We start from the raw sequence: 143196 nt of genomic DNA on the forward strand, positions 1-143196 counted from the left end.
AGAGAAACTAGTTCATGCATTTGTTACTTCAAGATTGGACTACTGTAATTCTTCATTATTGGGCTGTCCCACATATTCTCTGAAAAGCCTCCAGCTGATCCAAAATGCTGCAGCCAGAGTTCTGATGAGATCTAACAGAAGAGATCATGTTTCTCCAGATTTATCTTCTCTTCATTGGCTCCCTGTTAAATTCAGAATAGAATTAAAGATTCTTATCCTCACATACAAAGCTCTTAATGGCCGAGCTCCATCATATCTTAAAGATCTTATTGTAAGGTATTTTCCTAACAGAGCACTTCGCTCCCAAACTGCAGGTTTACTTGTTGTTCCCAGAGTTTCTAAAAGTAGAATGGGAGAGAGCCTTCAGTTATCAGGCTCCTCTCTCGTGGAATAAAGCCGCCAGTAAATGTCCGGGAAGCAGACATCCTGTACACGTTTAAGATTAACCATAAAACTTTAAACTTTCTTAAAACTTAAAACTTTCCTTTTTGATAAAGCTGATTGTTAGGGATGGCTCAGGCAATCCTGAAACATCCCGTAGTTAGGCTGCTATAGGCTTAGACTGCTGGGGGACCTCATCTGTCACACCTTTCCTCACTGCGCTCTCTTTTTCCCCCTGTTTAATTTCTCAAGTGATTTTATGTACATGTGACATTATTGTGGTTATTAACTTGAGTTTCCCTGTTTCAACATGTATCCTTTGAATGGTGTTATGGTGTTATGGTGTCGTCCCCCCCCCCCTTTCCCTCTTTTCTGTCTTCTCAAACCCCAGCTGGTCGAGGCGGATGGCCACCCTTCTTGAGTCTGGTTCTGCCAGAGCTTTCTTCCTGTTAAAAGGGAGTCGTTCCTTTCCACAGTCGCCACAGGCACGCTCAGGATGGGAGATTGGACTGAAGACAAGTTTCGGTGCAATCTGTTGGTTTCCTTAGCTAGGATATTATTTTTTAAATTGGCTCTATATGAATGAATTGGATTATTTTTAAATTAATTAATTGGATTTCATTGGATTATGATTACAATGAATTGAATTCCAATTGGCTTGAATTGGACAATATTATTTAAGTGTCTTGAGATGACAATTGTTGTAATTTGGCGCGCTATAAATAAAACTGAATTGAATTGAATTGAAATAGGGGGAAAAAATCCAGCAAAGACCTGACACAGGACCTGACAGAAGTATCTGATTCAAGAGTTGATGCACCTACTGTTCACTGAAGTCTCATCAGAAATGGTCTCCATGGAAGGGTGGCTGTCAAGGAGCCATTCTTAAGGAAGGGAAACAGGGAGAAAAGACTAAGGTATGCCAAGTGAAAATCCGTGGCAACAGCTCTTATGCAGGCATGAATCCTCCCCAGAGCCCGGACCTGAACATTATTGAAGCAGTGTGGGATCTTCTTGACAGAGAACGGAACAAAAGGCAACCAACATCCAAAGAAGAGCTTTGTCCTGTCCTTCAAGGAGTCAGCAGAACTATTCCTGAAGACCACTAAGAAATTACAAGAAAGCTTGTCTAAGATTGTCTCTTTACTTATTTGCCATTTAGCTGGAGATAATGAAATTGAGTGAGCAGGTAGGTCAAAGGAATATATATTTATGATTCCAGTTCTTATTCAATTTTAGTCATCGTGTCATATTCTTCAAGAATGTCTAATCCATATGGATGAAATTGCACCTTCAAATCTAACACCTTCAAAATGAGCACAGCAGACTGACCTTATATTGAAACTCACCACTTTAACATCTTATTTCAGTGACATTTGCTGACATAACCACCATAAAATGAGCATGGAAATGTTGCCTCTCGATATGCACCTTGGTGTTGTCCTCCTGTGGCAGAAATCCTCTGAGAGGTAAAAAGATTAACCTGCACACAAGGTTTGAATGTCATGCAGCCAATTATCATTTACAGTAGAGGTAACCCCCTTGGTGATGGCTCTTGTAATCTGGTTGCATAACTACAGGATGTTGACAGAACTGTCACTGTCCATAGTTTTGGATGAGGCATCAGTATCAGTTCATGACAGTTTGTCTAAGATGTTTACAGTCATGTTAATTTTCTAAAGATCTTGGTTTTATATGTCGACACATTGTAAAAAGAATAATCTTATTCTTACCAGGTTACAGCTAATCTAAGACAAATCTAAGACAAAATGCAGAAGTAGTGAGTGAAAACTTCTTCAGTTCAGTTCCTTTGGAAACCAACTGTTTACATGTATGAGACGATCAGACTTTCATATCATTGTAGAAGAATGTTAGTTCACTTCTTTAATTTCATTGAGATTTTTTTTACATTTGTTTATGCACAGCTCTCTTAAGCCTCTCTTGACCCAATTTAGGCCAAGCTTTAGTTTTCAGACAGATGGCTTCACATTTGACTCTAGAAAACTTTGGTGTACAGAGGACTTCATGGTGGACTCGATGACTGCAAGTTGCCCAGGTCCTGTGGCTGCAAAATGAGCCCAAATCACTAGGTCTCCTCCACCGTGGTCGACAGTTGGTATGAGGTGTTTGTGCTGATATGCTGTGTTTGGTTTTCTCCAAATGTGCTGCTGTGAATTATGATCAAGCATCTCCATTTTCATCTTGTCTACCCATCCATCCATTTTCTATACTCACTTAATCCGTCTGTCTGGTCGTGGGTGGGCTGGAGCTTATCCCAGCCGTCATCGGGCGAGAGGCGAGGTACCTGGACAAGTCGCCAGTCCATTTTTAAAAAAATCTTGTGGTTTGTTCAGATGCAGCTTTCTAAGTTGTGCTACTGTGTTCTTTTTAGAGAGAGACAAGGCTTTCTTGTGCAACCCCTCCAAACAAGTCATACTTGTTCAGTCCTTTTCTAATGGTACTGTCATGAACTTTAACATTTAACATGCTAACTGAGACCTGCAGAGTCTAAGATGTAGCTCTTGGATTTTCTGAAGTTTCTCTGAGCATTGCGCGATCTGACCTTGGGATGAATTTGCTGGGACATCCTCTCGCCAGGATGTGTGTCATGTGTTATGTGTTTTCTGATGTCACAAACCTGAATAAGTTCTCATCCTGGTTTTGAGAGACCTAGAAATAATACAGTACATAGAGTTCTCAGTCTGAAACCAGGACACTGGTACCTGTAAATACTATACTGAGGTTTCGGAATATTCTCTGCTAGAATCGCAGTGGATGAGTTGGTGAGGATACACCTGATAAGACACCTGGATACTAAAGTAACCATGTATGCAGGATTATACGACTATAGAGATGTGTCATGTTCAATTTTAACACAATACTCCAAATATCACCAAAAGTAGGAGAGGACTCAAAATCTAGTTTTGGTCACATCTTACTTCCTGTCACTGTTCCACTTAGAAGAGTGATGACTTCTGACTCCACACAATATTCATGAAGTTATTAAAACACACTGTATATTTTTCAATATTCTATAAGCCTCAGTAACTCTTTCAATAATTTAATCCACCTACCTTTTAGTCTTTCAGTGGACTTTTTTTGTTTGAGCATGCCAGTATACACTGATTTCATCAGATTTTTTATTTATCTGTTACCAGGGAAATTTAAATGCATAAATGATGTAAGATGAGAAGAGAGAACTTTTAGAACGGGCTTATTTTACAAGAGTGGTTTGGGTGTAACCTCTGTGAGGCAAAACTGGGTCTTGATTTTCTAAACTGGCAGATTAACTTGTGTCTCTTCAGGGACCCAGTTCAGGGATTACCTTGACTACAAAAAGAGTGATGTGAAATTATTTTTTGCAGCAAAGAACAGAAAATAGAAAATTGGTGGAGGTAAAAAAAAAAAAAAAAAAAAAAAGTATAGAAAACTCACCAGATTAGAAATAGCACATGAATTTTGTTTTTATTTAGGAAACAGCAAGAGCAAAGGGGAGCTTTCCAAAAGTTAGATCAGACTGACCTGGATCGTTTCCATGCGGTACACTTTCAGTAATTAACTGAGTTATTATCTTTGCTTCTGTCTGCCATTCAGTAATGAACAATTGAGTTTTTGAAAAGAAAATCAACATAAAATGACCAAAAGTGCACCTGTGAAATTTGTATTTGGTGACAGTGTATATGTGACAATCCAGTTTAAGAGTAGATATACAAAAGACACCCAACAAGGGGTACCACACACGATAATCCTCTACTTTAATGTCCTAAACCTGGACCACAGTATTTGCTCTTTTTAACCCACATGTTCATGATGACACCATTCTCTGCATTCATTTGGAACCTAAGACATTTATTCATCAAGTGAACAATAAGATCAGTTTTCATCCATTTGAGCAGGTAGCTGCAGTCAGGTATTACATATTAACGTTTCATGAAATAATTTTTTGGTGCTTTGTAAAGAGCTTACTGATCGATCAAACTCAAACATGAGGGTGTTGGAGGCAATACTCAATGACGGCAGAGGAGAAAACAGCAAGCCTCTGAATTTGCTCTAAAACAGCAGAATCAAATCTTGAAACAAAAGCAGTGAAAAAAAGGAAAAGGAAACCCATGAAATAAATAAAAATGAAGCAATTGAAAGTGAAAAGAACGTTTTAGGATATTAATACACATGTTTTAAGCTGACAAAAAGTAAGAAAAAAAAGGCCCATGAGTCCCAAAGCGATCATGCTGTTGTGGTTTGCCGTGTGGTCAACTAAAAGCGGGCGAGCATGCCTTATTGGAGCTACACTACTGATCACAGCACCTGCAGGAGGCTTCCACTGCATTCCTTCATGATCAAACATAAATCCAACTGTGTGCTGCTGCAGATGACTCTCCCTCTGCAGAGAAAACAACCTGCAGAACAACAGAGCCTTCAGAGTTTTAGAGCTTACTGAGGTGTCACTAAAGCTACCAAACCTGAATTTTAAGTAAAAAACTTGAGGCAGTTCTGGATCCACCCTCCTGAGGATAGGGATAATGACACACATAGAGACACACACCTGACTCTTGGTGGGGCTTAATGTGGCGTGAACTGTGAGAAACAGGCAGGGCTGAAAAGTTGCTTCCAAATCCACTCTGCATACACACACATTCTCAACTGAAATGGGTATCTACCTGACTGGCAGATAGTTTAACACATAAAATAATATTTTCAACAACCACACATAAAAAAATTACACCCTTCTCAGTTCCGAACAACTCCTTTTTGAGATCTACTCAATCACATAAGGATGTGGAGGCAGCAAACTACACCATATCATTATCAAATCAACCCCAAAATGCCATGCATATCAACAAAAGACTATTGATTGTTTTCTTTATCTATACGTTATCGAAATTACTAAATAAAAAGACAGACAGGTAAACCTATGACTATATGCTGCATCTTCATGTCTGACATTAGCACCAAGGTTTTTTTCTTTTCATAAAAAAAAGAACAAATATAGACAGAGAAGACACAACAGTCTGTGTGTAAAGCAAACATATGCTGAGTTAAAGCAGCAGTACTTGTAATAATTGCAGTTATTCATTTGTTTTTGACATCCTGAGTTGTGTACTGAAGCTGCATGTGACTGTGACCATGTGCACTCCTCTCCCAACAGTTTGTTAAAGACTTTAAGCATGCTCGCAAAAAATAAAAAAACAAGAAGAGGTTTCTCTACAGAAGTGAAGAAAGAAGGCCTAAACGTCTTCAAGTATTAATATAGTTAGGCCTATGAAAAGCCCTGGACACACAGTATTAGAACCCAGAATAAACTCTAGGAAAATTGAAGAGCAGTTGTATGGTTAGTTTGCATGTTTTATCCCCCCACAAATATAATATATAAATTCATATGAATATAAATAAAAATTCAGTGCTGTAAAAACCTCTCCATCTCCTTAAGATGTGACCCATCGTAGAAGACCTAACATGCTTTACTCTTAATCTTCTAAAACTGCTGCTTGAAGTATGAAAAGGTTGTCCTTTGTTTATAGTCCTTCATTCGGAATACAACACTGTGGAGGAGAAGACTTGTTAACATTTTTTAAATTTTTCTTTCTTTTTGGTTTTACTGCACACAGAGAAAAGCATCATTTTGAGTTGTGGTTTGTGTTTTTCTTTTTGGTAGCAGCAAAGCACCAAGTTTGTGTCAGGCTCTATGTGTGTAAGTCTCTCTGTGTGTATATGACATCACTCCATAGTCTCTCTATGCGTATGTGTGTGTTTGTACATATGTGTCTATGAGGAGCAGGGTTGAACGTTGATGCCATGGGCAGCGTGGGCCTGCAGGTCGATGGCCTGGGCTGCCTGCTGTCCTGGCCGAGCATTAATCAGCATCAGATTCCTCACGCAGCCCGTCATTCCGGACAAAAACTTCCCTCCTGTCATAGCAGCCATTTCGGGTGCTCCACCTGTCACACGAAAAGATACACATATAACCAACCAGGGATCAAATTTCTCTCAAAGGACACTTGGGCCCCCTTTTTGGATTTGTCCCGTCACAAAAAGGCAATCAGCTTGTGAAAGCGTAACAACAGAGCATAAGAAGTTGACAATTCTGTCTGATATGAACATTTATCTGTGATAAGATATACTGTAGGTGGAAAATTGATCTTCCCTTGGAGCTCTTAAAATAGGAATGTTGTAGAAAAAAAAGCCGCAAATAGCAGAAAACATAAATGAAAATGTTTGCTTGCTTAATTAAAACAAAAATGAATGTCAGATAAATATATTCCAAGAACATAACTTGAACAGTACCTGACTTTGTAAAATAAGTTGAACAAAGAGCCAGACATAGCACAATTGACTTAAAAGATGGTGGCTAAACCCACCAATAAATTGTGAACTTCCAAGTGGTTAACTAGCTAATTTCATTAGCGTGTCAACAAAAGCGACAAACTTACTGTAACTTACTGTTACTTAGTTTTAAGTAATGCTTTCTAAGTTTTATATTTATAATACAGGAACAAAATGTGGTACACATGTGAATGATAAAAAAGTAGTCAAGGAAAGTTAGCTTAAACTTGATAGCTTAGACACTGAATTTAGTTAAAAAAAAATTCAGTTAAGCTTTCTCCCAATTGACAGGGCAGTAATTATATATACATATTTTTACTGAATTTAAAACGTTATTTTCCTAAATATGACTATTTGTTTAGAATGTCACCAGTTATATCTTCAGCCTTATACTTATACTCACCAAGGTATAAACTGCCTTTGGTGTTGACCATGAGGCTTCTGCCTTTAGACTGTCCACGCAGTGTTTCTCCTCCATCAATCTGGACATATCCATCTTTTCCAGTTCTGCGAGTTAAAAGAAACACAGCACAGCTCAACCCAAGAACTGAACACAAATTGACAAAAGCATTTAGGGAATATTTCACAGTACAATCTAATAACATAGCTTTTTTCACAGCAGAAGCTGGTAAAACACAGGTTTATTCAATACAGTAGCATTAATAGATGATGGCTGCATCTTATCTCAAGGAAGTCTTGGTCATGTGAATGCTAGCAGAAAGAGTTGATATTATTTAGCTTTGCTTTACCTGCACTGACTGGTGGGAAAGTCTCCTATGAATAAGTTAGAGTGCATGATGTAACAGGACCCAGGGAGGTTTATACATGTAAATCAGAGAACTGCAGGAAATTATATTTAATCATACCTGACTGCTGTGATCTTATGCCATGTCCCATCATTGATAGACCTTCGGGATATGATTTTCGCCTCTCCGCTGCCCAGCTGGTAACTGGATATTGTATAAATCGTCAGCATTACTACAACATGGACATGAACTGAAAATAATTTTGAAAAGCCTCTAGATGTCAGCAGAAGAAAAGATCAAAGGGTGGAGTCACCTGAAGACTAGGTGTCCGTTCTGTAGGCCAAGGCTGATGAAGTCTTTGCCTCTGCCGTGTTCTCCGGGTTGCTGAAAATAAATGTGTCAAGTTAATAGAAGAACATGTAGTGTGACTCACTACTATCAATAATGGCCTTGTACACAGTGACCTGCAGTAACTTTCCACATCAAGTGCTGTAGTGTCTTAAGATTCATAACTACGTGCTTTCTAAGCATTCATACACACATTCATACCCCAGTGATACACTGGGAGGCAAAGTGGGGTTCAGTGTCTTGCCCAAGGACGCTTCGACATGTAGCCTGGGGAAGCCAGAGTCGAACCACCGACCTTCCGATTGGTGGGCGACTGCTCTTCCTCCTGAGCTACAATGCAGTAGAATTGCAGTGGGATCATTCCAAACAATGTAATGTGTGGCACAAAATCTTCCATGCAAAATATCAACGTCGGATATTTAAAAGTCTTTATACACAGATGTGCATAAAACCGAGACTTATAACTCATCTCATAGCCTATGTTTTTCTAAAAGTATCTTTGCACTTTTGAGAATCTGATCCTTCTTCTTTTTTTTTTCTTTTTTTTTAGCATACAGGCAAAATAACTTAAAGTGTCTTGTGTTGGAGTGGATACCTTTTTACTAGCATGCATCTTTCGCAAATTGCGTGCGCCATTGGTCTCCTGAAGAAAAGGGAGGGTGAGTTAGAGAAGCTCATGCATGTATTTAGTGATGTCATAAAGAGCCGTTGCTCGCAGCCAACATGCCCAACAATGTCACAGCCTCAGCAGTGCAGGAACAGTATGATGATGAGTGTTACTCAACACGAAGAAATTACAGTTTTGTGTCAGTGGTGCATTACTGGTGGTAAGATAAGATAACTGACATGAAAACATCTGTGAGTTCTGACAGATGAGGTGATGGTGATGATTAACAGTGATGGGGTGCAGAAGCAAAGTTAGGTGAGTATTAGAAAAAAAAAAGTTGGGGGTGGCATGTGAGTATCAAAGATCAGGGGCAGAGCTTACCACTCCCTGCCACAGGATCAAGCCCTCGGAAGAGCTGGTGCTGATTTCCATTTCAATTGTCTCTGGTGAGTCATGGGCACTAAAACACATTAATGAAATAACAAAAACAATAATTCCATTGTTGATGAGTCATTACAACAACTCAAAATACATCTGCTGTGAGAGCAAAACCGCATTAAAAGAACCAACAAATGTTACCTTCTCGGGAAGATGGATTTAGGAAGGGCAATGTATCCGTTACTGCGGAATTGAGCTGCATACTGATAGGGCGAATCTAAAACAAATTATGGTAAAATAAAAAGTGATGCAGGTTTATTGGGAATTGTCATCCTCACAGTTACAGTGCCCTCTGGTGTTAAGAGCACAGAGGAATCACTGTTATGACACGCTTGGTTAGATACAATATTTACAGACACATAGAAGAATATTGTCAATAAAATCACTTACAAAGACATTATTTGGTAATGTTGCCCAAAAAAGAAGAATGTGTAACTTTTAGGGAAATAAATAGCATGCTATTTCCCATACATATTATAAGGTTTACATATTATAGTGATACTATACCAGATCAGTAAATAGAGGGATTGGCTTTGTTGGTTTGGAATGAAAGGTAGCTTATTTTAGCTTCTGATAGCAAACCTTTAGAAAGAAAATGATGCGTAGACCCCAGCTGGTACAACACAATTAGCTTGCATACTTTTCCCCTTCATTTGCTTTTACTTCTGTTACATCGAACAATTGTGAAATCAACGTCTCGACTTGATTTCAGGTGTCTTGGCTGTATGTGGTAGGCAAACGCCTTACTGAACCATTTTATGTTGGTTTTATCAAAAATTTGTCACTTGTCTATGGGTAAAACCAGATTTAATTGGAATGAGTTAAGAAGCTGTTTCTTTAACATTGAATATGTATCTGAAATAACATATAATACTCTTGAATATCAGCATATGCCCAGAATCAAAATGTAAATACTGAAGCACAAAACTCCAGGATGCATACTCGTTTGACAGCTCTCTCCAGTGCACGAGCTGATACTTGCCATTACTGACCCGCTACAGCATCTCACACCTCCAACTCTCACAGAGAAACAACTTAAACTGACCACAACCATTGCTCCATGCATGTAAATCCCATTGTGCTCATAATATGCCTGGAATGCATTTCATTCAAACAACCATCACACCATACACACAGAACAGTCAAAGTTAGTAAAGATGTGAATATATGGACATGAAGCAGACTCAATAATCTGACTTAGACAGTTTCAAAGAAAACCATTGGTTTACATTTATGTGTGTTGGACAGGCAGTTTTCAAGTTGAAAGAAGTAAGTGTGCGTTTTGTGAGTAGCCATCTTACAGACACTGACATGACAGGAAGTAAGAAAAGAAAAGGGGGGGAATTCCACATTTCTACCATTTCCTGTATGAAAACAGTGCATTAGTCTGTTTATTTCCCAGCTGCAGTCTACCACACTGTTGGCTTTTGGTTCAGATGCAGAATTCCCTCTCCCAACTTTCCAAAGGGGTAAGAACCTCAGTTGCCAGTTGAGAACAGATGCATGGTTTGTGTTTATGTGCGCAAATGTGTTAGGCAATAGACAGTTGAGGTTGAGCTTGGACGAGACGTGGGGCCCCCCAAACTCAGGGCCCTGTTAGTCACGGTCTTGTCAGGCAGACTGAATATTGAGATACTGTACCATTTGGCTCGCTAGCCTTTGAATTCCACGGAGCCTCTGGGAAGCTGAGGACCTGGCCTGTGTGTGCAGGATACAGCCATGAGAGTGCAGGAGAAAGACACGTGTAATCATTTAGGGTTGTTTTTCCCAGCATGCCGTTCAATGCTGGGAGTGACCTATAAAGCTGTCTGAAATTAGATGGGCTTCATTTTGTTGAAAATCGGACTCTTATGGGCTTTATGGGTCTTGCTTGATCTTTTTGCTTCAATGATGACTATCTTCGTCCACAGGACACAATTTTATGGCCGAGGTGAATGTGTATTTGAAAAAGACGGGTTTTGCTTCTGTGATTACATTGCTTAGAAATCAACAGAAAATATAACAAAACATGTAATCCTCCTTACCTCCTGCTGTTTCTGGCTTTTAAATTGTTTAATTGGTGCATACATGCTAATTATGCTAGTTGATACTTACCTTCTTCACAATTGAGACCTGTGTGCCCAGATGTACACACACACTGGCCGTTGACGCAGCGACCACCATTTTGGCACTGAAGGTCACTCTGGCACACGTCTTTCACCACCTCACAACGCTCACCTGTGAAATCATCAGCAATGAGTTAGGAGGAAATGTGTAAATTTACCAGATTTTTTTTGTCATCTTTTAATGCTCCATAAGCTGTATTTTTTTTTTAGAATTATCAGTGTTTTATGTTATGGAGGGTAATCCTGGACAACTTCAGCTCTTGTAAAAGAAAAACTAGCTAATCTGGCACTATGGCTACTAAGACTATACTATGTCTTTTCCCTCGAGCACTAACCTTCAAATCCATCCTTACAGAGGCACTGGTACTCATATTCAGCACTAGACATGCAGCCTCCACCATTAAGACAGGGCCGACGGTCACAGGGGCTGCTATCCACACAATTACTGATGGATTTGCTCTCTGTGAAGCTGTAGGAGAGATCCACCTTCTTGTTGTTGATTGAAACCTGCACGGGAGGAGCAAACAAGGTTAAACTTCCACATCCTCAAAAAATATTCATTAAGCTTTGTGTTAATTCTTCAGTAAAGAGAATTATCACCTCTCCGATACAGCCCTCAAACATTTTGCTGACATTTGCAGGCTTGGGCAGGATGTCCATTGAAGGCACTCCTCCCAGGTACATGGGGGTGTGGATATTGAGGCCCTGAGCATTTCCTGGAGATGTCCTCCTCTCCACTGGGCCTTGGTCCACCTTCAGGTGGCCGGCCTTCTTGTTCCGCTCGGCTACAACTCGGTGCCATTGGCCCAAAGAGACTGGCTCAGGACTTAGAAGGATTGCCTGTCCTGAAAATCATAAAAGGTGCACAACAAAGTGGAAAAGTTGGTTAAGCTTGAATTATAAAAATCAATTATGTAAAGCAAACAATTCAAAGGGAGACAAACAGGACTGAAGCCTGAAACGCTGATATCTATAAAGATTTTTTTACATATGCAAGTCTGCAGAGTTTACCTGTGCCCAGTTCATATCTGAACTCCACATGTCCCTCCACCATGGAAATGGCCACAAAGTCCTCAACCTTCATTTTTTTCCCACCGCAGAAGAACATGAGGCCATTTCTCTCCAGTGGCTTAAACTCCAGCTCAACACGCAGGTCATCATGGACATTGGTCAGGGGAGGATAAGCGATATATGAGTCCACATCATCAAACAGTGGAGTTGTCACCAATTCCCCTGGTGAGAATTAATGAAAGAATTACAAACGTTTCGTTATATTGAAAATCTAGCTCTGAGTCATTTACATATTTCCTTTTTTTTTTTGTGAAAGTTACGGGTAACTTCCTGTCTTACCAGCCATGCATTTGTTTCCAGACTTGCCAAGATGGCAGCGACAGTCGTATCCCAGGCCACTCAGGCGGTTGATGCAAGTCGCGTCTGGTCCGCAGGCCTCTGAGGAAGTCAAGGTTACGAAAGATTGTAAACTGAGACAATTTATTTTATCGATGTCACTTATAACACTTGCTGTTAAAAGTGAATACTAATAGTCTTTGTCTACTCGTGAAGTTCACATGTACCTGAGTGACAGTGGAGAGATGAGTGGTGCTGGCAGTTGCTGCCTGTAAATCCTCCAAGGCATCTACACTTATACAAACTGGTTTCTGAGTCCTCACACCTTCCTCCATTCTGAGCCAGTACAGGAAATCATTTTACTGAACCTGATGGTATGAAAGGTGGGCAAAAAACATGATAAATAACATGACATGAATTGATAAAACTGACCTGGCATGGATGATCTTTGCAGGTGGGACAGTTTGTGACGCCAGTAGAGCTGCGGTCGAGGTCTTTAAAGATGACTTCCTCTCCCTGGATGACCAGCTGACGGATGCAACCTGCATACATTTCAGTAAGAACAACACATTACAAATTGAAAATAGTCTATCCATCCAAACAGAGTGAAGCACCACCAAAACTTACCCACAAAACCAGTTTTAATGCCAGCAGTTTTGCCGAGGACTGTGTAGTTGGGGTAACCGCCCACATGCAACTCTTCATTCAGATCGAGGCCCTGGAATTTGCCCTGATTAAGGAAGAAAATATCATCTTCACTGACATAAAATAATAAACTGCACATGGCTAACGCATAGCTCTTCATTCACAGTACAGTACCTGTGAGCTGCCATTGATGGGCTCTCCTCCATCAACAATGATATATCCCTGGGTGAGGTTTCGATACAGCTCAATTGTATGAAACTCTCCTAGTTTAATGAGGTTAGGGTCACGTATGGTGGCCATGCCAGAGCCAACGTCAAACCTGAGATTACACAGATTTATCAAATCAAACAGCTTTCACCATGGTGTATTTACTAAAGTGACATTAAACAGGAGACCTTAAGAGGCCTGACCTGAACTCCAGACGGCCACCCACAAGTCCCAGAGAGATGAAGTCAGCTCCTGTGGTTCTCCTCTGGCCATTGTAGAGGATCATGCCTAAGCCAGCAAAATAAACTAAGTTAGCGCCTGTAAATGCAATCCCAAGTCTAAATAAATGTTATTACACTGTGTAAAATAGAAAGAAACAGACTGTAATGAATTGCAAATGTTATAAACCAATTCTTCATTCACAACAGAACATAGGAAACATATCGAAAGTGAATCTTATGATTAGTAATGAAAAATACAAGCTCATCTTGTATATGATGGCAACAACATGTGTCAAGAATCCCCTCTGCTTTTAACAAGTCTGCAAACATCTGGGAACTGAGGAGACCAGTTGCTGGATCTTTGGGAAATGAATGTTGTCCTATTCTAGTGCGATATGGGATTCTAGCAGCTCAACAGTCCTGGATGTTCTTTTGTTGTGTTTTGAGTTCTGTGATGCGCCCTATGTCTTGTTCTGGACTACAGACAGGTCAATCCAGCACGTGGACTCTTCTATTACGAAGCCATTCTGTTTTAATAGATGCAGTGTGTGGTTTTGCATGGTCTCGTTGAAATTTGCAAAGCCTTTTCTGAGAAAGATATTGACGATGCCTTTTCAGATCTACAAGTTGCCAGTTCCATATTCACTAATGCATCCCCAGACCATCAGAGCAGCAGGCTTTTGAACTAAGTACTGACAACAATCTGAATGGTCCTTTTCCTCTTTAGTCTGGAGAATGTGGTGTATATAAATTCCAAAAAGAATTTCATATTTCAATTTCTAAAACCACAGGACAGTTTCCCTAAGTGCGCCTTAAATTACCTTTGGTCCAATTAAAACAGAATGTTGCATATGGCTTCTTCTGTGTGTGACAGATGTTTAACCTGCACATGGATGGCACGGTGAACTCTGTTCACAGGCAATGATTTCTTCAGTGTTCCTGAGCCCATGCAGCGAGTTTCCATGACAGAAAATTGCCTGTTTTTAAAGCAGTGTTACCTGAGGTTCTGAAGATCACGGGCATCAAACATTGATTTCCACGTGTGTCCCATGCCCACAGAGACCTCTTTTGATGATGACATAATCTTTTGATGATTATGTACCCTAAATGACGGAACTTTAAAAGTAATAATTGCTCCATGATTTGAAGTTTGCAGATTGCTGAATGTTTACTTCTAAGAGACTGACTCTCTCAGGTGCTAGCTGCAACATTCAGTTGTTTCAAATTAGTACTACTTAATTTTTCAGCCTTTTTTGCCCTGTCACACCTTTTTCGAGACATGTCGCTGCCATCACAATCTGGATGAGTTACTTTCAACATTTATTATATTTTTTGTGTTCCAGTGTAAATTAAATAAAGGTTTATGATATTTGTAAATCATTGCATTCTGTTTTTATTCACATTTTACATAGTGTTCCAACTCTTCTGTAATTGAGATTGATTCTAAATGTAATATCCATCTTAGCAAGCCAGCAAATCTATGATTTTTCTTTGTACATGGTGTGAAAACTATTAGAGAAAACTACTATAGATAATCATCAGTTTTATTTATTTCCTTTTTTATTTGCTCAAAAAGTAAATCAATAAAACTGATTTAATTTCTGTGACTTGTTAGGATGGATAATGTTTGCAAGTCCAGTGAGAGAAAAAAAAGCAGCATGCCATGGTGTCGCAAATCTAAAGCCAACCAAAGCCACGTTATTAACTGCCATCCAATCACTGGGCTCGAAAATGCAACCAGTCACACAATGCTAGTCCTCCTTTCTCTTTCTCCACATGCTGGAAAAAGACATGCGTAATATACATGAGCAGCACATGTTCACGGTGGGAGGTGGGACATGTCACAGGCAAGTGGCCAGAAATATACTGGAAATAGAGAAAAAAGATTTCCCCCCAGTTAACCAATTATTTTTACTATAATTCCTTGGCATTTTGTTGTCACGCCCCCACACATTCTGCAACAGCTATGATTTGCCTCAAAGAAAGTATAAACTTGCAAAAGCAATTTGACTTGACATGTATGATGTCCAACTGGCAGGCGGGCAGGCTAATGTAGTGTCTGATCAGGGGGACTGTGATGTATTACACTGAACATTGGAATTCAGTTACATGTAAATGTGAGATCATGACTGAAGATTGGCCATGCACCATCTTGTGTGTCTTTCACAGCCCATAAATCAGCTCTGAGCATGATGGGCAGACTGACGCAGCCAGAAAGCAGAATTGTCAACATCGGCCTTGGCCTCCTGAGACTCACCAGCGTACAAAATGAGACCTTCCCACCACATGGATGAGGTGTGGGAGAGAGGGAAGGGACAGAAGATGCAGTGAAGTATATAAATAAATATGAAAAACACATTATAAAAATGGTACAAAAGTAAGAAAATACCATTAAATCCCATTATTCAAGAAAGAAAATAACAGACATTATTACACTACACAATTCAGCACATTTAGGGATGTACACACTTACCATCAACATTATCAGGTCTGAAGTTGATCTTTATGCTGAAAGCTTTGTAAGCGTTTCTGATGGTGGGAAGGGTGAGGTATGACAAAGGCTCCTGGGCAAAGTATGGCATCACTCTCTCTGAAAAAGCACGTCATATTTAGATACTGACACTTCTGTGGTTTGTACTCAGATTGTTTTAAAACACGCACAGAATACTTTCATACTGCAAGCTCACCATGGACGTCGAGTCTAGTGAAGGCTTCCACTTTGCCCTGTTTATTAGAGGCAGTACAGACATAAGTGCCAGAATCTTCATGGGTAATCCGAGGAACCGTCAGCACGTTGGCCTCCTGGAAACACTTAGGAGCAAGCTCTCCCTCCATCTTGAAAAACAGACACAAGAATTATATCCGTGAAAAATGTAAGAAAAAAAATCAACCCAAAGTGTCTCAGTAAGGTGTGTACTGTCAGAGCTACTTCAGTGCTTCTTGACATAAACTGCTTCCAAGTCATGTCCTTTTTAGGCTAGGAAAGACTAAATCTTTGCAATTGGAAAAATGGGGTAAAGGAATAGTCATAACAAGTAGGCGCAGGTCTCAGCAATGGTCCCACCTTGAAAGGATTGTGGGCATTTTGACAACAGTCCAGATACAAAGAAACATCCTTGAAATTTCAACATACAAAGGACTAAGTCCTCTCAAGGATCACTGAAATAAGAACAGTCCCCTTACGAGATTTTATGATGTGACATCCAGGAAACATAGCTGTTAAGAATCCTTCTTGACTTTGAGAAGCACCTATTGACTCGGCAGGTCTCTGAAACACCACTCTTACAAAAAATACATGAGCATGACCATTTCAAAAGTGTACAATTGGGCTGAGATCTAGTCACTGTGAAGGCCATAGCATATGATCACTTTCATACCCCTTGCACTCTAAAAAAAAAAAAAGGGCATCTTTCTTCAGAAGGAAAACAGAACATCCCAATCAGGATAGAAATATGTCATCATGTAAGGATACAAGATAAAGCCAGTGGTGTAGTGCAGAGTACCAACATGTGCTAACTAAATAGTTGGTTAGAGCCAGGCTGTGATAATGTGAAAATTCCTCAGGCTCATTTTTGGAGCTACTAAATATAACACAGAATACTCTTACATTAGCATGTTTGTGCCACAGGGTGTTTTATTTAGTGCAAAAATAAGAGTATACTTAAGAGGCATCACTGGATAAAGGTAATCAATTCTTACATCTTTGAATTCATTTGTGTTGGCCCCTTCCTCTGAAGTGAAAAGTGGACCTAAACCTTGGGGAAAAAGTGACCTTCAAAGCACAACCAAGCCTCCTGAAAACAGCTCCTGAACACTCTGCCCTCCCAAAAAAATTAATTGCAGGATATCATAGTTACCTTTGACCATTTGATTTCAGGCACAGGGTATCCTGAAGCAACACAGGGCAAGACTGCATCGGACCCAATTGTCACATCCTTTGTCTCTGGCAGTGTGGCAATTTGAGGAAGGGCTGGGCAGACGATTTAAATGACGATGAGCATCACAAAAATTGCATCATAATGCATCAATATGATTCCTAGTACATGCACATGTATGCGATGAAAGAGAAAATGATCCTCTTGTACTCACACTGGACATTAAGGACCACCTGAGACTGAACTGATCCCACGTCGTTGGTGGCTGTGCAGCGGTACTGGCCGGCATCGGCCTCCGTCACCTGCTGGATCCTCAGCATGCCACCCTTTACCATGATGTGGGCCGCCAGAGAACCATCAACTTTACTCCACTTGACTGTGGGCTCCGGGTCGCCAACAGCCTGGCACTCAAACTCCACAGAGTTCCCAATCATCACAGTCTGCACTGAGGTACGCACATTAATCATTACCTTTGGCAGGGCTGTGGAAGAGACAAGGAAGGAGAGGAAGAAAGTTAGATTTGCCTGAAAATACATGAAGCAGTTTGTTCACAGGAGAAGTTTGCCCTCAAGGCTTTCTACCAGAACTACCCAAAAACTAATAACACTAGAATAATGTTAGGAATTAAGTAAAACTAGAACATTTCCGGAGAAATGTTGATGAGTGCCAATGAAGTTACTGCCCGCTGAGAGACAGAGGCTGTCATGTTACATTGTATCATAACCAAGGTCTAGTAAGTGACTTCTTTCATTGAGAAAGAAGTCACTTACTAGACACATGCTGCTTGGCTCCATGACATAAATAAGCAGTGGGAGAGAAGCAGAGGTCATAGTATGCTTACATTTCGATCAGAGATTAAATCTCATCTTCACTCATCATTTATGTCATGAGTGACTGGCATGAACCTGTTATACACATGTTAACACATAAGGCCCAGCTGATGTTTTCAGAATAGTGTGAGTGCTCACTTTGCTGGCTGCTCATTCATAAAAATCAAGAAGGAGCAAAAATGGTCATGTTTTTTAAACTGTCGTATTTCAAAATTGGCTTAATATTTGAAAAAGTTGAACCATTTGGTAATAGCTGAATGTCTTGTGACCCGTTTAAAGTTTGAATTGTGTCTCTAGCTGAAAGTATGCAAAAGTAGTTAGATTGGAAAGAGGAAGAAGTTTTTGAAGAGTTGAAAGCACTTTCCATTCATTTGATGGACAGGAAAATTTGAATAAAAGTTAAATATTTTAAAAAGCATGAAAGTGAGAAATACCAAAGATACAGCATAAATCTCCTGAAGGAACTGAATGTTTTGAGACCAAAATTGATTAATGCTTAATCAGCATTCTCACAATAAGAGTCTGACACAATAGTAATATGTGTGCTCTAATGCCTTTGGCATTGGCACCCATAATGTGCCTAAGTATTATAGTAGTAATATTATCAATGCTGATTTTTGATGTCATATGCATAAAGATTTCCTATCTCCTAAAGTTACATAAATCTGTCTGTGATCCATTCTTCTATCAAAACCCTTCTCTAAAAACGCTTTTTTTATCCTTCTTATCTGACTTCAAAAATTTGTCTGCCTTTCTGAAAGCCTCGAGGGCAAACATCTTCCTCTAGCTCCACATGCAGTAAATGTAACAGACCTTGGATGGTCAACCTGGCTGTGTCCTGTGCCTGACCATAATCACTGCTTGCTCTGCAGATGTAAACGCCTTCGTTGCTCTGCTCCAGGCTCTCAATCCTACAGAGAAACGATTAAATCCACAGCAGTGTTCAGTTTTCACTTATAACATTATGCAATACCTCTAATAGTTCTGATAATACACACCATGTAGGTTGAAAAATGTGTAAATTGTGCTAAGTCTATTCTCAAATATGCTTAATACAGATTACAGGGTAAAACGGGCTAAGTTGGCAGTGTGGTCAACTTCATGTTTATTTTGGATAAGTTGTTCTCCAAACAAGAAGACACCTGAGCACTCCATCCTTGATGTGGTGGTTTGGTGGCAGGGCTCCTCCCTCTTTGAACCACTCAATCTTTGTTTCTATACCACCCGCTGCAGAACAGGTGAACTCCACAGCACTGCCTTGGGCTTTTACCTCAACTTGTGGGGATACACGCACTGCCAATGGAGCTGCAGAGAGGACCGATAAGAGTCAGGGTTTAGGTTTTGCCAAGTTAGTTTTTTACTCCTTAAAGGAGAGAAGAGTCACAAATGGACAGAAGTGATTCATAGGAGGTTTGTGGTGTACTTACACCTGACTGTGACTTTAGCAACCACCTCGCTGGTACCAACTTTGTTGCTAGAAACACACTTGTAGCTCCCAGCATCCTCAGCGGTAGCCAGGTTGATCTGGAGATCTCCTTCGTTAACCTGAGCTCGTGGAGGCAGGATTCCATCCATCTTGGTCCAAGAGTAGGTCAAAGGCGGAGTGCCATGGGCCAGGCACTGCAACCTGATCACTTCCCCGACACGCACCGCCACATCATCTGGCATAGAGGTGGCATAAGGAGGAGCTGGAGAGAGAGAAATTTAGAAAAAAGTTGACAAAAACCATCTCGCACCAGAACTACATGTGAGGACAACAATAATACTCACTCTCCACGTCTAGCATGACGGTGACTTCTGTGGTGCCCATGTTATTTGTGGCAGTGCAGATGTATTCGCCAGAGTCCTGTCGGCCAACGCTGGGTAGCACTAGGCTGTTGTTCACCACCTTGTGTCTCCAAGGCAGAGGGGAGCGCAGCTTGGACCACGTAATCGTTGGGGAGGGAAATCCTGTAAAGAGACAAAAGCAGGGAACTCGAAATTAACTCTTGTCTCAGCTGAATTTGAGCCAAACTGTTTTCTTTTGGTGTTATTTGCTTAGAGTGATTCAGCTTTCACACTGTCTTAGTAAAAAGATACACAAAAGAAAAGGCTTGAAAACAACCCTTATGCAGGTCTTACCATGGGCCTTGCAGCGCAGTGTTGCTATCTGTCCCTCCATCACAACCATCAGTGGCTCAGGAACTGAGGCCCTGGGCACTTCAGGGACTTGGGTTCCTCCCTCAACAATGACCTCAACTCTGGTCTCAGTGGTTCCCTCAATGTTGCGAGCTGCGCACACGTATGTGCCACTGTCTTCTAGGCGAGCTACAAGAATCTGCAGAAGAAGACAAATGGACCAAACAAACAAAAACGAAAGCTAGTATCAATCATTGACTCTGAAGCCAAGTCTTTAACTGTCAGATTACCAGTACCTGCATGACTGCGTTGGAGTCCATAGGCACCGGACTGCTCAGCATGGTCTTGCGGTTGTTGTCCAGTCTGTGCCATGAGACTGAAGGGCGGGGTTCTCCCAAAGCTTGACATTCCAGATTAATGGGTTCCCCCACCCTGACCCGCACAGGCCCGACGGGGGTGACAGTGGCCACGGGAGACTCTGAAGGTCCAGATACACAATAATGTTACGTCTTATATCTAACTGTCCACTGGAGGGAACCATTCTCTTAGAAGTTTGAATGTAGCTTACCTTTAACAATCAAAGACACCATCGTATGGGTGATTCCAAACGGGTTGCTCGCCACACAGCGGTAGGCACCGTGGTTCACAGAGCGAGCATTGTTTATGGTAATAACAGAGCCATCAGACGTTACTCCGACATTATCTGGAGGAAAGAGTAGCAAATGATGAGTTAGGTCTGCCACAGGAGACTGCTGTAAATGAAAGATTAGGACTACTCAGCCTGGGAAAACATCAGACTCTAGAGTAGCCTTCAAAAGCTTGAAAAAATTACCCTGATCATGTGACAAAGATCGTCTCAGTTCGGTATACAATATCAGTCTGCATTTCAACAGTAAGAGGTCAGTGTTAACGTCAAAACAGGTGTTGGTTGTTTTCTTTTTTAACTTTCAGGCCTCCATGCAAAAATGCATTCTGAAGTTTATCTGAATTCAGTTTGAGGATATCCATTTTCTTTCCACAAGTGTGGGTGCAGATATCAGAGTAGAATTGCATCATGTCGTGACATCTTACCAGACATTACATTATACCATTAAACCTGTAGTCATACAAAATGTCAGTGCCAATGTAGAATACAGACATTTGAGGAAAAAAATATATGAATAAAAACAAATTTTAAATTGACCATGAAAAAAACTTCACAGGTGGAATTCAGCTGCAACTGTGTGTAACTAATGACATCACAAAATTCCAGCTCATTGAGCAGGTTTGTTCCTCTGGAGCTGTGTGTGCTCGTTTGTTACCTGGTAGCGGCTGGTTGCTGGCCAGTTTCCACTCCAATCTAACAGGCTGGGCTCCTGTGTACACCCTGCATGTAAAGCTGGCTGACTCCCCCACACGCACTGCAGCGCTGTGGGGCTCAACGCCGATTATTGGACTCTGTAGACCTGCAGCAGAAACCAGCAGTTTGGACAGTGGATCATTTCTAGTTGAACGGTCTCCTTTCATTTAAATGATGTTGTGCATAGTAATTGATCCCTATTCTGTGATGTAGTATAGATAAAGTATAGATTTACTGAAACTGTCTAACATCATGTACAGAAGAAGGCAGTGAGATCAAATGGATTGCGTTTACCCTTATTTAAGTGTCTATGAAGCAAGAGAATAAATATATTACCTGTATGAAGCCACGTCTCTCAATCATACTTACGTGAAGACGTTGAAGTGGAAGACACATTCACAGAGACAGAGGTCTGATGGACACGAGGACCTGAGCTCCCAGGGTAGCTTGGGTCACCCTGGACCCGACAGATGTACTCTCCTGAATCCTCCGGTTTGGCCGAGAGAATACGCAGCTGCCTGCCCACAACCTGTAGGAAAGAATGGGGTCACACACAGGAAATTCAGAGTCTGAGTCAGAGTATCTCTGAAACAAAAGCAGTGAAGGAGGAGGGACAAAGCACAAAGTGGCAACGGGAACACCAAGCACCCAAGGCTCATTGATACCTAAGCAAGAAGAGGGTTTTGTTTATTTGATACAAACTGACAGAAGGGCTAATGTGGAATAAATTGCAAACAACTGTAAAAAATGTTATGGGAGGAATGTGTCAAAACAGGTCACAAAAAGCATTGTTGCACACTGTTGAGCTTCAGAACAACTTTGTTGTCTTACTTTACACCCAAGGGTGATCCCGTAAATCGAGAAATTGCCTTCCTAAAAACAGAATTTGGAACCTAACAGAGTGCAAACTTTCCATTTTGTGGAATACATGTTTTTGCCAGGATGTGCATAGATTGTGCCACATTATGCAAGGCACGCTGCTGCATTTGGGGCTTTCAGGCAAACACGACCATGTTCCATACTGGAGTCCAATTAATCAAAGAAGTCTCCTTTTTCTATTACCACATAACCGGGGAAGCAATGGCACAAAGAAGCAAAATGGGAAGTCGACAAGCCAGTGCCAAACTCTCCAGTCCGACTGAGCACTTTTGGGAAGCACTGGAACAACAAGTGTGATATGTGGCCTGTTCACCTTGAAAGTTACAACTCTTAAAGAAGCTGCAGTTAATATCTTGTCGCCACATACCACGAGATCCCTTCAGAGGTCCTAACACACTTTCCTCTGCAGGTTGGAGCTGTTTTAGCTGCATACCAAGAACTAGCAGCATGTTAAGCAGTGGTCATGAATCATGGTTGTAAAGGATTTATATGACCAATATTAACAAGCTGGAATAATATGAATATGATACACAAGGAGTAACTTTTGACTGAAATATGCCTGTGCATTCAAACAAAGGTGGATTAGAATCAACACATACATACCACACAGAGATGAACTCTGGTGCTCTTTTGTGTTTTAGTGTCTTTTTAATACTATTGTGAAAGGCATCCCAGAACAAATGTGAGCTCAGTGATGCACAGTGTGTGATTACCTGGTGGTTGGCAGAGAGGCGTCCACTGGCTTTCATCCAGGTGACTTGGGGAGGAGGATTTCCAGGAGCAAAACAGCTGAGCAACAGACTGTGGCCTTCATGGACCTCAGCTATAGATGGCTCAATGCGAAGATCGGCATACCTCTGATCTGCTGCTGAAAGAAAAACAGATCCTTTTTTTCAGCATTAAAAAGAAACTAAATTTTGCAACCTAAAAAGAAGTGCTGTTTATGAACAGAAAACTATACAACAGACTTAAATTAGTAGTGAAACCTCAGATACAAAGACCAGATGATGGACTTCTTCTCTCACCTTTTAGCACTTTTACTTTAATGGGAGCACTATTTGAGCCTATGCTGTTGCTGCCAACACACATGTAAGTGCCTGAGTCAGACAGCTTGATGTTAGGGATGAGCAGAGTGCCGATATCGGTGCGGTCCATTCGGGCCTAGAAGGGGAACACACCAAGATGTGACAGGATCACTTTCTGATTTCAGCTACAAACACGTTTTGTCTGCCTGGACAAACAGCACCGCTCATTACATTTACACCATAGCAACTACTGCAAATCTTATACTGAATGCAAAGCATATCTCTCACCTGCCTTATGTTCCTTAAAAAAACGAAAAAAACCCCAACACAAATAAACCATTGCTGACATTGTGACATGACTAGCTACTAGCAACACAAAAGCACTACAGAAGAGACCTTTAAGACAGGACAAGAGCTGTTATTGCCAAAGTTTGTTAATTTATTTGTGATTTTAGTGACTGTGTCCAAGTTGGACCAACATTTCTACAATGACTGGTGGGGTTACAATTTGTTACTTTACTATCATCAGTGATGATTAAATTTGCTATATTATCATGATTATTTTGGAAGGATGAATGACTGATGATCATCAAAGAAATTAGGGCAGTTAGGATGGACAGCTTGAGATCATTTGATTGTAACCAGTGAGCATTATGCAGCTGGTGTCAACTGTGGAGTTACAACAATCACTCATACGTGTGCTCCACCAAGGTGAAAAAATGTCCACCATTAAGTGCAGCCATGTGAAAAGTAAAATACACCCTCTTTTAAAGGCTTTATATGGCAGGATATAATAAGAAAAAAACCTCAGATGAACAGCAGTCCATAACATATCACGTTGTGTCATTATTTGTTTAACTAAAATCAGTCGGACTGTAGAATGTTCACAGAAATATATCAGCAATTGAATCCTGTGTTCTCAAAATGCAGCTGCAGTGCGTGAATAAAACGTTTTGCTTAAATACTGACATGGTGTAACATTTTGTGTTAAAAATGAACACAAAAAGTTAAAAAGGTCCAAAAATTCTTTTCATTATTATGTCCTGATACGTAAAGCCTTACAACTCAAAAGGATTATGCTTTTTTTTTCTTTTCTTTACATGGCTGTATCTCATAGCACTTATGGAGTGAAAATCAAAACCATCAATACCATCAATTTCACTGAATTTTTGGCTCCTCAACAACTTCAACTGTTTGTATACTACAGCACATGGAAGTCATAGGCCAAGCAAGGCCGAAAATAAGCTTGTATCAATTTTGGAAACACCTCAGAGGGGAGGGGAGGGTCCGGGGAGGGATTACTGTATTGCCGGGAGTGTTGGGGCATCCATGGACAAAGCTGCTTAGCTGCAGCCAATTCAACCGTGAGGGATGCTAAACCGAGCAGTAGCAGAGGCGGGCCCTGCTTCAATGTGTGTCTGAACCCATTGATGACTTTTCAAAGCAAGCCGTTTGCTAGAGCATACAGAATTTCTGCGTGGTCGCACGGCAGAGCCTAGCTCCCCCTGGGAAAGGCTGACACAACGCAGTAGTTCTCTGAGGCAGAACTAAACAGGCCCCGAAGCCCTCAGCGACCCGAGGAGGGCCACGCAGAAGCCAGACTAACACAAAACCGAATGGGGCAGGGGGGGAGGGAGGCAGCGAGCTGTGCTTGGCACAGGGTAAAACATTCTGAAAAACCTAAAGTATCTACTGTATACTTAGTGCTGTTAATACACTCAATGGAACGATGGAGCTGATCTGGGAGCTGAGAACCAAACATTTGGGGATGGTATGATGTGGACGGTACAAAACGAGACACGATGGAACACCTTAATTAATAAAACGTAACATAAAAACAAATAAAGCGTGTAAAAGGGTCAGCCAGACCCAGCTTGGTGGTTTTAATGGATTTGGAATCAGCAATGAATGGACTGAGTGAGCAGCTGTGGTATGTTATCACAGTTTACAAAGTGTGAATCAAGGACACATTTCATCATGCATTTAGTGGACAGCGTGTGAAGACGAAGTCAGTAGTGGACAATGGATGTGAGCTACGAGACGGGACAGACAGACGGTAGACAGATGGACAGACCTGCAGCTCCTCAATACGTCTCTGTAACACATCGAGACTGTTGCTTTTAAATTGATGGAAACCGTGAGAGGGAATGGCCTGAACAAACGGCAGAACAGGGCAGGGTACAAAAAATAAAAAAATAAATCAACAAAAAGGGGGGGAGGGGGAGACAAACAGAAGGGAGGAAAAAATAAAGGTAAATAGTCAAATTGCTGAAACAGTCTGATGAAATACCATCGGCACTGGACACACCTTGAGGTATAAGTAGAGATAGCATAGGAAAACTTTAATACAGTTATATTTTTAATCAATCCATGCTACGTTCATCACTGATGGACAGCATGAGATGGCTCACCTGTGGAGGGATTTGTCCTTCATTTTTCAGCCAGGTAAGCCTTGGGGTGGGTGAGCCTGACGCTCTGCAGTATAACCTCAAGGTGTCACCTTCGTGGACCTCAACATTTTGGGGACTGACTTGGACCTGGGGTTGGGTGCCGAGGTTGCCTGCGGAAGATTCTAACCAAATAAATGCACTGTGGTCATTCACAGCCACAACATAGCCATATTTAAAGGGTATAAGACAATAACTGAAACTTTTGTTCTCAACAAGATACTGTCTGTGACATTCTTGGATATGTATCATCCACTTTCAAAAGGACAATAAGTTGACTCACTTCAGAACAGAAAAATCTGATAATTAATGCTGAATTTGTGTATGAGAACATTTTTATGACATAAAACATGAAATACACACTCTCAAACAAAGTGCATACTTTGGACAAAAATGGTGGCCCGTGCTGTGTGCTCGCCATGAGTGTTCAAGGCCTTGCAGGCATACTCTCCCTGATCGGCTGGGTCCATCGCTGAGAACGTCAGAACATCTCCTCGTATCACAGCTCTGGGACTTATCCTATTCCCTGGACCTCCTGTAACGATCACATACAGTAATTCAAAGTTTCAAGTGCAAGCACGGATTCTATCAGAATGACTCAAGTCCAGTATTCAATCAAATCCTGCGCCAAGCACTCTAAATCCAAAGCCCTAACTGGTCATACCAATCCATTCGATAGCTGGGGTTGGGTTTCCGGTCACTGTGCAGCGAAGTTCTGCCCGCTGGCCCTGCTGGATATTCAGCCTTGAGGGGGTGATGGTGGCCACAGGCTGGGCACCCTCTGCAACTGCAGAAGGAGACATGTCGGTCAAACAGAGCTCTAATATGGAGATGAAATGTGGGGAAATAAAGTGATAATGCAGGCTGGTTTCAGTTGCAGAGGTGAAGCAGAATATGGAAATGGCCACTGCTTGACCACTGTATCTCGAAATGAGCTGTGGGAAGCACAAGAGAACTGATCATACTGAGAGATGGCCTCTGCCTGTACCCCCTCCCTGAAACTTGGCAGCCGAGACCCTCGGTGCAGGCAAAACAGATGAGATGTGGCAGGCAGTATTTGGCATGGCGACTGGTCAGATTGTTGTCAGCGCCAGTTTGGCTCGCTGCTAGACTACGTACTCAATCCCATATGATCCCAGGGTAGCAGAACAGAAGAAAAGCCTCTTTCAGTACAGAGGGAGGAGTATGAAGCTATTTAAGAAACCTGAAAACCTCTTGGATGTTTATAGCCTGGGCTGAGCCTCGGTTCTCTGACCCTAATGGCACCAACACTCGAGGGAGAAGGGTGGATTCATCATCCTCTGTGGGACACTGAGCAGAAATGTCACAGAGCACTAAGGGAACATCTAAAAATTACTTTAATGTTGAGTTTGGAAGCCTTTCCAACAGTTTTAGTGTGGATTTAAGGTTTAATCAGTGCAACAGAGGGATCCCAAATCACTGACATATCTTGTTTAAGATGAAACATTGTTGTACTGCTACAGTACTAGCTGAAACTAGCTGATACTATCAAAACTAGGTCTGTTTGTTTCTGTCCAACCATTGACTTATCGGCCAGATTTTTGTCTTCACTCAAATACAAGTGAGGTGAATGGATTATATTTGTGCAAGTGACTATGAGTATATTGCCCTGCAGCCTATCTGTGAATGCTAGGGACCATTTAATTGGAGCTAAAAAGCTACAAAAGCAATATTCTCATGTTTGGCAGCAGGTGGGATGTTTCTCATGCTCTCATTAAAGCAACTTAGCTTGCTGACATTTAGCATTTAAACAAGCACTTGTGAAGTGTAGTACAGCCGAATGTGATACAGTGACTTTAAGTTCAGCAACTTTGAGGTCACAAATCAAGCTATTGGATGAGATTGAAAATGGATTTAAAATTATGGAACAATGTGCACAGTTGTGAGATTACAAAAGTTGCAATTTTCTCTGCAAAGTAAGCAGTTGGAGGCACCAAATTTCACAGTAATGCATTCGACAAAAGCTGAGAAATTTAATTTAAAATCACAAATGGTGGTGTTAGGGTATTGGCAGAGTCATCTTTATGGAACCTTTAATATCTGTTTATTTTAAAACAATTTATCTAACTAATGCTGAGTATGAGGTGGGTGACTACAACAACAATCAATCCACAGAGTCACAAAAATGGATTTATTTTTTATCATAACACACCTCTACGGATCTTCTGAGGAAAGCTTTGCACACATAACTAACTAACTTTGTGGCAATATGATACTTCCTGTCTGCTACACGCATACAACTTCATGTATGATGTAATGAGTGTATGACGGGATGTATTAAGCACAGTTATGATGTTTGAAGCCCTGAGGACAGTTTTCTTTTTTCATATAACAGCGTGTTTCCTGAAAAGACAGAGGGCAGTGTAAAGGGAAAGAGAACAAAGATCATGTGACATCTCCTGTTTCTGAATGTGGAGATTCTGTCTTACAAAAAAAATGTTTCCCACCTTTTTGTTTGTCCTTAATACAAAAATAAATGTCTTATTAGTCAGACATTTTCCAATGCCACATTAAGTTGCTTCTGTTGAGGAAGTGGAAAAAAATGGTTCTTTAAAATGTTAGATATGTGAAGTATAACGGTATTTGATTACAGTATAGTACAGACTGATCTTTACAAAGATGGAAGGTAGACTCGACATTCATGAGGAGGTGCCCATAAGAATGAACATGCACTTTTTCCTGCAGTGATGGACCCCAATGACCCCAAAGAGTAAGGTAGGAACCAGTAATGCTCATGTACAGTCACAAGCATCAACTCTGAAAGGACACAAAAACTTATTTCAAGATCTCAAGTCAATTTTGTGGTTATTTTGGAGCAATCCATAAGACAAAATGAGGGCTCCAGGCTGTTGTGTGTTGAGTCTAGCTTCTAGGACTGTTGCTTGGTTAATTGTACATGGGCATTAGCAGGCCACCAGTGTATCCAGGCTGCGGAAGATGAGTGCATGCATGATTGGTAGGTCCGACCAGGGAGCCCAGCAGAGAGGAAAACATGCGGACTTACGCTTTCCGTGTCCTTCAAACATTTCATAGGCTGTGTAAAACATCTGAGTCTGTGTGACCTCTGGAGATGGAGGACGAGGGAGGCGGGAATGGAGGGGGACAGGTAAACTGACAGGTCAGATCTCCAAAACTAAAACAGCAGTTTAGTGTACCGCTCATTTCTGCCAGAGTCACAGTACGTCCATGTATGTACACTGTAGGTTTTTGTCCAGTGAATTCCAAAAAAAACACCCCCCCCACACACACACACAACCAAACATTCTAAGAAGTCATGTACCTGAATTCATGTGGCATTACTTTGACTTCATCATTCTGTATCTGCTAGCTATTCTTCATTATTTTTGTTCGAGTGCCACTGAATTCATAGTTTCATGCACTCAATTACCAGACTTACCTTATATCTATTAAGGAAATAAATGTACTGCAGTGTTCTGGTTACATCTCTAAATCAGAAAATGTTGGGACTGTGCAACAACAACAAAAAAAGCAGTGGTTCTTTCACTTACTTTGACTTTTACGTCCTTGGTGTCAACATGAGCCCACAATATTGAATGTTTTTTTTCTAGTCAGCTTCATTTAATTTTGAATAAAGAACATTCCATCAGGAACCGTCATTTTGAAGCTGAAATTAAAAAAAAAACTGTACGGTTTAAAATGTGCAAAAGGGAAATCTTCTGTTAACCCTGTCTGGTGTCAACTTCTCTGGGCTCAGAGGCATCTGAGATTGGACCATCATACATTGGAAACCTGTACTGTGGGGTCCAACCAGTTCCAGATCTTTTGTGGAAGAAATGGACACCGTTTGCTCCGGACCAAAGACAAAAAAGACAGACCAGCCAGATTGTTATCATCAACAAGTTCAACAGCCAGGCTGTGTGATGGTTGTATCAATAACTATCAATAATAATTAGAATGATACACACTGCCTTCAAGTCTCCCATCTTTTCCCGGGACGCCTGTGCATTTTTCAACAAGACCTCGCAAAACCACATTCTACACGTCACAAAGGCATGGCTGAGGAAGTAGAGGGTGCGGGTAGTGGACAGTTGAATTTTTATGCAAAATATGTGACGAACGATGACCCCACAATGTTGCAAACCCTCGAACGTGTTTGCAGGAAGACCAGAACAACACAAATCTTGAAATGCTTCATCACTTGCCATCATCAATATCTAAATGCCTTTTCAATGTTGTGAGAAAGAAAAGGCGACGTGATAAAGTAAAAGGTAAAAAGCTTTACCGTTCTTTTTTTTTTTTTGGTATGAATTGCAGTTCAGAAATACAAAAATGGATTTAGATTAAAAATTACAAATAGGCTGGTGAGACAAAACATGAAATAACTTGGTTCTTCATGTTCTGCAATGAAATGGTTCAAAGTAAATGAAAGAATCCCTTTTTTTATTTTCTGCACCACAATGTCTCAATATTTTCTGATCTGGGGCTTTGGGTTATTTCATGCCAATCATAAACCCATCACAAACTGAACATGTCGGTAAAATAAGCAGGGAACATTTTTAACAGACAAAAAAGAAAAATCACAATACTCAAATTGCCTGGAACTAAAAGTCAAGACGCACAAACACGCACATATGCTGGCTGTGAGAACTGTGGAGCAACACAGGGAGATATGGAGATGAGTGGAGTCACTCAATGTGAGGCATGCAGGTTAGTAGCAAGAAGCTGTTTTAAACATTTTATCCATTTCAGCTGTTAACAACAAGACATACAGCTTGTGGTTATATCATATCGATCAGCTAACATATTTGTAATTGGGCCCCATTCATAAATGTTCAAATCACTTTGCTCTCTTGTTGTTATTTTAATCGGTTTTCTCTTTTTCACAAGACATTTTCACTGTTCAGACAAAGACATTACACCGTGACATGTACATTGCATCATGTGTAGTTTATACAGAGACATTAAAACAAATGAGTAAAATCTTTACATTTGCGATTAAACAGCAATTGAATCAGTACAAATGAACAAATAAAAAGGCAGTGAGGGTAAACTTAGATTGTATTGTACTTAGATATATATAAAAATATATTCTTATAAAAGCACTAAATGTAAACATACATCATGCGAGGTAACTGCATTCTTATGGCCAATTCATTTGAATAACTAAAAACAAGAGAAATGTTAACATCTCTGATACATACAGGAAATAAAAAAATTCCCACATAATTAATTGAGGGCAAATAAAAAAATACAACTATAGGTGATTATCAGCAGAATTCAGATCAAAACTTTTTTCAGCTTTTGAGATCAAAAACATTTGATGAGGACTGTACCAACAACAAGTTATTTCAAGAAGGAATACTGGAGGCTGCAGAACAAACCACAAAAACAAACAAAGAAAAAGAAAACAACAGGAAGAAGAAAAAAAATGGGGTATTGGGGCTTCCTCCTTTCCCTTCTCTAATGCAGATACACTGAAGTCCTCTGTGAACGCCTGTTGAGTCACGCAGTATTCATTGTGGCATCTGCGTTCCCCCTCATCATTGTGCACTACAGCTCAGGCAGGAGGAGCCCAGGAGCCCAAAGTTAAAGACAAACACCAGAACCCTGCTAGTAAAACGTTTGGCAGCACCAGTGCAAAGATCTACCAGTGATCGAGAAGCAACCGAACCACCACCGATTAATTCAACCCACATGAAAAATAAAAACCTGCAGTAGCTTCAGCAGATTTAGCAGAAAGCTTTAATCATGAATCACAAAACCAAGAGAGTTGATTTGGTCTTTGGTGTGCCCATTAGTGAAATCTAAATCTGCACGCTCGACCTCATGTCGTCTGGAAATTCTTCGAGATTTACAGGTTTAGTTATTACCAAACACACAAGCTGTTGTCTCTATATAAAGTCTAGAAAAAAAAATCAGTCGTCAGAGACATACAAGGCAGCAAGTTAAGAAAATAAAACAGCAAGAGCTTGACTGGCAGCAGAGGAAGATATGGTTTGTATGAGCGATCTGAGAGCAGAGAGCAAAAAGCACTGAGAGTTAGACTTGCAAGCTCAATATGCTGTTAAGCAGAGAGTTTACATGACACCATGAGAGATGCAGTCAAACAGAAGCATGCACCATTCCAAGCTGAAGGAGGGGGAAGGCTCAAGCTGAAAGGCGGGAATCTACAGGAGCCAGAGCTGGGATGGTAGCAGTGAATCATGGGTAGTGGAATGCCGTGCCGAGGATCACAAACCTGGCACGTAGAGGATGGCGTTGCCCTCGTCCATGGCAAACATGTTGGAACCTGTGCAAACATAGACACCTGCATCCTTGGGCTGGACGTTCTGAATTGTCAGGATGCCGTTGAAGTCTATTGCCCGGTTGGGAAGTTTCCCAACACCCTTCCGGGTCCACACCAAGGTATAGGCTGGTGACTGTGAAGGAGTGAGCAGATCACAGGAGGGATGCAATCGGTGGATTTGTGTCAGTAAATAGACTGGAAACAAGAAAAAAAAATCATCAAGTAAAACAACGAGCAGACATCAGTGTTACCTTGCTTTTTGCAGTACAGATGAAGCTGACAGTTGACCCAACTCTGACAGTCTGGGATTTAGGCTCCTCAACTGTGACCTCAATGGGTTTAGATGGGCCACCTGATGAAAAACACGGACAATTACACCACAGTGATGGTTCCAAAAGGGAGTGATAATACTGAAGCGCTTTAAACCAGGAACCACAGGTGATCTATTGAGAAACCTGTGATGTTAAGAGAGAGAGCCACACACACCTTGGACAATAATCTCAGCCCCGCTCCTGTTTGTGCTGCGCTGGTCTCTGCAGGTGCAGATGTAGACACCGGCATCGCTCAGCTGGATGCTGGGAAAGTATAGCTCTGCTCCTGCGCACACACACACAAACACACACACACATAAGAATAGAATAGAATAGAATAGAATAGAAAAACGTTTCATTTATCCCCCAGTGGGGGATGTTCAAAAAGTTGTGAGCATGAAGTTGTTTTCCCTGGGTGTTGTTTTCTCCCCATTATCTGCTAAATCAAAAATAAAAGTTTTACAGAACATGTTTTTCCATACCTTGTTTGCGTCTGTCAGCACTGGCGGAGATGGGCCGCCCATCCTCTCTGGACCAGTGGAAGTAAAGTGGTGGAGCTCCATACACCTGGCAGCGCAGAGTGACGGGGCTGCCCTGTGAAGCCTGGAACCTCTCTGGATAAACTTTCACCACCAGGGAGGCTGCAGCTGTTAATGCAAATGGTCGTGATAGACTGATCAAGCACTGAAAAATACATAAAATACTAATAATAATGACATTGGTGTTAAGTCACTAAGCAGGTTTAATCATTCAGAAATGGTCTTTTCAAACATTTGGACTGACTCTTCATATTTCCACGTAAACGTACCATCATTTGGACGACACTTTTCTCTCTCCTGTGGGTTGCCAACATAACCCGGAGCACAACTAAAGAAGACGAAAACACACAGAAGTGTTATCTTTGTCTAACTTTGAGCTGAAATTGGTTTAAGGTGATGCTGTTTATGCATTTCTTTTTTAATGTGCTATAATTATTCAAACAGCCCTCAAAAAGAGGAACATCTTGAAATGATATCAGTAAGCATTTTGATCCGCATCAGAACAAAGAACTGCCTTACCGCTCACAGTACTGGCCAGTGTAGCCAGGCTGACAAGCAGTACACTGGTAGTCTCCATTTCCGAGGCTCTCACAGGTCGGGGAGAACCTGTTCCATGAGTTACAAACAATGACAGGAAGCTTTAGTGTAGCTTTAATATCAGCTTTACAAACTCAAATGAATGGACTTACAATAAAAGCTGCATCATAATCTTTAAACTGAATTAGGAGCCCACAAATAAATTCTTGATTAAAAAAAAAAAAAGAAAAAAAGCAAGGACAGATTAACTGTCATAGAAGCAGGGAGTGACTCTGAAGTCCAGAAATGAGAAGTCGGGGAGGTTTTCTACAAACAGAAGAGCTGGACACAGAGTTGTCCACAGCTATAAATGGAGGCGGAATGTGAGCTCTTGGTATGTGTGCCAGTACTTACTGGTTGTCTGGGTCAGTGTGAGGGCAAGCGCAGGGCTGGCAATCCTCAGGAGTGCCAACAGCCGGATCGCCGAAGAAGCCAGGGGCACACAGCTCACAGAAATCCCCTTGTGTGTTATGCAGGCAGTTCTGCAATGAAATGCACATTGCCTTCACAAATCTGCACATCTTCTCATTTCATTTTAATGCTAATATCAGTCACGTGCTATTCTCATGCTTCATACCGAGCACTTGCCAGTCTCGGGGTGGCAGTAGTCAGAGTGGCCAAAGCAGTCACAGATCTCACAGTAACCCAGGTATAAACCTCCTCCTGCACGAGTGTATCCAGGTGCACAATCCTAAAGGTAACACAAGGTGATTTAGGTACAGTTACAAATTAGGGCATGCATTTTTTACATCTGCTAAAATTAGGCAATCTACTCTTTTTCCAGAGCCTGCCGCCAGCTGCTCAACAAAATGTTAAATGGACCCATTGTGTTTCTTTAACCCAGAAACTTTAATTCAGTGCCTGTCATCTAACACAGAGCTGAATGCGAGTTGGACCCTTTCCCACTGAAGCCTACATTGCTTCCATTGATCTCAACCATTCAGAAAAATTAAGGTGAAGTCTAATTTCAATGAAGGGATGAACAGTTACCTGGCAGGAGAGTCCCTGATACTGAGGTGGGCAGCGGCACTGCTCCACCTCTCTGGCCTGCATCAAGCCTGTGTTGTGAGTCACAGCGACCTCCATGCTGATGTCGGAGATACTGGAGGAGCGCATCTCAGTGGAGTAAGAAGCTCGAATCAGGATATCGTCCAGATCGGCAAGAACCATGAGCAGGTGCTCTCGGGTGGCAGGCATGCCATCAGGTCGACGCCATCTTTCCTATGAAGCACAAAAATGGCTGAAGCAATTTGCATGTATAACAAAACCATCTCGGGAGTCATGACTTTTCATTTCGCCTCATATACAGATCACATGCTCACTTTAAGTCCACCTATTTACAGTTAGCATCTACGAAGCTCATATAACTATCTCATGATTTTTCACTTTCAGTGTATAATTGTTACACAGGAGGTGTTACTGCTGTACTTTTGCTCATATGCTGTTGTGAACCACTCACCTCTTTAAAGACTATTTCAAACTGGTTGGTCTCTCTGTTGCCCACCAGCCTCCTCGGCCAAGGCTGACTCGTCACCAAGGTGATATCATTACCCTACAGGAACAACACGGGCAGGTGGGGAAGAAATCCACGTAATAGGGACAGAAAACAGTAAATCAGCTTGAGGGCATACTCACGATAATCTGGACGTCAACATCGTCGAGGTACCTTGCTCTTGGATCAGCCACGTAGGAGATGGTGTATTTAAGTTTACCACCATAAGAAACCACCTATCGCGTTGAAATGCACAAAAAAAAAATACGTCAATTAAAATCAGCATCATCCTCTTGCTAAGTTGTACTTCTTTGGGAATGACTTTGGGAAAGTCTCGAAATCAGGGTTGCCAAAATCTTAGTTTCCCAGAAACCCAGAGTTTATTGAGTCTTTAAGCGGTGAAGAAGTTATGACGCAATCTTCACCATCTACCACCTGCTGGCTCTTCATTATGTTATGTGGTTGTAACCATCTGTGGTGTGGCCTTCAGCAGAAAGTGGTACTGTATTTCTGTGATATCTGGACCAAAGCCAAAACAGAGGAGGAATGTATTGCAGGAAATCAAGGACATTCTTTAAGGGAGGACTGGGACAGTTAAGTAAACAGGATGGTAAAGGACAAGACAAAAGGTAGGAAATAAATGGTGCATTATTTTTGCAGGGGTCGTCCAGGACTCAGGTGGGGGCTCTGCCCGGTAACTTCCACAATTACCTTGTCCCCCGTGAACTGTTCTGGGAGTTGCCAGTAGAGCACATCATCCTGCTGTGAGCTGAACCCTCTGTAGACCAGAGCGTACTGAGAGGTGAAAGGGGGAAAGAGAGGCATAAGAGAAAAAGCCACAGGCAGAGCAAAGGACAGAGAGGCAAAGAGGCTAAATCATAAGTAGACAGGAAAACAGTACAAGCAGGCAAACATGGCATAAAGAAGCCATGTTGGCCTGATAAGTATGACATACAGATAAAGTTTTTAACCACATGTTCTCTGCAAAACACTATTCTTTGGAGCTCACATTATGTCTTCTCTGACAAGTAAAACTGCAACTTCTCCTGCCAATAATGTGAAAATGACAGCTTAGGATGTTTCTGAGTCAGAGGCAGCTTTAAACCAAATAACAGTATAATGACAAGCCTCTGTAAGAACCGCTACACTGCACTTCATTACAACAATGGCTCGCAGCTATTTGCTTAACAATACCGCCTTACTTATTGGAGGAATTGTAGTAATTATCCATTCTTCACTACTCACAAACCACTGTGCTATGTTTTACTTCAGAAAATCAGAATTTGAACATGTTGTGCAAACCAAAAGTTCATGGGCCCGTATGAAGAAAAACAAACAACAACAACAACAAAAAATCAGTGGTTAATATATTTTCAAGCCTTGTCGTTTTAAGACAACAGTTTTCCTAGAAGAGAGTGCCAAATGCCAAACCATGACGTTATGCTACCGTCTACCTGGCTGCTGCCACCAGAAGAACCAGCAGTCTTGCTCACTGTGTTCTTGCTCTGTTGATTCAAAGCAGAACCACATCACAAAGAGAAAGTCACCGATATGACCAAAAATTAAAAAGTCTGTTAACTATGCGAGACCTCTTGCAGACTCTGACAGAGTGTACCTGCAGGTGAGCATAGCCTGGGGAGTACGGCTGTGGCCGGGTTGGTCTAACTGAAGAAGAGATACCAGACGGGAGAGAGAGGCTCAGGTTGCGTAAAGACCATTGAGAATGAGAGGAAGTTGGTACCCGGGAGGATCTAGAGGAGGATTTAGAGGAGGGAAAGGAACCAGCTTGCCCACTGGAGAAATTAGACAGGATTGCCCAGACCTCAGCATCCAGTTGTTTGATATCACCCTGAGAAAGCGAGGGACGGAGAGGCAGATACTAGGTAACCATTGCAATGGTCAAGATGGTAGGGTCTGAGAATTTAGTTTCCCCTTTGATGGATAATGCTCAAAGAAGGAGGTCATGCAGTCTGTGCTGCCAGATATGTGAAGAAAAAAAATCTATGCTTTTACATGCAATAAAGTGAAACCGAGAAACTAGACTGCACAGGCAATCACAGTAACCTGGTTATTGTAAATATTAGACGCTGTTACACCAACCAAACATCCCATCAACAGCTTCTTACACTTCAGAAAGTTATAATGTTCCAACCTCTTTATAACTCACATACATGCAACTGCACACAAGGTCTGATTCATTAATATGTTCCTGTTAAGTGCTGCTACATCCAAGAACTGAGATTATCGTTATTATAATCTATGGATGTCCACAAACTCTCTGTAGGTTAGCATACATTCATAGAAACACTGTGCATGTGTCCTTCTCATTAGATGTGCGAGTGTTGCTTTTACTAGAACAATCTATCCTACAGTTTACACCAAAAATATGTCTGACTCTTTAGTATCTTTGGGTGGCTTTCCATTTGATTCCAAATGGAAGCATCCTTCTTTAGCTGCTCCTCTCGCAAGTACAAGTCACTCTATTGATGCGGATGAAGGAAGCTCTTTGATCACTTTCCCTCTCACTGAGCTTGTGGTATTTGCAAGTGTTGTGGCAGTGTTAGTGAGGCAAAGTTAAACTTTATGAAGCTCTGAAATGGACCATTAATGATCAACGCATTTTCATGGCTCTTATGATGTGAAGCAGAAAGCTCATTCTGAGTGGAATATGCACAGCCATGTAAGTGGTCAGTTCTTAGAGAAACTCGTCTGTCAGCTTTAGTTGCGAACTCTTTTAAACATCTCATGCCTCCAATGAAATATTCAGTCAATGATCCCAGCCACATAATGTGACGTGTACCTATAAATACTTGACATGCACACCAATCATTACATGACAAATGCCATATGAAGAATTATTTGAGACAATGCAGACCACACTGATTATATTAAACTAATTAAACTCGTCACCACATCACAACCACTGAGTGACACCATACCTGCTCTGCTCGTCTCAAACGAGCAAAGTTTGAACCTTTCTATAGAGAATGGGAAAACAGAAACAAAACTGAAAGCTATATGAAGTAAATTAACTCTGGGGACATCACATCTACATATATTACTTCAGCCTTTGATTAAAGATTTAAGAGAGATTTAAAAACAACACTTGTGAGAAATAAAGGGAAAGAAAATGCACAAAGACTGAAAAAGTTGATTGCTTTAGTTTGATAGGCAGAGATTTGAAGTAAGAAAAAGCAGCAATAGGGAAAATAGCAGTAAAAAAAGTAAGAAGTATACAAGCTTCTCATGTGCTCCTCAGCCCCCATATAATAGCAATGAGCCTTTCTTGTATTTTCTTTGGGATACTGACCTTATCTCCCTGGTAAAGACCTGGAAGCTGCCAGTAGTGAGGCTCCTGTCCCAGGTAGTCAAAGTTGCTGTAGGACAGCTGAGTGCCTTCAGTGGAAACCTCCACAGTGAAACCAGTAGAAACGCGATTGGTTCGCTGGCGGTTCACCAGAGCAAATCCTTGGAAGTTTCCTCGAGAAAAGACTGAGGACACCTGTATGAGCAAAAGCTTTTATTCAAACACGGGCCATTTTAAGATCTGAATACATAGAATGTCTGTGCCAGAACAGAGATTATCACAAGAGGACAAAAACAAAAGGTGTTATAACAGAAAGGAGCCAGTGGGAAAGTGAAGATTACAACTACCCTTTTAACTTTTTACAAGGGGGAGAAACTTTTCAGGTATTCATGTCTTGATACTACTTGCTGTCTTGTGAGTTACTCAACCAATACAAAAGTCTATCAGTGGGTTGAAAATCCCTCCACAATGACACTGATAATGTCACACAGAAAACTTTACTTCAGCTTTATTCTACTAAAAGCTAGGTGAACTTAGTTTTGTCACACAACCCTTCTGCATTTTGAATCACTTTTGATCAATAAATAATAATGTAGTGCAATACGTTATGGTTCATCTGAGGCTGTATTTACCCAACTCTAAGACCCGGTGAGGATCAGGTGATTTTACTTATGTTCTGAGAAATAAAACCGCAGAAATGAAAGATTATGTTATGTTTTCACAGGATTTTATACATACACTTCAAGACTGAGGAAATTGTATTACTACATTATGTTTTTAACATATTATACACCCAGACGCAGCTCTAAAAGACTAGAAGTTAGATTAATTATTTCCAGCACATCACTGCCTACACAGGGACGTATACCGTAAGAAGACCTTTAGTCAACATAATCTCACTGACTTAGAACCACTCGTAGCAGGTATGATGGAGGCGAATTTAGACTTCCCTGCAGCCAGACCACACATCTTATCTCTGAAATGATCTCTCTTCACTGCTGCATAGCTGCCAGTGTAAACGTTTGTATATTTTGGTTGTTCTTAAATATAATTTTTTTTTTCTTGACTTATGTGCCACTGCATGGTCCTTGTGTCGGGCGTCCAGTTCAGAGGCCTTACCGAGTGTCTGTAGAGTGCAGAGCTGGAGCACTGCTGAGTGATACCCATACAGAAGCAGGACAAGCAGCCATCTTTGTTTTCCAGAGCAAGGTGGAAGGTTTCAGGCTTACATCTGGAGCAATCTGGACCCTCAACATTCATCTGTAATAACGACAAGCAGTCAGTCAACGTCTGGACACCCATAAGATGGAGCTGGTGTAAACAAAAAGAGTTTTTTTTTTTTGTTCATCACCTTGCATTGGCACACACCACCACGGCAGCCTTCACTTCCTCTTTCTTCACAGTTAGAGCAGTCACCTTTAACCAGGCAGCAGAACAGTTGCTTACTGGATGTTGCTGCTTTCTACTCATAAACATTTTGTGAAACTCAATTTGTCTGTAGCATCTTCATTTAGAATGAAGGGTGAGCTTGGATATAGAGCTGTGTCTGTAATTTTCCTTGATCAAAATGCAGAATTTATCATTGACTTACCATTGACTACACTACATCTCACTCCAAGCAGTGGATTGCCAACATATCCAGAGGCGCATCTAAAATGAAAACAGACAGCGAGTTGAAGTAAAAAATTCCTTTCAAGGAGGAAACTAGAAGCTGGGAGTTCTGCAAGAAGTGATCTTATACTTGATACATCTGTTAAATGCTATCCTTTAAGGGAATGTTGTTGACCCAGAGAAAAGGACCTAGAGACAAGGACCATCAAACTACTCCATTATTTCATCTAGCAAATACACACGTCTACCTCGAGCACTAATCTTGTAGTCACATGAACTAAAAATCACAGAATTCCAGCCTTTGAGCTTCATTCTACCAGTATTTCTAGAAGGAAAAAAAGAGAACACAGCTTGTACTTGAGATGGATGAAGCGTTGCATCGGCTAAAACTTTCAACATGTCGCTGATGTTGATTCCATCTCTTATGTGAGTGTTGCACAGCTGAAACCAATTAAACTCTTTTTTTAAAAGGATTAAAAGAAATTAAGAAAAAACATCACCAGAATTTAAAAAAATAATAAGCTTAATGAACACAGAGCTGATATCAGAACCAACAAAGCAGAGTTAAGGACAGATGATATGATGAGCCGAAGATGAAGATAAAGATAAAGATGAAGACGCTAATCAGGTAAAAAAAAACAACACCGATTTTCTGACATAGCAAAGTAATGCACCAACAACTTAAGCAAATGCCACTGCCACCAGAAGAGAGGCCGGTGCAACCCCAGATCTGTGCAGGTTACCCTGAGGGTCAGCTGCAGTCTTGCTTACCTTACCTGAACTCTGGCAGGTCCACAGGTCAACAGCCAACAAAGAAGACTTCCATGCTATGAGCTTGCTTTTGGAAACCTTTTTAAAACTAAAAACTATCTCCGGAAGCAGACAGTATTTTCTAATCAGCTAATTCATCACGACAAGTTAGAGTGATTTTATAGATAATTCACAGACTTAACATGGTCTTATGAAAATGCTCAATGTGTCTACAGTGTATGAAGGGAGCACAAGCTCATAACAACAGTACAACAGAACAGTTAAAACACACATTTCTTCTTAAACTGGTCTACACGTGAACCTCAAATTTGGGGTTTATCAGTTCCAAATATTTCTATGACAGATCATGATCTTGACCAAGACTGTGAAAGTTTTAAAATGTCATGACCCACAGAGGATGATCCCACTTCGCCACATTTGTGGTAGCACGACATTTGTGTCTCACCATTTTCCATTAAAACCCCTGAGCTTTTTGTTATTATCAATCAATGCATTAAAATTACATACCCACATTCCTGAGTTTGATTCTCTTTAGCGCAAGGGCTCTATGAGGATGCACAACCCTTAAACACAGCAGTGCTTTGAGCTAAATGCTAACATGCTCACCACGACAAACCTCATGCTGCTTGGATTTGGTCACCAAAGCAGACTAATGTGCATTTCAATCTGATGACGTTGCAAGATGAAAAGTCAGAGAATTATCCAGACACTAAAACAAATATCCCAATTCAAATGTCTTCAATGTCACAATCAATCCAAGACGTTTCTTCTAAAACCACAAATGTCAACCTTTGATGGTGCTGGAGGAAAAGTGAATTGTTCATGTCAGCAGGCTTCATCCTCAAGGAAGCATGAAATGTATAATAATCCATCCAATTGTTTTCAAAATATATCGATCTGGATAAAGGTAGCGAACCAACACATTGTCATTCATAAAGTCAAATCACTGGAATGGTTACTGACTTTTACCTCCGTAAACAAAACAAAAAAACTTTCACAAGGATCGTTTAACAATGCAGCATAATGGACTACAGAAGCAGGATCGCAGGATCTGTACGTTTTTTTTTTCATCCTTAAACTATACAAGCTAATTCTAATGAAACAATAAAAATTTAAAACTATTAAAAAAAAAAAAAGACTGTTAAAACTGACGTTCCTGGAAAACTTTTCATCTCCACTTCGGACCTTCATTAGTGGCTTAAAAGCGCCCTTTAGATGTACACTGTACATACAGGTAATAGAATAGATCAGTCAGGTAAATTATTCAGTAATAAACACACTATTGGAAGATTTCAAACAAATAAAGGAATTTTGCACCCAAATCACAATGATGTGGAGGTGTAAGGCTTTTCCAGGACACCAGCACATACTCATAAAATATAACCCATAAGATAAGCCGAAGCAGAAAGGATGATGAGAGTGAGCCTGGATTAACAAAGCAATAGGGCTCAAATTTGAGGTAGTCTAGTCCAGACAAGTATGGCATGAAAGGTACTGAATAATGCTAAGCTTCATGACAGGATTCTGTGCAATCATTCTGACAATATTTTGTTAATACAGTTTAAAAGCATCAAAATGCGCATCAGCACAATGTCAAACATCTCAAAGTCCATGTAAAAATAGCAAAAATAAATCCCTTCATTAAGCTCTTTGATGTGGTTGGAGGAACAGAAATACTTATCAGAGCACCAGGATCAGAGGTTGAAACCATTAACAAATGTGGGGGAAAAAGTAAAATACTGAATCACAAAACACAGTTCCTTAGTCATCTGGGATAATTTTGATGGGAATGGCCAGTTTTCCCAAGACAATATGAAGAAAACCCTCCTGATTCTTTCTCTGCTTTGAAGACATGTAATCTCCTTTTAAGAGGCTGAGCAGGTCCAAAGCACCAGAATTGGAGTTGGTTTTCCTTTTAGGCTGTGTCTTTTTTGTTGTTTTCCTGACCCCAGTAGCCTTGGTTTTCAAAGGAGTGGATGTCCTTTTCACTGTTGTTGCCTTGATTTTAGCAGGACTCATCCTTTTTATTGTAGCCTTAACCATCTTGGTGGTAGAGGTGGTAGTTGCAACTGTGTATTTTTTCCTTTTCTCATTGTGGTTGGAGTTTCCCTTGTGAGGCTTTGGCAATTTCGTTGCTTTGCCTCGAACAGGTGCATCTGATCTAAAGGCCTTGTTACGTGCACTGCTCTTGATAAGTGGTGGTGAATCCTTTCCATTTGCCTGGTGAGGCTGTTTATGCAGCTGAGGGGTCACAGCAGGTTTGTGAGACGGTGGGTCCAGCTGGAATTTAATGATTGCTGCCTCTTGTTCAGCTTCTTTAGATTTTGTTTGCCTTGGCTGTGAAACATGTTTAGCCATCACAGAAGACCTCCCACTCTGTGGCCTCTTTGTTCCAGGCTTCACTGTAGTTTGCGATGTAGACTTTGGAGCAGTATTTGGTCGGATTGTTGGCCTTGGTGTCACATGACTTTTGGATGATCCAGTGACTGCTTGAGGCTTTGCAGTATTTTTCACCAACTTACTGTTTGCTGCTGATTTGACTTTTCTATCTCTCTTAGGAACGGAGACAGTGCGTTTGTTTGTGAGGACACCTGGGGCCAGAACGCTTTGTGCAACTGTGGCTCTGCTCTTAGGTTTACCCTGGATGGTCTTTGACCTGATGGCTGGCCTTGATGTGAGAGAACTTTTGGATGATCTAACAACTCCTTGGGGCTTTGTAGTATTTTTCAGTGGCTTAGTAGTGGCTTCTGGTTTGAATTTTCTATATTTCTGAGGAGCAGAGACATGAATATGTTTCTTTGTGAGGAGGCTTGGAGTCGGTATGCTTTGGGGCACCATGGCTCTGCTGGTGTGAGGTGTTTCAGTTGGTACAACTTTGATCAGAGACTGAGATGTTGAATATGATGGGACAGCAAGGACTGTGGTGAGTGGAGGCAGAAGCCTATTTTCTTGGGTCGAACGGGAGATGTGTCTTGTACGTTTCATCTTGTTCATCTCCTGAGCTAGGGCTGTGAAGCCATCAATTAGAATCTCCAGCCGTCCCTCCAGTCTGCTCAGACGAGCCTCCATGTTGGTGTAGCTCCTCTCTAGCTCTGTCACCTTCTTCTCCTTCTCTCCAGCCGAATGGATAGTGATAAGCTCCTTCAGCAGGGAGCTGAGATGACTCTGCTGGTCCTCAATTCTATGAATGTTTACCTTCATATCAAGGGTATTGCTTTCTAGCATGCTAAGGCGCTGGTTAAAAGTGTTTAGGTGAATTCGAAGCAGGTGCTGAAAGCTGGAGTGTCTGGTTTCTGGGCTGGGTGTGAAGCGTGGTGGAAGTCTGGATGCTGATCTGTTGGGGGTGACTGAGACGACATTAACACTGATGGTCTCAATAGATTTTGTAGTGTGATGGTGAGATGAAGTAGAAAGTAAGGCTCTCGTAGGGATGGCAACTGTTCCTTCTGTGGTAACAGGCTTTGGAAAATCAATGTCATTGTCATCATCATCTCCACTGCCATAGGGTCCCATCTCTCTCTGCCAACTGAAATTAAATACTGGCTGGGCTCCACATCCCCCAGGTAGGAAGCCGTCAGTGTGTTCTTCCAGGAAGGGTTCCCCACAACTGTCAGCAGGCGGCATTTCTTCTCTTAATACCAAAACAGTAAAATCAGGTGTGATGCAGGCAGAGACGTCAGGTCACAATTTTACACCCAGGTCACCCAGTCATCTTTGCCCGCCTTGTGGCAAAGATTCGTCAGCCAAACAGGAGTCTGCATAAATGCCACATTTACATTTATGACCCAGAAGATACATTTGGTCTGTGTGCAGACAGAATTCACACCGTACAATGTCACTACCAGCAAAGCACAAAGCTGAAGCAAAAAGCGTCCTCTGACAAGGGCTTTTGGAGGTAAAGGAGAGAATAAAGCATACATTAGATTTAAAGCCAAACTAAAGGTTACCTAAGAACAATTCATTTTACACAAAACTTAAAAACCGACAGATGACATTCTAAAAACCACCAAAGGTCCCTGATCTTTCAACAAAGACACAATATTCTGCCACACCAGAAATAAGCTTACATTTTCCAAATCAATGCATCTAAAAAAAAAAAAATTGATGCACCAACAAATATGGAAAAAAAGGACATAGTACAAAACTGAGGCACATAAGATGTTGAGTTGCACAGATCTGCATCTCCCATCCCTCCTCAACAACACTCAATCACAGCTGTAATGACAAACAAGAGAAATTCCCGTATACCTTTCCTGTTAATGAAACCAGTGGGTGCTAATGCTAGGCCCCGCTAACACTACTGTCTGCCAGCCAGATAACCCCAGACACTGAGCAGAATCAAGACGACTGAGAGGAAGACACAGAGACAAACATATCGGGAGAGCGTAACGTACCTTTCACAGCGCCGGCCACCGAATCCAGGAGGACAGTTGTCGCAAGTTGGCTCACCATCAGAGTCCAGAAAGCAAGTTGAGGAGAATCTGAGCAAAAAGAGTATGAATTACATCTTGAGTATGCTGCTGCTCTGCACAAATGTTACTTAGACTGATGTTACAAAAAAGATAGCATTTAAATAAAATACAAACAATGAATAAAAAGTCATATTCAAAAGAACTGTACTGATTGTTAGATGTGATCCCAGGACATGGACAGGGCCTACAGGCCTGAACACCACCCGTAACAGGGTCTCCATAAAAACCAGGCTGACAGCGCTCACACCTCGACCCAGCAGTGTTATGAAGACATTGCTTTAAGAAACGCACAAATAAAAGAAGAGGTGAGATACATGGAACAACTGAGTACAGTCCTCGTGTTTTCACATGTTGGGATGAGCCAAGAAATCATTAGCACATTCCACTGATGAGATCAAAGCAGGTTCTGCACTGATGATGGATTAAGAAAGGAAGAGTAGCACGGGACCTACCAGACACCTGCCGGTCACCGGGTCACAGCTGCTGACGTGACCATTGCAATCACACTTCTCACAAGTGCCCAGGTAGAGGCCAGAGCTGGTCCGTGTGTAACCTTCCTCACATTCCTGCAACAGCACGGAAAATTACCGCAGGTATGAAACATAATAGGAGAAAGAGGAACATGTCTTTGTTCCATTGCAGCTGAGAGACACTGTAATTATCATCAATGACTTATGGAAAATATTTGAAACTTTGTTTTTTTACACAAGCACAGACACATATGTGATTACCTACTGCTCTTTCTTTTGTCAAACTAACAGATATTAAGTTCTTCTAATTAAAATAACTAAAACCCTGATCAACCAAAAACTATAACCAACTGAAATGTGAAGTTCATTACTCTGATCATCTTGTTACAATGCAATGTTCTACTAGAAACAATGGGCCTTGGCATTCATGTGGATGTTACTTTGACATGTACCACCTCATACCCCAAACAGCAGGACAAATATTGTATTCACAAATGTTATAGTCAATCTTTGATGAAAATATGAACATGAAAACTTGATGCCCCCTTCCAAGTGACTTCCCTAAATTCCCGTCAAGCTCTTGCCTAAAGCATTAGTGAGCAAAGTTAGCTTGGAAATGAAGCTAAGTAATGTGAACAAATAACTTGGTCCCAGCACATCACAAACTCACAGTAAGCAGATACACAAACACACATAGTCTGCTCTTTATTGCCTAAGGGGACTCTCCATTGACAGTACATTCCTTGGGGTTAGATTTGGCTTCAACTTTGTCTCCTGTTGTGCCTCTGTACCTTGAAAAAAGAAGGTGCAACAGTCCTGTCTTGAACGGGCAGTGTGAAAAGAGCGACAGTCTTCATCAAGGGTTAGTTTGTTCAGTTGTTATAGAGAAAGCAAACCATGTACTGATGGGGACTGTAAGATGCACAATGAAGCAATACAAAGTGCATAATAAAGTAAGTAATGCACCCATTTAGATTTTTTGAAAAATCACAAACAGGGTGGCCTTTGGTAGTGCCAGCTTGCCCACTTTGAAGATTTGCTGCTTAATTCTAAACTGCTGTAAATGGACTCAATAAGAAAAACAAGTCATTCTAAGGAGTTACTTCCATGTCTGCTAAATTATTCTGTGGGTAAATAGAGCAGCTGCAATTCTAAAGCTTTTTGTTGAACCAAGACTAAAACAATCTTTAAGTACTCTAATGCCTGAATGTCTACCTGGCAGGACAGTCCTCTATATCCGCGAGGGCAGCTGCATTCTTCCACCTCCAGAGCATGCTCATTACCCGTTGAGTGAGGAACAGCGATGTCCATCTTGATATCTGAAATACTGTCATACACACACAGACACAAACATTTGTGAAAAAGAAATACACTTGTTACATTTGCATTAAGTGTTCAAGTTTTTATTTTCCACAATACCTGCTCTCAACCATGTTGTCTACGTAGGTGGCTCTGATCATGAGGACAGCAACGTCAGCCAGGGCCATCAACAAGTGCTCACGAGTACACGGTTGCCCATCAGCTCGACGCCATGAGGACTAGTAGCATCAGAAGAGCGACAATTTAACATAGTAAGAGTGTCTGATGACTCAGGTTTTAGTGTACAGATACTCCAAACAGCAATGACACGCACCTCTCTGAAGGTCACAGTCACAGTATATGGCGCACGTGGGAGGGGCTTTGTCTGTGAGTAGTGTTCCAGGAAGATGTCATTACCTTGGAGAACCACATCTGGCTGACCGTCAATTACCAGTGAGCGCTGGGACGATTCAAAGAACACTGTGTAGCGAAGCTCGCCGCCATAGGCCGTCACCTGGTTGCAACAACAGAGAATCTCAACAAAACAGAAAAGTGGAAAGGTATTTCCTCTCTATGATACTGTGATAGGAGTCACAAGACATGATGTCGGGCTCGATTGTGAATTCAAATGTTCAAAGTAGACTCGCTGTGTGGATAAGTGTAGTCTTTTCATCTGACAACATGTTGAGGCATGACTGAGTGGGACAGAAACAGCAGATAAATCAAGCTCTACCAACACTCGACTTTTTTTCCCCTCTCCTCACTCCCAGCCTGCTCTTCATGTTGCTTTCTCTCACCTTATCTCCCCTAAAGCTCGCAGGCAGCACCCAGTAGTAGATGTCATTGGGAACACTTGAGAAGGAGCGGAAGACAACTTCAGAAGAGCTCCTCTGAGAGATCCCCTGAGTGATAGTTTTAGTGTTGGCGCTGTTGGAGAGGGAGAAGAGCTGTCCATTCACGCCTCCTCGCACCTGAGAGACACAAACAATATGTCTGACTGAGGTGTGAACTGAGATTCACATGCACTCACACTACAGCACTCTGCTCATTGTATTTCACCATCTAGCACCGGAGAGGATTTGCTGACAAACAGTGAGTTGAACCTTGATGTCTAAATACCCCCCACCCCCGTTGCCATTCATCGCTCAGGATCTCACCTGGTCTCTACTCCAAGTGGAGCTGGTGCACTGTTTGGTGATGCCCATGCAGAAACAGGGCAGACAGCCATCTGAGTTGGCCTCTGATAGGTGGAAGAACCCAGGCTTACACTCGTCACACAGAGAGCCTGCCACGTTGTTCTGCAACGTACACACAGAAACAAACACATGCGCATATGTAATCCATCTGCTTGGAATGCCTTCTGAAATATGACAGCAGCAACATCATCCATACCTTGCAGCTGCACGGGTTGCTGCTGGAGCTGACAGTTCCTCTGTTATCACACTTGGAACTTTCTGCAGAGAGAGGGCAGTGGAAAGAAGATAACATATGGGGAGAGAAGTGCACCTGGGAGTGCTCCAGCCATGCTGCATACCTGAGCCATGACCATATAACAGTCCACTGTAACAAAAACCTGATGGTAATCTTTAAACAGGGTCAGGACCTCCTCATGGTCACACTGCAGAAGCAATCTTCTGTTCATTTACTCATGCCCGTAACCTGCATATGTGAAATAATTGTCAGTGCAGATGCTGAACATGGACTCACCTTTAGGAACACATTTTCCATTTGGCAAGAGGGGGTTACCCTGATAACCAGGAGCACACCTAAATTTAAGCAAAACAAAAGATGTAACTAATCTATTTACAAGAAACATTCACTTTATCACCTTATGATTACAGCCACCATCTTCTCTCTCCCCAAGATACATTTTCGTATCAACATTTAATACTCTATATTAGATTGTTCATTTTCAACAGATGCACACAATTTCTTGGGAACCATATTGCTCACTTTTCACAACGCCTTCCTGTGTAGCCGGGCCTGCAGGCATCACATGTTGGCTGCTGGTCAACGTTCAAAAAGCAGGTGTCAGAAAAACTATAAAGTCCAACAAAAGAGGGAGTTAATGAGTAGCATGTTAGATAAATAAGTCAAATATGTGAATGATTTTTAAGATAAAACACTGAAGGAGGAAACTGGTCATTCATTTTACCAGGAATAGCATGTTTGTTAAATGTGGGTGTATGTATCTGTGGATGTAAATCTTTTAGTCCTGTAGGTGTGATGTGCTATTTGGGCAGGTCCGTGACCTTACCGGCGTGAGGTCTCAGTGTAGGGGCAAGGGCAGGGCTTGCAGTCGTCAGGGCGACCTCGGCTCGGGTCACCAAAGTAGCCAGAGCGGCACCTGTCACACTGAGGGCCCTCTGTGTTGTGCTGGCAGCTCTGTGGTGGGGAGGAGAACACACTCTCATTCTTTCACGCAAACCATCTTTGAATGAAAAGTTTGACCTTTCTTGCTTAGTCTTAGTTTTTCAGTTCTGCGATAAAATCTGTAATAAATCCACATTTACATTCAAATTTTCAACAAAAAAAAGATAAAAAATAAAACAAAACCTATATTTTCCCACAATTAAAAACACATACACTGCATCAGAAATGCTGAAATTGAATGATGTCACGAATTGTTTTTAATTTAGAATGCGACACTGGCAGCACATTCCAACATTTTGAGACATGGGCACATTTATCACTCTGTTGCATAACTTTTTCACAACACTTCTGGTTGAGATATAAGGAGGCAAACTGCTGCAGAAATGGCTGTACAAAGAGAAATGTTTTCCATTCTTATTTTTTGTTTCATAATTTGTCAAATCAATATCGTTACTGAATTGTTCTTTACCAGACAGTGCCCGCTGATTGAATCGCAGGCTATGGCATGTCCATTACAGTCACAACCAGCGCAGGTGCCAAGATAGGGGCCACCGGGGACACGCTCGAAACCAGAGGAACACATCTCACAGGACAGGCCTGAATATCCAGCAGGACATCTGGAAATGAGAGTGCCATCAAGCAAGGGTACAATTCATCCATTTTAATAACAAACTACAATGTCACAAACTGTAAACTCTCCTAATGTTGTAAATGAGAAACAGCTGTGGGAAGAGCGGGGGACAATGGACTGCACATATGGCAAAAATCTTTTTTTTTTTTTTAATTCTCAAAATGTATTTTGCATTCTTCTAAAACCAAAGCAAAACAAAAACATTTCTCTTTCGATTTATTCAGTCCCTACAAGGAAGCTATTAGTTCAACACTATATCAGTACTGTGCAACTGTGTTTCCTTTAAATCTCTAAATATGTCCTCACTGAACACCTGGCCCATCCCAGCGTGTGTTTTGACTGTAGAACGCTGACTGACACCTTGTAAAGATCTCCCATTTCACTAAACTCGAGTATTGATGAGTATGATTATGCTTTTCGCTTACCTGCATTCCTCCACGTCCTTCGCAAGACCCAGAGTGGTGAACTCCCCAGTGCTGGTATCCATGACTATGTCACTGAGTGCCACGCTGACCATGTGATTGTCGTAGACAGTGCGAATGCTGATGCTGTCCAGGTTGGCCAGCGTCATCATCAGCTCCTCCCGGCTCACGGGGCGGCCGTTGGAGTGCTGCCAGTTGTCCTAAAACATTGAGAAGCAGATGTATGGGGACGCCGTCTGTGTAAGCACTTGGAGCAGATTGACTTTCTTTTTTCATAGTTGATAAAATAGCTCTTATATGAGCTCATTTTTACAAGAGCAGCTTCTTTTAACCAGAGCCTTACTTCAGTGAATATGATCTCCTTCTGATTGACCACATTGGGAGGGGTGCCGTTGCCTCTGCGGTACACAAGCCTGCGTCCATTTCCAACTAGTATCACATTCTGCCTCTCCACAGGCTCAGACAGGCCGCGGGCCAGTGTGTACCTCACCTTGAACTTCAGGGATCTTCCATAGGAATCAATCTAAAAAGCAAATGGAATGATTTCCATGTATATGTGTGACACCAAGTAATTTAAAGCAGAGCCTTTGAATTATTTTGGATTTACTTTGTTGCCCAGGAACCGGCGAGGCAATGTCCAGAAGGAGTCAAGATTGAGGAAACGACGAGACAGGTCAACGAGTTGGAACTCCTCCATCTCAGGGTTAATCAGGAGCTGGGTGGAGGATAAAGGAGGCGTGCCTGGCCTGGAGGGGTAGGTGACATTCACTCCTGCAATCAAAAAATATAATATTCACTCCATTTTATTTCTAAACGTCAGGTCCACAAAAACTTTTAAAGTGTGTTTCAGTTGGCTGTGCATTTGCCCTGTTAGTTCAGGCTTTTATTTATTAACAGCTTCAGTGCCTTTGAAGTCATCCTCATCGGTAAAGCGCAGGCTGATCTGTTGGCGGTAGCGTCCGGTGCTCCTGCAGTTTTTGGTGACTCCAGCACAGAAGCAGGACACACAGCGGTCGCTCACGCTGAAGTGGCCATCAGGGCAGTTGCCTACAAGGAACATGAAAAGACTCAGGACAGAATTTCACGTATGATGTCACTAAAAGGCTTGGTGTTCAAACTAAAATCCACGGTGTCAGTACCTGATGTGAGAGTTAACACTCCATCAGGGATCCCAAACACCAGGCCTTTAGCATTAATGGCCTCGCATGTGTATGCCCCCTGGTCCAGCTCTTTTACATCACGGATGGTGAGGGTGCCGTGCCCGTTCTCATTGGTCATGGAAATCCTGGGAATGCAGAAATCGAGCACAACTGAGTGCTTTCATAATAATAATAAACTCACAGGCTATGTTAATAATACCAGTAAGCATAACAGGAACTGTTTTTAACTGATTTTTGAAGTATGTGTTACAGAAAAATCCTTTAAATTCCTTTGTAAAAGTTTAACTATGCGCACAGCAGGGTGCACTCAGTAATTATTTTGCAACCTCAACTACTGAAACTGGAGTGCACCACAAATACCTCCGTAATTAAAATCACAGGTCTAGATACATGGAGTCAGCATTGAAACCGTGATGTAGGACAGATGTGTCAGCACTATATTCAGGAAAATAAATGAATAATCACTGGCAAATCTTCACTCTGCTGCAGGTCAAGTTTGTAAAAAAAGAGCTTTGATTGGTTACAGATGTTTCATGACAGCTTGCGCGAACAGTTACATAAAGAAATGAGTCCCATAAAAAAAAACAAAAAAAAACAAAACAACACTTTTATTTAGCCTGCTGAATAAAAAACACAGAAGTGAAGAGATTGTCATTAAACCCACCTGCTGCTGACAGGAATGTGTCCCCAGTTGAGTCTCCAGGTGATGATGGGTGTTGGAACCCCAATAGCCCTACAGGTGAATGTTACCGTCGACCCCCGCGCTGCTTCGATGGACTCCTCTGGCGGGTTTATCACGGAAGGAGGGGCTATAAAGTGCCAAGAGGACAGTTTTAACCACATGATAAATGCACATGTACAAAAAGGCTGGCATGTGAGTGGAATTTGGCGATCCAGAGAGGCTCATTAATGCCTGACAGTTGGAGGAGGCCCAGTTTCTCTGCAATGGCGTTTTCACAAATGAAAGCTTAAATTAATTTTTTTTTAAAGTGCTGCTTCTGTGAGAGCAGGGAGCTGCATCCAGCTGCTGGTGTGGAACTTACTGCAGCCCCTCTCATCAGAGCTGTCAGCGCAGTCTGGCTCTCCATCACACTGGTAACTTGCCGGGATGCAGGCGTGATCAGTCTGGCATTCATACTGCTCGGGAGCACAACTGTCATCAGGACCCTTGGTAGCTGTAGTGATGAAAAGATGAAGATTTACAGCAACTATTAATAACTTGTAAACAGCTGAAGCATCATAAAAGGCTTTAAGCTTAGAAGTATCGAGCATCTTTGGATTTTTGGAACCGTGCTTTCTCCCCAGTATATCTTTGTGTGTTAAAGTACTTGACTAATGTCTTTAGCATCGTATTTATCTCAAACTCTAATCTTGGACACACACAGTCTCAATCTGTCTGTGTCATGTTTGAGCTTATGCTCACAAAGAAATGGGGACTTACGGCAATCAGTTTCATCAGAGTTATCCTCGCAGTCATTGTCGCCATCACAACGCCAAAGTTTGAGGGCGCAACGACCATTTTTACACTTAAACTCGTTGGGCTCACAGGGAGACGGAGTACCTGTGAAAAGACAAGAGGATGGAAGGAATGATTTACATTTAGTCATTTTTTACTCTTTTACTCTCTTCCACATCAGAAAAAGAGAATGCAAAAATAGCAAGTTACCTGCTCAGTCCAATTCAAGCTGCCATTGAACGAGCAGATAAAATGGACACACATCTGCTTTGTCCGTGCACTCTGTTTAACGAGGGTGACCTGATATTTTAACATATTGAATACATCCCTTTGCACGGTATGCACCTGCAAAAAGTTACTTTTCTGAAAGTACAATTCAAATTAACTAACTTTTTACCTGTGTTAGTTAAATTCTAACTAATGTCATTTTACTTTCATTTGAGTAAATCTCATCATACCAACAGTACTTTTATACCTTAAAAAACCTACTTTTAAAGCCATAACTTTGACTTACCACATCTGAATTCATCACTTCCATCCGAACAGTCCCTCTCTCCATCACAAATATAATCTCGTGGGATACACTCCCCACTCTGGCATGTGGCTTGATCTGCTTTGCAGGGTAAAGTCACGCCAGGGACCAGAGGGAACACGACTTTAGGCTTAGTGGTGGTGGTCGTGGTGGCAGAGGTTGTGAAGACTGAAGTCAAGGGCTTTGTCATTTCTAAAAGAAAATCTTCGATGAACTTCAGCAAATGCACAATACGTTGAGGCGTTACTGTAAGCGAATACATCTCACATCAAACAGTAAAACAGCCAGTACTCCAAGCTGAATGGGTAACAACCTGCCAGCCAGTCAAACTGAAACCACTCACCACAGTTGGTCTCATCACTTAAGTCTCTGCAGTCTGGTCTATTGTCACACAGGTATTCCATCAGGATGCATGTTCCATCACCACACCTGTGCTCATCTGCCATGCAGGGTCTTTTACTGGGGGTTACTGTGAGAGATGCAGAAGGGAGGCAGGTGTGGGGTATGTTGAAGGATAAAAAACATGCAAGCCAAGACTACGGCACAGCCAAATTACTACCCTGATGTCAAATCAAAGCACTAATAACAATGTGTGAGGTAAAATTCAAACACATCCCAGGTGCAACTCAGCATGCAGGAAAGACTCTCTTAAATTACTTCAAGGTGGTTGATGAATTGTTTAAAAAAAAGCACATGTCAAACACACAAGACATTTAAACGCAAATATGTGAAAGACCAGATTAGACACATGAGACTCGAGCAGTTTGACTGGAAAGACTTACTAGACTAAACACATAAGATTAGAGAAGACAGACACATACAGACGACAAATCAAAACTGAATTGGATGTATAGCACATCAGATAAACTAGACACGTAGGACTGGACATACAGACAGACTATAGTACAACACACAGACAGCACTGATCAGGCTGGACAGAATTAGTAAGTTTAGGCATAACACACAAGCACATAAAGCCATTTTCACACATGAACTTCTCTGCAGCATTCGGTCTAGACTTACAGAGAAGTTTACTAGCTTCCTCTTTGAGATATTCTGAAACAAGGGAATGTAGCAGGAGAGCTCACAGCGAGTGCATACTGAGAACGGGTGCTGCTTCATATTTCTTTCTGCTGGTCTGTATGTTGCTTTCCACTCTCTAACAAATATTGCATCAAGATACATGTGAAATGAATATCAAAACAAACACCAGTCATAATTACAGAATCTAATCCTAATCCACAACTCTAGATATGCCATAAATGTGTATGCTGGGAATTTTATGTGTGAACTGATTCTCCAGATATTATCAGATCTTCATGTGTGAAAATGGCCACATAGAAATCAAGACAAGACACAGACACATGGGAATCAAAACACTTTACACATTCAAGCTAAAATTACACTCATATTAGTTGTCATGTCTGTTTAAAAATCTGGTGGAAGTTGCAGACATCCAAAGCTGGTTCATACTGCAGTAAACAGCAGCATTCCTAATCACATTCATGCCATGCAAGGCTTCTTTATGTTCTGTGTGCACAGCTGGACTTCAGGGACCATACTCAATCAGTTATACATTTGTGCTTCCATGCAAAACATTCTCCAGACCACATCACCATGGCTTGTACATGTCAAAGTAAAAGGCCTCACATTATCTCAACAAGAGAGAAAGAGAAAATTGTACAAATGTTCGTTTTAAAGGCACTACATTCATCCTACAGTCTCTATAATGCAGCTGACTTAGTCCGCCATGCAGCAGGCATGGCACAGTACAAACCTGGCCACGCTATAGGTTCCATTGAAGGCAGAGCTTCAGCTAGAAACCAAAGGGAAGTGTTGAGGAAACTGCCCAAAGTCATGTTGGAGCTTAAATTGCTATGAACATAGTGAGTTGGTCACTTCATAGCTTCTTGAGGTCTTACCTTTTCCAAGCTGTCTGAACTGAAAGCCCTGGACTGATGTGACATAGGAAGCGATGGCGCCCTCCTTCACCACGTTGTATAGCACACTGCGGATCTCTTCTTCATTGCTGTTGTAATCAGAACCCACGTCCAACTCCACAAACACATCAACACCATCCTCTCTTATCACCTTTCTGCAAAGAGTGACAAAGGCAGGATGAGCCTCAAGCTTTTTTTGGCGGGCACTGCAGGTGATTATAGGAAGCTTTAAGAGCTTAAATTTCATTTTGGATGGCACATATACAACTCACTAATTGATGATGCATTAGTAACCATAAGTTCCCACCATCGCACTTGAGTGGTTTGAAGAAAGGGGGAAAAATGTACCTGGCCGGAGTAAGACACCCAGCAGCACCAGGAAAAAGCTGCAGGGTTTCTACGATGGGCGATTTAAAGAATTTGTGCTCTTACTTAATGAGGACCACGTTGACTGTCTGGAAACCTGGAATCCTGTTGTACTCTGACTCCAGCTGTGGGACACACACACACACACACACACACACACTAAACTCAGTTACACTGAAATAAACATGCCTGCGCATTATTTTCAAACACAGTCACACATCCTTAAATCAGCATGGTCATAAATAACATGCATGAACCTTTTAAGGTAGCAACAGTCTGACTACTATTCAGCAGTGAGACAAAACATACCGTATCCATCACTGCCTCAGAAATCTCCTTAAATTCTGCGGAGAAGATGTCCTCGAGCTGAGGGCTATAGACCACGGAGTTGGTGAAGTTGACGAGGGCTCTGTAATAAACTAGAAACAGAAAAAAGGGAGGAGGAGCTGTCAGCTAAACCACACAATAGCAGATGACCGCAGGCTTGCCATTTGTGATGTGCAGTTGTTAGGTTTCAATATCATAAGCCATATTACATTTACTCAGTCTGTCATGTGATACGACACTGTTCGGCATTCATTTCCCTTTAATTTGATGTTTCAGAGAGCAAAAAATGAGAAGCTTGACTGTGAGACTAAATGGGAGTCCCATACAAATGATGGCATCTCTTTCTATATCTCAATTGTGGTTGGGTGTAAAGCAGCTCTGCGCCCCACATGCAGACCCTAACAAGAGACGTCCTTTAACAGGCGCACTCGGTCTTCAAATAGTGCTCAGACATAACCTTCAAACTGCAGTGTCAAAGCATGTCTTTCTACGTATGACTGTGTTGTTTGTGCATTTGGAGACAGATATCCATCATACTGAAAATAGTCTGAACATTTACTCAAACAGTTACGGTGATAGCTCGACTCTGCTATTTAAACTGGAGTACTGTCCCACCTATAGAAGCATGAGGGGCAGAATCGATTGATCAAAGTAGGTCTCCACTATGATAGTTCATTATTAGTTTGAGCCTTTTCCAGTTGACAAATTATGTCAAAAACCAAAACAACTGATAATATTTTAGCTGGTGGCAATTGGTTGGTTTCACAACTCTGTACATTTCAAGTGCCGTGCACTTCAATTTTCTGCTTAAATTTCCTATTTTCTAAAATTATATAAATCAACTTAGTGTTAGTACAGTAGGACTGCACATTCGCACCAGATCTGGTGACTGAACGTGAGAGTTGCAGGGTGAGGAGGAGTTTGAGTCAGCATCAACGCTGTGAGGCGGCGGCTGAGGAAGAAGAAGAAAATCCTCTGTGAATGACTGAAAGGGGGCCTCAACATTCTCCCCATATGTACCAAGTCAAATACACATGAGGCAGAGGGTGGGAGACTATTGGAGGGGAATGTAGCAGGGATTATATAAATTACTCTGTGTTAGTGGGTATGACTCCGTAGTCGTACAGTTGCTTTTATTTCAACCAGCTGGGAGTGGCAGGTGAAGTCAGTTTTTCATTTGTTTACCTAAAGTGATTCAGAATATTGTAAGCAGCTGGTTGGTTTTATATCTACAGTGTCCTTGAGCAAGTATCTGAACTGAGAAAGCTGTTACAATGCAGCTGACACTCCCCTTCAATCACACTGATAAAATGTAGTGAAAAAAACAGGCTTTGTTTCTTTTTGAAATAGAAATGTATTTTCCTTTAGTACTAAGTTACAAAAACGAGAACATATGATGTGCTATGATGTGACTTATTTAAATGCACTGGAAAGCAAGCAGTCAGAAATGTATTTATTTATTTATTACTACTTTAAAATCAAATCCACAGAAAGTTCACAAATCAATTTGTGGTACCAACATTGTGCCTTCCACTAGACTCTTTCATATCAGTTTCATTTCAGTTCATGAACTTGTGAGTTTAAAGGATTAACTGCTTCCAAACTTGCGTTGAACATAATGAGTTTTCCATCATCAGCCAATTATCGCTTTCCACTCCACATATAGATGCACTAATAGACCCCCTGCATAAAACATATTGATTCACTTTATGTGTAATTCATTATAAGTAAAAATGTCAGCTGTACTACTGTAATTCCAATCTCAGAAGCCAAGTCCATGAAATTTAAAATAGCCCAGGCCTGCAGGGTGCCCCATCCTCACATGGCTGCCAGTTTATTGTCGGGACTGGCCTGCAAGCCTCTGAATGCAGACTGTGGATTCAGGGAGGAAGTCAGTATCTGCACTGTTTCTTGCAGTAGATGCAACTTGAAATGCCAGAGGCAAAGGGTTTTGTTCTAGGTAGGCATCTGCTGTGCCTCTTGTTGCAAACATTCATGGCCAAATATGAGCAAAATGAATCTGCACACACAGTGTCAGGACGTCAGTGGTGTCCCTCCTCTTTTCCTTCCCCTAAATACGTACAGCAATGTGAAAAATAAAGTACACCCTCTCCAAATGCAAAGGTTTAAAATGAGGTAAATACAATCTCAGATGAACAACAACATACTTACCTAAGAGTCGTTTCTTCAAGAAAATCTAAGCAAAAGTACCAAAGCAGTGAGCAGTGTAGGAAAAACTAATGTACATCCCATGATCCAACAGCTTGTAAAACCACCTTTGGCAGCAAAGACTTGAAGTAACTGTTTTCTGTAAGATGTAAATGGACTGTACTTGTATAGTGCCTTTCTATTAGTTGGGCTGACCACACAAGTGCCTTCACACCACATGCCACATTCACCCATTCACTGAGACACTCATACAAAATCAGTCTCTGACATCATTGGAGAAATTTTAGCCCATTCTTCTTAACAAAGTTTCTTCAGTTCACTGAGGTTTGTGGGTATTTGTTACACGCACAGCTTTCTTAACCCCTTAACGTTCTTACGTCCCGCCGGCGGGACGTTGCATACTTCAGGACAAATCTGGGGTTTTCCTCAGCCCCACTTTATATGTACCTAAATGTGTTGTATACCATTGGAAAGCTAAGGGTCTTGCGATTTGAATGATGTCCAATCCAGGATACAATCAGAACTGTGGACACAGTCAGCACTTATGTCAAACCAGTTGCAAATACAATAAAATGTCAAAGTCACCTGTAAAGCCTCACAGTATTCTAAGAACAGATACAACTCCAACAAAAATGGTCCTGTTACGTTGGCAAGGGTCCAGTAAATGTACTCCAGTAAAATAGTTAGTCTACAACAAGTCTTATGGCCACAAAGACACATAGTCTGCAGTGATAAACTTCTTAAAAATTCTGTCAGATGTATATTTTTCTGCATATTCTTGATCATAACTTCAGTTAGCATGCCTGTATTAGCCACACCATGATACTGGAACAGCTCTGATCTTTAAACTTTTGATTGACATCTGACTTAGATGACGGTTTACCCTGTTAGCTGGGGCACAATAGTCAATTACTCACTGTTAGGTCAAAAGTATCTGCACCTATTCTTATATGCGAGGCTCGAACCAGTTGCAGTGGATTTTACCTTTGAGTGATGCATTGAATAGCTAATGAAATTCTGAAAACAACAATATGCTGCTTGAGGGGTGTGTTCTTCTTCCATTTATGGCAAATGTACTGCGTGAAAAGAGTCATAGAGAAGTAATCTAGCTTCTTGAGTTGCAAATTACGCATCGTTGTGCAGTTTATTTGTTGATTTTTCTACAACATGGCTAAATGGACATAAAAAACAAAATACAGTAAGGAGGAAACCTTGGAGGTTTGTTTATGACGGGACAGTGATGCTTCTGACGTCAGAGGGGGACAGTGATAATGACTGGAAGAAGCATATCGTCTGAAGAGGGAAACGTTACTCATGACAAGTAACTATTATTTATATTATATTGTTATTTCAAGTAATAATATTATTATACGACAGACAGACAGACAGTTTATTGTTCCCGTAGGAAAATATAGACTCAGTAGCATTCTCATCAATAAAGCAAACATCAAAAATAGCAAAAAGTAGTGTTAATTATTATATTCACAGCTCAGTCTTTCTTGTATTATAAAATATTGTTTTACATAATAGAACGTCGGGGGAGGGGGTATTTTCTGCCTTTTGAAATGTAATGATCTGTGTGATGGACATATTTTGATATGATTTTTTGTTTCGTTTTTCCAACTGTCCTTTTAGGTACATGGGTGGAGTTGACCAATCAGATGGCCTGAAAAGATACAACAAGGTCTTGCAGAAAACACAGAAGTAGACTTTCTTCTACTACTTCATGGACATTGCTTTTTTGAATGCATCTTGCACAAAGAACATGGCAGAAACAGGTGAAGTTCCTTTGCACCAGAAGGCATTCAGGGAGACCTTAGAGTTGGCAGAGACGGGGTCGACCACCTCAGTTGAGCCTGGGTCATTTCTTGCCAGTCATCACAAACCTGTGCATATATCAGGACACAGCACAGCTGGGAACTTGATATGCAGACACTGCCAGACCAAGACTTCTGTGAATTTCTGTCAATTATTTTGATGTGTCTGTGTGCCACATGTGATGTGCCCCTATGCTTTGTGCCAGGCAGAGATTACTGCAATGATTGGCACGTTTCCAACAACAAATAACGTCAATACAAATTGTGAATAGTGTTCAGTCTTGTTTGCTGTCCTTTTTTATGTATATATATTTCCTCAGCCGGAAATGGGTGGAATGCCCTCTCCAGGTCAGGAATGAGATCCTTCCCCATGTGGGGGAGTTCAAGTATCTCGGGTTCTTGTTCACGAGTGAGGGATGAATGGAACGGGAGATTGACGGGCGGATCGGTGTGGCGTCCGCAGTGTTGCGGGCTCTGCACCGACCCGTCGTTGTGAAGAAGGAGCTGAGCCAAAAGGAGAAGCTCTGGATTAACTGGTCAATCTACATTCCTACCCTCACCTATGGTCACAAGCTGTGGGTAGTGACCGAAAGAATGAGATCGCAAATACAAGCGGCCAAAAATGGGTTTCCTCCGCAGGGTGTCTGGGCTCTCTTAGAGATAGGGTGAGAAGCTCGGTCATCCGGGAGGGGCTCGGAGTAGAGCCACTGTGGCATCTGGTTAGGATGCCTCCTGGACGCCTCCCAAGTGAGGTGTTCCGGGCACGTCCCACTGGGAGGAGACCCAGGACACATTGGAGAGACTATGTCTCTAGGCTGGCCTGGGAACGCCTTGGGGTGCCCCCGGAAGAGCTGGAGGAAGTGGCCGGGGACACAAACGTCTGGGTTTCTCTGCTCAAGCTGCTGCCCCCGCGACCCGAAAAAGCTGCAGATTATGGATGGATGGATGGATTTATGTATATAAACTAATTGCATTTAGACCATACTATTTTTTTCTTTTATTGTATGCACAAAGGTCTGGTAATAGACAAGATGTGCTGACAGAGGATCTGGATGTGGGATAAGACTGTCCCAGGTGTAACCTTTCATTAGAGCCCAGGATCATGACTGTATGTTGAAGCGTTCAGGAATGGCAGCCTTTTTTCTCAAGGCTCTCCAAAGGGCACACTTGGTCCTATCTGTAGAAAAACCTGTACAAAACACTCATTTTTTGTTGTATTACAGTCAAATTTGAAGTGGAACTACCGTATTTTGCGCATTATAAGGCTCACCTGATTATAAAGCACACCCTCAATTATGGGGTCCATTTCTGTACTTAACCCAGACATAAGGCGCACCTGATTATAAGGTGTACATATTACCTAATGTTCTCTGATTGGTTTATCGCTGCCAGCACACGTAGTGTATGTATTACATCCCTGTGTCAGCGGGAAATGATCCGATGGTCAAGGACAACATTGTTGGTCGTTTTTACACTTATAAACTTATAAACTGCACATTGGTCTGCATCACCCATCTCAGACTGAAGAACGGGCACTCACTGGGACATGAGTAAAAGCATTAATGATGACACGATTCAATCGCTAAGTACGAGCTCGATACAATCTTCGCCCCATTCAGAGTGAATGGCTGGGATCCGCCTAACCCTGGATTCACACCAAATGCAAAGCGAGATGTACGATGTATGAGAGCGAAGAGGAGCGGCAAAAGTGAATGTGGCGGTGAGCGGCGCGAAGGGAAAGCAGTGAATGATGCGGAGGGGGACTAATGTCCCGATGAATGCTCGGCGCTCCCTGCGGTAAATTCAAAATGGCGGTGTCCGTGACAGATTTTGGAATCCAGTGCACACATAAAGCGCACCGGATTATATGGCGCACGGCCGTTTTTTGTGAAAATTTAAGGCTTTTAGGTGCGCCTTATGGTGCAGAAAATACGGTAGGTAAAAATTCAGGCTGTAGTTCCATTGTGTTTTTCAGTCCGCAGCCCTATGTTAAAGTCACTTTTAAGACACATATCTGGGAAGTAAACTTAGGCAGACATAAAAATCCATCTCTTTCCCTGTATTCAAGCTCATATTACTCTGTGACAGTAGAACAACTTTCAATTTACTTCGGGTATGCCACAGTATTTCAGTTGTGGTCTAATATTTGACTGATTCATTGCAGCACCTTGATTCTTTTCTTGATCAGCCATTCTTTTGTAGATTTGCTGCTGTGTTTGGGATCATTGATCTGTTGCTTGACCCAGGTTCAACCAAGTTTTAGCCATCAGACAGATAACCTCACATTTGACTCTAGAATACATTGGTATACAGAGAAGTAGCCAAAGCCTCGTCTTTCTAGAGGACATTGTTCGAGAAGTCTTGTTCAACGGCATGCTAGCAGCAGATAGGGTAAGGGGGTCTTGCCTGAGGACCCCGACTGGAAGAAGTACCTTTCATGCAGGGGATTTGAACCCAGGTCTCCCACGTGAAAGATGGAAATCATACCATTACACTATCCAGTGTTTTGTTCAGATGTAACTTCATACAGTAAAAGAATGGACTCCAAATAGTTTGTAAAATGGTCTTCCCAGATTGATGGGCAGCAACAATTGCCTGTCTCTCCTCCTTGGTGCGCTGTCTTCAGTTGTGTGTTCAGTGGTCTTTAAGACATGTCTACTTGCTGGAAAGTGCTCTTCACCTGACTAGATAAAGGGGATAAATAGGATTTAGCAATAGAGGGGTTCCTGCAACATCCATCATGTGCATCTTCTTTTGTTGAGCTCATCATGGTGCTCGTTTTTTTGTCAGAAAGTAACAAATGGCTTAATCTAATCCTTCTGCTACTGGTTTGTTTTGATGTTGCAGCCTAATAAGGCCTTATTACTTGCATTGAGCTCTTTTGACAGTGTCCAAATACAAATACTTCTCTTAAAATCTCATTTGCCTAACTGATATAGAAATTTTGAGAAAATGACCCACACTTATCTAAGAAACAGCTTTTGAGTCAACTTTTTCAATCACATTAAGGCCCTGGAAAGCTCTACATATTAATGAACAGCATAACAAAACCCTCCATTTAATTTTGATGTGTCACTGACTGAATATTTCAGAAATAACTGCATATCATGCCTCCTAGTAGCTTCTCTATTAAAATATTATGTGTCTCACAGTCAGGCTGTGTGGTCACTGTGTTAAAGAGCTGTCCTCTCTCTCAACACTAAGCCCCATTTTCCTTGCGCACAAAATTGGCTCCATAAGACATCCCATTCCTGGTGAGGAAAGGCCTCATTTATGACAAAGTAAACTGAGCGCTGCCTATGAAAACACAGTGAGGTGAACATGTATCAACAGAACTGCAGGCTTTAGCACAGACTGAAATTCTGCCTGAATGCTTTCTTTACAGGCTGTTACTGTAAGATTGTAGGAATAAATGTAAGGCCTGAATGTGGTCCCAGAAGACAGGCAACATCAAAGTTACTCATCAACGTGCCTTATTTGACCCGCATATAATCGAATCACTTGCGCGGGTACTTGTTGCTCAGTCAACAGGGTCTCGTTGCTCCAATTCTTTCTGAGCTTACAGACTACAGACTGGTGAGTGGAGCTGATGCCGCCTGAGATCCTTTGATTAGAGTGCTGTGTTGTGCCCTGCTGCTAACGAGCAGCTCTTTTACTCTAATATCTATTCTTCTGTGCGTCACTCTGTATCCAGTGGAGGGAAATCCCCTTGCTGAGCCTCCCCACCATCAAAGGTGATGAAACTGTCGGAATTCAGACATGATGAGTGGAGGTGGGGGGAACTTCTGGAAAAATAGCATTCCACACTTTTCATTGACAAACTTATTTAGATGTTAAAGCTGTTGAGTAGAACTGTAGCAGCTTTGTGCAATGGGCCCCCTCTGAACACATGGAGGCCTACGCAGAAGACAAAGACTTGATTGAGCAGCAAGCTAAGTCTGGCCTTTAAAGCCCAGCCTCATTGGGTTTGACCTTCAACCCCCAAGGCAGCGAACACGGTTTGGGCCCAGCACCGGTCAAGTCATTTAAAGAGGGACCAAAGGAGAGCCAGAATCTATAAGAGCAAGTTCCAAACCACATACCACCATCAAAAAATCTTTAAAAACTTAGGTGGAAACCTAACATAGGTTTTCCCTCTTTCTTTCATCTAAATCTATTATTTTTCTCTCTGAATATAATAGATTCATTTTCATCTGCCTTCTTCTCATCTTAACTCCTATATAAAGGACCCTCACTACTTAACCCTCGTTCTGGTGATCATCCAAAAAAACCTAAAACCTTTGTTTCCATGTCAGTGGCTTGTGGGAGAACTTCTGAGAATGAATTGTGGCTTCACTATTAAACTTGCCCCTTTCTGCTCTCCCACAGCCTTATTATGCATAGAAAGGTAATTCTTTCAAGTACTGAGTTGAAGCTGGTTTGTTACATTTGGATGAGCCACCTTCATGAACATGATATTATTAAAAGCACTTTTCTGACTGAAAGGAGGAGCACATTTATTTTAGGAAGTAGTTTATTTAGGAAGTAGTCCCAGTAGAGTGTCTGTGTAGAAATCCCTTCATTAGCTTTCCTATAGCTGCAAGTAGCCACATAACAGTAGCTATGTGCTAACAGAGCAATAGTACGGGTTTGTTCATTCATTCGTCTTCAAGTATTGGTGAAATAAAGACAGATAATGCCTTATTTAGAGGCTGCATCGTCTAAACCCCGTTCACACCGTTATATGGATCGCAAGTTATCTAAATAGCTTCCGAAGGACGCCGACTTTCGCCAAACTGTTCTCGGTGAGTAGATAAACATATTTCATGCCAGAAATAAGTCTAGGTTTAAAAATATTGGAGTTCCCCTTTAAAGATCTCATTGTTAGATATTTTCCAAACAGAGCACTTCGCTCTAAAAGTAGAATGGGAGGTAGAGCCTTCAGTTATCAGGCCCTTGTGGAATAAGCTGCCAGTAAATGTCCAGGAAGCAGACACCCTTTCCACCTTTGAGACTAGGCTTAAAACTTTCCTTTTTGATAAAGCTTATGATTAGGGGTGGCTCAGGTGATCCTGAAACATCCCATAGTTAAGCTGCTATAGGCCTAGATTGCTGGGCGGCCTCATCTGAAAGAGTGCCTGTGTAGAAATCCCTCCGTCAGCTCTCCTATAGCCGCAAGTATGACATTTGATGACATTTGTTGTAATTTGGCACTATATAAATAAAACTGAATTATGAATTAAGTGGAGATAGAAGTGTTGTCTCAAGAGCAAACTGAGCTTTGTTACTCGATGGAACAACCCCATCATTTTCCACCGGCATTACAAATCACTAGGAAAAGGCCTGGAAGACACTTGAAAAAAAATAGTTGCTGGATTAAACACTACTAGTCCGAGATGTCTCCCCATAAATGTTATTTGATAGTGTGTTTGGAAATGAGTGTGCGTAACTGAGTGGAGCAGGTGACAGAGTGTGAGCCAAAGACAAGAAAGAGAAACAAGTGCTTTAGGACTTACTGTACTCTGGCTCGGGTGGGCTCTGTATGTTCCCCAGATATGAAGAGTCCAGCCAGTGCACTACGGCAAGCAATGAGAGGTAAGGGGCGGAGAGCAAGCAACAGAGGGGTGAGACATGACACAGAGGTGGACAGGGCACAGACAGGAGCCAGAGGTCAAGGATCAAACAAGAAAAGCAATACAAGGACCGGAGATGAAGATCGAGTTTGTCAGGCAGATGCAGAGGGGTTAATGTTTCAGGAAGGTTAGTGAGGAAATGATTGGATACAAAGAGAGAAAATGGAAAGAGACAATCAGAAAAAGAATTTGCAAAAGTTATATTAACAGAAAAAGAAAATCATTAAAAACTGTGTGTGAAATAACATAACAGCAAAACTAATAACAAGACTGGAAAATAAAATAGTCATTAACAGTCCCACTAATCATCATCATTCACATGCTATGGACCAAGATGATTAATGAGACAGTGGATGCTTCAAGCTTGTGTCACATGTTGGCTGTGTGTGTGTGGAAACAAAAAGGAAGTCAGTGTGAAGGTCAGAGACCATCGCTTTGGAAATGCTTCTTACTCAGTCCAACTGTGCAAATGTTATTCTACAAAACAAACAACACAATGCTCTTCACATCTTTACTGTCTGACACCAAAATCCGGCGAACCAGGGAGGAGTGACTTCCTGTTTTCCATTTCAAATGGAAGAACTGAGCACCATTAAAACTGTTTTTACCATAAGTTATGCCCTCTATGTTGGCACTAGCAACAATGACCATGTTCTGTTTAGTGGTGACTCATTTGTTCTCCCACAACTTTGGATGCACTCACACTATGGGGCGTGCATTGAAATGTCAAGTGAAAAGGGCTTTTGGTTGTTCTGAAACACAGATGGGGTTTTAGGAGCAGAACAGCTGCACAAAGATTGTGATTACATCATATTTATAGGATTTCCAGGGATATGGTCACAGTCCATCATATTCAGTCTTGTAAAGTGATTCAGTTTTAAAAATTTGAAAAATGATATGGATTAGAACTGTAATGATTAGACAAGATCTCTCTGCTCCAATCTAGACTTTTGGGTCCAGGTAGTAAACAACAGCTCAGTCATCTTCAAAAATGTGTTGGATCCGGCTGTTTTACAACCGCATGCACAAAGTTTGTGTCAGGACTCACTTTTAAATGAACTGTATCTGCTTCTCTGGTGCTACAGTCAAGTGAAGAACAGGCACATGGAGTAATGGAATTAAATGCAGTCCAAAAGACAAAACAAATTTAAATCTATAAGGCCCATCCAGGATATAGATGACAGAAAATATTCCCTCCTTAACTGAAATGAGGTCTCATTCAACAATCATGGGCCAAATTAATTACAGCTAATTAAGCTTCTCCACTTCAAAGCCCGCTGATATGTGGTGGTGGCTAGAATCAGAGAGGAAGTTAGAGCCAGAGAGCAGTTTTTAATAATGCTCACCACTCTTTTATGTGCTGATTGAAACTAAACAGTTAAACACAATATCAACAAGGACATAAAGTCACAGACTGAATTTTTAACTTAGCAGAAGAAAAAGATTATTAGGCGCTCAACCAGGAAGCCACTGATCAACTGCGGAGCTTTATCCAAATAAGCTCAGATCTGGGAAAACTGCAGGAAAACTCAATGCCAAGCTAGTAACCACAATGTTTAATTTAGTTTTTTTTTTCCTTTTTCTAATTTTTTGAGCATTATTTTCAGGTAATCATCTTATGTTGCAGAATAGATTATTATGAGGTTTCACCAAAATACACAAACATGGAAGTTACAAACCCATTCTTGCAAGGGCAGAGCAGAAGAAGACAGTCGCACATGGCCATTAAATGAAACCTTACAGGGCAGCCCTCCCAGGCTACTCATTTGTTCACGTACAAGAAAGGAGAATCATGGAGCTAGGCGATGTAATAGGACTCAAGTTAGTGACTTAGACCATTCAGCAGCAGTCTTTCAGGACCTGCCTGAATAAACTACAGCATGAGCAGCATGATGCAAGCAGTTCAGAAAAACAAAGTATCCTTCAGCACTGACTGCCTTGTCTGCAGATGGGATTAAGCCATCTGATTTCTATGTGAAGCAAGTTTCTCACTTCAGAGTGTGACCACCTTGCAGGGCCCTGGCAGTGCACCAACAAAGACCTCACCAAAATAACTGCAGCTGCCACCATTCGTCCCTCTTGTGGAAGTGCTCAAGAGGCTCTCTGTATCTGACTCAGACAGAGGAACTGCCACCAAGAAACACATAATCCACTGCCCATGCAAATGTCATCTGAACAGAGTGGGTGGCCTGCTGCCTGCCCACTGCCCCGGACAAACTGACAACAGAGACTATATTACCCTGATATATTGTATACTTGCGCTGCAACATCTGCTCTGTTCTGGAGATAACGGAGAATCCAAACTTAGACTGCACTTTGTCAGCAACCACCCACTGGTAATTGATGCAATCAGAAGTAAAACCAGCTGAGGGTGTAGTGGAGTGGAGTAAACAGTGTGTGAGTCAAGCTCCTCAACATTGATCAACAGCCTGACACACCATAAATTTTCTGTTATTACCCACATCCTAAATACACTTAATTTGCTTAAAAATTGGCATTCAATCTATTTTTCATTGTATCATATAACCATTTCAACATTTGGTGAAGCTCAGGTTCTGATTATGCTTAAGTCACCTGATAAGCTGGGTTTCTATTTATTCATGAGTCACAAAAAAGTGTGCAAATCAGATCATTTTCCTTTACCTTGTTTAAAGTGAATAAACTGGTTGTGTTGTGTTGCCACAGGGTGGCAGTATAGGCTATGTAGCAAATGGTTGTTATTCAGTAGAGGAAGTAGTTGTCCTGACAGGAAACATACTTCAAAGAGGGAAAAAAAACAACTGCGAAGGACATCCGCAAGATTAAAAGAAGAAAGTTCAGGAATTACTGCAATCTCTGCAAAGATCTAGGATGTCATGGAAATAGCTGCTCATTTTAATCTTTGCCTCGTCAGATATGATTCGCAAACCTGATTTCATTTCCCTTAATGCACAAGATTCATGATTTTTACTATTTTCTATTTTCTTATTCACATCTTCTGAATGCAAATCAAAAATGGCAAAAGACATTTGTTGGTGAGATTAAAAGTTCACGGCCCATGAAAGTTCAGGCAAGGGAAAGGACACCTCACATGATCGTTGTCTGTCACCCAAAAGTAGATAAAACTATCTGAGAAGCTGCTTAGGAAGTTTCAGCAACGGGCCAAAAACTGAGATATAACTGAGGTATTACATTTACAATGTCCGTTGGCAGGAAGTGTGGCTTTTTCTCAGCAAAGCAAAAACCTTGAAAACCAAAGCGTGATTATTACCAGAATAACAACCATAACAACCTCTGAGGCTGGTTTCATATATACTGATAACATCAGTTAAAATGTTTTAAGGGACATTTGACAGTTGAAAACTAAACTTGTCCACAGTGATTATTCTCCAGAGGACAAACTACAGCATTTGTTTCTTCAGAAATTAATTTTCAAATTTTTCATCCAAAATAAGCACTGGGAAGAGAGCAATCCCAGTAGTCCTCGCCATTCACCATCTCGATTTACTGGAAAGAGGGCATGGTAATCCTTGTGTCTTTAGTTTCCAAACAAAGTGGCTAATGACTAATGTGCTTAGTGCACTAGGAATGCTTTACTGGAGCCTGTGGAACAAGTAAAAGCTCTCAGAGATGAGATAAACTGGATTTGTCTCTTTGGGGCCCTGGGCGTGGAGGTCAAGATGAAGGGTTAGGAGGACATGGGAGAAAACATTCTCGTTGTTGAAAGAGATTGTCCACCATGATTACAGGAGTCAAAGAGCAGCAACAGACAAAAGATGGTTTAAAATAGTCCCATCTCAACAGCAGCATAAATCCCAGATGTTTTGCACAGATTCGGTGTACATGTCTGAGACAAAGAGGATACGGGAATTCCATTACCCTCGGCAAACAGTCACACAACAGGAAACAAAACATAATGGGGGCAACTCTGGCAGCTTTATCCCCTGCTTTACAGAGGTGAAGAGGGAAGGAAGGCAGAGGCTTGGGTTGACTGTCTGGACAGCCAACAGGACTGAGAGACACTCAGCAAAGTATTTCACATTCAGCACAGGAAGCTGGATTTCCTTCCCAGGGCTGTGCTGCTCAGATCTATATATGGAAGTAGTCTGCTTCTCCCGATGATAGTACCATGATCATACTGAGCTGGATGCAAATATTTAGCCATCTCTGAGATAAGACAGTTTATTCAATAAAGTCCAGCATAATCTCGGCCTTTTTTGAACTGCCACGTTAAATTAAAACTGACCTTTATGTGGATACAAAAGTCTGAAGGTTTGTGAACACTGGGACAATGAACCAAACTAATAGAGGATGTCTCACCACCAAATGGGAACACATTCATGGAAAATATTTCCCTACAAAACTAACTGACTTTGTATTTTATGACTACTATATTAGTAGTATAGTATAGTAGTATAGTATAGTAGTATATTATTACTTTTTACATTTATAACTTCCCATCTCACTGGCTAAAACCCTGACCCTTCAAAAAGTACAAAAGGTTTAAATGCAACTAAAATTATCAAAAAAGGCTGTGCTTACAAGAAAAAAAAAACTTTCATCTTTGTCTTAACCGGTCTGTTGATGTTTTTTTCCTTAGTGAGTAGCTAAAAATGAACTTGGTCTTCTGTGAGGCCTTACTATTCTCATCTGTCACAATTGCATGCTGTCAACACCTTACTCATTAATGTCAGCCATGCTAAAATCTCCTCTGGCTCCTTAAACTACTCAAATTCAGCAAGGCCTCGCAGTAGTGCTATTTCTGTGAGCCAGGCACATGATGCTATATGCCTCAGCTCTGATGTCAGCTTTCAGAGCTGCTACCAAAACAATCACTGTGCCATGATGTAATCTACTTCACGAACCTGCAAGGGCAAATGAAAAAGCAGAAGGTATGACCAGACTTTTGTCTTTAACAAAGAGGGTGATTGTTAAACATGTCTGGTTATTAAAAGCTAATTGCTTTGGTAACATATCTGCTGCAGAGGAATTTTTCAGTTTCCACTTCTGATTATACGTAGAGAAACAAACATGACAGTTGTTGAAAACAAAGTTATCATGGTGCAATATATTTCACATTTGTATCACCTTTTAATGACTGCATTACTTTAAAATCGCAAAATAGAGGATTTCCTCTTACAATAGGAGCTAATCTTTGCATCTATATCATGGCTCCAAATGAAAAAGAATTGCCAGAGGAACTGAACCATCTGATGTAAAGATGGAGACGGATACAGAAGGAGTGAGCAACTAAAAATCAGCGGCTGCACAGTTGCAGAAGCTATCAGGGAGTATAGAAAAAGGCAGAGCACCAGTAAAAACAGAGAGCAGCAAATGTTCCTGATTTGGTGCATAGGTTATCAACAGGTATACTGGTTTCTACAACAACTCAGACACTTCATTGTATCAACTTCTAAATGACATCGGAGTGACAAATCCTCAGCTCTTTGCACAAAAACTGCAAACTTTAGAGAATTAAAGGAAATCTGTTACAGAGTTTGTTGAGAGAGTATTCTTTTGGTCAACTGAGATCAAGACAAATTTGTTCAACTTGACTGCGTGCTAACACGTTTGGTGTCAATGATCAGTGAATGCATAGGTCGAGAGTGAAACATGGAGGTGGTAGTACGATGATATGGGGCAGCATGGCTAAAAGAAGTCATGGGGAGATGACATTTATAGATGGCACCAAGGATGTCAGCTGATGTACTGAAATACTGGCTGACAAGATGACTCTGGGTTTGCAGGCACTTTTTAGAAGACTATTTCAGTATGGTCATGATCTGAAGCACCGTGCCAACATCACGCAAGTGTTTCTAAAGAAGACAAAAGTGACAACTATGGCCAAGTATGCTGCGCCTGACATGGGTATAATAAAGCCCTTAGGGGATATTTGTGAAGCACTATCATTTGGGGTGCATGTTATGCTATACAGGGTTTCATTAGTGGGTGCCATCTGACGCTAAGCAATAAATCAACTACAGCTAACACTGTGTCAAGCATAAATATAGTAGAAAAAAAAAAAGAAAGCTAGTGATAGCCAAGCATTTTTTTTTATTAACTGTGAACACAAGCAAAGGTGGCAGCAGCCAACTACAGGTATTATTAAAGAATTTCTGACCATGATCTACATTACATTTTATAACTTTTTTTCCTCCCTGTGGTACTGTTAGCTGTGATATAGCGTGTTAGCCGCACATAAACTTTTTTCATGTCGGTAAGTTAAAAATTACGGGTGTTGAAAAAGTGAATGAGATTTAAAACAGAGGGGCTCCAGTACAGCTTGTATTGTTCATCAGTCTTCATGTACCTTATTGTGATCTCACCTCTGCCACCGATTAAAAAGATGAAAGAGGAAAAGCAATGTTTATGTCTCAAAGACTAAGTCTAAGCCCTGTGTTATGACCAGACTGTGGTAACCTGGTGATGAGGGAGGAAGGGGTAGCAGCATGTAAAGCTATCATCACTCAGACAACAACACACATTATGCTCCAGTGGCCCTAACATACATATACACACACACACACACACACACACACACACACACACACACACACTCTGTAGAATTCAGTATTCACAGATAGGGGAGCTTTAGAGAGTTGCGTAATCTACCACCCAAACAAAATCAGTCACAGACAATTGTTCAGTTCAATACATTTTCTGGACCCTTACTTGTGCTCTCAGGTGTGCTGCCATCTTCCTCTCCACTGGGCAGGTCTTTTTTGGAGACAAACACAAGTATGAACTGTGGTCAGTAATTGGATACAAAGTCAGGAAAACACTATTTTGTCCACATAGTCAGTAATTACGACATAAGTCCCCATGTGGGGATTCAGAATGTTGTATGTATAATCAAAAACAATTTTAATATTTCTTCATTTTCTGCTGTGGGATGGGTTGACAATCGAACAAATATATAATGAGAAGCATAACACCAATGAATTAAGTGCAGCTGTTGCTGTGGTTTGTGGTTCATCATCTCCCGAGCCCACCTCCTGAGGCATCATCAGCAGCAAAGTCCTCGTCATCGTCCAGTAAACTCTGAGATGCCTTGACATCTCTTTCTGCTTCTAAATCTTCTGGAAGTGGAACCTCTCCCCACACCTTGGAGGCCTGTGTCACCTGCAGAAAACAAAGAGATTTATTTGGGACTGAAATCTCCGCAAAGAAAGGTTACACCCAGTTGGTTTATATGAACTCTGAAATGGTGAAGGGAAAACAAAAGCCGAAACAGGAAATGGGGCATTGTGACGCGTTTACTTTTATAATTTATTATCTCCGAAGAGGCCTCATTGGGTGCTTGCAAGAAATAAAAGGTCATTCAAGTTTGTTCACTGAAAGAAATCATCCCATTTTATGTGTGCTGATCTCTTTCAGTGTCGAATGTAGCTACATATGTTCATAGCTGACTCAAATGACCTACACATGAATATATGCAAAGCCAATACACAAGGCTGCAGTAAAGATCTAAATCACCCAAATCTGTTTAACTATGCTTTAAACTCTGTCCCCCTAGGGTAAAGAAAACTATCCATTATACTATGACAGGTTCTTTACAAATGCCTCATTACTCTGGAATCTGGAAAGAGTCTGTCGCTGAAACATTGTCACCTCCAGCTGCAATAAAAACAACGCAGCACCTGAGAGGACAGGCTGCTTCAACCTCAGACATGTGATCATCATGTCCTTAAGGCTGTTTTATGAACAATGACAGGGAGCTGGAAACTGAGAGTGTAGTGTCTGACCCCCAGGCCACCAAAACACAACATTTCATACAAAGTAAAACTCTCAGCCCACAAAGTGACTCAATATATAACAGACCCAGAAACAAAAACTTCAAGCTTTGTCAGTTTAAAGCTTTACTTATTTGTTTACAAGACCGCTCCCTGGCTAGTTAGCTCCATAACATTTGAAAAATGAACGCTGAACATAAAGTGCAACTCAGGCTGGCATCATTTTGCAGGCATTTGATCCCGAGTCACACCTTGTGCCATAATTACAGTTAATTCTGTGTGGAGGATGAATGTGTGTACAAAATAAAGATAATCAATCTGAGAAATCTGGAGCATATTGTCAAAAACAACAAATATGAACAAATACAAAGAGAGAAAACGAGGCAACTATAAATGCAATTTAATTTCAGTTCATTCTTTGGTTGCTTTGAAACACATTGTATTGAAACCAAAACCCTGGCAATGAATCAGCACTAGGTTAAACGATTCTGCACTCGATAAGATTCTCCCAAACCAATTTCACTGGTCACACTGCCAGTGAAAAGACTACGGCAGAGGGGGAAAAGGCTAAATATATTCTGATATCATGCCTTGGACTTCTACTCAATGGACATCAAATTCCAAAACTATATTCCAATTCTACAATTCCAAAATAACCTAATTGTTTTTGTCATCAAGACAAATGCTTTGGTGCCCATTACACTTGCCTCTGACTCTGAAGCCTAATCCTGACCCAACATCTTCAGCAGAGATGTCCTCATTTAACTCATAGCTAGATCCAGAGAATCAAACATACACAAGGCTAAAATGTATGACTTTACTAAAAGAAAGTTGTGTCCAAATCGTATGGCTGAAATATGATCAAATAGCCCACACATTACATCAGACTTAATGCTGAGTGCAGACAACATAAAGCTAGAAAAGCTAATCTGAAAAGAGAGAAAAAACACAATCTCTCCAAGATGTGACAGATGCAACAAAAAAAAAACCAAAAAAACAAAGAAGTGAAAATCACCAGTGCGTATAGGAGCTGACAAACAGTAAGACTTAAACAGCATTATTGCTGTGCTGCAAGACATAGAGAAAAATATAGGTGCACCCACTTGAAACAGTCAGGTGTGTCCGTGCAAAAGACACAACATTCTATTCTGAAGCTCTGTATATTATTTTGCACATTTCCTTTTAACTAAAAGATAACTCCAAGCTACCAGCTGTAATTACTGTTGATTTCTCTCACAGTATAGCAATGCTTGACAAACTCACTCAAAATCACAAAAACAGTCAGACAGAATGACGTCCTGCAGGACATCTGACAGATACATCAAACTCCCAATGAGGAGGCACAAAGCTTAGCGAGCCACTCTCATATCTGATCATCTTGATAAAGTTCACTGTGCTGGCCGGCTGAAGCACAGTGTGAGTTTATCTCTGCTCTCACCGTCTCAGCGTCCAGGCTGCCCACACTCTGGCCATAAGTTTAGATACGACTCTGGCACGATGCCACCCCTAGCATTTCCAGTTGGCATGGCCCGCCAGTTCCTATTTCCACCCAACTCTGTCATGGAACTTTTCCCATTTAAATGGCTCCAGCTAATAAATAACTAAACCTATCCCCCAAATCCTCTCTCCCCTGAGTGAACATCCATACAACAACAATCCCGGGCCATTTTCAAAAGGAAACTGCTGACTAACCAAATTCTTTTCAGTCGTGTCGACCAGACAACCATCGGTGCGATCATCCCCTGCTTCCCACTCCCTTGGGATGAGGCATCATCTGGACATGCTGGATGCCATCTGGGCAAACAACCTCACAAAACTTTGTGTTAACAACGTGTTAAACTACACTTTGTTTAAGAAGGTCAGTCCTGACTCGTATAAGGGAGGGTTGGGAACTACACACGAATTTGCTTTCTCACTCTGCACTCAACTTCAGAAAGCTACCGTGACCTTTACTCTCTGTCTTGGAGTCAAGACAAGTCTGTGGTGTTAAAGTTATCTCTCCCTTGAGATAAAAGTCTCTCATCAACTCTGTAACTCTTTCAAGTCAACCCCACCAGGAAGGAACACCGACTTCAGAGAATCTCCATGCTCTGGTACTATCTAGTGGACAAATGGCAGCCAGGTATTTGCTTGTATAACAAAAAAAAGAAAAAAAAGCAGACATGCACATGAACAAACATGATCTACAAACACATTCCAATCTAAAGACGTTCCACTCTTGCATTGCACTCTATGCATTTCTCAGTTCACAACACACAGCATTTTAAAACCAGCGAACAACTAAATCAGTGCGTAACGAGTGACAGGTGACCCAAGACAGAGCCCTGAAGACAGGCCCTCGGCTGATGTTTAGCAAGACCAGTAGAAACAACAGCATTTTGGTCTACGGTGAGCTAATAAGAAGTGGAGAGGCAAATCATTCTAGAAAGAGATTGGTATGTTTAAAATAACGGAGCTAAAACTTTTCAGGACAGGCCTACAGCCAGCTGTGGTTGAGTCTTGCAGCTGGACACCTGCTATCATCTCTGCTTCCAAAAAAATACTGGCTCAAAATAAACTGAAAGCTCACTTTTCTTTAGTTAAATAACCACTAGTTATTAAGACACAGTCAGATGTGTACTTGCATTGATTTTAACTTATTTTTTCTGTAATTAAGCCAACTGCAGACAGATCTGTTCACAGACAGATCTCTTTTTTTTTTAGCTTCTGTCGCCAGGCGCTACTTAGCCTTGGATAGCTTTCTGCCAGGTGAACAGCGGTCATATACGTTACATCCAGTCCGTGCTGTGCGCACTTCCATGGATAGGACGAAGGGTTTTAGGAAGAGTGATCAGTTGTTCGTCTCCTGGGCTAATCCTCATACGGGGAAACCTGTCACAAAGCAGCGCCTATCCCACTGGGTTGTGGAGGTGATTGCTTTGGCTTATACAAGTTAGGGTTTGCAGCCACCTGTGGGCCTGTGAGCGCACTCGACTCGGGGTTTGGCCGCATCTCGGGCCTTATTCAGGGGAGTTTTTGTTCAGGACATCTGTTCTCCAACGAATTAGTCCTCATCTCTCACTTTTATCCTTTTCTATATGCTGGATGTCTCCGCTCTTGCTGTCCTGATTGGAACAGAGTACTTTCCCCTTTGGTTTGGTGGACGCTGGATAAGCTTGTTTGGCAATATGGGAGCAAACACATCCCATAGTGAAACATCGAGAGAAATATTATGAAAGAGAACTTTAGGTTATTTACATAAGCCCAGTTCTGTGAGTAATATGAGTGAGATATCTCACCAGACAACCCTTCTTGCTTGGGCGAGTGAAGAGGTGATTATCTTGAATGACCACTTAAATACTTTTACATTATTTAATTAAATTTAAAAAAAACAAACAAAAAAAAAAAAGAAGCCCTAGTACCGGCTGTATAATTAAACAAAAAGTCACTTGCCTTACTGCGCCACCCTTTACAGTTGTGTTGACAAACTTGCAACACAATATTTTTGACAAATGTCTGACTGTTGTGCAGTTTAGCTAGCTACCGAAGACTCAAGCTAACGCTAAGCTAGGATTTTCAAATGCTAGCACAGGCAGCAAGCAGCTGTACCTTTTATACTACTAAGGAGCACTCTCATTAAATGTTTTCAACAACATTAAAATTAAGTGTATCAAGGAATTTTATAAGTGGCAGTAAATATTTATTTCACACTAAATTTCCCAGTTTGTGGGAAAAAACAACCCTAAATTTTAATGAAGTATCCTTAGGCAACTTACTGAACCCCACTTTATCTCTCAATGTGTTACTCACTTTTAAGTCACTTTCAAAAAAAAAAAAGCACCTGCTAAAATAATGCACAGTAATGTATAACATTTGTATTTCTGTTTGTACACAAAAACAAAGATGGAGACACATGCAACTAAACACTTGCACTCTTATACAGTGTTGCATAAGGACACTGTCCCACATCAACACTCCAATTCTGGTTGCATCTCAGTGATATCCACGGCCTGTCAAAGGAGACGTGAGGAGAATTCTTCAGGGAACTCTGTTCGCCCACTCTGATAATAAACCTACTGATGCAGCTGCAAAGACAATCTGTGAGAAACATCTTGAAAAGGCGTAGCTGATGTGTCACAAATGAAGAAACTGAACTAAGCTCATGTTGGAATCTCACACAAGCAAAGCCATCTTGTGAAAAGATGTTAGTCATAGCAGCAGCTGAGGTTTAGCATTTAAAGCACCTTCTGAGCCAACGCAACCAAGCAGTTTTTGTCCCCCACCAAAGCATGTGATAAGCAAACACAAATGTGAAAGCTTGATAAAGGATAAAAGGCGGTACTGCTTCTTGCAAGCAATAGATTCAAACGCCACGTTGTGACCTTTCCAGCAAGCAGAAAATCCACACAAGATGAATTCTCAACCTCCTTGATCTTCCATCTTTCCCTCACCTAACCCCCTCCTCTCTCTTTTTTACGTATTCTCCCTTTTACTGACTGACAATATCTTCTCAAACTGTAAAGTAGCTTCATGTACTTAACAGGAACGGAATGCAAACTGCAGCGAACATTAAGTGGATGAAAGCTTCACACATACTCTTTTGGTACGGTAGGCTGAAAAGAAAAAGCTCCCCTCCAAGCACTACCAGGCACCAATGAGGCCTGAGCTGCAGAATTCCTACACTCCCTGTATGCAATAGGCTGCAATTTGAGAAGTAGGTGCAGTAGCAGAGCTGCATTAAATCAGGTCCATAACAGCACTTTGCATACAAACAGAGTTTTAGAAAGTGCAAAAAGGAACTGCAAAACACTAAGGGTATAAAAATAAAAACTTAGTTAACAGCATTGTGTGATATCTTTAAATAGCAGCTGTTGACAATACCACAGCATGCTGTTAAAGTGCTATTCACACATGAAAGGAATTTTGTGATATGCTTGGCCTTGTGAAAGAGTGATGAATGAGGAGGAGGATAAGGTTAGAGCCCAAGAAACCTTATCCTTTTGCACATTTGTGCAGGTAGAATCAGAATCAGAATAGCCTTTATTGTCATTGCACTGTGGAGGTACAATGAAATTGAAGGTGCTCCCGCAGAGCCATCATGCACCACAGAGGTTCAAAACAAGGCAAAAAACAACATAAAGGACATTATACACATAAAAACATTTGGAAAAAATAAAATAGAAAAAAGATGGCTGTAGATATTGCACAAAGGTACAGACATGGCAGGGGTAGCCAGTGCTGTTAAGGTGCTAAGAGGTTGGGGGCGGTAGATGGCGCGGGGGGAGCCTCATCATTCAACAGACAAACACTCTGACAACATCCATTATTGTTCTCTCAAAGTGTTCCATGACTCGTACGGGGGAGGAATGGGGCCAGGGAGCAAAAACTGAGAGAAAGAGTCTACATTTTTAAGCACATGCTTGAAGTGCCTGCCTGGTCATCTTCCCCCAGGTCATTTTTTCACTCTCCCACACAGCTGCCATGCCCAGGCATTTTACAAGAAGCTTTGTCTCCTTCTGGAATAAATGAACACTGAACGTGTCACCTTTTCTGCACGTGTCCTACATTTCACTTGTGTAAAAACTTAAATTTCCAGGGAATAAAAACTTTAATCTGTCATTTGTTTTAAACCTTCATTTAACAGTTGCAAGTCCAAACAAGTTATTTTTACGTATAAATGTATAAAAATTTTAAATTTGAAGCCAAACAGCTGGAAGTTATTCAAAATTAGGTCTGGTGCATCCCGCTGAAATAACCACTCGCCTCTTGAAAGAAGCTGACACTCTGATGATAGAATATGTCTCTCCAAAATACAATATACACCTCTGTATCGATGATAACCTCACACATTTGCATGTCATTCATAGCATTACAAACACTGGTCTTTATCATGTTTGGCACATAAATAAGATGTCTTTTTTATTTTCTTTTTAAAAGCTGAAACATGGACTCGTCTGACCACAGTGTCCATTGTCTTTCCACTTATTTGAGATGAGGTTGTGTCCAGAAAGAGAGCGCTTGTTTGCACAAAGTTGACATACGTCTCAAGTTGCATTTCTGGACTTAATAGAGATTAAATAGTTTTCCAAGGTACACCCTAAGCCATGTGGCTATACTGATCATAGAAGCATGAGTGTTTCTCATGCAGTGCCACCTGATGGCTCAAAGGTCACACGTATCCAACGGTGCTTTGGTCTTTACAAATTTATGCAATGAGCCACAACAGCTCATACTAGCGCACCTACTGTGGTTTCCTTCCAAGACAGTGGGTGTGGCAGCTGAGACAATGGCACCCCAATACCACAGTAAAAGCTTCAGACGGAGCCATACAGGAGGTGCAAAATCCTTATAACCAAAAATCATGTGTCTGGACTGATTTCTGTTAAATTAGGGTTTGAACAAATGAACAAATTTTCATTGCATTTTAGAAAACATACCTTATCATATCTTGACACTACAAATACTTTATAAGAAATATCTCACAGATGCAGTAATTGTCCCCAAGATGTGTACACAGACTTGCATGTGTAAAATCACTGGAGCTCACTGTGGCTTTAGCTTTTATAATGTGAACTTAAATCACTTCTGACCATGTAAAAGTATGATACGCATGGAAAGTTTTACTCGCCACATCTTGATGATGTGCTTCTGCATCTGGCCTCTCTCTCCATGTGAGGTACAAAGACCATGTGGTAATCAAGTAATGCTTTCACCTAGTTAGCCTGTTCCACACAACCTCACACACACAGCTGTCCTTTTATTCCACCACACACTATTAAGAGCAGCAAAATAAGCATCCTGCCTGTGAAGACCTGCGTACTGTGTGAAAAAGGACACCTTAAGGGCTAAAATTAAAGTGAGATAACGAAAGATATTAGCAAACACCTAGTCAAAAATGCAAATAATTTTACCTGAGTTGAATTCAGAGGATCAAACGTTTCCTAGTGACAAAACAATGACAACAATGTTTGGAGTCGACCCAGACAGCATAACTTTCAAACTGCGGATGAGACTCGGTAATGTATTCCATGCCAAAGGTCATGGGCTGGCGACACAGTGACCAGAATCGTAAGCTAGCTGTGAAACAAGACACCCAAGCCTGACTCTCAACGCAGTGCTATCACTGATGGTCTTTTTTTTTCTTTTTTTTTCAGCCAAAGCCACAGTAAAAGGACAAAAATCTGAAAAGATAGCTTCTTGCAGTTCTGTCATTTGTGTTTCCTTTCTTCTCGAAGAAATCTGAAAGAAACAGGAAGTGGATGAGGTTGTAATAAATTATAAAAAGAAAGAAGACATGAATATATTCCTAAGCAAAACCATTCTTCAAGAGACTTTAAAGATAGATGAAAGTGTTTTTTAAAGCCATACTGTATCATATTGTCACAGTGGGTGGGGATACTAACGCATGACCACATTCTGCCAAAACATTTCAAAGTGTGAAGACAGCCACAGACACCATATTTCAATGATCACCCTACCAGGGGCCTCAGCAGGAGTCTGTACAAACAGACCACCTAGTATCAAAGCCACAGTTCTACCATTGAGAAACCCGAAGGCCCCCCACCATCAGTGAACAAAAGCCTTGAACCCCCCCCCCCCCAAAAAACAGTTTTACACACTCAGGTATTAAGGAATGCATACATAACCACCCTATTCAGAGGCCAACAGTTATTTGACCACTCTCAGCCAGGAATGAGGCTATTCTGTTTCAATTTGGAGGCCAATTTACTGGATTGGGGGTGCAGCTCTTATCACTGTTGCACTCTCATTGTGGGAAAAACATCCCAATAAAAAGTTAAGAGTGGAGTAAAATGCCTACAAAAATTAAGTAAGTGTAGCTGCTAAAGCACAACCAAATCTTTTATTACCACAACTGTCCAATGAAACATAAACACTGTACATAAATAGTGTGTGTGTGTTTTTCCGGTAACAGAAAGAGTGGAGGGGACTGATGGGGCCAGTTCCAGTTCCCCACAGACGACAGCTGAGAGGCAAGTTGCTGAGACCTGTTGCAGCTCAGAGGGGAAGAGTCGCTCTGGCCCGTTTATTTATAACAGAAAGAGTCTGTGAAAGCACTGCTGTGTCCCTTAAGAGGTCTGCTTTTCTTCCCACTGGAGATCCCTGAGAGATCAAGGGATATGAGGTGCCACAACATTTTGCTGACACTGAAATACAGAAACATCTCAAGAGAAAGATAAGCTTGAGATTCAGTTGCAGAAGGGACTGACAATCAGCATCACTGCCATTCATTAAACAACGCTATATATATTCCGCTGGTTATGCAGCAATTTTGATCTGATAAGGACGCTAGATGCATAGTCAAGGGACAACCCAAGTTATAAAGTTCCATCCTCTACTGACCCACATTCCTCAGTGATCCAGAGAAGACCTGTTGTCCGACTTTTTAGTGGGTCCCACATCTTGGGACCATTTTAGAATAAAACTGGACTTAAATTGGAATGAATTGGATCTGTATCTCACTGGACTTCAACTGGACTTCCCTGATTTTTCTGTCCTGAGATGACTTTTAAATCGGCACTTCATAAATAAACTTGATTGAATTTAACTGAATTAAATGCTTTAGACAACCTACGTGTATGGAGATTGGCTGCACAGACGCAAAACTGGAACCCACTTCTAGACCTCTTGGGTTCAAATGCGCTGCAGGGCTGGAGTGAATGGATTCGAATGGATTGACGGATCCAATTTGAAAAGAGCAATACTGATTACTAATACCATTCAGTGGATAGATTTTGAGGATCATCCTCTACACATGTGATCATTCTCAGTGTCTCACTCTCACCTGGATGGTGGTGGAGACACTGTGAGGATCACGTTTTTTGATTTCTCTAGTGCCTTCAACACCATTCAGCCATATCTTTTGTGTGAGAAGCTGCTAGGGATAGCTGTCAGCTCATCTACTGTCTCCTGGGTTGCTGATTATCTGTCAGATAGGCCGCAGTTTGTTCGTCTTGGGAGCTGCCTGTCCAATGTGGTGTTCAGTAACACAGGAGCTCCACAGGGGACTGTTCTGTCTCCATTCCTGTTCATCCTGTACACCTCTGATTTCCAGTTCCACTCTGAATTGTGCCGCCCGCAGAAGTTCTTTGATGACTCTGCAGTGGTCGGGTGTATTGAGGATGGGCAGGAGTCAGAGTACAGGCAGTTGGTGGACAACGTTGTGGACTGGTGCAACCGGAATCAGCTGCTTCTGACTGTGGATAAGACCAAGGAGATGGTGGTCGACTTCAGGAGGACAAGAGTCAAGAGCAAGCCTTGTTGACATCATGGGCGAGGAGGCTGGAGTTGTTGAGGAATACAAATATTTAGGTGTGCACTTGAACAACAAACTGGACTGGACTACCACCACCCACGCTGTGTACAAGAAGGGGATGAGCAGACTGTATTTACTGCGGAAGCTCAGATCCTTCAATGTGTGCAGCAAGATGCTGGAGATCTTCTACCAGTCTGTGATGGCAAGTGCCATCTACTTTGCTGTAGTCTGCTGGGGGAGCAGCATCAGTGCCAGGGATGCCAGCAGGATCAACAAACTCATATGAAAAGCAGGCACAGTTATTGGACTGAAACTGGAGATGTCTGAGTCAGTGATGAGCAAGAGATCACTGAACAAACTGCTCTCCATCATGGACAATCCTTGCCACCCTTTCTATAAAACACTGCAGGGACAGCGGAACTCAGCGGAGAATCAGACTGATTCAGCTCCTCTGTCACAAAGAATGGTTCAAGAAGTCTTTCTTACCGTTCACCATTATACTTTTTAACAGTTCTCCTTTGGGCAACAGATGAAACAGTTTGCATATTCATTAGTCTGTTTGCATCTATCCATTTTGGTTCATTATTGATTTGCACAAAAAAAAAAAAACTTCATAACTACTTTATTCTATGAATATATATTTATTCATATTATTTTTGTACTATGTATATATGTATTTGGCTCATCCTCTATTTTTGTTGAGTATAATATAACTCAATTATTTGTACTGTTTGCTGCTGCATCAAGAGAATTTCCCCTTGCGGGATTAATAAAGTACTTTGATTTTATTTGATTTGGATTCCGTCATAATATTGTCATATTAGTGGACAGCTGGCAAATGACCAAAATATTTGGTGTCCACAGAATTAAATTAATACAAATTCAGTTCAGTTTGCCCGGTGAGTGTGATTTAATCACAGCTGGTCTGAAAGCTGACGCACTAACATTCTCACCAGACGCCCCTCCGCATCTCAAATCAGAGAACACTGCTAATTTTCTTAGGATTTTTGAATAAAATTTCTTTGCAAAAATTTGTTCTTTCTTGACTGATCTTTTTATTACGTCATAATAAGCATAACAGTTTTCTCTGTGATGATTTAAATGTTTGCTGAGCTTTAGAAAGGAAGTAGCAGCAGCTGTTTGATGGCTCTGTGATTACGCTCTGGTTTCTCCACCATGATGGCAGCAGATTTACCCTCCTCTCTTCCTCTCTCACTCATTCTCGCCTCCGGACCAACTAATCTGACACCACCTGTTGACTTGGCCACACTCACACTGTCCCACATAATCACAGGCCAGAACTAGCTTAATCTGTCAACTCAGACTGATCTACCCCCCCTTGTATATCATACTTAATTAGTTACACTGTGTGGGAAAAGTAGGAGAAAAGAAATGCACAACTTATGCAACCATTTCTGAAACAAATTGGATGGCAACAGCGTTGAAAATTTTCACACTGAAATACAGAAAGAAAACATCTCCATTAGATTTTTGACTTTGTGAGAGCAGAATGTCTTGCAGGCTCCTTGACTGGGAAAATAATAAAAAGGCCTTCTGGTGTCTTAGTCGTGGGGTGTAATTTCATGTTGGTAAAGCCACTTTCCAGTAGTTCCCAAGGTCAAGCTATTTGGGAAGGCAATGTCATAATTAGTTGGGATTTGCGGGGCACTATGGTGATGTTCCGGGAATAGAAAGCAGCTCCGAATTGTTGAGCATCACAAACCAGGAGTTTTGATAATTTTGCCGAAGATGCATTTTTCGATCTTAGGACATCACAACAAAGCCCGCTGTTATCTGAGTAGGACTCTTTGTTTGGCACCACCTGCACATCAAAGCCTTTTTCCTACCATTTTTTTTTCCTACTCAGAGTCTGCCGAGGCTTAAAAAACTAAAGTCCACTGGAGTGATGGTTTGAGTAAACAAAAATATTATTTCTCAGCCATTTTTTTCCATTAATATAAAGATAATAGAGTTGTGGCGTAAAACAGCTGTGTTCCTCTCCATATGTTCTGAGCTGCAGAGCAAAAACAGACATAGTGTCATGTTCAGTGCCAGATCCTCACCGTCATTCATGCTATCGTCATTTGTGCTGTGTTTCAGTTTTGTCCTTGTGTCCATGTTAATGTCAATTTTTTTCAGGTTTTTGTTTTGTCAAGTTTTTTTCAAGTTTTGTTTAGTCAGGTTTAGTTTAGATTTTTGTATTCCGGCTCAGCCGTGCTTTTTCTTTGTTTTGTCTGTGGCATAAATACAGTTTTCTCTTGGAAATATCTACATCCGGGCCCTTCCTTCATCATCACGCCACACACCACCGTTATGACATGTCAGTTTGATGTTGACAAGATCATCAAAGGGAGGAAAGAGAGACGGCATTTTGAAGGTTGTTCTTTCCTTTTAAGAACCCCAATTCATTACCCCTCTGTTAGAAATGACCTGACAGCTGTTTTTGCTAATCTGTGCACTACAGAAAAGACAATAATGGGAGGGGTAAAGGAAACAGCAGGAAAAATCTGATCTAGTCTGGCCTAACTTGCAGAAGAGCAAAAACTATCCGTGGACAAGGTTTAGTATGCATCCCAGCCTACACAGACGAGCATGAAAAGAATTCTTTAACATTACAATCAAATTATTAATCCAAAAAAAAAAAAGGGGGGGGGGGGGGTCTAGTTTTTTTCAACCAATACTGGAAGAAGTGAAACATTAACTTTTTTTTTTGTCTTCAGGTATAAACAGCACAATTTATTATTACTGCAGTTAGATCTTATTCTTGGAGGATACTCCAACTCTCTGCATGAAGTTAAGACTCTATTTTGTGATCTACATGGTAAGAAGTGAAAAAAATAATTTTATTCATGGTTTATCTGGTTTGCCCAATTACACCAAAACTACACTCAAAAAGAAGTCATTCCTAAACCATTCTTCAAGCTTTAATGTAAATGTAATCTAAATTCAACGACAAATGTACTTTGGATATGTTTTGGCAAATAGGTAAAATAACAAAAAATTTGTCCAAATAATTCCAGACCTCAATGTAATTCTATTATGTGTGTCCTAAACTGTTGCAGAATTTCACACAGCATGTTTCAGCAAATGCCGTGAACCAATGCCACAGCAACCAACACAATCATGTCTATTAGAAAGGCCTCCATGTTTTCCAAATCATCCACTGTGGTAATGTTTCACAATATTTGTCGTGTGCTTGCTGCCAGTCAAAACTTAATGAAGTATGTCTTTGAGCATGAATGAAATATAGCATTGCATGTATACATTGATGTCAAGGACCACCAGCGCCTGTGTTTCCATGCATTTGGACAGGAGATCTATGAGAAGAACAGAGGTGGAATTTCAGGGGGAGATAAAAATATGTCTGGAGCTGCATGGCTGCAGGTGTTATTACACACCTCTCCATTTGAGGTTATGCCTGGACAAGAACCAATAAACACAGAAGAAAGCCTTGTTTCAGAGAGCACTGTGAATAGTGAAAGGCACAGCCAACTATTGCTCAGTATGCAGGCACACCCACATCTGTAATAGCCCATGGAAACTGACTGAAGATCTCCTCAAATTGATGAGCTCTGAACAGTGATATTGAGATTCAGGGGGCAGACATCAATAAACAGAACACAGTTGCCCGTTCACACTTTATTTCTGTTTGACAGTGCAGATTTTTTTAATGTCCAAAAATAGACATGAATGTTCTCAAGCAAATCCACCCACAGTTTGCCTTGCAGAGATCTGACCTTAAGCTTAAGCCTAACAAGGGACTTTCCTGTTTGTTGTCTTCAGTTTTTCTGTGAAGGAAGTCATTTATTTCCTCCGATCCAAGGATCAAGGCAAATCTTAAGCACCTTCCAAAAAGCCACTGAGCTTTGCTTCTTTAGGGATATCCTAGAGCAGACAAAAGCAAACATTCCTGATGCCAATTATTGGGTTCAGCCTGAGAGAAGGGGGTTAGGTACCCACTTTGTCAGCTAGAAATACCTTCATTCAAACTGGTGCTCACATTCTCTTCTCACAGCTTTAAACTCATGATTCAAACTCCTTCTGTCACCCCTTGACAAAGGATCAAGGAGCGGGACAATTGCAAAGAAGTAGATTATCTTCTTGAGGCTAGTTCAAGGAGAAGGATCTCGGGGAATCTGGGTGCTGTGAAGGCAAGAATTCTTCAGGTGTAAAGTGCTTTTGTTTTATCAGAAAACTGCAACTCCATACAGGATATGGATTAGTTTACTTGTATTTCCCAGCATAAGCACAACTCATCCCATTTTTACAAAGTCTTGGAAGCCCTTTTGATCAATTTAGAATAGAAACAATCCACATTTAACAGAGGGAATTCATAAGGAAAAATCTCGAGGCAAAAACTTTTTGCAGTTATGTTTCATGGAACATTTGTGCAGCTGTTGGAACTTACTGCGTGACATGATAAGTTCCTTATCATGCTGCAATGCATTTAACTTTCGCAACAAGTATTGAAATCCCAACTAGCAAAAAACAGATTAAGTCTATAAGCAGACTTTGGATAAGCAAAATAAGAGAGTGCAGGAAGAAGATATGGTTATGAATGAGGCTGAGGGAAAAGCTGCTGGATGGCAAATAAACACTGGTTCCCTGATTACTTTTTTCAAAGGTCAACAAGGAGCTTAACAAAAGCTTGTTGAGACTTTTCAGTTTTCTTGCAGTATTTATGGATTTGCAGGCCTGGCATGTATTATTTTTCTGTACATGAGTAAAAAACTGAAACAAAGTTGAATATATTGGTAATTTTATCCTCTCCCTTTTTCTTCATAACTATATTTGTAGCAATGGCAGTCAGATGAAATGATCCTGTTATTGCCTTTAATGGATTTTCCCCATCTCAGACTTCTTATCCTGTTTAACCTGAGATTAAACAATTCAGTATGAGTCATGCATAAAAGCTATAACATTCTGTATTTAGTCACTGACTGCACCAACAATAAAACCATCAGCAAATTAATTCAACTAGACTGGAAATCTTCCTGTCTAGACTGTTTCTCCCTGCAGGGATCATTCACCAGTCCATCACTCAGACCGAAAGCCAGGCTGTTATGTGGTTTCAGCCATCATGATGAACAACATTAATTTCAAAATAATAAGAAATTTGAAAAGTTTTTAAAGCTATTTAGCGCCTTTGAAAAACATATTCATCAACCAAGCCCACAAACATAAACATTTCAAGCACTAGTTTTAATGCTCCACAGCCAGCAGACATCCTAGATCAGATAACTGGAAAAGTGTGATAAAAGAGACTTTTAAAATGCCCGACAGCCATCACATTTCACTGACAAAGGGGAAGGAATTCCCCCAGACAGGGCCACGCCTGCTGAATCTTACGCTTTGAGATCCAGATCAAATCCCTGAGCTAAATTAAACACTTCCTGGACTTCACTTATCCTTCCTCCACAAGATAGTTCCGAAAATAAATTGCCTGCATGTTCAGAGCAGAACAATACTTACATGACATTGACTACAGTGTAAACAGACAAAGAGAGTCTATGGAGATTATGTAAAAAGAAATATGGCACACCAGTACTACTTTATCTTTGAAGGACATCACACTTTACAAACAGTAGCATGTGACTACCGGTATATACTCAGTAAGGCACATTGAATGCCAAATATTTACATTATTGAAAAAAAGGAATGGGCTTGTCATCTTTACAACACTATAGATACAGAGATAGAGATTAGAAGCTGCATGTTAACCCAGATGTAAATTGTGTTGCAGAGTAGAGCCATTACGGTATTTATAAATGTTTAGCATGTGATTGTGGATCTCTGGTAAATATCACGATCATTGTTGCAATTCATTGACTTTTACAGAATCAGTAATCCAGTTATGGGGGTGGTAGATTGATTTTTGAGGAAGCCTAGTTCACACTCAGAGACGGTAAATAAAACTTGGTTGAACGCTATGTGATGTCACCCATTGGTTTGCGAGCCGTTGGCATGTGGCCGTCACAATCTTGGTGTTTTGGAGCTGGAACTGACCATATTTAGACGAGCTCGTGGAGCTACATAGTGCTCCATGAAGGCAGACAAAATCAGTTTGTTTGAAAACAAATATCCCTTGATTCAGAGAATTATTTTCAAAATGACCAATAGCACACTTTTAAGAAGGAGTGAATCTAGCTAATGACGCCACAACTTAAAGGAAAAAGCATTTGACATAGCATTTCATTTGTCTTTTGGAACCGGGGAATCTTTGTTTTTTTCTACCAATCTATCATCACAAAATGTACTTTATTTAAACATTAGCTTTAAACTCAAACAAATTAGCAAATATTTGGTGAAAAAAAAAAAAAAAAAAAGTATATCGGTGCTATCATCATCAAAAATTCATTAACCCAATCAACAAGCTAACGAACTAACAAAGCTACCTCACTACCTACAAACCTAATTTTAAGTTTTTAAATTCCTAGTGAATCAAACCTCTCAGTACAGCAAAAACACAAATAAGCTTAAACAGCTACTGTAAATAAATACTGTTAGCATGTTGCTAGTATTTCGGGTGTTAGAATACAGACAAAACAGAATCTCAGAAAGCTATTACCATCAAGATAAATTTAGCATTAATTAGCATCATCCCTGGTTGCTAGAGTGTTGCTGGCAGTTAGCACAACTGGTAAGAAAGTTTTGTCAGCTTTCACATTCCCAAACCTCTCACACCACTCAATACACTGTAATTTTTTACTGCGAGTTTGCCAAAGCTGTCAAGTTTTGAACACAACTCAGCATGGGGCCATTATTCTTTTAAGGGCGTGAATGTCAAAACTTTCCTTACATTAAGCCTACTCACAATAGGAAGGTCACTTTTTGACAAGTTTTAACATTTGTACAAACTTTCATAAACTGAATGTCAGTACCCCTTTGGAATTCAAATATTGCAATCTGAAATTGCTTCAGAACTTTCATTGTGATCCAGTAAAAAGGCGCTCTCGCGTCAGCCTGGCCTTATGCATGCCCTAGTATGTTAAAATGGGCTAATGTTGCTAATGGTATGTTCGCTACATTGCTGTAAAAATGGAAGAAACTAGTAAAAAAGTTGTCCTCGGAGGAACACCAAATCATCTGTCAAGTGGTGTTTGAAAGTATTTCGGTTTTGAAAATGTAAATGTTATATTAACAAAGAAAGGGCGTTTGTTGACTTTGTACAAAGCAGCTGTCAGACAACAACTCTGACGACTCACCTGCTGGCTTTTCACTTGGCAGCGTAAGCACCACATACAAGCAAGTCAATGTCAAGCACAGTCAACCACAGCAGGTCTTTTGGCAGACATGCATACAAAAATGCAATCACCAACAACATAAGATTCATATGAAAAGTTATCCGGCCTATCTGCCTTGTTATGAAAGAGGGGTTACAGGAACTTATGATGGAGCTGGAAACAGTTTCGTCCTCCGTAGGACGGTGCACAGGTGTTCATGTTGTGGACAGAGCCAACAGCTTTTTGGAAAAAGTGACAGTCGTAACTGGCTCTATTGAGATGTTTGACAACTGAAAATGCTTCTGTTTAATCCTTAATTGACCACATATGTTCAGTTCAAATTTCCAACTTGAAGAATGACTCCAAATGTGCCTAGAAAGGGCTTGACAAAAAATATACAATGGAAATTGATTTTTTCCATACATGATGGGAACAGCCCATTAGACTGCTTGATGACTTTATCTTTACAAAAGCGTTCGGCCAATTGAAAGTAGCATATCAATCAGTAGAAAAGAGCATGAATAAGCAACACTTAAACACAAATTCACTCTTGCACTTCAAGGAAAATGCTTCAGAAGATTAGCTACATTTGCGGTTACGTGCAAAGTTGAGTCGTGCCATTGTTACAGCTCGACTTGGCCATCATACACAAGTTACTAATTGAATTAGGTCCAATGGCGCAGCACTGTGGACTGTTTAAGACATCATCATACAACATGGATTTAAAACTGTTTGAATGGTGATTTAAAGTTATTTGAATGGTTATTTTGTCAAATGAATTTATTAATGCTGCAAGTTTAAACATTGTCTTAACTGTCAATTTCCAATGGGTGTAACCATTTGACAAAATAAAAATATGCAAATGAGAGCTGTTTTACTGGGAATTTGTCTGTTGTTTTCTATACTTAATCTTACTGTTACTACGACAAAAACGGCCAGGGCCAGTCTAGTTAAGTGTATCACATGAGGAAGTGATTCTATCCACAAGTGAATTGTTTGGTTTTGAGAAGCCAATTCCTGTTCTAGTGTCATGTAAACATGCTTACTGCCTCGTCGACTGGTCTTCCATTGACTTCACTATGGCTGGAAAACCTCCAACCTCCACAAGAATCCTGAAGTGAATGCTGGAGACATTTTTATTTTCACATATCACACCTTTGGAACATCTCTAGAAAGTTTCTGGACTGCAGGGCATGTGTGATAATACCTTCTGAATGGGTAATTAGCTGTGTAAATAAAGGTTAAGAAATGCACTAACAAGCTCATTAGCTATGTGCTCACTTTTCCTTACATCAAATGCCTGCTATATAGTAGCTGTAGTAATGGGAGGTTGTCTAGAGCATTTATACCTGGTTGCGAAGCATGTTAATCTGGTGCAGTAATACTTAAGACTTTTTTTTGTGACTTTATTCTTACCTGTATGCATTCTGCAGAAGGTTCAAATCTATACAAGACACTTAAGATAATGTTTTTGGCTTTGTGCCAACCATACAACAAAATAAAGGGCCAACATCTGGAAACCAGAAATAAAAGTCTGGGAATATCTTTGTTTCAACGGCTGATGGACAAATTTCACCCGTCCTAATGATTCAACAGCAGGCCTTAATTTGGCTGTGCTCACACCTACAAAGACATCTGTTTGCCTGGAGTTTATGCATTAATATAAGAAAGCAGGAGGGCTAACTTGCCCATTCATTGAAAGCAGATGTGAGGGATCCATTTCCTACTATAATAAGATGTAATTATAGGCAAGGGGAGCAGTGTGTCTGTGTGAAAATACGCAGAAGTGCAATGGCTGAAGTGAAGCTTTCTGGGTCTTTGAGAGAGGGCATTGAAACTAACTCACGGCTGCTTCATGTATGACTAATTGCATTAATTCACAGGCCAGCACAAGCCTGCTGACCTTTGAAGGAAAAAAAAGAGAAGGAGGATCATTTAAGAGTCAGCTTTCACCAGTGAGGTTACATTCCTCCCTCTGAACTGAATTTCAGACAAAGAGCAAAGCTCTGCTATTTCTGACAATAACCATCGCACTGGAACATCTTTTCCTAGGAAAAGAAAAATGTAATCAAGTATATAATTTCGAGTTTTGCTCATATTTTTTCCAAGAAATCCAAGAAGTATTCCAATCAATACTCAGCTTAAATGCAAACTATTCCTGAATTCCTGCCCAGGAGACTGGATCACCGCATTAGGAAGAGCCATGGCTAGCAATGTGTACAACACTTTAGAATGTAAAAATATTATATACCAATGTTTTCATGAAAAATTGTCAGTACTGTTGTTGTTACTGTATATTTTCATTGCTAATGTGTTCTTTAAAAAGTTGCAGAGAGAGAGAGCAATGATTTATGCTTGCCATTCCATATCTCAGCAGAAAAATGTGAGATTCCTGGAACACATTTTAAAATGCTAATTAGACTTTTGGTGCTTAATTGCATATATTTTACACAAAGCCTACGCATTGGAGATACAAGGGTCCCATTGATGCAAGGGTCAGAAATAAGATGATGAAATAAGGCTTTTTTCTTTTAAATTGTTTTTTTTTTATTTAAACTTATAAACGTTTGGCCTGACATACATTCAATTTCACATACAGTAGAACTACATGGAGTATTAATTCATAATAATAGAAAGAAAGACCAGCTCCACTTATGAGCTGCAATAATGCTGCTGACTAGCCACAGAGACATGACACCCAGGACTGATCAGACTCTAATCTCAGCCTGTCTGGCGGGCTGAGTCTAAAAAACAAATAGGCATGAAAAAACAACTCTCCTCCCGCTCTTCTATTATCTCCCCCAAATCTTGTTTTCCATTATTCCTGTACTTGGAAAGCCCTGATGAAACAACAGACTGAGGTTATCCATGTGCCCATAGGCAAGACTAATATCTGTGCCAGAGGATCTGAGTGCAGTCTGAAGTTTGTGCCAAATTGCACCCCGGTATCCCCTCCCACCTCCACTTCATGAACCCATGACAGGGTCATATTAAAGCCTCAGCAGGTGGAGCCTGGTAGGGCCTCTTCGTCCTGACACAGCTGAAAGAGCATCCTCTGTGTTCACAGTCCACATACAGTAAATCACACATGCCCCCAGTTCAAGGAAGAACCATTTAATTACCCCTTTCTAAGCAGTAATTGCCTCACTGCTGGAGGTTGCAGCCTGCATGAAGCCGCACAGAAAAAGTGAGGCCTTTACTGTTTTATATGATTACGGAGTCAAGGGTAAGAGGTTAGATTTGAAAGTCCAGTGCATGCATCTCATGTTGATATAACTCGATCAAGAAAGGAGATCTGCAGTGGACCTTTCAACTGTGCAGCCAAAGTAGGGAGCACTGATAAAATGAATAAATAAATGAGAATCTGCAACGCTCAAAAAAGCGGTCAGCTCCTGTTTTCTGTCCTCAGTGATGTGGTTTTGTAAAGGCAACGTTGGTGGTCAGCAACTATTCACGCAACTGTATGTCTCAGCTGAGAGCAAAGACAGCTGTGTCAGAAATTAACTTTAAGTTTAGTTTCAAAACAGCATTTTTTCAGCTGATTTCTGTAGGCTCCTTTATCTCTGATAAAACGGCTAAAATAGATACACAGGCTTCTTCGGATGAGTATTTAGATGACTACTATCCACCCAAATCAACAGATGGTTTGGGTGGATATAAAATTACATACAACCACTTTAGCTTAAGACCACAGAAATTCCCCTCGCCTTACCAACTGTATTACGATCACAACTTTCAACTTGAACGGGCCTGCCAGGTATATGCTGTCAAGCTTTTGGGAACATGATGGATGTCAATTTATATGTCTCAGTGTGGTGACAAGGAAGTCTGAGTTCCTTTGTAGTTAGAGGCAATAAAGTTCATGAGTGAAGATAAAATCTGAAATTCTTTACTCAGCTTCTCCCAGATGGTGCTTCAAGAGAAGTGTATTTGAAAATAATCAGTGGGATCAGTGGTGATGGCTTCCAGCAAGAAGCTGTGATTTTAATCAAGTGAAACACACAACCACCAACACAGTCTGTCCACTGCGTCTCATCCTGCTTCATAAAAACAGCCAAATCTGTTGGTAACGAGACTAAAATGAGGACCACATCAGGTATAAGACCCATCCAGTTTTTAAGAATGGAAAGGTTCAATTGAGGTAGTTCATATGCATACTCAAACTCTGTGGTCATCCTCGTGGTCCACTTCAAATTACGATTCGGGTTAGCTTCACTAAAGTTTTCCATGTACGCACATTTAACCAGTCTACAGTCATTCTCTCTTTCAGCAAAGCACTGTGGAAGTTTGGAAACTGCTGCTCTGGGGAAGAGAGGTCATCCTCCAACAAGAAGGTCGGCGGTTCTAATCTGAGCCCCTCTATGTCCAAGTGCCAAGTATGTAATGTACAACAGTGGCTGGATAGTGTAGTGGTAAGATTGCTGCCTTTCATGTGGGTGACCAGCGGTTCACCTTGATCCCAACATGGAAAGGTTTGGCAAGACCCCCTTACACTACCTGCCTACCTACGTAAGATATAAGTGTAAGTCGCTTTGGATAAAAGTGTCTGCCGAATACATAAGCTGTATGAATGTGTTTGTGGGTAAGCATTCTCCTGAATAGTCTATCCTCAAAACAACAGTCATGTTTTAACAAAAGGTAAAATGGAGTCTGCACCAGCAGACATGTCAGTATTTTATTGTTCATTTGTTATTAATATAATCCAATTTATCTTATAGTATATTACCGTATATTGGATTGCATGCGAGAATGTGTACCATTTGTGCACGTTTTAAATAATTTCAATGACCATGTCAACATTTATGTATAAAAGCTTAAGAATATACCACTGCTGCTTCTCCATTCTAATATATTAAAAGGTAAGATGTTCCTGTAACACCACTACTTTATGCTAAAAAATTATAATAATCTGCTGTCACTGGCATTAGTTTTGACTCGGCCAGATACTGTTGTACTTTTAAAGCAGTTCGATCCAGTGCACAAATAAAAGCATTTTAACAGCATTTGTTTGTGATGAAGTGAGCTGCAGCTGCTACCAGCTAACTATCCAAGTGTCACATTCAAGGCCAAAAGGCACAACCTTATTCAAACATTGATTTGTGAGTTACCAGCTGCAATATAATGTGAAAAAGGATCAAATCAGCCAGTGAGTCTTTTGCAGTCTTACCTCTGGGGGTCCCTAGCTAGAAACCAGAGGCCTGCCTCTGACTGCCTTTGTCCGAAATCAACAACCTCTGACGAACAACCAAGACCGAGACTTTTTTTAAACTGGAAAATCTTTCATTTCATTTGACATCACCGTAAACAATGTGCCGTATGAGCTCAACAAGACAGAAGATTCAACCTGGTCTACTTCCATGATGAATGCTTACAGAAGATGATTTTTTTTAGTTGATCTCTCCCTTATTTATATAACCTTAAAAGCCTCTATGTTTTCTGAGAGTATATCAAGTTTGCATTCCAAATATCTTATGTGTGAATGTGTGTGAATCAAAGTTTTTTTCCATGACAGTACAGTTAGTCACAAGGCAGTGTCTTCAAAGGCAGCAAACCTGAAAGTAAATGGTTTCCGACAAAGTAGATCCACTGAGCCGAAGCATGCTGTGATGGAAATTCAAATGTCAAATTCTAAGAAAAGGGGAAAAAAGAAGAAAAAACAAGAACAACAAGGGCTTGTACTTTGGCATAATTAGGTCCAGGGGAATTCATTAATCCTTAGTTCCAGCGTATTACTTGCCAAGTTATGAAAATTTGTGAAAGCTCCTGAACAGCTTCACAGCTACACCGTGACCAGCTGCCAGACACTCCAAGTGAAGTATATCTCAGTGAGCAAACAGAAATCAAAACTTGTTAAAAGTTCCTTTTATGGCTTAACTGTACGATAGAAAGGCTAAAGAACTCAGAAAGAAAAAAAACTTCTTGCTGGGATATGAAACCAGAAGAACTACAGTGACTGTAGATTAAGTGGATTTTCAAATACAAATATACAGAGTGGCATTGAAAAAAAAAAGAAACGACACTGGATTATTTCTCTCAGTATTTGTAGAACAGGACATCTGAAATGTGCACAGGAAAGCCTGAATAAACTTTGCTTCAGGGGGAAGTGGGGTCTTCTTGTCCCGCAGATAATTCCAAGTTTCATTTCCCAAGCAGGATGGTGACTCTGCATGGGACAAAAGTTGCAGACCATCACAAGCCACTTCACCAAAACAATAGGCTGCTGGCAACCTCTCAAACGCAAAACCATTAGCTTTAAGAAAGCATTGACGCCATCTCCTATGGAGAAAATCCCTTCTCCAAATGGCCCTGTTGTTGAAATCTGTGGTCAGAAAGGAGTTCTTTACAACAACTACGATGACCGTCTCACCACTTGAAAGAGACAAAAGTTTGAAGGACAGCCGAAGCCGAAGAGAGAAGAGAGAAGACATGAAGTGAAAACAAGAGACGTTAAAAATTCCCCTGAGAACAACAGCTTCATCGTGTGTGTATATCAAAGCGAAAGAGCTGTAATGTCTCATGGGACAGCAGCTGACACGATAACACAGACCAGACTCCTGCAGCTCTCCCGTCTCCCCAGAGGGCCTCTGTAGCCTCACTATGGGGCACAGTTGAGGCCTCACATTCAAGAACTAAACCAGAGGCAAACCCATGTTCTCTCTGTGAACCAGACACAATATGACACATTTTGAACAGTGGCTTTAACAACTAAAATCTGTTTGCTCAACCTTTTTATTACTTTAGAAAAAGCCACTGGTCATACTTCTGGTTCTTCGCCCCAGTTTTCTACTGAAGCCTTGAAGGAACATACAAGAATCTTTTGCAGCGACCTGCTTCGAATAACTCAGCAATAATTAAGAATATTTATATATTCAGAGACCAACACAGCACCCAGCTGCAGACACTAATTTTCAATGAGGGTGCTGCAATCGGGGTTGCGAGACTGGGCATAGCTCACTTTTTCTTAACAAAAACACACGTTTACCGATGTGATCATTGCACATTTAAGCTTTTAAGTTGACAGTAGCAACTTTAAAACAAAAACATCAGTCTGCAAGACAGCTACAAGCGCACTCCTGCTGTGGGAGCCAAATTCAGCAGTACACGCCAAAATTGACATAACAATATCCGGGGCACTCAGGGCTTTGATGTCGTTTGGGCTGGTGAAGCACCTCCAATTTTTAGAACATGATTCACACTGCTTGAGTGGCCTGTTTGAAAAACAGAAAGAGTCAGTAGAAAGAGTGTGCAAGCAGGTCCGTCTCCATAGGCATATGACAAAATACATTAAAAAAAACATCAAATACCGTATAAATTTAAAACATTTAAGTTAAAACTGTGAGGTTACACTTGCTGTATGTATAGTGTTCTTCCTGTACGACTTCTTTTAGAGCCATTCTTGCAGTGTAGCGGGCACATTTTTTAAATATCAACAACTGCAGTTATTTTGAAGATACAATTCCCTCATGAGGCGACCAATCCGGTGAGTTTGAGCAGCCCATAACAGCATCCCTAAATTACATAACTGAGGATGTAATGTTACTGGGCACAACTCGCTACAACTTGTTATTTAGTAATCTCATTTTAGCATGTGTACTTCCATTTAAAAATATATATATTTTTAACACATTAACTTTTGGTGTAAAACTGCAAGATGCTACTACATCCCACATACTGGTCCTTTGAGAAACTTCTGAAAAATAGGGCTTTAATTCAATTCAATTCTATTTACAACCAACAACCATCATCAAGACTTTATTAGCTGTAGCCAGCTACCTAATTAAGCTAATGTTAGTTTGATGACCCAGTTGAAAATAGCCAGCACAGTTAAATGAACACTTAAGTCAAGCTTAGCCATTTAACTGGACCACCGTTCCCTGAAATGTGATATTGTCAGATGATAAAGCGATTGTAAAATCAGAATTTTATTAGAACAGAGTGGCAGCCTGGAAATAAACAACTGCAACACATAGTCTTGATATGCTGATTTCCAGTCACAGTTTCTGATGCTTTTATCTGTCTGATAAAACAAACATACATATGTGAATGAGAAAAATAACTTTTTTTCCTAGTGTCATGTAAACACGTTTCCCTTCTCTGCCTTACTTTAAGGAGACATACACAGTGGCTGGATAGTGCAGAGACATACACATAGAGGTATACCAGAAACTGGAAAGTAAATGTAACTCCCCGCTCTGTGAAATAAGCATCTGTGATGCCAGGTGCTCAACTTTAATGTGATGCAATTGAGATGACTACCAATACACTGAATGATATGATAACAAGTTTGGATAAGAGACCCACCTGTTTACATCTGCCAGCAACAAGTAAATCAGCTAAAGGTTACATACATGAAAGCATGGTAAAATATAGAGACGAGAGTCCTGTGCCTTAAAAAGGTAAAAACACAAAAAATAATTGATGACTGGTAGACAAAACTATTCTCTGTAATGTATTCAGCTGAGCTTGCCGACAAATCCAGTGAAGAAAAAGGTTCTCATGTTTTGGTGCCAGAAAAAAGTCAATTTTAAGAACTTTTCTCATGTAAGTTCAGGCAAGAAAATAACTGAGCTGACTTTTTAGTTCTCCTAATCTTCAGGTTTTGTGTGGTTCATTATATTAATAAAAAAGGGGGGGGGGGGAATAAGTAGCTAATGGCTAATTTCTTCTGGTTTTCAAAACATACAAATCCTAATTGGTTAAGACATCAGCTAATCGGGCTCCTGAGGAGCAGCAGGTTCGTGTTACTGCCAACAAACAGACTCAAATAAAAGGGAGCTGAGACAGGAAGCCAATGTTTGCTCTGTATTTACTTTTCACTGAGTCCTTCACACTCTGAAGCCAGCAATACTACACTTGCTTGCCTCCTTCCGTGAACACCAAGCCTTAAGCAGCAGCTTTGTTGAATTCGTCTCTTCAGACGATACAGTCTTACAAAAGTGGAAGCCCTTTTGTTTCGCAGGTAGGCTTACAAAGAGGACTTTGAATCAGGGCAGTGGTGATGAGAAATTATCAACGCTGATAAGACACCAGGGTGGGATTTTTTCATAAACTCTTCACGGGATGTCAGGGTCAAACCTGGCTTTAAAGACAACAGCAAAAAAAGAACCATAACAATCCCTTACCTTTCTCAAGAACCCCAGACAAAAACAAAAGGAAAACCAACAGAATGGTTATATGAGGGGGGAGCAACCACACAAGCAGCAGCTCCTCAAAGCAAAAAACATAGAAGCGACTTCACGTCAATGACTCGAGACAATGGTATTACTCAATTGTCCTTATCAAGCTAACTGACACGAGCTTGACTTAAAGCTCACCATTTACACTGAAGCGGCACGAAAGTACATCAATTTAAAGACCTGTTAATGTAAGAAAATTAATTATTTCCAAATGAAGGAAAAACAAAATAAATACACAGATCTATCTTAATTCAAATTATTAATATTTCATTTTGTGTCTTGCCATGAGAGAACAGGGCAAGCAAGAAAAATCAGACACAAGTCATTTTTCTTCCCTCAAATACTTCTGATCATTTGCTGCTTTCTATTGCTTGGAGAGTGCGCCCTGAAGACAGCCCGTGACCTCGCTGTGAACTGTTGGTTTTATTGAACCTGTAGCTTCGCATGAAAAGCGACATATACTTTTTTTATGAAGTCTAACACAAAAAGCACCATCAAAGCTCCCACCACCAACCATGTACATATGAGCTTTAACTACAATTTTTTTTCCTCCAGGCAACCTTTGAGTACTTGTTGCACTGCAGAGAAGTCAAAGTACAATTATAAGAGTATAAATAGTTTGACTGGCTTGTTTGGCTTATAATGCCGGAAAACAATGAATTTATACTTTAATATAAAGCTTTAAAGCTTTCATTATTAAATGGCATTTGGCCTTATGGAAAAGTCAGTGGTATGAAGCAAAAGCACATGAGTTCTAGAGAGGAAAAAGGTAAATGTGTGAGGAAGTGTGAATGGAACGAGTGGGACTCTAGTTACAACAGGCCATCCTCAGTATGTGCGCTCATGTCAGCACATGCACAGCGTTGCTGTACCAGCTGAGGTGCAGCTGTGTTTGGACTCAGCTCTTCTGTCCGACACGGATGCGGCTTTGAGCATGAAAGCATAGTACAACCGCAGTCATGAAGCACACAGCGATGTGAAAAGATAATGGGTTTGTACGCCTGAAGGTGATTCACAAGGAGAGGATAAAGAAAAAAGAAAAAACACACTTTTAAGGCTTTGACAGATCTCTGCAGTCTAAATTCGTGATTTGCATTTCAGCACAGGTGCTAGAGTTTGGTATGAAATATGGATCCTTTAAGGAAATGCATAAACTGATTAGACCCTACTTATAACTCAATAACAAAAGCTGATGCCAATGGCGAACTGCAAAAGATAGAGAAAAAGGAGCACTGACCTCTGGCAAAGCAATGAAAATGCAATGAGGGACTACTCCAATATCCTTACATATTTGAGTACCCCTTTTCTTTGGTGATCGGTGATCGGTGAGTAGTGGTGGTCATCTCACCATCCAAATGGCCCCAAAACTGGTCAAAGAGCTAGATTAGTGCCCACTACTCCTTGACCCCTAAAAGAAAATGGGCACCTGGGGGAATTGGGACTGGGCCTAAAAAGTAGAGGTAGAGGCTTTTTTTTTTGTTCTTTTTTTATGAATTACAAACATTGGCTGATGCCAGAAAATACTAAGCCAGCTACAACCACTATTATAGTCACTGCACTGGTCATTTCACAAGCAAATCATTACCATTATTACTTATGTTTGAGGCATGCTGAACTCATTGCAGTCTTAATCCTAATTGTTGCTACTGAGAGAATGAAACTGTACCACTTCAGGAAAAGCCATAGAAAGAATGACTGGGGACATAGAGTTTGCAAGACAAACGTGACTGTTAACAGGTAGTCACATCTGTGGGCAAGCAAACTTCCATCTATCGTGGCAGGATAAGCCTGTGAATAGCAAGTATCACCAACAGACTGATGAAGTCGCTGATGTTGAGAAAACAATATTAGCACGAATCCACTGATAATGGCACCACGAAAGCAGTAGAGGCCAGAGTCTAGCACACCACATGGGATTCCAGGTGCAGACTGTACAAATAAGGCCTCAGAGACTGTCAAGCACATATTAGCAACATCTGTAACAAGCATGGGTCGGAAGTCTCAAAGTCAAATCGAGGTGTCATCTCCAAAAGTGATTAATAGTGGCAGAGCTAAGATCACATGGGACTTCCAAATCTAAAGTGATAAACTGGTGATGGCTTACCAACAGGACACTGTGGTGGCTAACAAAATGCAGTAGTGATAGATGAATGGCAAAACCCATAACTGCCAATCTCTACTAAAAAGAGATATCATCAACACATCCATAGAAACCCATCACAAGTTTTTGTAGTCACAGCATTTAAAATGACTTTTAAAAAACAAACAAACAAACAAAAAAAATTTGTCAAAAGGTAGGAAGACTCAAAACAGAGCATTAAACATGAATTATCGCACAGACTTATCAAAAGTGAAAAGTTCAGGAAACAGTGGGTGCAGCCAATCTGTGGCTGAGAATAATTCATTAGGAACCCTGCTGAACTGTGAACCAGATTCAGGCTCACACGCTTCACCTCCCTGACCTCTATACCGGCCAAAGTCACACCTCACTGCAGAGTCAACAAATGGCAGTCTGTTAGCCTGCACTCCATATGTGTCAGCGTGCCTGAGGAGGGGGCAAGCCACTTCAGTGCAGCATCACTCTGTCAGCTAAGATGGCCTCTCTCCTGGGGCTATAATTCAACAATGCAATGTTTACCAAACCCAGTCTTCAAGCAATTATGTGAATGGGTCTTGGGGTTGGGGTGGGGGTGGGGGCGCGAATCTTCTCTACTGTTCAAACTGTGGAGTGGGAGTCTGTGTTTGCAGTGCTGAGCTTTGCAGCTCAACGAACTCCATTGATTAATTAATTAATTAAACACCAGGTAGCTGGATCCACACAGAAACCAACCAGCTTGTCTCGTCAACCTGGAACAGACTAAATAAATCATCAGATCTAGCTGTTGCTAAATAATAGTCAACAGAGAGGTGTATGGGGTTGGGTTATATACTGCAGAGACAGACAACAATCCCTACCAGTAACACACCCTTCTCAGACGCATAGATGTTGGATTCTAGGCCACCCTTACCCCACACCCAGATTAACCCCAATGAAGTCAAGGCACACTTGTGAAAGTCTATACTGGGAGACACCTCAGTGCCAAAACTGACAGCAGTAGCACTCGTAGTTGATCTGATGTCGTACACCAGGCGACACATTGGCATCCCTGCATAAAGGACGACCATAAGCAAACACCACTGACCTTAACTATCCATTTCAATTTAAAAGTGCTTGGCCTAGATAAGTCCTCACAATAGTGCTGCTGGTGGTGGTTCACAATAGGATATTGATGCAGAGCTCTTATCCACTGAGGGTTTTTATTGACTTTGATTGTTTGAGTTGATGCGCATGATCCTGACATTCCATCAGGGAGGGAGGAGTGTCCCATAGTAACACCAGTACATGTACTTAATTGAATCAAGAGGCAGCATGCCTGCCGTTTTTCAAAGTCATAACGCAAGAAACAGATGCTTGTGGTTCTAGCTAATTCAATTATGTAGCTATTGTTGGCCTTGCAGTCAATCACAGCCATGGTAGAAGTGTAGAGGCCATCCCCCGCTACCCTCCAGTGTCAGCACACTACAGACTATGATAGCCTTGTGGGGATTGGACAGCTTTAGTGGATCGATAATACACATAACTTGTTTTGACTTTGTAACCCGTTCTGTCTCGACTTTGTGCCATGGCCTGTGGTTCATTCACAGGAAAAACTTGGAACTGGATACCATCTCACTGATGGATGTTAAATCTACCTTGAAGTCATGAAAATTTGAACACTATAGCTTTTAAAAAGTCAGGCACGCCAGCGGTGGTAAACTATAGATCCAGCATGTGAAAGATTTATGCACACTGGCCACCGTGCTGTATCCCATCATTTAGAAAGGCTTTTGCTTCAGATCAAATCAATGCAGAGGTATCACAGATATCTGAGCCACGACAGCTCTTTTTATTGGAGGACATAAAGGTGAGAGACTAGATGGGATTTGCTAAGAGTCTATTCTCAGCTGCAAGGAGATGGTTATCTGCTATGTGATTCATACAACGGATATAGAGGAGTGAAGGGAACAGATTTCGTCAGTTATCGACAGTTACTGTAGAATAAACTCCTCCAAAGTGCATGGGCAATACAGAAAAAAGTTGTGCAGAAATCCTCAGAATAATGATCTATGAGACAAAAACATGAAACACCGCCAATTTCGACCTTTCCAAAAGAGGGGCTTTGCTTCTTTTGCTTGATCGATTTTGGATTTTAGTTAGAAGAGGTAACTTGTGAGAACCAGTGAATGATCAAGTAATTAGATTAATAAATAATGAAAATAATAACTAACTGCCACCTGCGTAGCGGAGTGGGGTCAAAACCAAGGATAAAAACTAGTAGGAATTTGATCACTTTCTCACAACTTCAGGAGGCAATCGATGGGGGAGAATGGTGTAGGACAAGAAAGTCTAATGTTTTATTTCTAATTCTAAATCATATTTTTGAACCCTGTTTTTTCCAAATGAAACAGAAATGACATGACCGACTAATGAAAAACTAAAAAAAAAAAAAAACGTCTACCCGTCAGAGGATTCAAAGAACTTGAAAGTTTGTTTTTTTAAATCACACTTTTGGTCATAAGTGCATGATTTGGCTTTAACCAAAAGGCATCCGACCTTGAAGGCAACGCCATGCTTAGTCTGACAAAGTTTGAGTAGGTTTAGGAGCTGAGGACTCCAGCGAGACTATGAATAGCTTGTTTCTAAGGGCAAACTTAGCCAGGCTTTACTCAGCAGGAGGTTCTAGTTTCCCATATTACCTCTAAATGCACATTTACAGTACATGCTGATATGAGTGTGTGAGCGAGAATCTTCGACACAGCCCACCTGCGCGAGAGCAGCCGTGCTCCGGCCGACCACACCATTCACCTAACATAAACAATAACTTCAGTAAAAAAACTAAAAAACTAAAAACATTATTGACATGCCTTTAGTCGGATTTAAAGGACCTCATATGTGAATTTGACTTTTTGAGGAGAATATTTGCTCTTATCGATCAGTATAGGGAGATTGAATGCAGCACAAAATGCGCAGTTTGGCTCAAAAGAAAAAAGTAAAGATAAAGTAAAGTGGGTTCACTTACAGAAACCAGTTGACATGTCAGTGTTAAAAAGAGGATAAGTCCACGACTCGAAGTGGTCGGAGTGCCCATTTCCACCAACCCAGCACAGGCTGTTACTGCTGGGGAAAAAGAAAAACCGAAGTCCTTCACTCCCCCTGGCCGCTGGAGTGGTTCACCTCTTTCAGACTTTACTTCTTGGTGAAGAAATGCGACTGCTCCTCTGCGCCCCACACCCCGTGGGACTTCATCAACAGGTAAAAAATGGATTCCTTTTCGCGCTCGTTCTCTCCGGGGAAACGCCAAATGTCGACCCTCGGGACCTCCAAAAGGGATTTCCTCCCTCCCGTGCGCTCCGCAACTTGAGGCTTTTAGCGGGGCTGAGTGCTGCTTCGCAAAGTCACTGGGAAGTCCTGCGAGCGGAGAGCGCTGCCGAAAAAGTAAAAGGCGGAATGGAATCCAGGGAGTGCTGAAAGAGAAGACAGCTAATCCCAGCGAGAGGAGACGCCACCTAGACCCGTGTTGGCTTTTTTTTTTAACACGACCACACACTCTTTACATGTATGGAGTTCACAGAAACTCCTCTGTTCACTCAGTATCCTCACAGTGACATGGCCATTAGGGCGCTGGATACGTTTTAAGATATATCACAAGAGCAAATAATAGCAGTAGCCTACTATACAGTTAAGATTATTTATTTAAAAATGAAAGCCCCGAACTCCCAATTTTACTCGAGTAAACCACCATAAATAGCTATGATACAATGCACTTTAAGTTACAAAAGTCTTCATCTGGCAAAAAATAGCCCACATAAGATTTTACATGCGCGTTTCGCTGGGTGTCTGATGTTGGAGCTGATTTTAACTCACTGTTTGGCAGTTTAACACACTTTATCTAATCAATAGCTCATATATAAATAGAACACTATACTAAAACTTTACTGTGTGAAAAAAAAACAGCTAAACAGAAGAAGTTTTAAGCTGGTCAAAGCTTCTGCTCGACTTTGTCTGAGGGATGAACCTACTCTACTCGTTTTTCTACCCTCAAAACACTTTTCAATATATATATAAGAGACAGGTTTTGAAATAGATTCCACTCACTCAGCATTTGTGCAAAAGGTGAATGAAAATGAAAAGTGCTTAAACGACTTTCAGCTGTGATCCTTAAAAGGCTGAGATTGGTTCAAAGTGGTTGAAAACGCAAATACTGCTGCAGATTTTTATATACATACATACAGATAGATTCCTGTAACTTTGTACAGTATACTTGAGCTTAAGGTGCCCTCTGCTGGGGCTAAGAGGGGCATTACACTGATAACCCCTAGGGACCCTTGATGTTTCAAGAAAAAAAGCTTAATATCAAGTAAAAACAGGTTTTATGAGTTGCACTGTGCTGCTGTGCCATCAGTTACATGTACTAATTATAAAGCATGAGCAGAAAAACATTGTAAACTATTCGGACGGCTGTCAGTTTGTGCCCAGTCGTGCAACTGGTGTAGAGAGCCTACTGTATTACTCAGAGGTTTGAAGGGACAGCTGTTGCCAATTAAAAGCTGAGCCCTGAATAGAATTGGAGGAGCTGCTCTAATATCTCACTAAAACAGGCTGAAGACAAACAGAGAAGGTTTTTTAAGTTGGGTTGGAAACTAGTGAATGTGCCACCTGTGAGTTTTATCGTCATATCACATAAAGAAGAAAGGTTTCTTAAAAATAACTCAATATTTCACTGTGTAATGGTTGACAAAAGGAAGGACAATGCAGTGTTTAAATGTAAAAACAGGTGCTTCAAAGATGCCACAATAGGACAGTGCCTCCTTGCCAGGGCTTTGGGGTGCCTATAAGAGGCCACTTGTAGGGATTCACAAAGGACTGTAAGTAATCGAGTGTCACAAGAAAAAAATTGGTGGGGGGATTTGCTCAATGTATTAAGTGTATGAGACCACTCTATTTGATCTATATGCAATGTCCCTCTGATAAGTAAACTAAAGGCAAAGCAAATTCCAAAAGCACACATTTGTTGCTGTGCTCTTCAGATCCCTCTTGGACACAAGCGAGAGAGATCCCTTCTGGAGCCAACTGGTCTTTGACTGTGAATGCATACACAAAGCATCTCACTGACCACAGTGGTGTGCTTTAAGGACTCTTCCTTGCCTCAAACTCGCAGAAAAATTGTAGAAAAATTCGGTCAAATTTGAGAAAGAAAAAAAATCTTTCAGACAACATTGACCAACACCTCTGTGATTCCCAAACATCATCCGATGTTGTCTGGAGTTTGGTAAATGATACTCATGTAAGCTTGGCTACTTGTATTCATTGTTTTCCCTTCCTTCTGGTTTTCAGAGAGGCTTTGGTGCCAGTTCAGTTGGTAGGTTTAATGTTTAATGAACCGACTGCTAAATCAAAGTCATCGCAGTTACATCTTGCGTGACTGCTGGATGCAGCTTTCTCAAGCTGGGAAGGGACCCTTGTAACGTGAAGATTTGGAGCAGTCACTTTGTAACCCATTTGTTTAACTGGAGCACAGTGTGAGATGACAAGTGCAGCTGTAGAAAACAGCTGTGCTGAAGACCAGCAGATCAGCCAAAGATTATGAAATACTTTCTGTCTCTGTGAAGCTTAACACCCCTAGAGTCTGATGGACAGTTAGTCATTCTGAAAGAGATGGATGTCTTCCAGCTTTCTTACATTTCTCACAAATTTACAGGTCATAATTTCCATTGTTGCTGTGCTTCTTTATTATTTTTCTTTTTGTCTATTATCATCTGGGATTATCTTGTCTTGAAAACTGTCAGCTGCTCAGTGTTGCCAAAACAAAGATTACAGTAGAACACAATGGGATTGGATTTTGCTTTCAAAGTCCTAGTGAAGTCCTCCTCTAAAAGATGAGTTTTTAAATGTTGGGAACATGTCTACACAATGCAAACTCGGCCATCCCTGCTGTGGCTGGGGATTTCTGCTTTAATCGGCAGGGCACCACCTGTAGTTTCAGAAAGGTGAGGTCAGACATCCTGCATGTTCCATGTATAATAGTGGGGAAACCAATCCTGGCTACTTGCTTTATGGGGCTGTACAGCTATTGTACCTCCACTGTGAAAAGTTAGCTGAGGGTTCACTGCCTCTTTCCAGTGAGAATCCAAGCAATGAAGGAGTAAAAATACAGTTTTAATACGTATTCTGCTAAATAAGTGCTTTAGATACTTATTCAAATGCAGAGACTACACAATATACATCATATTAGCTCTCATATGGGATGTTCCTCCCCATGTGTTAAAACTCCAAAACGGCAAGATTGAACCTCCTGTGGATCCCACCTGCTGTAGTGCAGCAGCCAGTCATGTACCCGAGCTGTGCCCAATTTTGAAAATGCCATGGAAAGAAATTTTTCATTTTACATTTATGTTCTAAATCTAAACCAACATCCGATTTATGTGCATACTCAACTGTTGCTTCTTTACAGAAGATATTTGCAGTTTCATTGGATTTACAATCCTGTTTGCAGGAAGGTTAGTTCTTCTCAAATTCTTTCCCTCCTCTCCTCTCCACCTTTCTTGGGCGGGTTGTCGACGAGCTGTCAAGGATTTATAAGTGCATGCAGGTTTAGTTTTTCTGATCTTTTGATTGCCCAAAACAATGAAAATGGAAAAAATCTTTTTTCCAATTTCAGTCCTTTTGTGTTAATTATATGTTCTCGATGTGTTTTCCTTCCATGCTCATTGGTTAATTTTGCCGAAAGTCACTCATGTTAGTTTTCTGTTTGTCTCCTGAGTTTAAGTTTGACTAATCTTTTGCTTTTTGCCTATTTCTGTCCTGCTGTTGGCTCTTCCATCCTTCCTTCTCACATGAAATTTATGACTCTGACTGGCTCCTATATTTTACGGCTTATTTCATAACATAATTGTTGCCATAGATACAATTACGTACCATGCAAAACACTCATAAATGTGATACCTCTCCTGTTTTGGTCAGGTACATTTCTACAAGTGATGTGTCGTTTGCGAACGTTTCGTTCATTATGAACTAATCTTTTGTATGACTCGGGAGTAACGAGTCGTCTCAGTGAAATTCTGCATGAAAATCAACGAATTTTCATGCAGTACCCTCCCTCGCCACATTACAGGCGGCATCTGTATAAGCTCAGTCGGCAGGACAGGAAACAGAATTGATTCGTTCACGACTCACTCAACTCCTCAGGTCCTCAGACAGGAAACGGTATTGATTCGTTCACGACTCAACTCCTCGGATCCTCGTTCATTTGTCACGTGACAGGCTGAAGAGCAGCAGGCACAACAGTTCGTTCACAAACTGGATCAGCCATAAGGATTATTGTTTCATTCATTTGTCATGTGACTGCAGCTCAGCTACGGGGCTATGAACTACAGGCTGCTTTGGGAGCGGGCGGCTAAAAACACCAAGATCGGGATGTAGCCTATCGACAGGATGTCAATAAATGATGTAGAAAGGAAGCTCGAAGAATGTCTTTACAGCACAAAGGCAAGGCAAGGTCTGACATTTGGAGAAGTTTCTCAATTGTCCATGAATCTCTTTATTAATAGCCTATAAAATGACGTATTTTCTCCTGCGTAACGGGTGAAGACACAAAATCAATGCGTTTCTATTATTGTGCTATTATTTCTATTATTATTCTATTATTCTATTATTATTACTATAAATTCTCAAAGTTTTGCGGCTGCGGGCGGGAGTGGACATACACATTGCGGGACCGGGCGGTAATGGTCAGAAATTCAGGGAGGATACAGACACAAGTCACCTTATGTCACGGTTTATGTTCTGTTCCTTGTCTCGTCATTTCCTGTTTTATTTTGAAAAAGCACTGACCTTCTCCTCTCGTTTCAGGTATCTTGCCCTTCCTCCCGAGTCAAGCGTCTCATTGTCTTCCCTGATTCCACCTGTTCCCCTTGGGCCCTCATGTGTTCAAATAGTCTGCGTTTTCCTTGTCTTGTGCCAGTATGTTGTCTCTTCCCATGAGCTACATTACCAGCCTCACGTTAACCCATAGTTCCACAGTCATAGTTCCACGGGACTGCAGTGAACGATCCTCCTGCAGTGCTATCTTGTTTTGTAATTTATTCTTAGTCATAGCCTTAGTTTATTTATTTCAATATGGTAAGTTCATAGCCTTGTTTGTTCCTCCGTTTTCAAGGAGAGATTTTTCGTTGTAACTTTTCATAGTCGCCTCCATTAAAGGAGAGTTTAAAGTTTATAGTTAAAGTTTTATAGTGCTTCTGTTTTTCGAGCGCGTCCTTTGTTTAATTCCGCCTCGTTGGGAGAGCGTGTCTTTGTTTTGTAATCTGTTCATAGCTTTTCTGTTTTCCTCCTGGTATGGAGAAATTTATGTTTGTTAACTTTTCATAGATACTGCCATAGATACTGAGGAGAGTGCTTAGGTTTTTCATTGTCAGTTATTTTTGCTCTGCCTGGAGATCGCCCTCCTTGCTGTGCTCTGTGTGCTTTGTTGGAAAATAAAACCCTTTGAATCTGAAAAGACCCTGAATCTGAGTCCGAGGTACCTGACACCTTATTGTGTATTTGCTTTCCCAGGTTTTTACATGGTTTGAATTGTTTGTGGCATTTTGTGTTTTGTACTTTGTCAGCTCAGCTGAAACAAAACTATGTTTCCTTCAGTGTTAAGTGTTTAGAACCGTGGCCTTTTTGTGCAATGCCCACAGTAGGGCTACAGCACCACCTGCTGGACAAATTAACAAAATGACTCGTTCAGAGATTTGTTCAATTTACTGTTCGAGAGTAGATAATCCAAGTTAGTAAAAAGAGTCCAACTTCCCAACACTAATTTCTACAGTGGCAGATCTATGATTTTTCTGAGTAAGGGGCATCGGGGCAATATTCATAGAGGCATTCTTTATGTCTATGCATAGAGGAGCCAAGTATTTGTCCAACATCATTCGAGATAGTCCAAATCTTCTTCTTCTGTAAGTTTATTCATGCTGGACATTCCTATTTGGCTCATTAGCGCCACTAGTGTTTCGGCATTGAATTGCATCCATATATGATCTGATCATCGCTCTCGGGCAAAGGACAGGAGTGACAGGACACGAGCAATTCAGATGGCTAATCAGCTTTCAGCAAGGGCCTGTGCCCCTGTGCCCCCCTCCCCGAGAACTGCATGCATTTCTATTCCCTTTTTTTTATATGGCAGCATGATGAAAAATAAAAACTTCATGTTGATCATGCTGACATGTAAACCTACAATTAAAAAACAAAGAACTGACTAAAATATAATTGTCATTAAATTAAGAATGCAACAGTAGACACAATGTGCTATAGAAAACTGTAAATCACTCCTCAGATTCTGTTGATGATACCTAAAGAAAAAGTGACAACTAGTGGCAACATGAACCACTGAATGGCATCATTATGCACAACAAAGTACATTGTTTTACCAGCATTTCTTAGAAATCAAGCCACACAATTCAGGAGTACAAACTTACGGATGCATCATCTTAATCAGTATGATACTGAAGTTGAAAGTACATACTCGGAGGAACCCAGGTGGAGAACAGAAACAGTGTCAGCTTCAGTTTAAGTAGTAGCAACGAGACGAGAGACGCTTTTGTTTTCAAAGTTGTGTATCTATGCCGTTCATAAAATGTTTCTTGTTGAGCCGATATCAAACTTTATGTGAAAAATCAGACAAAAGTAAATTATAAATCTACTTTATTCTTGATTTATTCATTTATCAATATAAACTGTAAATGTGTAAGCTGTAATTCAAAGTGTCACTTGAACAATACAGATATGTCTTGGTTTTTATCAGAACTATATAAAAAAAAACCTGTTATTGTCAAAAGTGTCAGCTGCTCTCCAAAAGTGCAATTTCCCATGATTGATGGTTGTACTTTAATGCTTTATGTTTCCTGATTAAAACAGAAACGTATATGATGCTTTCCTTATTAATGTGTACAACATAACAGACTGCTTATTGGCAGTTGGGTATCTGCATTGCTGTCAACAAACCGCTTATTCTATTGCGTATCTGTTCAGGTCAGTAATATTTAATTTGTGGGAGAACGCACAAACATTTCAAAGAGGAGGTTTGCTCCAGTCAGTGCAGTGTTTCCTGTTGAATTGGAAAAAAACAGACATAACAGTTACAAAGACACTTTAATGTGGTAAAAAAAAAAATACAAATACAATAACAATAATCTAAACAAACAAAAAAAAATTTAATGTGAAAAGTACCTGTGGTGTCATAGGGTGGAGACACCTCTACTAGGTCACACCCGACAAGGTTCAGACCACGGCAGCCCCGAATAATTTCAAGTCCCTGTAGTCAAGAAAAAAAAAAACAGCTTTCAGTAACATCCAGCTGAGAGGAAGTAAACACATAAAGAACGTGTTTCCAGTTGTGAAACTCTTTATCTGCTGGCATCCATTTCTTGTTTCTACTGGTAAAATAAAAAAATATATAGATAAAAAAAAAGCCTTTTGCCCTTTTCAAGATGTTTAAGTAAGCTAAAGTCCTGTTGTCTTTTGAATAGTTTGCACCTATGAAAAAAAAATGCAAAGAAAGAGAAACGTTTAGAGAATAGACGAGTAACTGTAACGAATTGCTGTATGTTTATGGTGGACTTATGACAGTATCCTACTGTATTTTGTAATAATTGTAAAATACTATTAAATATTCATCCCACATGTAAATTAACAATTAAGTTAGTCATTTAACAATACCAGTAGATAACTGTAATTTAACAGCATAAAACAGTATTTGTAATGAATTGCTGTAAATTTAGGTGAATTACTACGGTATCTTACTGTATTTTAAAATAATTGTGAAATACTGTTAAATATTCATACTTACATGTGAATTAACACTTAATGCTCAGTTAACAAGAAGAAACTGTTATTTAACAGCATAAAACAGTATTTTCTGTCAAGCAGTGGAAACATCCCTTCTCAAGTCCAGTCATTATCCATCAGCATCTTACTGATGATAATAGGCTTATGTTTCTATTTTGATAATAGCACTTCTTTACTGATCAAAGTCCTCATTTATGAATGACAATATACTAACTGGCTATTTCTGAACTTGAATTTGGAGAGCACAGCTCCGTAATATAATTCAAGAAAAATGTCAAAGTTTAAAATAAATAAATATTGATATACCCAGTAGCATGTGTGAAATTTTTTTTTTTTTTAAATACAAACTACTGTGTAAAATCTATTTTTCCTGCACGTCCACTATCTGTATATTTCAAATTCAGATCTGGGGCGATGGAGAAACCGCTCCAAGGAGGCAGCAGGGAAGCCAGTATTTTACTGTTATTTTACAGTGAAATTCTTTACAGTGTGTTCATGAAGATTCTAAAATCAGCAGTTTAACAGGTGAGGGTGTCAGAATTGGGTATACAAGGAGCATCCGCTAAAGGCATCTAAAGTTCATAATATTGTGAAAAGATTCAGGGAGCCTGTGGAAGTCTCCCCTTAAGGCTCCCACATGGTTGCTGCGATGGCTCGCGCAAGCAACATCACAGTGTCGTGCCGGTCAAAAATGTGGCGCGAGTCGATGCGCCAGTGGTTGCAATTTTCTCCTGAACAGAGGTATTGCTGCTACGTGAAGGACTTAGCCATAGATCCATATATCAACAATGCAGAAACCAATGGTGCAGATGGGATTTTTTAAACTGGTGGGGAAAATGTCGGTGTATCGGTGATGTTTAACGCCTTAAGTATGTACAGGATGTGGCCAAGTTATTTGGACACAAGCTCAGCTCAGATGGACAGAAAGACAGTGGAGAGTAGAGTCCATGTTTAAGCTACTTTTGAGTAAAACCCATCAGGTTCCATTTGCTAACGATGAGAAAAAGGCTGTCCAGGCTGTCATAAGCAGAAGTTGTAAAATCCATTATCAGTGTCATGGTATTACTGCCCATGGCTTGTGTTACTCACATATGTGTGAAGGTACTATTGGAACTTTGGAGAGACATACTCTATCAGCAAGTCTTTTCTTGGGATGTCTGTAGTTATTTCCGCAGAATAACACCAGACTTCATTCTGAATGACTTACAACAGTGTGGCTTCATAGACACAGAGTGTGTGTGTGTCTGATGATCGGTGTTACAAAGAGAAGAATCAGACAACAACGTGTATAAACTGTTGAGCAGCTTAAATCCTGTATTCAGCTAGAATGAACGCATATTCCTCTTGTAAAACTAAAACAATTGGTGTCCTTATTTCATGTGTAGTTGTCTCTGGTAAATGAAGGTTCAAACAAATTAAACAGTTCAAATAAAACAGATGAAGGTTAATGTATTGAAGAAACCTTTGGGAAATAGGGTTTGCACTTAAAACTTTTAATTTTGCTGTACTTGCATCACTCATGTAAAGAGCTTGTGAAGCAAAAAAAAAAAAAAAACCTGACTGAAGTTACCTGTATGGGAGTGAGTCCTGCTATCTCTGGTGTGCCTGTTCCAGGGGCAAAGCCTGGGTCAAGAGCATCAATGTCAAAACTGAGGTAGACTGGACTGCTGCCCATTTCAGCCCTGACCTCTGACATTAGAGGTGCAAGAGATTTGAACCAACACTCTTCCGCCTGGACCACACGGAAGCCCTAAAGAATAAATAAAGAAGACCGTTTCTAAAACTTGTGTTTTTTGAGGTACACACATTCTGCGCAGCTGTTAGCTTTAGCTCGTCTGTCAGTAAAGTTTAACATTTTCCAAACGGAGAGCGCTCTGAACAATATGTACAGCAGTTAAAACACAAAATCTTCACACAACCCCACTTAGAAAAAAACAAAACAAAGTATCCCTTTATAGGATAGTCATTCTTTTTTGCTTAAAATGGACAGAGTGCAAAAATTGACAGCCCAAAACATCCATCCATCCATTTTCTATACCGTCAATCGGGTAGCGGGTGGGCTGGAGCCTATCCCAGCAGTCATCGGGCGAAAGGCGGGGTACACCCTGGACAGGTCGCCAGTCCATCACAGGGCCACACATAGAGACAAACGAGACAAACAACCATGCATGCTCACACTCACTCCTAAGGAGGATTTAGAGTCACCAATCAACCTAACATGCATGTTTTTGGATGGTGGGAGGAAGCCAGAGAACCCACGCATACATGGGGAGAACATGCAAACTCCACACAGAAAGGGCCCAGGTGGGGACCGAACCTGGTACCCTCTTGCTGTGAGGCGACGGTGCTAACCACCACACCACCGTGCAGCCCCAGCCCAAAACAGTAGCCTATAAATGAACGTGAATGTGATGATGCATTATGACGACATTTATCATGACCTTTGTATTTGATACTATTGCAGGTTTTGATGTAAAATCATAATGCTGGATTTGTCTAATGCATTCCTAAAACTGTATGTTATCTACAGAGATATAATAGAGTACCTGTGCTTGGCTCCATTCATACGAGTCTGCAGAGTACCCTGAACCTCGCAGACCAATCTGAACCACTCTCTTACAGTCCAGAAGCCCCTCCTCCACACCACATCTAAATGGCGTCCCATGGCCAATCTTCTCCCCCAAAACCACATCACTGGTGTCAGTGTGAGCATCCACATGGACCAAACCCACAGGGCCATACCTGATACATTATTAGGGAATGGTTTAGAGGTAAATAATGTTTATTTGACTGAAGCTGATTAAATTACTAAAGCTGCAACGCTTCATATACTGCAAGTCATTCATTGTGAGAAATGTAGCATGTGGTGTTTTTGAAAATTACTCCCATTAGTGCATATATTCATTATGCACCAAAACATAAAACATTGTGCTACTCATTTCCCAGAAAGTTGTGATGCAGCGTAAAAATACAAGTACAAACAGAATACAATGATTAAGTGGGACAAACAGTTCAAACGAGCCATATCAAATGTTAAAACTGAATATGTATCTATTAATTTTTGTTTAAATGTACCGTATTTTCCGCACTATAAGGCGCACCTAAAAAACTCAAATTATCTCAAAAGCCGACAGTGCGCCTTATAATCCGGTGCGCATTATATATGGACCAATATTGAGCCACAACAGGTCTCGCAACTACGGTAAGCAGCTGCCGACTTCATTTTCTTCCGTAGAAGAAGAAGCCCGCACGCGGTGCATGCTGGATATATACCGGTATATATATTTCATTTCCATTTGTTTTTTATGTAAAGACCCCAAAATGGCTCCTATTAAGAGACACGCATATGACGCAGAGTTCAAACTCAAGGCGATCAGTCATGCAGAAGAACACGGGAATAGAGCAGCAGCGAGAGAATTTAATATTAACAAATTAATGGTGCGAAAGTGGAGGAAGCAACAAGATGACCTAAGCCAGGTAAAGAAGACTAAACAGAGTTTCCGAGGGAATAAAGCGAGATGGCTACATTTGGAGGACAAACTCGAACAGTGGGTTGTTGAACAGAGAGTAGCAGGTAGAAGTGTCAGTACAATCACTATTCGAATTAAGGCAACCGCGCTAGCAAGCGAACTTGGCATTAATGACTTTAAAGGCGGTCCTTCTTGGTGCTTTCGGTTTATGAAAAGACTTAAATCTCTCCATCCGCACACGGACTACTGTTTCACAGCAACTGCCAAAAGACTACCAAGAAAAGCTGGCCACTTTTCGCACATATTGCAACAACAAGATTGCTGAAAAAAAATCCGGCTAGAGCACATCATCAACATGGACGAAGTTCCACTCACCTTTGATCTTCCCGTGAACCGCACTGTGGATAAAACGGGAGCACGTACGGTAAATGTTCGCACCACAGGGAATGAGAAGTCATCCTTCACTGTAGTTCTCGCTTGCCAGGCTAATGGCCGGAAACTTCCCCCCATGGTTATTTTCAAGAAGAAGACTTTGCCAAAAAAAACTTTCCAGCCGGCGTCGTCATCAAAGCTAACTCGAAGGGATGGATGGATGAAGAAAAGATAAGCGAGTGGTTGAGAGAAATTTACGTGAAGGTGGCTTTTTTTCACACAGACCCGTCCCTGTTGATCTACGACTCCATGCGCGTCCATATCACAGATGGTCTCAAAAAACAAGTGACGAACACTAATTCAACACTCGTCGTCATTCCGGGTGGATTGACAAAAGAACTCCAGCCGCTAGATGTCGGTGTCAACAGGGCATTCAAAGCTATACTGCGAACTGCGTGGGGACAGTGGATGACAGAAGGCGAACACACATTCACCAAGACAGGTAGACAGCGCCGGACGACATACGCCACCATCTGCCAGTGGATCGAGTGGATCGTAAATGCATGGGCTGATATATCAGTCTCAACTGTGGTCCGAACTTTCAGGAAGGCAGGAATTGTCACTTAACTGCTAGACAGCAGCAGCGACACTGACTCGATCAATAACGACTTCGATGAGACGGAGCCGGGCATGTTGGATCCCGTATTCGTATCCCGTAACTGTTTAATTCGGACACCGAAGAAGAAGAATTCCAGGGATTCGTGGATGAAGTATAGCTTAGTAAAGTGAGCTTTACGTGTTTATTTTGTGTGTTGTGTGATATTAACGTTTGAGCAACATTGAGTTATTGATATATTGTTATTGCTATTTCGAGTGTTACTATATTTTGATCATTATTATTATTGAACCCCCCCCACCCCACACACAGACACACACACACTATGTGGGGTGTATTAACATTGCACTACATGTTATACCTTAAACTACGCTGGTTTGTAATCTATTAATAAAGTTGAACTGACCTATCTGACTGTTTTGTTGACATTACCTTTAGCGCAGCTCCATCTAATTGATGCATAAAGTAACCCCCAGCCTCTACTGTAGCGGCTATTCTATGCGCCTTATAATGCAGTGCGCTTTATATATGGACAAAGTTTTAAAATAGGCCATTCATTGAAGGTGCGCTTTATAATCCGGTGCGCCTTATGGTGCGGAAAATACGGTATATATACATTGTGAAAATCGATTTCGGCAGCATTCCACCACAGATCTGTAACAGGGCCAAACAAAGACTGGCAAATAAATAAAAATTGTATATCAGATTAAGCTTGCATCCAAGAGAAGCTAAGACTTTCACAAGTAGAGATGGGAAGAGGTTCAATACTCTCTGAATGACTGTGTAAAGGTAAATGGAGTGCATTTATACAGCTCTTTACATTACGAAAACCAATTTCTGGACAGATGTTAATGTCTTCAGTCCACAGATATTTCGGAGGGTCGCAAAGAACCCAGTTGAGACTAAAAGAACATTATTTGACGGGATGTTCAATTGTTCAACTCCCAATCCCACGACTAGCAATGGCAGCTGTATTGAATGTTTCACCAAAAATTCAAGCGTGTCTCGATCGAACAGCGACATGTTCTTTTTATGTAAATTTTGGATACCACAGCATCTGTGGCATAGAGGAGAAACAGCTCACATTTATGATAGTGTGATGACGCATCAGCGCACAAGGCATACAGTTAGCCCATCTGTGCAGCCACCACACTGAATGACATATATGGGTTTTAGAGCAACTTAAAACGACCGCAATGTGTCACCTCAGTTGTAAACATTTCCCAGCCTCACATTTAATACAACTGACATGTCTTTGTTATAGTTTCAGGAAAATCTATGACTCATTTCATTTTGAAATAACAGCATTTTGCTTCTTTTTTTTTAAACTTTCACTTTGCACTTTTTCAGGCATTCTTAAATTCTTATGAAGTGGATCTGTCCTGCAGTAAGCTATGGTGGCCCTAAAAGGACACAACAAATGCAACAAATTAGTGACAAATGCAACAACATTTTTAAGCAAAAAACAGTGTTAAAAATCTCTTTGGTTGTTGTCATTTGCACTCCTCCCATATCGAACACTGAAGCATACTTACTTCTCAGCAACAGCTTGCAGTATTGGGTACACAATTGTGTGATCACCACCTGCAGACACCAAAAACGTCCTTAATATCTGAACTTTGATAGAGCATGCCCTACAGTTTTACAAGGCCATTTAAATGGCTAATGATTGTACAGACATTTCAGAGCTTCTTTTGACTTGCTACAAATCATTTACTGAGGTCTCTTTGACCGTTGGTGGATCTGAAAGAGCAAATCATGGTCACTCTCACCCATGGTCAGTGGAATACAGCCAGTAGCCAGGATCTTTTTGTAGGCCTCTCTGATGCGTTTGCAGGTGTCCTTCAGATCATATACATTCACATTTACGTCCCCGATGTCAGCAATCATAAGGGACTCATAGGGTGCTGCCTTGGTGCCACTGTTGTAAGCTCTCAGCATGGCAGATTCCACTCTTATCTGCCGTGGACCAAACCTGTGGAGGGTGAGAGCGAAAAGCAAATAAATGTCAGGGTTGCAGTCATTTTTAATCATAAACTTGTAAATAAAAGAGGATCATTCTGGACTTTTGTTACCATATGTATATAAAAAAAACAGCAGATAACTTTAGAGAGGCTTTAAACTATCAGATAGTTTCGATTTGTCTTCACCACAAATTATGTATTGTAGGTTAATCGGGCCACTCGTTGCACGCACATACTGATGAAACACACTGTGACCCACTGGGAATCTGCAACAGATCTGCACTCTCTCAAAGCAGCTGCAGATAATAAAAAAAAAAAAAAAAACAATACCTCGCTCCAGGTCGGTTCGAGGTCCCGGTGTCAATCGGAACTCCAACAAACGCCGCGTCCAGCCCGTCGGCCGAGTCCTGGAAAGGTAGTTTAGCCATGGTGGGGATCCCTGACACCCGCGCCACGAACTCGGCGCTCGGTGGTACGTTGAAGAGTCTCCCTGAGCACTTTCTGTTCGGGTTAACAAACTGTCCTCGTTCTCTGCTGCACGGAGACAACGCTTGCCGTGGCGGTAAAGAGAATAAGTCTGCTACCGTGCAACTTAAACTCAGGTTTCTCAACGCTGACAACATACTTCGTGTTTAAATGTAGTGTGGAGTTACGTCAAACAACTTCTACTCTGCTGCCTTTGGGTTTATTTGTCAGCTTGTAATATCTGTTTCTATACAAACGAACGGTGAAATGATAAAAACATGTTTACGAATTTAAAATGAATCAATATAAATGGTCATATATATAATAAATATATACGCTGCTCTCTGGAATGCAGTGTTTCTACACAGTTACATAGTGTAGATCATTGCATTTGGCAGTTCTTTTCTTTTCTCTTGCGTGCGATTTACAAATATACGACATGCTTGTGAACTTGAAGGCAGCACAAATTAATAAATTAATATCAGGGTTGGGAGCTGAGGGAGGGGATTATTTCTGTCAGAAATGGAGAACAAATTAAAAGTTTTAACTGTGCATAACTGTTCACTAAACATGTAATTTTCCTGTATTTCAAAGTTTTGGCCATCGATTTGTGCATCCTCTGCGTCAAAATAGTTTGGCCAACTAATAATCTTTTGTTAAGATAATTTACTTTTCTACGACGGAGTATTAGGGCCACATTAAAAATTTTTGGAATTAATTACGAGATTAAAGGCATTATTAAATATGGTGAGAATTCATTTTGAGATTAAAGTCGTTATTAAATATGGCGTGAATTAATTACGAGATTAAAGTCGTTATTAAATATGGCGAGAATTAATTACAAGATTAAAGTCGTTATTAAATATGGCGAGAATAAATTACGAGACTAAAGTCTTAAATATTCTATCAGTGAGCGATTTACAAATATACGACATGCTTGTGAACTTGAAGGCAGCACAAATTAATAAATTAATATCAGGGTTGGGAGCTGAGGGAGGGGATTATTTCTGTCAGAAATGGAGAACAAATTAAAAGTTTTAACTGTGCATAACTGTACACTAAACATGTAATTTTCCTGTATTTCAAAGTTTTGGCCATCGATTTGTGCATCCTCTGCGTCAAAATAGTTTGGCCAACTAATAATCTTTTGTTAAGATAATTTACTTTTCTACGACGGAGTATTAGGGCCACATTAAAATTTTTTGGAATTAATTACGAGATTAAAGGCATTATTAAATATGGTGAGAATTCATTTTGAGATTAAAGTCGTTATTAAATATGGCGTGAATTAATTACGAGATTAAAGTCGTTATTAAATATGGCGAGAATTAATTACAAGATTAAAGTCGTTATTAAATATGGCGAGAATAAATTACGAGACTAAAGTCTTAAATATTCTATCAGTGAGCAAAACCATTTAATTAACGTTTAACATGTAGCCTATAGCATTACATTAACCTCATATGCTAACTGTTGCACTCTCGCCTTTTCCGTTTTAAGTAGAACAACCGACCAATTACGCCATAAACTAAAGTGCATAAAAGTGGATAAATCCACAAGACATTAATTATTGTCCTTTTGGCACAAGTCTACTTAGGCTACGTTCACACTGCAGTTGCAAGTGACCTGAATACGATTTTTTCGCTCATATGTGACCCATATCTGATTTGCTTTTGACAGTGTGAACAGCATAAGTCACACTGAATCTGACATTTTCGAATCAGAATCAGGCCACTTTTAAATGTGGTACTGAATCAGATACGTATCTGATTTTTTTAATGCGACTGCCATCTGAACAGCCAGACGTCATTCTGACCCGTGCTGCACTGTTTTGTAAATGAATGACAAATAAAGTCATGCACAATAGCACAAACGGAGGACTTTGTGATGTCAAACAGGTTGGCTAAGGTGCGGTAACCCGCCCCCGTTGCTACCCAATATAGCCCCACTCCCACTCGCTTTCTCAAGAAGATGGATCTCCTGAACAACGTGTCTCCTCTTCAAAGTCTCGGGTAGAGGCGCTGACAAATGAGATGATTCCTCGTCATTCTAAAGTTCTGGAAGAATTCCTGCTCCGTGTAATCAGCCACATCCTGATCCCACCACTTCTGGCTCCGACGTCGCATCCAAATACTTCTCTGTGCGGATGTTGCTCCGCATAGAGCCATCATTAACATCTGAATTTTCTTCCTCCTCTTCCTCCTTCGTGATGTCACCCACTCACAGATTTGCCAGCTGCTGCCACACACTATTAATAGCATTAAGCCATACAGTCCTGCAGTACCGGTTGCCGTTGCCATGGTCGCTTCCGTAAACACCATTGTGGCGTGGTCTATGGGTGTGATGTCATCAATGATCAACTGCGCATGCGGGTCACTTCAAGAGTGTGAGCTGTTCACATAGCAATCCGTAGACAGGCCACATTTAAAGACATAATGTGAACAGCCAAACAAAAAATTAGATTTGAGCAGTAAATCGGAATTGTGCATTAAGACCTGCAGTGTGAACGTAGCCTTAGTCATCATTTTTTAGTTTAATTAGCTTCACTCCAATGAACTGTAGTAAACTGGGTTCACTCTGCTTAGTCATCAGATAAACTTTCCAATGGTATACACAGTCCTATAATCAATAAATTACTGAGGGATTCTACATTTTGATGGGGAACTTCTATTTTATCCAGCACAACTTTACTAGTCTTTACGCCATTTGTTTAGCAGACCTTACAGACCAAGTGCATGCGAATTAAAGGAGAACTCCGGTATTTTTAAACCGAGACCTTATTTCTGGCATGAAATATGTTCATCTACTGAGAGCAATTTGGTGAAAGTCGGCATCCTTCGGAAGATATTTAGATTCCTCGAGATCCATATAACAGAGGGAACGTGGGCATAGAAGATGCAGCCTTTAAATAAGGCATTATCTGTCTTTATTTTACCAATACTTTCTACACACTCATCGACTGGGATGATGTCATCGACACCCGCCACTGCAGCACAGCTCATTCACTCCGGTAAGGACGTCCATCGTACTCAGTTGTCATCCACGTAGTCAAAATCTGATAAATATCCTGCCATGTTGCACAAAAATATCAGTAGCAAACTACGTGTGAAGCTAGCCGAATGTCACAGAGCACGGGGTAAATAAGCTGTGCTGCAGCAGCGCGTGTCGATGACGTCATCCCAGTAGACAAGTGTGTAGAAAGCCCTCTATAAGCCCCCGATAGCTGCCAATAACAACAACACAGCAGCTATGAGCTAACAGTGCAATAGTACGCGTTCATTCATTCATTCGTCTTAAAGTATTGGTGAAATAAAGACAGATAATGCCTTACCTTTGCCCGTCTTCTCATACACTCTATTGCCCTTTCGGAGCTTTAACTCCACATCATAAGAGAAAGGGGGGACGGGAAATAGACAAGGCCAGTCTGCAGTGTTTCGTAAATGTCTATGAACAAAAGTTGAGGTGGAGTTTTCCATATCAAGGGAAGAGGTGGAAGGGGCAACAGAAGCATTTGACTGTGTTTCTGATTGATCAGATGCTGACGTGTCTTTATCCCACAGAATGTGCAAGACCCGTTCAGCTGGAAACTCTACAATGTCCACCAAATTAGAATTATCAAAATCCGGGTCTTCATATTGTAGAGAAAATCCACCTTAAAGTCCGAGCTTCTCTTGGAGTTCATTTTGCAGATGCTCTACAGATTCTGGTGGTTGAGTTAGGTGGACTTTCCGGATGAGTGAGTTTGGGTTTATCTGCACTCGCAGTAACAAAGCCTGTAAAAGAAAACGAAAATAAATTAAGTAATTTAAAGGATAACTAAATAGAAGAGCTAGTCTATATCAGAGGCTGTACTGTACTAATCGTAATGATCACATTTATCTTACAATTCTGATTCATTTTAATGACATAAGAATTATGAAAAATTTTGACAACATGGCGAGAGGGCAGAGAAGACAAATGCAAAGTGAACTATTTTCCTCCAAACATCCAACAGGAGGAACAAGAAAAACAGGAGTGGAGAGGAACTTAATAACTGACTGATGACATACCATTACAAGTTCTTTCAATACAACAGGCACGTCCTTGGGGTCACAAGCAGCTTTCCTTATACAGTGTAGGCAGCCAGGGGGTGATAGTCATTCAAAACCTCTGGATCCAGGATTTCTATGTCTCTGTACCTGTTTTTGACAACTTCGTAAGACCTGTAATGTTCAAAGAACCAGGATGAGAGCTTTCTAGAAACAAATGACACTTTATCAAGGTTAACCACAATGCCAAGTAGCCTCTAGAAGTCTGGGAGCCCACTGCATTGACCGGCAGATATTATCATGTCTTTTACATAACGCGTCCCATAGAAATGAATGTCTTTAGTATCTTGATGTGGATATTTTCTCTTGATTGTGGTCCTCAGTAGTTCATCCAATGATGTTGTTCTGACAGTGTCAGTTATTGCCAATGTACAGTTGTGGGTTAAACAGATTAGGGCCATCAAAGTGGTATGCCATCATTTGCTGATGTTTTGAAGATAGAGTAAAAAGTATATTCTTAAAATTGTGAACATCATGCACTCTTTTGAAGAACCTATGCTTGGACTCAAACCTCATTGTCTATAAATCCACTAAGGATCCAAAGCAGAGTATCAGATGGTGCTTGGCCGTAGGTTTAAGTCAGGAAAACGATGAATAAGCAGATTCCGATGGTCAGATATTTTACTCTCCAAGTAATCCAGTATTTCCTCTGGGAAGTTGTTTGACACGACAATCTTAATGATCTCCTTTTTGGTCCATTAAAATTTCCAATGAAGGCTCCTGTTCTGGAATGCTGCTTCCAATCATGAGAGGGATTAATCGTAGCAATGCCCAATTTTCATGCCCATTGCCTCCAATACTTCCCTTTGCAAGATTTGGTTTTGTAATGGCCAATGTCTATCTATCTATCTATCTATCTATCTATCTATCTATCTATCTATCTATCTATCTATCTATCTATCTATCTATCTATCTATCTATCTATCTATCTATCTATCTATCGTATATACACACATATGAAGGCTATATATAAAAATAGCCTATATGTATATGTTTGAATGTTTTGGATGACAGCGCAAGTGCAAAAAAGTACGACAACTACACTGAAAGACGTTGTTTTAGCTTTCACGGTGTCTGTAGTTGTCTAGCGCGCAAGCACGTCTCGCTGGTTACGAGCGCTGAACAGGCACGCGCGCTCTTTGCCGCGTGTGCAGCGCGGAGCGGCGAAGAGATGCAGGGGAAACCGTGTCTGACGGGGAAACGCGGCTCGACGGAACACCTTAACAGTGCATTGGTAGTTGTTGGGACGCAGTGGCAGAAGCAGGAGCCCGAAAGCTGTGAGTCCCTGATGTACAATGCACTGTTAGCTGTAGGGTCAGTCCCACTTCGGAGGAGAGCGAGTGACCCTCCTGTCCGCATAGTTGTCTGCTGCCCATGTTCTTTGTTTTTTTAGGTTCGCGTCCGTTTCTGGGACCACTGGGGAGCACCGGGGACCAGCTGAGCTGAGCAGCCAGGAGACGATACGGGACGGCTCACGGGATTGGCTGGCGTGGTGGAGGAGTGGCAAGGACAATGGTCGGGGCGCATGGACTGTGCAGTTTTTGTAAAGTTTTTAATTGTGTTTTTATTTTTAAAAGAGGGAACACAGCTATTTTCAAGGACATTGTTTTTTATAATAAATGTTGTTTTTAATTGTGCATCTAAGCTGTGGCTCATCGGTACCGCTCACCATCGTAGCTATAAGGAAGGAGCTGCAATCGGTGGAGAGGGGTGGTTTGCGAGCCGTCGGTGGATAATGGCGGGAGAACGACCACCCCCCTCCTCCCCCCGTGACATGTACATAGCATAGGCATAATTTTGGTAATCTAATGAGAGGTCAGGTGTAGAAGTAATCTTGACAAATTTGAAAGTGCTCGCCTTACTTAATTTAGATAGCCATATAAGGCACATATTGCATCAGATTGCCAAGTCTTAACGCACGTATATCCAACAAACATTTCTCTTATTCTGCAAGAGAGTTCAATGGTGTCCTGCTTAGGGACAGAGGCTATGCATGCTTACCGTACCTCCTCACGCCATATCTTGATCCAGGAACAAGAGGGCATTCAACCATGAACATGCTAAAACAAGGGCATAGATAGAAATGACCTTTGGCCAAATTAAATCCAGGTTCATTAATTAAAGTTCTCAGCTGAACTGGCTGACTTCTGACAGAGCTTGTTATGGAAGTTTTCAATCGCTTCCTTCCTAATACCTCTGATGAGCAATGAAATAGAGAAACTTACTTTTTCTGTCGGCCGGCTAAGTTTTTTATTCTTCGTTGCAAGGAAAAAGATCAGTCCACACCATTCAGCGGCAATGGTATGAAAAGATACAAACAAAATAAATACAGAGCATTTATACCTTTAGATGTGTAACAACATCTCCAGAGGGGGGCAGGATGCAGTCTTGATGATAATTAAGAAACAGGAGGTTAAAACAATTATCTTGTCTGAGTGTTAATTAAGAGGTAAATAGTTTAAAACAATTAGCGTGTCTGGGTGATACAAATGGTTAATGTGGATTGGAGAGTCTGTCAGTCCTGAGACATAAAATTTACCATCACAAGCTATCTTAAATGAATAGTATACTTCATATTTTGTACATTTTGTCTTGTGGACAACTTTTCAGGCTCATGTCTTTTCTTGCTCAATTCCCTGCAGGTTCCAGTGCCTGAAAGGACTCAGTTTCTCCTGACACAGTGAGGGACCTATACAGGCATACATATGTCTGTTGATCCCTATTGTTGTGACCTCCACAGTTAGAACAGTTAGAGTTAGAACTTCTTTTCATAATTTAGCATTGACACAGTAGCAGTTTAAGTTAAAGCAAGTGTTAGAAGGCTAAATGAACAGAGATCATTTTCCAAATGTTAGGTCATGGCACCCCACTGAATATAAATCTATAAACAAATTTCTAACACTTTACATGAACCGTAAAATAATGACACGTTTCAAGTTGAATTGTTTAATTATTCATGTTTTTCAAGCTATGGAGATAAAACAGAATTAAATAAAGGTCACACCATGACCTTCTCCTTTTTTTTTACAGAGAAACAGCCAGGTAAAATACTTGTCTGTGTTCGACTTGGCTGCTAATGTATAGACCGAATCAGCTGTTTGTTTAAAATTACTTTCGGGTGGAAAACCCCTGCATTAGCTTACAAAAAAATTAATTGTCTTTATCCTTATTATTTCAAAGTAAATACATCTCATTAATCTCAAATAACTCAATATCTTAATATAGTAACGCTGAGGGAGATTGACTGGTGTCGTGTGTGCGTGTGTGTGCAGTTTAAGTGGGGCCCGGAACAGCAGCAAGCATTTGATGCGCTAAAATCAGCTCTGTGTCTCTCTCCAGTTTTAACAACTCCGGATCCAGCGGGGAAGTTTGTGTTGGACACCGATGCAAGTAATGATGGCCTCGGGGCGATCCTGGCCCAGGTCATGCAAGGGGAGCAAGTGATTGCTTATTACAGCAGGGCATTCTCGAAGCCAGAACGCAACTATTGTGTCACTCCGCGGGAACTGTTGGCGGTGGTGGAGTCTGTCAGTGGGTCTACATGATAAGATTAACTTGATTATAGCTATAGTTGGGTTATGCTCCTTATATGAGCAAGGGTAATTATCCTTGGATATTTGGTGGTGAATGAATCGAATCACTGGCACAAACCCATTTCAACTATTGTTAATATGGCCATTTCCGGTTGACGTCTTCACCACGACCAACAACAAAACTAAGGCATTCAAGAAAGATGGCGAACGAAGAGCAAGATGAAGCTATGTCCCTCTACATTTAGTTTATGATGAGCATGGTTATGGCACAAACGCGATGCACAACGGCGCATTCTCCATCGTGTTGTTTATTTCTTTCCGACAGCAACGACAACAACAGTAATATTGTCTCTTTCAATAAGAGTGACGATCGCGGGAAAAAATCTCGAGCATGCGCAGAATCGCTTTGATCCGATCCACTGTCGTCTATATGCATGTTCAGTGGGCATTTGGATCGTGTTATCTCGGGGTCTTAATTCGATCGTAAGTAACCCGACCCGATTCGATTTCTTATCAGATTAAGGTGTCTACATGAACTGAATAACTCAATCTTATTGTAATTTACACATTAATCCGATCCGATGGCACACATGTAACTGCACTGAGTGAACCACTTCAAACACTACCTGTGTGGAGTGAAATTGCCAGATGGATCGAACAACTGCAGGAGTACAACTTTTCTGTGGTGCACAGGCAACACAAAGTCATTTAAATGCGGACGGCCTCTTCAGGCGACCCTGTGGGCAGGATTGCTCACATTGCAATTATGCTGAGGCCAAGGACAACGAAGCAAGGCGGGAGCCAAAAGAACACTGCATGGCCCTGCGTCTGGATGATGTGACTGATTGGGCCAGGGAGCAGCAGGGGGACCCAGAGTTGGTTGGAGGCCAATCAGCGCCCAGACTGGTCGGAGGTTGCTGCTGCTGGTCCGCCCTTGAGGGGTCTGTGGTCACAGTGGGAGGGCCTGTCGCTTCGTGATGGAATGCTCTGGAGACTTTGGAAGGAGCCAGCTTTTGAAGGAGCCTGGAGGGAGAGATGGCAGGTGGTGGTGCCAAAGAGTCGACAAGGGGTGGTGCTTAGCATCCATCACGGCCAACAATTGTCTGTGAGGTGCTAATGGAGGGAATGTTTAGCCGTTTTGGGGTGCCCACTGAGCTGCACTCCGACCAGGGGAGGAATTTCGAGGCCCGGCTATTCATGGAAATGTGCCAGCAGCTTGGGATCTGTAAGACCAGGACGATACCTCTCCATCCCCAGTGTGACGGATTGGTGGAAAGATATAATCGTATTCAGTAGGTCTATAATTAACCAAAGAAATTCTTGGAAAATTTCGACTAAAAATCAACTAATCGGGACGGGGACTCGACTCTAATGGCAAACTCGACTGAGGGCTCTGACAGCATTTTGCAGTTTTGCATCATGTGCATCTGCGCAATATAATAGCCCATTAAAATTAAACACAAAAGGCGTACATCCAGGGCTCTCAATACACGCAATGAGCATGAGACACGCATTTGAACAAGTTCTCACGCTCACATGCCACACATGGTATTTCTCAAGCCAAATTTCTCTGGTGCGCTGCTATGGAAACAGCAGGAAACAAGACTAATAATAATATAAGTAATGAAAGACATGTCCAACCAAACCCCTTGCAATTAAACACAAATAGCGTATATCCATGTCTCTCAATATACGCAATGAGCATGAGACACGCATTTCAACAAGTTCTCACGCTCATACGCCACACATGGTATTTCTCACACCAAATTTCTCCAGTGCGCCGCTATGGAAACAGCAGAGCCCTGAGGAATGTTGTCATTGTTGGGCGGATGTGACTGCAGTTATAAAACAATAAAACTATTATTAGACTAAAATACTGAAATGTGTTTAATATGATATTAATAGCCTATAATATTGAAATATTTCCGTTTTTAGATGATATGCCATGTTTGTAGTTGAGCTGTGATATTCTTCCCGCCATCTATTTTGATGAAATTCTGCCACACTGCCGATGTCTTTGACATGGATGGTAGAGGACTCACTGTAAATTAAACACTCAAAATAAAAATAAAGATTCAGCAAACCACCGGACATTGAATAACATGGACATTCAACCTGGACCCGACAAAAGAGAGTCTATGACATGCATACAAGGGACTCACTGCGGAGCAGAGGACTTGGTGTGGGTCTACGCCCCGAAGCGGATCAAAGGGAAGTCACCTAAACTGCAGAGTAACTGGATCAGACCTTGAAAGCTCCTCGGGGTGAGGGGGGGAGGAGGGGCAGTGTAATGCTGGGGGAGATTGACTGGTGTTGTCTGTGTGTGTGGCAGTGGGTTATAGAGGGAGGTGTCCACTGTAGCTGCAGGGGACTTATTAAGTGTTTGGGGAGGGGAGGGGTTGCAGTGTGTTTTATATTTATATTTGTTGGACTGTGGTACAGCTGTCGGAGATCTTGGAGATTTTCACAGGAACATGCTTGATTGACAACAGTTTTAACTCCATGGGCCACTCATCAACTTCACACGGCTGCGCAGGGCAGTCTGCAGGCTGGTTCTCTTGAACTCATCAGCCGTCCGGCCGACTGGGAAATCTCCCGGTCGTCCTGATGGCCAGGGAAAAGCTAAACTAAAGCGTCTATGCAGGTTTCCGGTCGGACCACTTAGAGCAGCGCACACTGTGCACCGCCTAGAGAGAGCCGACCCAGAGCTATAGAGTATATACAGATATAGCTATACTATACTCTATATACAGATATAGCTATACTATACTCTATAGCTCTGAGCTGACCCATAGACATAATAAAGAGAGCTGACCGGCGACCGGACTACGGTGAGTGAAGAAAGCGGAGGAAAAGAGCGTGAAACATTTTATTGTTTAAAAAATTGAAGGTGAGTAAAACTATTTTATTTGTTGTTGGGTTAGGGTTCGGGTTAGGGTTGTTGCTGACTTGTTAGCTTGTTGCGCAGGACACTGTGAGACTCTGTTTTTCAATGGTTTAATTCAAATGTTCCCAATGCGGTGACCGCATTGCGGTTATCTAAAAACGATTTCACTCTCATACGTAGCCATAGTGATTGAAGATTTTTTTTCCCTGAATGTTTAGCCCAAGTTGATGGTACATGTTACAAGAGTGAAATGATTTCAGCCCCTCATTTTCGACATATAATTTTTTTAAAATCGCAGCTGCAGACATTTCAGCCCTCCTAACAGCCAAGAGACAGTTTTTGACTCACGGAGGGGATTCAGACACTGGAAAAAGACGACGTACAAATAAGGAGGATTTGCAGTTCATTCAAAGTCTGTAAAAATACACCAAATACTATTTTTATTTATTTTCAGTTGGTCAAAAGTCACAAATTATTATGCTAATGTTTTTCTGTCATTAGTTTACTACCTTATTAAAATTGTTGCAATTGTAAACACTGTTTTTAGTCTCATTTATCACTTTTTTTCCTGGGTTGTATGTGCCCCTCTAACACAAAAGCAAGCCCCAAGCTGGCCCCCCTATTAAAACTGGTCTAGAACCGACACTGCCACAGCATCCAGCTGTTCCAGGACTGAACAGAGGTTTACTATGGCAACCTCATTAATCTGTGATGGCAGACCACTCTGTGACAGCAGAGTATGCAGCCAAGCTCTCTATGACTTGTTCTACTCAGCCATCAGACTAAGATATATTATTAGATTCTACCTGCTCAGCTAATTCTAACAGTGTTTGCACAATTTGAGGGAGTGCCATGATCTGTGATGCCTCCTCTAAAGACCCGGCAATTCAATCAATTTCCCGGCACATTTGCAATGTAATACAATGTAGATGTGCACACTGCCCCCTACCGAACAAGATAGGTAGCTCGGTCAGCAGGGAGCTGAAGAAAAGCGGCTACTGACATCACTCTGCTGCGCCGCTCAGATTGCTTTTTCGTTTTGGAATTATGGGCAGTACTTTGTGGGCAGACCACGAAAACAAAAAAGCAAAAATGTGCCGTCTTGAAAAAGAAAATGCAAATGGAATGATTGATTACTAATTTTGCAGCCAATTTTGCAGTCCAATAATGCAGCCACATTCTTAAAATGAAAAAGCATTTCTGCAAATGCATTTTAATTTTCAAATTTTACATTTCAAATTGAATTTTGATATCTATTTGCTGGGGCATATTTTGAAAATTAAATCTCAAGTGTCTATTTCTTTTTAATTTTAATTAAGTGAAGGATTGAGCACTCCTGAAGAAGGAAATTAAAATGCAAATAGGACGATTGATTACTAATTTCATTTAGGAGTCAAATAATGCAGCCACATTCTTAAAATGAAAAAGCATTTCTGCAAATGCATTTTCATTTAAATTTTGGTCACGATTCGCTTCCATAGACTCAGGAAGTGGGTGAGAGGAGGATGTTAGCTAAGCTGACATCCATCATGGACAAGATATCTCACCGCCTACATGACACTGTGGGGTCCCTGAGCAGCTCCTTCAGCTGCAGACTGTTACACCCACGGTTTAAGAAGGAGACGTTCCGCAGGTCCTTCATCCCGACTGTTGTCAGGCTCTACAACACCCTTACCACCTGATAATGTTGTAGTTTGTTCATGTGTCTACTCACTACTACTCACCATGGCTGTATTTTTATCTTTATTTATTCTGTATTTATATTTCTAATATTTTAATACTTATATTTCCACTTACCATAGTATTCATGGTCACTTTACATTGCAATATTTTTAATTTCATTTATGCCTTGCAGTATTATTTATGTCATGGTCACTTACTTTTGGAATATTATTTATATTATGGTCACTTATTTTTGCAATAATATTATTATTATTACGGTCACTTACTTTTGCAATATTACTTATATTCTGGTCACTTTACATTACAATACTTTTTATATCACACCATTTTCCTTTGTCTTCGGTACTTGTGTATACGTGTTTGCAGGTTGATTGTTTTCTTGTTTATTGAGTAGGTTATAGATATCTGTCTGTTTTTTGTGTTTTTGCCCCTTTTTAATTTAATTCTGTAGTGTATACTACAGTTTTCTTTCTGCTGCTGTAATAAGTAAATGTCCTGTTGTGGGATGAATAAAGTATATATCATCATTTCTCTGAGGCTGGTGATGATGTGGAGCCTTGTTCTGTTTGAGTGAGAGTGGTAAGAGATCTGTTTCAATGGGATAAAGTGGTTTGACTTGATTAGATTGGATTCAGGCATCCCTGTTTTTAATGTTATATTGTTTTTCACATTTCGCTGTTCTCTCATACTGCAGTACGGACACATTGGATTTTAGGAGGGGTGCTGTGATTTTTTTTTTTTTTTTTAATGCGTGGGGAATGTCGACATAACAAGTGACATGCAGTATGTGCTAGTGTTTAGATTGTTTTTAAACTAATTATTAAAGTGGTCTCAAAATACTTATGTTTTATAGTTAATTTAGTTTGCTGAGTCAGTGGCACTGTTTCTACTGTACTTTTTTGGTTTAGTTCAGCAGTTTGTTTGCGTTAGTCTGCCCACCCTTGTACGGCCTGCATAAAAGATCTGGGAACATGGTTGTAAGGTGGACTAACTAGTTTTTTATATATACATATGTTTGTTTCTGTCTGGGTTACTCCCATCAAATCTGGTAATTTCCTGTAATTTCTTGGACATTGGGAAATAGGATTAGCCAAGGTTGATATGTCTTATTTTTTAACAATCTTATTTCATATCTTATTTTTAACAGTATGTAATGGCTTTTTTTGGCCACTCTCCCATAAAGCCCAGCTCTATGGACTGTACAGCTGTTTGTGGTCCTATGGACAGATATTCCAGTCTCTGCTGTGGAACTCTGCAACTACTTCAGGGTTACCTTAGGGCAAAAATTGACTGGAATGCTAATTTTCCCAGATCTGTCCACCACTTGTTCCACTTTTGTTGATAAGCTAGAGGTATTGGATCATCCTAATCACATTTTATCCTGCATAGTTCCTGTAACAGCAGTGTGGCAGAGAGTATACACGTGGACAAAATTGTTGGTACCCCTCAGTTAAAGAAGGAAAAACCCACAATTATCACTGAAAGCACTTGAAACCTACAAAAGTAACAATAACTAAAAATTCATTGAAAATTAAATAATCAAAATCAGCCATTACTTTTGAAATGTTAATTAACATAATTATTTAAAAAAACAAACTAATGAAATAGGGCTGGACAAAAGTGATGGTACCTCCTATAAAAGATTGAAAACTATTTGACCAGAGTGACATGATTAACTCAGGTGTGTCCTTTAATTGACATCACAGGTGTTTCCAAACTCATAATCAGTCAGTCTGCCTATTTAAAGGGAGACAAGTAGTCACTCTGCTGTTTGGTGAAAAGGTGTGTACCACACTGAACATGGACAACAGAAAACGGAGGAGAGAATTGTCCCAGGACATCCGAAAAAAAATTATAAACAAAGTGGCCTTCAATGAGCCCAGATCTGAATCCCATTGAACATCTGTGGAAGGAGCTGAAACATGCCATTTGGAGAAGACACCCATCAAACCTGAGACAACTGGAGCAGTTTGCTCATGAGGAGTGGGCCAAAATACCTGTTGACAGCTGCAGAACGCTCATTGACAAATACAGAAATTGTTTAATTGCAGTGATTGCCTCAAAAGGTTGTGCAACAAAATATTAAGTTATGGGTACCATCATTTTTGTCCAGCCCTATTTCATTAGTTGTTTTTTTTAAATAATTATGTTAATCAACATTTCAAAAGTAATGGCTGATTTTGATTTTTTTAATTTTCAATGAATTTTTATTTATTGTTACTTTTGTAGGTTTCAAGTGCTTTCAGTGAGAATTGTGGGTTTTTCCTTCTTTAACTGAGGGGTACCAACAATTTTGTCCACGTGTGTATAAGAGATCCTAGGAATCCCAGTGGATCATCGATGAGCTGATTATGGACAACATACCATACACCACAGCAAACCAAGAGCCCTGTCCACAGACAGCTTATATCTGGCTAAGTCCACCTCACACAGGGTTTTGGACCTTAGCTCCCCTGGAATGCTTTGAAGCACATCTCGGCCGTTGCTGATCAATTTGGAGTGAATCAGCCATGGTGACAGCAACCTTGTCAGAAGGCAGGCTCTTTAGGAGGTCTTCGATACAGAAGTTTATCTGATCAAAGTACTGCGGTGATAAGACAATTCAACTTTGCAGTGCTAACAAATTTTTTAACTTTTTAAAAAATTTTGTACCTTTGGCTCTGTCGACTGCGCCGTCTGGAAGAACTTTGAAATGAAAGTTGCCATGTAAATGTTACTTAACCATCTCCATGTTTGTTTAGCCCACTTCATCCGCCATTCATCTGACCGTTTCCTGTGAGCGCCGCAGCAGTAAGCAACATACTAGGCTCGCTCACGATGGACTTTTTCAATATAAAAGCCGGTGAGCAACAGACATTTACAGTAAAAATAATAAATAATAAAAACTGCATTAATGGGAGACAAATAATTGTCGGCAAAAATTAATTAATTTGTTAACGCAAAAATAATGCGTAATTGTGCCCAGCCCTATTTTTAACAAATATCGTTGTCTTTCCGTCTCATTCAAGTGTGAGGTTTGTACTGCCATAGCGAAACTAAGGAGAACTGTCAAATTGGACACAAATTTGGTGGCGGTCTCGTCGATGTGACGTCACTGGTACCCATGAATATGACACTTGAGCCTCTGGCCGGGTCTTTTCTTTTCTTTTCCTTTCTTTTTCTTTTTATGGTTCCTGGTTTCAACCTCTCTTTTGCTGGGATTCTCCCTGTTTGTGAGGTAGATGGGAACCTCAGTGGTTGTGGCAAGCCACCCAAAAAAAAAAAAAAAAACTGAATTTTTTGTCAGTGATCGGGGATTTTTTTTGTAAATTGTTGTGGACATCATATGTGCTTATTGACATTTAAAAAAAAAATTTATATACTTTTACAATACAACTTAACACGTGTAAATATTTATCTGTTTGTTGTGTGAGTTCTTTACTCTTCCACTCAAAACAGATTGCATATACCCCTTTCTCCTGTAGCAAATCTAGCCTTCTGATTTATTGTCCTTTCTTGAGCTGAGCAGAGTGTTCAATTATCTCTAAACTTTTTTTGCTCTCTTGACATTTCCTCTTGTTCTGTAAAGGACTTTTCAATGAAGTCATACTTGTACTGGCTTGTTAACAGCTCCTTAATTGTCACGGTTTATGTTCTGTTCCATGTCTTGTCTCGTCATTTCCTATCGTGCTCGTTCATTCATTTGTCACGTGACAGCTACCGAGTCACTGTCGTGCATTAAACAACAAAGGCAGGGAGGATACAGACACAAGTCACCTTATGTCACGGTTTAAGTTCTGTTCCATGTCTTGTCTCGTCATTTCCTGTCTTGCCCTTCCTCCCGTGTCAAGCATCTCATTGTCTTCCCTGATTCCCAAGTGTTTCCACCTGTTCCCCTTGGTCCCTTATGTGTTCAAATAGTCTGCGTTTCCCTTGTCTTGTGCCAGTATGTTGTCTCTTCCCATGAGCTACACTACCAGCCTCATTGTCACAGTACCACGAGCCTGCAGTGAGCGTTCCTCCTGCAGTGCTATCTTGTTTGTAATTTATTCTTGTCCATGGCCATAGTTTATTTATTATCACGGTAAGTTTCATAGCTTTGTTTGTTCCTCCGTTTTTAAGGAGAGATTTTTGTTGTAACCATTCATAGTTGCCTCCGTTAAAGGAGAGCTTTAAGTTATAGTTAAAGTTTATATTGCCTCTGTTTTAAGAGTGCGCCTTTTGTTAAATCCGCCTCATTAGGAGAGCGTGTCTTTGTTTGTTTAATTGTTCATAGCTTTTCTGTTTTCCTCCCAGTTTGGAGAGATTTGTTTTGTAACTTTCATAGCTGTGCTCCTCCTCCGCCATAGTTACTGAGGCGAGTGCTTAAGTTTTCATAGCCCTTTTCTTTGCGCTGCTTGGAGATCGCCCTGCCTTGCTGTGCTCTGTGTTCTGTGTTTAAAAATAAAGCCTCTTGGAATCCAAAACGACCCTGCGTCTATGTCCTGAGTCCTCGGTACCTGACATTAATTCTGTCAACTGCACTCCTGTTGGCATGAACTGAGGGGTAGCCACACTTCCTGCTACCGTAATCTTGTACTAAGCAATTTATGACCCATCCTTGTAAAGCCTAGTTTATGCTTCTGCGTACACGTCAACGTGGACCCCTACACCGTAGCCTGACGTGCACCTCCAAAAAATCCTAACTACGCGTCAAGTTGATGCAGACCCTAAGGGCTGTGATTGTTTGGCTCAGAACGTAATTTCCGGCAGTTGCTTTTTCCGGTCTTATCGTATACGGCGAAGAAGATTGTCAAATTGACTTCAAGACATTCAAAAGTATCGTAAGTGCATTTGTTCATGCAGGTGGGTGAGCCAGTGTTGGAAATTCACCCGTTCACAGCCTCGACCGGTTTAGTGGTCGTACAGACCACCTCCGCAAACGTCCTCTCTGTCGCCTGCGCTTCAACATTTGCAATATAAGCATTTGTTCTTCAATACTGATGAGCTCCAACTGTAAATACAGCTGCTCCACCTCGGTTGCCATTCTTTACTGTTGTTAATTGTGACCGGAAGAAAAAAACAAGGATTCGGCTATAACCCCTGACACCACACAAACACACAGCAACACGCCCCCCTAGCGGCATGGTGAATTGCAGAGCAACGTGTTCCCACAACGCAGCACTTCGAATGCTCAATGACGGCGTCATGTCCTACGCCGTCAACATGACGCAGAAGCATAAACTAGGTTTAAGGCTCTACCTACGTAGGGTCTATCACCCCGACTGTTAACCACCTCCCCAGGTTCCATCAGTTTTGATGCTTTGGTGCCAATTAGTATGTTAACATCAGCATTTACAAGATGAATTTTTAACTTCTTTCAGATAAGACCATTTAGACAACTCCTCGTCACCAATGATGTCTGTAGAAACAGACATCTCCTTTTGGGTAAACACTTTAGGAAATTAATAGAAATGTTTGCCAGATTAATCTCCAGGCTTTCAATGATGGAGCTTGTCACCGTCTTATGATTCATGGTGCGGAGATGAATCTTGGCCTTTCGTCCTTGAGTGTTCAACTTATGAAGGAGCTTTTCAGAGCAGAAAGTACCTGTGTTGCCTGGGTCCAAGAAGGCATAAGTTTTAATAACCTTAGTTCCCTTTGACTTTATTCCCTTCATTTGAACAGGCAAGGTGGGTAAATTGCCATTATGGTGGCCAGCCCTGTATGATTACTGGTGGAGAAAGTTGCACAGCTTTCAGAGGACTTCTTTAGCTGCTCTGCATCCTTCTGATTAACTTTTTCCCCTTCATCCAATATGCAAAATACTAAGATGCATTTGGCTGCACTGTTTGAAAGTGGTACGCTTATCACAACTCTTACTTAAGTGTCCTGTGTTCAAGTAGCCAAGCATAGGCCTTTCTCCTTTGGAAAGTCAAATTTTTCCCAGTGTGACCTTTTTGCTAGTTGTTGACATTGTTCCAAAACATGACCATCCTGTGCATAATTCATGCAAAAAGAGGGGTTGTTTTTGTGGGAGCCTGTCCATTTTTGTAAGCAGCAATTTTGTATCCTTCCTTGATATAAACATGAGTGGCAAAGCTATTTCTTTTCAACTGTGATTTAATTTGAGACATACTTGGTCTTGTTATTCCTTTAACAAGTGGCATGTCCTGTAGGACGCCAAAAAGTGGATCTCAGGTAATCCTGATCTGCTGCTCAATGAAGCTAACACTCAGTGGGTTTACATGATGAGATTAACTCGATTATAGCTATGGTTGGTGGTTGATGTCTTCACCACCAACAACAACAAAACTCAGGCATTCGAGAAAGATGGCGAACGAAGAGCAAGATGAAGCTACATCCCTCTACGTTTATGATGAACATGGTTATGGCACAAACGCGATGCACAACGGCACATTCTCCATCGCGTTTTTTCTTTCTGACAGCAACGACAACAACAGTAATATCGTCTCCTTCGACTTCGTGTGACGATTGTGGGAAAAAATCTCGAGCATGCGCAGAACGCTCGATCCTATCCACTGTAGTCTCCAGGCACGTTAAGTGTACATTTGGATCGAGTTATCCCGGGGTCTTAATTCGATTTCTTGTCGAATTAAGCTTGTTACATGAGCTTAATAACTCAATCTTATTGTAATTTAGCCATTAATCCGATCCGATTGCCCGCATGTAACCGCACTGACTGTCTGGGGAACCAACCCAGTCTCACGGCTGTTCGTGAAACTGTCACGAAATTAGTCTTTCAAATTCGTGCTCCCTGCCACGACTTAACTATAGGTGTTCGTGCTGCTCAGCACGACTTTAAAATGAATGCATTTCAATAGCAAGCATCTTTCTGTTGGCACCACATATTTTACAGCTGTGCGGTGGTGGTTCTGATGATCGCATTTATGTGTTTTTAATGTCTTGATTGGCGTTTAAAAGTCAATCTTGTCTTTCTGTAATTATTAGATAATTAATAGGTCCTTGAAGCGCAATGTTTTCATGCGTTTGCGGCATATATGACAGAAAATAAGAGCGTTTTCACGGTTCTTTCGGGTCAAAATATATTACAAATATACCCCTGATTATTAACGGTACTGTAGAGACGTGTAGTGGCCATTGCTAAGAAATATTTTTGCTTGTTTTCCAAGAAAAATTGTAATTTCCTTGGTTTGTTTCGTCAATTTACACTACAATTCCCATAAGTCTCAGCGGCGGTTGCTATGGTGATCATAATTTGTACATTTTATTTACTTTTTATGTGCAGCTTTTAAAGCCAGCACAGTTAGAAATTTAAGTTTTTATATTTAGGAGAAGCTATAAAGAGCGTTTTCACGGTTCTTTCGGGTCACAATAAAATACAAATATACTCCTGATTATTTTTTCAGCGGTTTCCCGCGGGGATCCACCCATTGCGATCAGACTACTACCCAGGTAGGTTGTGTGCTCTCATAATGTTCTGCTGCCTGTGTGACTGAAAGGTCATTAATGATGCCGTTTTTTGCCATGACACACATAGTTTGTACATTTGGCAAATGATTCAAAGACTGGTAGTTTGGACTTTGTCAGCAACATTTAAAGTGACAGTTTTTTTTCTGGTGAAATTAGGCTTGCTGGCATTTCAAACTTTTCACTGTTAATGTAGACACGACTGTGTAGTAAATGATTGCGTCTAGGTTCATCAGAATTACATTATCAGATTACAAAAGAGCTGTAACTAGAATCAGCGTTACATATTTGATAACATCTTTTTTTCTCCACTCAGCAGTGGTCCTGGTAAGAGAAAAAAATTTATTTATTTTGAATTATATGTATTTATTTATTTTGTATTTTGTAATTACATTAACTTTCTCTGTTCTCTGCAGCTACATTCAATACACGACAACACACAACTTATACTACACCCACACTACGAAACCAACGGCACTTTTAAGAGCCAATCTCTACCTGTTTCCCTGTATATTTTCAACCATCTCTATATCTTTACCTCTATCTCTCAACCTGTTTGTCTATCTAGCCTTGTCTGTCTCTGTCTTCTTTCCAGAATCAGTCTGTCTGTTTGTATATTTGTATTACTCGTCTGTCTCTCTGTGTTGCAATGGCCTACAGACATACCTCTGACCCAAATAATCCCCACTACAAAGAGGGGAGACGCATGGCTGTGGAAATTGATTTTGACCACACTTTAGCTGAAGCCCAGGTAAGTATTTTATATATCTCATTCATTGTGTAGTTGAACAGATGGGTGACAAAGTGGGGCACGGGGGCTTACTGAATGGTTTGATTGTGAATGATGTGAATAATATACTATGACCTTCACAATCACCCCATATAAACACCCTGTCCATCACGATCATTAAAACACAAAATGAGGGAATATCTTTTTTAGAATGTTGTTCGTCCCTTGAGACAAGTGAAATCAGTGAAAAATGCAAGTTCTTATCGTAATTTGAAAAATCTACTTCATAAAACAAACATCTACTGTTTGCCCTACCTTGATATCCTTCCCACTGCAACTACTTATGCCTACAAACTACTCCAAAATTAAATGTAGAGAATAACTGGCATATATTGTATGACATCATTACTTTAATTTGATTTGTTATGCATATCATTTCATAGACACAGGGAAGAGGCACATGTGGGGACTCGCAGTGCACAGCAGCAAGGGAAACTTCAAGGAGAGCTTCCAAACTGGATGAAGAGGGGATGGAAGTTGCTGTGTGTCGCCATGGATTCCTTCTGAAGGCTCTCAATATGTACAGGGGGGAGATATTTGCTTACCCTCTGTTTCTTCAGAAGGAGCTCATGTCAGCCAAGGCACAGTTCTTTGCCATGGATGTGGCCTGCAAATACTGGCCATACCTGGAGAAAGCTGCCAGTGTCCTTCCTGCTCTCCAGGAGCTGGCAAAAATGAAACCCTTCCTGAGTGTTATGCATGCTCGTGCTCATGCTACTAAGTGTGAGGTACGTTTAATATTTTTTGGATCATATGTGCATTTCTAATGATCACAGCCACATTAAGGATATAAAATTGCTGTCTTTTTGCATGACTATTGCACCTCCCCTTTGCTGACAGATTAAATGGAGTGGGAGGAACCAGGAAGGAGCAGGGACAACTGCCGGTGAGGAGGTGGAGCAGGTCAACAGCTACCTCTCCCGTTGTGCCCTGACAACTAAATACATGTCTAAAGCAGGTGATTAGAGTGTTCCTTATTCTTGCATACCTTCTTATATTGTATATATTATAACCTCATTATTTGCTTTCAACAGCAGGGTGGACATGCTTACATTGCACGCACTGGGGTGGAACCACAAAAAAAATGGCGCTCTACATCAGGCCCTTTCCACAAGATATGTGAAGGTAGGTCTCATGTGTCTTCCTTTAATAGTTTTGTGTACACTTGGCCTGTTGTCAGTGATACAAAGTTTTAATTCAGACCACTTTATCTGACCACTTTATCAGACCTGTCAGAGACTCATTGATGAGACTGCAAGGCTAGCTGAACTCCAAACACAGCTACAGTGCTCAGATCAGACCTTGTCACAGTGGACCTCAGATGTGAAGGAATGGGCAGCTGATGGTAAGCATGACCAAATAACAGAAAACAATATATATCCTTTTCTAATACTATTGACTGACTGAATTCTATGGCTGAAATCTATGGATTTAAACAGATGGTGACATCACCTGCCACTAGCCAACAGCATGTCACTGTTAGATCTGATGTATATTCATGTGGTGTTTATCCTAACTTCCAATTTCCCTAAAGGAAGCGTACATACCAAGTTACACAATCAGGTTGGTTAAAGGGCTTTGATATGTAAGACTATGTAAGTGTTATTTTCTATCACTATTATTTCTACAGAGACTCTACAGACAGCTGATCCCACTGAAGAGACCACACACACAGGCCTTCAGCAGTCCATTGAGGGTCTTTACCTCAGTGTGAGGCAGCGGAAGCAAACCCTTTACCGTCAGAATGGTATGACTATATTATATAACAGGTTGATGAAATCTAATTGCTGTATTTAAGAATTCTGTTAACACTTCACCAAGAAATACACTATGTACGTAAAGTAGTTGCTGATCAGCTAAGTAAAGTAAGTAAATTATTATTATTGTTAAATCCTGTTCTATAATTGACCGACTGTGTGCAGTGCACTTTTGTTGTTGTTGAACAGTTCCGTCACAAACCTCTCTTCTTTTCATGTCTTTCTAGACAGCAGCAAACTTCACCATCGCCTTCGAAGGAAGCTGGCAGATCAGAAAAAGGCCCTTTTTCTGGAGATCCAGAAATACAACTTTCTTGTGCAAGCCTCTGCCACAAATATTGATGCAGCCATGGTGGACCATTCCCTGACTGGAGAGAGCACTGTGTCCCCCATATGGCCATGGCAGGTTCATGGCAGCGCTATGTCAGTTTTAAATGCTTCATACCAATTTAACAACATTTAATAATACGATTTGTAATGCTGCTATACAAGACTGTCCAATGTATGCATGTAACTGTTTTTTATTTTTAGCAAACATCACAATCAAGAAGCAGCTGCATGACCAAGTGATGCTGACAAGTGCGACTGCAAGAGGAACGAAACATTTTGGTGTTGGAGATGGCACAACACTGCACATGGTTGCAGAACCTTGCAGTGGTTCTCAAGAACAAAGTGGCTGAGGAGGGTAAGTAGAAAAACTGCCTTGTGCATAACAAGATGGCAATGATAGGTACTTCCTGGAGAGATATTCGGTTCAATTCAATTTTATTTCTATAGTGCCAAATGGTAACAGACGTTATCTCAGGACACTTTTCATATAGAGCAGGTCAGACACTGGCTGCCTCATTTGTCCTTGCAGTAAAACCTCTCACTGTCATAGTAACCTCTCGCTGTAGATTTGAATGGGGCCTTTCTGCTACTATCTTATGATGTAGTATGTCTGTAATGTAATCTCTTGTGTATTTTCAAATGTAGACACAGGAAGTGAAGGACTTTGCTGTCTCTTACGAAGGAGACTTTCAGAGGTGTTGGACAGGTTTCAAGAGGTCCTCCAACAGTACAAGATTGCTTTAGGTCCTGAAGCCTCTGTCCTTACACATGTTGAAGAGGAAGAACAAAGTGACCTGAGCAGTCCAGACACCAGTGAAGATGAAGAGGACAACACAATGTAGGTAATGTATTTATGTTTGTTTATTTTCGGTCATTCACAAACCTAGACCTGTTACTGTTACTATTGAGGGATTCTTTTTTTTTATGTATATAGTAATGCTTTACACACCTTGATTTTAAAACAGTTCAACTTCTAATGTAAAATTTCTGCTTTTTTGTTTTTCTGTATTTCCACAGATTCTGGACATAGATAATTGTGGCTAAGGAAATGCGCTTCGAGTGGTTGGAAGACTACTCGCTTTTACGCTTCTCACATTCATAAACTGATGGCATTGGCTGCAATGCAAGGTGCCTGAAACAGCTGTTAACCGATCGCCATACAACCTGCCTTCTTTTACATCAGGGAGAGGATGTTTTTTTTTATACTTGATTACATGTTTTTTTTTTGTCAGTGCTTTTGAAGTTAGCCTAGCCTCAAAGTCCAGTGTTATGAATAAATGCAGCCTCTTGGCTTATTTGACAAATATGTGTTTGGTGTATCTTTACTTGTGTATTCATGAAAGATAAATAAAATATTGCCAAAGATGAGTATTTTGTTCTCATATTATTCCTTCACTGAATGTATATGATCTTTCGTTTGTTAGTTAATAGGAATAGGTTTCTATCGTTGCTATGGCGGTTCCTTTGGACTCTGCTAGCACTGTCAATTATGTACTTCCGCCATTTTTTTTTTTTTTTTTTACGGCCAACCTCTCACCGCTTGGTTTTTTTACCGCCAGGATGTGTCAAGTTTTTACGGTATCCTTCCAAAAATGGGTCACTTAACTTACTCGTAACTTACCACCATAACGTGTTATGTGCACACACTGTTAACAACATTAGACTAAAAGTTTATCGCAACCTTTTATATACAATATGTGGCAAACATAGAGACGAAGCCCGAAAGTTGGTTTTGTGACGTTGCTTAATCGGTTCCG

At 40.9% G+C, this 143196-nt stretch overlaps 3 protein-coding genes across 13 annotated transcripts; 1 reads left to right on the forward strand and 2 right to left on the reverse strand.

The window, feature by feature from the left end:
• Positions 1-4117: 4117 nt before the first annotated feature.
• Positions 4118-104709, reverse strand: hspg2 (heparan sulfate proteoglycan 2). 10 transcript variants are annotated; one of them, XM_072367350.1, is made up of 88 exons: positions 104264-104709; positions 72772-72901; positions 72452-72496; positions 65684-65743; positions 56185-56294; positions 55942-56000; positions 55492-55664; positions 55347-55385; positions 53913-54038; positions 53552-53761; positions 53023-53142; positions 52625-52756; positions 52246-52390; positions 51561-51706; positions 51328-51468; positions 51029-51192; positions 50765-50944; positions 50425-50621; positions 49838-49985; positions 49253-49380; positions 48949-49035; positions 48703-48761; positions 48388-48449; positions 48153-48293; positions 47793-47966; positions 47330-47509; positions 47116-47234; positions 46912-47023; positions 45679-45792; positions 45375-45502; positions 45149-45235; positions 39964-40022; positions 39724-39788; positions 39492-39632; positions 38376-38567; positions 38005-38043; positions 36681-36914; positions 36520-36570; positions 35777-35860; positions 35209-35301; positions 35033-35125; positions 34564-34794; positions 34151-34264; positions 33928-34055; positions 33517-33603; positions 33267-33325; positions 32941-33105; positions 32634-32744; positions 32399-32499; positions 32100-32280; positions 28905-28964; positions 26544-26666; positions 26262-26414; positions 25844-26004; positions 25507-25584; positions 23433-23568; positions 23121-23272; positions 21898-22057; positions 21491-21634; positions 20758-20892; positions 20486-20667; positions 20193-20388; positions 19842-20021; positions 19499-19759; positions 19214-19376; positions 18885-18982; positions 17456-17722; positions 17224-17336; positions 16054-16201; positions 15840-15956; positions 15624-15641; positions 13349-13433; positions 13113-13257; positions 12921-13023; positions 12726-12835; positions 12521-12629; positions 12297-12395; positions 11958-12179; positions 11547-11791; positions 11282-11453; positions 10936-11058; positions 10483-10539; positions 8983-9058; positions 8785-8863; positions 7762-7832; positions 7569-7652; positions 7106-7209; positions 4118-6317 (listed from the first exon to the last, which is right to left on the reverse strand). In XM_072367350.1, exons 1-88 carry the CDS (start codon positions 104330-104332, stop codon positions 6145-6147), a joined length of 11115 nt encoding a protein of 3704 aa, XP_072223451.1. In that variant the 5' UTR covers positions 104333-104709; the 3' UTR covers positions 4118-6144. The 10 variants fall into 10 exon arrangements, with proteins under 10 accessions (XP_072223451.1, XP_072223443.1, XP_072223442.1 ...); XM_072367342.1 differs by lacking the exons at positions 35777-35860; positions 36520-36570; positions 36681-36914; ... (14 more) ...; positions 72772-72901; positions 104264-104709 and adding an exon at positions 8392-8439 and having other exon boundaries at positions 51029-51253; XM_072367341.1 differs by lacking the exons at positions 35777-35860; positions 36520-36570; positions 36681-36914; ... (14 more) ...; positions 72772-72901; positions 104264-104709 and adding an exon at positions 8392-8439 and having other exon boundaries at positions 23121-23275; positions 51029-51253.
• A 6207-nt stretch (positions 104710-110916) lies between these two features.
• agmat (agmatinase (putative)) lies at positions 110917-119167 on the reverse strand. Its single transcript, XM_072367390.1, is given in 8 exon segments — positions 110917-111292; positions 111294-111334; positions 111457-111541; positions 113645-113824; positions 114621-114816; positions 118068-118116; positions 118305-118507; positions 118827-119167. Coding segments are annotated over 8 exon segments (1080 nt in total). The 5' UTR covers positions 119120-119167; the 3' UTR covers positions 110917-111259.
• Positions 119168-132748: 13581 nt separating this feature from the next.
• On the forward strand, positions 132749-142644 carry LOC140272406 (uncharacterized). 2 transcript variants are annotated; one of them, XM_072367837.1, is made up of 10 exons: positions 132749-139313; positions 139736-140080; positions 140193-140310; positions 140387-140477; positions 140580-140697; positions 140983-141099; positions 141337-141532; positions 141641-141794; positions 142085-142281; positions 142457-142644. In XM_072367837.1, exons 1-4 carry the CDS (start codon positions 139212-139214, stop codon positions 140473-140475), a joined length of 654 nt encoding a protein of 217 aa, XP_072223938.1. In that variant the 5' UTR covers positions 132749-139211; the 3' UTR covers positions 140476-140477; positions 140580-140697; positions 140983-141099; positions 141337-141532; positions 141641-141794; positions 142085-142281; positions 142457-142644. The 2 variants fall into 2 exon arrangements, with proteins under 2 accessions (XP_072223938.1, XP_072223939.1); XM_072367838.1 differs by having other exon boundaries at positions 142085-142277.
• Positions 142645-143196: the final 552 nt, after the last annotated feature.

Source organism: Leuresthes tenuis, unplaced genomic scaffold (genome assembly GCF_036924035.1).
Source record: "Leuresthes tenuis unplaced genomic scaffold, fLeuTen1.0.hap1 SCAF_16, whole genome shotgun sequence".
NCBI classification, from domain to species: domain Eukaryota; kingdom Metazoa; phylum Chordata; class Actinopteri; order Atheriniformes; family Atherinopsidae; genus Leuresthes; species Leuresthes tenuis.

Coding starts and splice junctions, on each gene's coding strand:
- hspg2 (XM_072367350.1), bottom strand. CDS start 104,332: ATGGGCACTCCGACCACTTCGAGTCGTGGACTTATCCTCTTTTTAACA. Junction 54,039..55,346: donor GGAACCTATAGCGTGGCCAG/GTTTGTACTGTG, acceptor CATCTCTCACAG/TAACCCCCAGTAAAAGACCC. Junction 26,415..26,543: donor CCCAGCTATCGAATGGATTG/GTATGACCAGTT, acceptor TGATCGTTACAG/GAGGTCCAGGGAATAGGATA.
- LOC140272406 (XM_072367837.1), top strand. CDS start 139,212: ATGGCCTACAGACATACCTCTGACCCAAATAATCCCCACTACAAAGAG. Junction 139,314..139,735: donor ACACTTTAGCTGAAGCCCAG/GTAAGTATTTTA, acceptor ATCATTTCATAG/ACACAGGGAAGAGGCACATG. Junction 140,081..140,192: donor CTCATGCTACTAAGTGTGAG/GTACGTTTAATA, acceptor CTTTGCTGACAG/ATTAAATGGAGTGGGAGGAA.